The sequence below is a fragment of the Saccopteryx bilineata genome, chromosome 9 (assembly GCF_036850765.1).
Source record: "Saccopteryx bilineata isolate mSacBil1 chromosome 9, mSacBil1_pri_phased_curated, whole genome shotgun sequence".
In the NCBI taxonomy this organism is placed as follows: Eukaryota; Metazoa; Chordata; class Mammalia; order Chiroptera; family Emballonuridae; genus Saccopteryx; species Saccopteryx bilineata.
This window is the reverse complement of record NC_089498.1, coordinates 50,959,921-51,104,099: the sequence shown is the minus strand read 5'-3', so window position 1 is coordinate 51,104,099 and position 144,179 is coordinate 50,959,921. Positions and strand designations below refer to the sequence as shown.

The 144,179-nt window shown below is 37.6% G+C and overlaps 1 protein-coding gene across 3 annotated transcripts; it reads left to right on the top strand.

The window, feature by feature from the left end:
- The first annotated feature begins 45,153 nt into the window (after positions 1–45,153).
- Positions 45,154–143,965, top strand: A1CF (APOBEC1 complementation factor). 3 transcript variants are annotated; one of them, XM_066243388.1, is made up of 12 exons: positions 45,154–45,287; positions 73,005–73,148; positions 89,367–89,501; positions 91,323–91,453; positions 99,098–99,336; positions 116,642–116,806; positions 122,219–122,316; positions 126,764–127,034; positions 135,419–135,624; positions 139,316–139,452; positions 140,176–140,327; positions 143,567–143,965. In XM_066243388.1, exons 2-12 carry the CDS (start codon positions 73,050–73,052, stop codon positions 143,716–143,718), a joined length of 1,785 nt encoding a protein of 594 aa, XP_066099485.1. In that variant the 5' UTR covers positions 45,154–45,287; positions 73,005–73,049; the 3' UTR covers positions 143,719–143,965. The 3 variants fall into 3 exon arrangements, with proteins under 3 accessions (XP_066099485.1, XP_066099486.1, XP_066099487.1); XM_066243389.1 differs by having other exon boundaries at positions 135,443–135,624; positions 143,567–143,803; XM_066243390.1 differs by lacking the exon at positions 143,567–143,965 and having other exon boundaries at positions 140,106–140,245.
- Positions 143,966–144,179: the final 214 nt, after the last annotated feature.

Below are 144,179 nucleotides of genomic sequence, written 5' to 3'. Positions count from 1 at the left end.
AGTGAAATTTACCAAATGCAACTCTTATCATGTCACTCTCCTACTTAAAAGCCTCCCTATTGCTCTTGAGTTTGAGAACAGCCAACATGATACCGATAGAGAAAAATGAAGTTGAAGGACTGACACCACCCACCAACTTCAAGACTTACTATAAATCAAGACAGTGTGGTATCAGTACAAGAATAGACAAATCAAGGGAACAGAATAGAAGCCCAGAAATAGACCCACTTTATGTGAGTCAATTGATCTTTAACAAAAGAGCTATGGCAATGTAAGGAAGCAAAGATAGTCTTTTCAACAAATGGTACTGGAACAATCGTATATCTACATATAAAAAAAAATCTAGACATAACCTCTATACCCTTTACAAGAATTAACTCAAAATTGATTACAGATCTCAATGTAAAATAGAAAAATATAAAACTCTTAGAAGATAACATTGGGTTTGATGAAAATCTAGGTGACATTGGTTATGGTGATGACTTTCTAGATGTAAACCAAAGGCATATTCCATGAACGAAGTAATTGATAATCTGGAAATGAATTATCAAGCTATGAAAAGACATAGTGAAACCTAAATGCATTCTACTAAGTGAAAGAAGCCAATCTGAAAAGGCTACATCCTGAAGAAGGCAAAATATGGATACAGTAACCAGATCAGTGGTCCCCAAGTGTTAGAGCACAGACAATATTTTGGGCAGTGAAAATACTCTTTATACGATACTATGATGATAAATACATAACATTATACATGTGTTCAAACCCATGGATTGTATAATACCAAGAGTGAACCCTAATGTAAACTATGGACTTTGAGTGTTTATGATGTATTGATGTAGGTTCATCAATTACAGCAAATGTACCATTCTAAAGGCATATATTGATAACGGAGAAGGCTATGCTTATATGGGAGTAGGATATACATAGAAAATCTCTTTATCTTTCTTTCAGTTTTTCTGTGAACCCAAAACTGCTCCTAAAAAATTAAAATTTTAAAATAAATCTATTGAAAAACACAAATATCCCAAAGGAATAGTCAGTTGATCATACAAGCATGTGATTTAAAAATATATATAAATGGCAAAATATATATATAATCTCACTAGTAATCTTTTTTTAATCTGTAAAATGAAAAAATTTATCAATTTTTCACTTTAATAGTGAAAAACAATGAAAAGAATAAGAATACCCAGTGTTGGCATAAGTATTAGAGAAATAGCCTTATCTTAAGAACTCTCAACAGTAATGGAAGTAAATTGGTCTAGCAATTCTGGTAATCCATCTGACAATATTTGGGTCAAAATTTTAAGATGTATGCCATTTTACCTAGAAATTTAATTTGAGAAGATAATCAGAAAAGTATTTTAAAACTTAAATAAAGATACTAATTTCAGCATTTACAACAATAAAATTTCAAAAGCAATCTAAAGTAACAATAATAGATCAATGAAATAAATAAATAATTATGGTGAAATTGCTCTATGGGAAAATTCTATAACCATTACTTTTTTAATGTTAATGTATAGTTAGTGACATGAAATATTCCTATAGTTTATTTGGTAAAATGCATATAACAGAATAGCATTTTCTGTATATCTATATCTATAAATATTTATATACATGTCAAAGTCTCAAGAATATTTACAAAAACATTAGTTAACAGTGGAAATTTTGAGGTACTGATATTATGAGTGATTTCTACTTTTATTTTTCTATATTATTTAAATTTTTAAATAAGTATTATTAATTTTATAATAAAGCTGAAAAAGGCATCAAATACACTCAGTTAATAGTTTTTAAAAGCATAGATTTGTCACATTTGTACTTATGTCAAAGCTATATTATCCTACTTCAGTTATCTACTTTTCTCAAAACTGAGTATTTCTATGCTTTGGAGTAGATTTCCCTTTCCAAGAATAGGATAATAACTCTACCATGCCATCTAGTGTTAAGAACTTGTGATGTCTTGAGAAAGAACTGGAACTCCATAAGTTTTTTAAGTATTTCAGTTTATAACTCTATAGACGATTTGAGCCAAATAAGTCAAATAAGTACATTTTTTAAGGACACTGAGATTTATTATGCATGTATAGTTAAATCAAAGTCCAAGTTGCAAACCTGTGTTATGTCTTTTTAATTAAGTTGTAATTGAAGACATCATAAAAGAGGTTATTAAATCTTTAAACTGGTAAAAGGGGAACATGAATCTCTGCCCTGATCCTCATCCCTGCCAACCTCCCCCAACCATACACACACACACACACAGACACACATACACACTCACCACTACTACTAGCATTACTATCACCACCTCCAAAGGTTGAAGATCAACAATTTCTCTAAAAGCTTACAAAAACTATATAGCTTCAACCTGAGACACTGAGGATCCAGGTTCAAAACCCCAAGGTCGCTGGTTTGAGCAGCAGCTCAGCAGATTGAATTCAGAGTCATCAACTTGAATGTGGGGTCACAGACAGGACCCCATGGTTCCTGGCTTGAGTACAAGGTTGCTGGCTTGAGCAAGGGGTCACTGGCTCAACTGGAGTTTCCTGGTCAAGGCACATATGAGAAGCAAGAATTAAAGTGCTGCAACTACGAGTTGATGCTTCTCATCTCTCTTCCTTCTTAGCTATCTGTCTGATGTCTTTCTCTCTCTCTTGCCAAAAAAAAAAAAAAAAGTTTACAAAACAGACATTTATTTGCAGATATACCCAGATCCTACTTATTTTTGTTGTAAGGACAGAGAACAAACAAAAAAAGTAAATAGAGTATTATTTTCTTCTATGTTATGGACACAAATTAATACTCAAAGAAAGTTTATGTTCTATTGATAGCTTGGCTCCAGGCTCATCTGAGAATAATTTAATCAATGAAACCCTAAATATAGTCATATGTCATCAGGCAAAAATATTTTTGAGTACCTATATTCCAGACTATTTTAAGTGTTAGGAAACTATACTGGGTATGAGTTACTCTAAAAAGATAAAATCTCTGCTATCAGGAAACTTATAGGTTTGTAATTTTCTTAATTCAACAAGACTTTTTGATTTGAGATCATATGCCAAGTATGTTAAAAATTTTCTACCCTGTGTCAGATAATTTTGATTTCTGGGAGTTTAAACTAAAATAATAAAAATAAAATAAAATAAGAAATTCATCTCAGTAATATATAATAGTGACAAATTGAGAACAACTTAAATGAGCAAAAATAGACTTTTGGTTATGAACCATTCATGCAATCGAATACTATGCAACCATTTAAAATGATATATCAATTGATTTTTAAAATTATTTTATATTCTTTTTTTAAGATTTTATTTATTCATTATAGAGAGGAGAGAGAGAGAGAGAGAGAGAGAGAGAGAGAGAGAGAAGGGGGGGAGGAGCAGGAAGCATCAACTCCCATATGTGCCTTGACCAGGTAAGCCCAGGGTTTTGAACCGGCAACCTCAGCATTCCAGGTTGACGCTTTATCCACTGCGCCACCACAGATCAGGCTCAATTGATTTTTTATAGCTTCTGTAAATATCTATAATATCAAATTAATGGGAAAATCTTTAGACAAGTCTAATGCTTACAGAAAAATAATGTGCTAAATTTTAGTGTGGAATATTGACAGTACAGCAAAAAACTCAATATTTCAAAGTGAAAGTTTCTAAAAACCAAAAGATACATTCCTCCCCTACATAATCTCCTATAATCTACTGGGAAATTGTCTTTAGAAAAAGTTATTTTGTTTTTATGTCTTAAATGTAGAGTGAGTTTGACAAATCATACAGTTGGCCACTTTTCTGGAAAACCAATTTTAGATTATCTTACCTTTTAAGGTAAATTGCCACTATTTTAAGAAACTATTTAAAAGGATATTTTAATAATGTAAGTACTCCTTTAAAAGTATGTGTTATTGCTTTAAATGATCTCAATAATATCAGAATAAAAATTAACTTATTGGGTGATCAATGTGAATGTTAACAGTAATAGTTTAATAAATTCTGGTTCGATTGCTGTTTATAATATATACTTATTCACCTAAGCCTGCTACATACAGTGAAAAAAACCCAAATTAGGAAGTTGTTGAGTATTCAAATCATGTCTGGTGTTGTAGCATGCTGGAAATTGACTGGCTATTTAAAAAACAGGGATTTTCATGTGAGTGTAAATTCAGGATGAAAAAAAAATCAAAATTGAAATGTTAAGAGAAAAATGCAGAGATATAATTGCTACTTAAAAAAATTAATTCAATAGTCTAAACATTTGTACCATAAAGTCTGAGTTTAACTAGTTTTGAAAATTTTATAATAAAAATTATTTAAATTATTTTAATATTAATTTTATACTATCCATAATACTTAATTAAATATATAAATTTTAAATGTTTTAAGTATATTAATATAATATGTAAATACATTTATTATAAATACATAACTATATTATATTATATCTATAATGGAATATTATCTTAGAAATGAAGGAAATTCTGCTATTTGCAACAATATGTATAAGCCCAAGCACATTATACTAAGTATAATAAGCCAGACAGAGAAAGACAGATACTGCTTGGTTGCATGGTATCCCTTCCATGTGGAATCTCAAAAAAAAGTCAAACTCACAGAAACAGAGAGTAGAATGGTGGTTGTCAGGGGCTAGGGAAATAGGGAGAAACTGGTAAAAAGGGCACAAACTTTCAGTTTAAGATGAATAAGGTCTCAGGATCTAATAATGTACAACATGGTAGCTATCACTGATAGGATTGTATTATACAACCGAAATGTCTTAGGAAAGTAGAATTTAAGTGGTTTCACCAAAAAAAAAAAAAGGGGGGGGGTAACTATATCAGGTGATGGATGTGTTAGCTCAATAGTGAAAAACTTCTCACAATGTATATGTATATCAAATTATTACATTGTGCCCTTTAAATATATTACAATTTTATTTTCAGTTATATACCAATAAAGCTGAAACAACTTAAAAGAGTTAAATATTGCTAAGCCTTATTCAACTTCTCTGTGGAGAACTATTTTAAATCTCAGATTTAAAATTATATTTTATCTTAAAATGTATATTACTAATAATTCATAATGATTTATTTGAGAATAATAGTCCATTTTAAAGTTTCTATCAAAACTTGTGAAGTAAGTTGAGAACGTCACCAAAAAAAATAATAATAATTGAACCCACATATTTGGTGGATTTTCTTTAGAAAACCTCTAAAATATTTTTTAAAGTTTTATTATAAGTCATATGTTAGTCAAAAGTACTTTCCTCAGGTCACTAATAATCTTTTATGGAAGACTGGAAGCTATCTGTTGACATAATTCCAATCACAGATAACGGTTTCTAAAAACTCTCCAAAGAAGTTACAGTTTAATAAGTAGGTGACTTTGCTGGCTTTGCTTTTAGTATAACGATAATGGCAATGTTTTTATACTTTGATATATAATTTTTAAAAATTGTGAAAAAACAGAGGGGATGCCACCTCAACAATTAATAATGGCCCTATCAACACACTAAGAAGCAGCCCTTCGCTGCAATACTACACATGCTATATTACTTCTTGCTACTAAGACTGAACAAGTATTTACCTGTATTCAGAACTCTGCCTATCAAGATATCTTTTAATTTTTAATTTAAAAAAATTACCATTAGCAAACTGGAAAGAACTTCATGGATATTTTCAGAAAGGAGAGGGATCTGCATGATGGAGTATAGTCTGTTGCTGCTGTTGCCATTATTTGAGAATAGAGTTCACTTTTTTTTAAAGTATCCATCCCTTTATGTTTTTTAGAGTGATTAATAAAGTTCAAAAATCATTAGCTATACCCATTAAAGATAAACAGCTAAAAAAGAAAATAGTGAAGTATATGAATAGGCAAGTTACACATATACACAATCAACATATTAATCAATTTCAGCCTCATTCATAATTAGAGAAACATGATTCTAACCAGCTATTTGCATACAAACAGGCAAATATTTAAGTTGTATAATACAGTGTGTCCATAAAGTCATGGTGTACTTTTGACCGGTCACAGGAAAGCAACAAAAGATGATAGAAATGTGAAATCTGCACCAAATAAAAGGAAAACCCTCCCAGTTTCTGTAGGATGATGTGGCAGCATGTGTGCATGCACAGATGATGACGTAACACCATGTATACAGCGGAGCAGCCCACAGCCATACCAGTCGAGGTGTGGATGGTACAGAGGAAAGTTCAATGTGTTCTGTGGCTTGCTAAATTTGAATCCGTGACCAAAGTGCAACGTGAATATCAGCGTGTTTATAACGAAGCACCACCACATAGGAATAACATTACTCGGTGGGATAAGCAGTTAAAGGAAACCGGCAGTTTGGTGGAGAAACCCCGTTCTGGTAGGCCATCAGTCAGTGACGAGTCTGTAGAGGCTATATGGGATAGGCTATATGACGAGTCTGTAGAGGCTATACCTAAGGAGCCCTAAAAAAATCTGTGCGTGAGCCCACATCGAACTGCACTGAATAGCTATGAAACTAGGAGAGTTTTCCTTTTATTTGGTGCAGATTTCACAATTCTATCATCTTTTGTTGCTTTCCTGTGACCTGTCAAAAGTGCACCATGACTATATGGACACACTGTATATAGGATATGGGACACCAAGTATTCTCATATGCTACTGATAAGAATATATAATTTGTGCATTCATGTTGGAGAACAAATTCTTGGGTCTGGTAATTCCACTATATTATAAACTTCCTTTGGAAATACTCACAAAATTATGCCAAGATATATATGTATAAGAATATTTATTGAAGCACTGCATAAGCTGAAAAAGGCTAGCTATATCCTGAAAGCTCCACGAGGGAGAACTGGTTATATGGATAGGGTCCATCCACTCAATCCACTAGTTTATGGACATGCAGTTGATGTCCCTGGGAAAAAAATTACCGTTTTGTGGGACCTAAGTCACTTCAAACAAACGCCTACTTTATAACAAGACTTTCTGAGTTTGGTTCATAGGTTTCCCCTATATTAGTGAGTCTTTTGGAAGAAACTGAATTTGGTTGAAATTTAGTGATAATTCCATCTTTTAAATACTTTTGCAAGTTCCGTACTCAAAATATGCAATTATGTAACTACACATGAAACAGTGTAGGGCCAGTGGCCACGCAGGTTCACGTTGGATTTGGGCAGACAGTAAAACAACTGTGGAGCCAGAAAATGGTGGGCCAGTCCATTTATTAATGTCCCGTGACAGTGGACGAGCAAACAGGCAGGCACCCGCAGCCTTCCACAGACTATACACACATGGCGCTGCCCCAATACAAGTGAGCAAACTTAAAAAACATTTGTTTACCCAACAAACAGTAATTGGTTAGATGCTCATGAAGGTGAAAAAAGGATGAGGAATCTCTAGTCACAATACAAGGTTTACTATTTCTATTACATCAGAATATAGAGACACTGAGGAAAGCCAAATAGTCCTGGGGGTAGCTTTGCCATTGCCAATATGGGGGAAAAAAGCCATAATTGTGTAGTTATCTTGGTCAAAATAAAGTCTCTCTTATTTGTACATCTGTTTCAGTGAAAGTGACAGTAATGGTGAAAATATATCTAAAGAATCTGCTTCCCAGAAGATATATCATAGTTTATGGCTTACATGTTTCTAACATAACTTCACTTTATGTTTGAGAATTTGAGTTGATTGAATTCAATATAGAGAACAATTGTGAAGTTTTATTTTTTTTAATCAATCCCAATTCCTTTGAACTTGAATCTTCACTCCCAGTGTCCACACATTCATCCATTTTCCATATGCATTAAGGCAGCATGTAGGGTGACCAATATTTTCATTCCCCAGGATGCAGGATTTTCAATATGAAAATTAGGGTTAATCCCAGGAAAACCAGGACAGTTGGTCACACCAGCTGCTTATTGTTCATTGAGAAAAAGGCTGATAGTAATGTGGCCACAGACAAAGGTCTGCTCCCCTGGAAGCCAGATGCACTTGGGTTGGTATCATTGCTGAGAAATGGGTAGACCTACAGTCAAAAGCTGGGATGAGAAAAGGACAAAGAAAACTGCCTGGCTCCCTGATGATTTCCTGATTTCTGATTTCAGTGGTAAACAAGGACCAGCTGTAATCTATTCTTTTAGTTACATAAAACACTCTTGTATAACAAATTGCCTGGGCTTTATTTATTTATTTACTGTTTTGGTTCAAATTAGTGGTGGTAGGTTTCTGTTACTCTGAAAAAAAAAATAATAACTTCATTAATATAATATCCATCCCAGTGCTGTACAAGCAATTTAAAAAAAGGTTTTAAATCTCATGCCCTTCTGATGGTGGGTCAGTTGTATCGTATTTGAGCACCAAAGGGAGAATTATTAATAGTTTCTGGAGCAGCAGCAACGTCTGTCCATTAATGCTTCAGAGGCAGAGCACTAATGGGAAAGAGCTGCCTAGTTTCCAATTTTCTTTGTTAATGAGCACATTTCATTCTCAGGCCAACAATGACTCGTTCTGATTCCCCGGTGCCGGGAAAGTTCTAATCTGAGTGCTATCTTGGTCGGTTTTGAAATCACAGTGCATAGAAGAGCTTAGATGCCCAGGGTTCAAAACAGATTTGGAAACTAAAACTACAAAAAACAAAATGTTTAAAAGAGCATTCTCCCCTAAATCCTCAAGTCCAGAGTACAGTGGTATGTGATGCAAGGTAAGGAGGTGACAACTCATGAAATGTCAGAGTTTGAGCCTTGAGTTGCCTCATACTCACATGGCATGAGGAAAGTTTTCAACCTTGTCCCTATTCCCCATATTGAACTGGTTGGTCACCTGCTTTGGTCTCTTCCATGAGGTCTGAGAATGGAGGAGCATGAGTCACAAAAACACAAAGAGATGGCTCAAAGTGGCTAGGGAGCTCCTCACTTCCTGGAATAATAAAATAATGAAAGCAGCACAGTTTTGCAATAATGATCAATTATGAACCTCACCACTTTCCCAGTTCCAACCTAGTTTTCATTACTATCATATCTAACGTTTCCTGCCAAGTGCCTCCTAACTAGTCCCATTTCCTCTCTGGTCTCCCTAAAGTCAGCTCCTCATCAAACAGTTAGGGTAAAACCAGAAGTCACACTGTTAACTCTATGCTAAAAACATCCTTGATTTCCAATCACACTCAGAATAAAATCTCAACTCCTTATAATACTTTATGAAGTCTAACATGCTCTGGCCCCTGCCTCTCTTTCCCTAACCTTAGCTCCGACCACTTTCCCTCTTGCTCACTCTGCTTTAACACTCTAGCTTTGACTGTACTTGAACACATCACTCTTATTATTTTGGGGAATTTGCAGGAGCTGTTCCTTCTGCTTGAAGTGTTCTAGGTATTGGAGGAGGGGAAAAGCAGAGTGTGGAGAAGATTTCAATTTGAATTGAAGTTGCTGCTGATATTGTCTGTCTCTCTCACTAGACTATAAAATTCATGAGAGCAAAAACCTTGACTTCTCAAACACTGTTCTATCCCCAGTTTCTGGCACACAATAAGTCAGAAAGTCAGTGAGTAAATGAGTGAGTGAATAGATGAATGAAGTAGGGAAGAAAACAGACTTAGGTTTAATTCCCAGCACTTCCACTTCCGGGCTGTGTTACTCTTAGGAATTTGCCTAACCTCTCTGAACCCTAATTTTGTGCACATCTAAAATGAGCATATTTACTACCTTGTCATGAGGAATAATTGAGACAATGTATGTAAATATGCTAAATAGAAGGCTAGAACTTTGTAGGTATTGAATAAATTTTCTTTTCTCCTGGGTCATTTCTCCACCTTTCCAGGGATATAAAAAGTCATGTAAAGTGAAGCTTTATATGCTGTCAGAAAAGCTACTGGGATATGTGGCATGAATTCATGAGTTCACCCAGGCATTGAAATCTTACCATTTACACCAATTAGAGTTCTCCATTTCTGTATAACCCTTAAAAAATGCAAATATTCCTGAAAGAAAAATATTTATAAAGTCATCTTTGTCTTAATAAAAAACATTTTTCAATGACTTTTTCTCTATGACTAAAGGTCTTATAGAAGACACAGAAAGCAGAAACCAACAATGCAAAAGATCGGCTTCACAGATGTCTAGAGAGTTTGTTTAATCTAAAATCATAGCCTAAAGTCAGAGTCATAGCTAAATCATCAGAGTTTAAACAACTGGTTCATGAACAAGAATGATTAAGGACATTTGTCTCAAGCATGGACATCTCTCAAGGTTGGCAGGTTGGTGGCTATCAGACCAATGGGTACTTATGATGGGAAATTGCCTAATGGCTAAGCCAGAAACAAACTGTGAATTGTTTTGATTGGCTAGAGGAATAATTGTGTTAAAGTAAGCTAGTGATGTGATCCTTTAAAAAGTCCTTAAGATTTCTTTATTATTTAGCTAAGATAGCCCTAGTCCCACTATGATTCAGCCTAATACCTACACTTTTCATTCTTCTTTTACTCTTAGAAGTAAAGAGACAGGAACTGGTCACAATCAGCTACTCTCTTCTTCTTTCCACCATTCCTTCCACAAAGGATGTACTGAAACAAGCTCATCTAGGCTGCTCACAACACCAGCATAGCCTGTGATGTAGTCTGAGTCTCTGACGTTGGTACCTTCTCATTTCACAACTTTATACTGACCCTAAAATACCTTACCAACCCTGTCTCTTCTGACCCCATAGAGTCTGGAGCTTTAAAATGCCAGGGCTCCCTGGATCACAGAGAATTTAGAATCAGGGAAAATGTCCCTGGAAGCCTATTAGCTTGTGGATCTATAACACTGAAGAATTTCAAAGAGTTTTATTTTATTTATTTAGTCTACCTCAACGATATGCTTCCCTTCCTCACCTCCATCTGCCACTTCCAACCCACATAAGCTTTTGAAGTTGAAAGTCCTTTAGAGAATAAAGAAAATTATCCTATTATAAAATGTATTCTCTTCTGCTCACCAACATGTATTTTTAATAGTCTGTCATACCCAAGTGTGTGCTGCTTTGGCTGAGATATTGTAGCTTTTATTTCCTCACACACTCCCTAGAGCAGTTTTGAACACATTCCTAAAATAAATGGCTCTTGATTCAGTCAACACACATAAATAAGACTGATCTCTAGATAAACATGAAGTATTATTTTTAGAGAGAGTGGCATTCATTTTTCACATACTCGTACCTAAGTCCAGCCAAAACTGTCTTCTTTCTTACAGAATTCAGTGCTGCTAATATTTCTTAGAGAAAAAATTCTAAATCAGGAAGAAAGGAGTGACCTAAAATCTCATCAGTGTCCTAAATTCTGTACTAGTAATTTTAGAACCATAATTTTAGAATATGAGATCGCATTGAGGAGCTAATAATACTACTAAAACTTGTTGCTATCTTTTCTAAGCCTAGATTAAAGGGTTTTTTTATGCAAAGAACATAAAAGCTCTAAAAAACTAATCATTACTATGCCATTTGCAGGACCACCCAGATGGATCTTTTGTTTTTAGGGACCACCTTGTCCTCTGTATATACTAAGGGTAGAAGAAGTTGGAACAAACAGCAAAGTCTTGTATAATATCAGCTTACTTCAATGGTTTAAAAAATGTTTTTCAAGTATAAAGCACCTAACCTGTTACTTAATATTTTATAAAAATATCCCTTGCTATTTAAATTTTGCTGATGATGAAGAAGAGGAAAAAACATGAAATAGCTTCTAGGGTCACTGTTTATTTAAAGGTCTTCCAGAGAACTCCTCTGATGCGTCAGGGACAACTATGGCCTGTCCATTGTTTTCTCCAGCTTCAATTAATGTTTTTTAAACTATTAAGTTTTCTAGAGTCCAAGCATTTTTGCTAGGGTCTGAGGGTAAAAATTATGATACTTTTAAGAAAATAGTTCAGTGTGAAAGCTCATTTGTCCTAGTAAGCGCCCCTACTTAGAATGTTGAAGTTATCCTTGTTGGTTTCTGGAAGCCCTTGACCTTTCTTTTTCCTTACAGTGCTTTGCTCTCTACTGAGGCTCTGCTCTATAATGTCACTTGGAAAATAATTCACATTGGTATGAGTAAATAATGACTAACACCTCTTTCTTTCTCTTTACCTTTACCTACAATTTTTCTTCACCATAACACTAAGAATGTACCATTATAGAAAATATACAATTATATGTGTAAACACTGCCTTTCAAGATATAATACTTTTGAAAGAGGATGGTAAAGGATAACATTTAGCTTAAGATATGAAGCCTCCAGCATCGAAGTCTCAGGTTTTCTGGCATCTTAGCTACCTACTATCTTATATTTTTTTGGTTACAGAAGCAGAAATATATTAATGCCAATACAAAGTAGGATTAATGATAAGAGTACAGGTATTTCCTGGACTAGGACAGAAAGTGAGAATAGAAAGTGTTCAGTAGAATTTTAAATGGAAACCAGAATAATTTTCATCACTCTCTTTTGTCTTTCAGGGACAATAAGATCTCTAACTTCTCTTTTCTTTGAACTTGGTCCATATCCTTCTCAACCAGGCTCTTCTCCTACTTAACCTTACATATGGCTCAGGGTGGCAAGCAGTCTCAACTCTTCATCATAGTTTCAGCTTTGTCCCTATCCCCAGCTAGTATCGGCCTTAGTTTCTTAATTCAAATATAAGGAAGAGAATTGGGGAGAGAGGATGTGAGCTAGATTCTGATTGGTCCAGTTCATCTTTTTACGCTAAGCCATACAATTTTCAGATGAACCAGTGCACAGGCAGGTACTGGGTAAGGTATTCACTCTTGGCCCAATTATTTTGGCCCAGAAAGTTTCATAATTCTAGAGTATGTAGGGCTGTCAATATGGGATCTGGATGAAACAGAATGTTCAAAAAGACTGTGGATAGAAGCAGCAATATAAATTTTAACTGGACCTGGTCTCTGAATTCTTACCATGGAATAGATGTAGATTGTCAAATAGTATGTTCAACCCTATCTCTCTTCCTCCTTTCTAATTATTACAGATTTTCTCAGTTCAAATCCAGTTCACTTTCAGCTCGCTCCCCACGTCATGTTTATTCTTTTACTGTAAGCCTTCAAACTTTAGAACCTAGTTAGTATTGAAACAAAATAAAATCCACAGTGATCATAACTGCCCACTTCTACAGCAATCATGATAAGAAGTGCTCAGACGATCGCCATCTGCCAGCACACTGTGACCATAACACTGAGTACCATAGAGACAAGTGGGCAAAGAGGATGGAACACTCATAAATACCTCACAGCACATCCAGAGAGGAGACACGGGGCCTCTTCAGTGTCCTCTTTTCATAAGATTGGACTGGCCTTGGCTCAAAAAAATATAATTTGTTTGTTTTTTTCCACATCTACCTGGTCTCTTCAAAATCTCTACCTCCCTTTGTCTTTCTCTCCTTCTTTCTCTTCTCAGTATTTTAACCTCAGTCTCAGCTATTGACAAAAACCAGAAAATTTTACTACAGATGGCAAATTGTTTACTTGTGCACCATAGGCAGTTTCAAGAATTCATTCTATGGAAGATAGAAAGTAAAATCTTCCCTGATATAAAATTCACACTCCACTATCCCCAAAATCCAACTATCCTATGGTTACATCCCAGACTTTGTATAATAGTGATGTATTTGATGACATAGAAAGGTTGGAAAATAAGTATTATGTTTTGTCCTTCAGAAAAAACTTATTGATGAATAGGAACTTGTTGCATGTTGGAGAACTGGTAAACAGAGTAGAAAGAGTATTCAACTAAGTCTGTTCGCTCTATTATTGCGTCTGTCACTGAATGAACTTGTAACTTGGGACAAATTGTTTAGCTCTGCAAGGACTCCATTTCCTCAAAAGTTAAATGCTGAGTTAGATGCTTAAGCAAACACTGTTGGTAGCCAGGAGTCATTTTCTCTTCTCCTTACCTGCTTGTAGAACTTGTTTCCTAGTATCAAAGCTAAAAATGACCATTCTCATTTCTCCAGTCCCCTATGTAGCTAGGACATGGGCCCCTACCAATCTTGGCCAATGGAAACTGCCTGGAGTCTTTAAGGAAATCTTTTCCTCACTACTGAAAATAAATTGCCCTCCTATGTACCTTTAGAGCTGTGGTAGCCATCATACGACCATGACATGGAAGCTAAGAGGATTATCTAGAATCTGACTGAGAGTTCTACCATTTTTGAGCTATTGAATTGCCAACCCTAGAAGTTATAAATCAACTTCTCATTCTATAATACATTTTTACTAGGGTATTCCATCATTTGTAGACAAAAATATCCTTATTTAAGATCATTATCACTAAGATTCCTTCCAGCATTAAGAATTTATGCTCTGATAAGAAGGGAAAAAAAAGAGAAGAAAGGAAAGTTATCCCCTTGATAAATAAATTGCAAATCTTGATTTGAAGGGTCAATAGTTAAGAGACTTCAAATAGAGATACTACCAATAATCAGAGTTATAATTAGTGAGAACAGAGAGCTTCTGATACAATGCGACTTGAAAATCAGAGACAAATCTCCTCCAAACATTTCCCAGTGCCTTCATGCCCGATCAGGAAAAGGAATATCTATAGTACACAGCTGTAATATTTTGACTGCCCATCATTTCAACACCATTCCTATTTTAGAAATCTGCTTCCCACTAGAGAAGTCAAAAGGAGATTTGCCCTCTTCTTATCCCTGGCAGCCAGAGTAAAAAGAAATGGCTAAAGCCTAACCAGTAGAATGCTCCTACACAAGAGTTTAAATTTCAGGGAGTGGGACGAGGGATGCTGAGACAACTCTACAGTTATTGGTGGCAGAATTCTTGGCCTTGACAGGGCAGTGGAGATATTACCCATAGTAGCTCCCCATTCAGACTGTTTCTGTAGTGTGAACTTGCATAATAATTCCTGACTTCCAGTTTTCCTTGGCACTACTGGTGTTTTGAGTCTGGTTCTCCAACCTTCCAAAAGCTTCTGGGAGCTAACCCCAACATATTTCAAATAAATTGTTTTCTGGTTTGGGTTAATCAGAGACTGTTTTTATCACACCCACAAAACCTGACTGACACAGAGTCAAAGTCACTAATGTGTAGAAATGTGTCCTCAAAAGTCTAAATTTCAGATAAAATGGTGAAAATGAAATTCAGAAGAATAACTGGAGCTTTTGGAGAACCTCTGGAACTTTACAATACCCTGGCCCTACCCCAGGGAGGACTATCAGTCTTCAGAGGTGCCGAAGGAAGTGTCAGTCCTCCCAGAAGCAACCCCAAGAATCTCTGCTATTCCCTGTCCTGTGAGCAGCTTCCCTCAAAGGCTTTCTAACAAGTGGCCATTTAGGACATCAGCAGACACTCTCATTTCTCACTTCCATCCTTCAGGGAGAGCCATGGTTGTCTTTCAAAAGTGTTTCTGACATATACTTAGAGAGGTATGTGTTTGAGAAACAACATTGAGTAGATAGCCTATGACTTTTATTAAAAGTAACACCTGCAAAATTGGCAGGAAATAAAAAGGCCTGCAAATTTTCCATTTATGGTGGAGTTGTCCCCCTGTCCTCCAAAGCCCAGACTTCCTGCCACAGTTATGAAAGTAAATAACAAATTTAAAATAAATAAAATTAAAAGAAAACATAAATGAGAGCAATATCAAAACAAAGATAACATGTTTAATGTAGGCTAAGGTGGTTTGTGAAAACACACACACAATGAACAAAATAAAAGAAAAAATATTGTTAAAAAGAAACCAGGAATCAGGACAGTTAAATTGTAATATAGCGAAAAAATATAAAATTCAAACAGACAAAAGATAAAAAGAAATCAAAAGATCAGATTGAAGTGAATAATGAAAATAAAAAGGCACAAATAAAAATTACAAAGATAACATGATTTTAAAAGGACACAGTATTTTGAAAAATTCTAATTTAAAATAAGAGTCTACCAACTATTACAAAGCTCTAAATGGTATGTTTGCGTGTGTGTGTGTGTGTGTGTGTGTGTGTGTGTGTGTGTGTGTTTTAAACAAAACTCCATTTTGCCCTGGCTGGTTGGCTCAGTGGTAGAGCATCAGCCTGGCGTGCAGGAGTCCTGGGTTCGATTCCTGGCCAGGGCACACAGGAGAAGTGCCCATCTGCTTCTTCACCCCTCCCCCTCTCCCCCTTCCGCAGCCAAGGCTCCATTGGAGCAAGGTTTGCCCGGGTGCTGAGGATGGCTCTGTGGCCTCTGCCTCAGGCGCTAGAATGGCTCTGATTGCGGCAGAGCGACGCCCCAGATGGGCAGAGCATTGCCCCCTGGTGGGCATGCTGGGTGGATCCGGGTCAGGTGCATGCAAGAGTCTGTCTGACTGCCTCCCCGTTTCCAACTTAAGAAAAATACAAAAAAAACAACAACAACAACAACAAAAAACCTCATTAAACACAAAATAAAACAACAACAAAAAAACCCTCATTAAACACAAAATAAAAAATAAAAAAACCCTCCATTTTAGTAAAGATAAGAAAAACATACAACTGAAACAGGCAGCAAAATTCAAACCAGTTATGAACAGAGGACAAGGGGACAGGAGCAAAGCAAGGACCATCTCTAACCTCCTATGATAATTGTCTTTTTCAATCTTATCTAACTAAGATGATACACTGTCTCAGAAAACATAGACTTAACAACTTGGCAAGCATTTAACTGTCTTAACATTTTCTTTTGTTGCCTTTGGTAACCAAAACATTCTTTAGAGAGCCCCTACTCTACACATGTCACTATGAAGCCAGTCACTTTCATATTAGCTATCGTATTTAATTCCCTCAACAACTCTGGGGCAGTGCAGTTACTCTCAAGCACTATGCATACACTGTTATTTCCTAATGACTTCCGTATAATTACCACAAACTTCATGGCTTAAAATAATACAAATTTATTCTTACAGTTTTAGAGACCAGAAATCTAAAATGAGTCTTACAGGGATACAATCAAGGTGTTAGTGGTGGGCTGGCTCTTTTCAGAGGATCTAGGGGAGAATCCATCACTTGCCTTTACAGCAGGGGTCCCCAAACTACGGCCCTGTGGGCTGCATGCGGCCCCCTGAGGCCATTTATCCAGCCCCCGCTGCACTTCCAGAAGGGGCACCTCTTTCATTGGTGGTCAGCGAGAGGAGCATAGTTCCCATTGAAATATCGGTCAGTTTGTTGATTTAAATTTACTTGTTCTTTATTTTAAATATTGTATTTGTTCCCATTTTGTTTTTTTACTTTAAAATAAGATATGGGCAGTGTGCATAGGGATTTGTTCATAGTTTTTTTTTTTATAGTCTGGCCCTCCAACGGTTTGAGGGACAGTGAACTGGCCCCCTGTGAAAAAAGTTTGGGGACCCCTGCTTTACAGATTCCAGAAGCTGTCCTCATTTCTTGGCTCATAGCCCTGCATCAAAATGCCTTTTCTCCCTCTGCTTCCATCAACATATTACTTTCTGCTCTAATTCTGATTCTTTTCCTGTGACCCTCATGATTATGAGGACCCTAATGATTATGTCAGGTCCTTCCAGATAATCCAAGACAATCTCTCCATCTCAGGATAACTAAATTAATCATATCTACAAAGTCCAATTTGCCTTATGAGGTGACACAAAGGTTCTGGACATCAGCATGGGGAAATCCTTGAGGGTTATTACTTAGCCTACCAAAGACTGATTGTGTCATACTTCCTGAGGGGTGGGGAGTTTCGTTAATAGCATGATGCCAATGTTAATTACCAGGTTTATGATTATATTAAGATCCTGTAAACTGTTTAACATCAGGAGAAATTAAATGAGGTATATGTGAACTCCATGATTTTGGCAACATTTCTGTAAGTCTAAATAAACTTAGCGAAAAACAGAACAATATCCCTAAGGATAGAAACACCACCAAAAAAAGAATTTTCTGGGGGATTTATTAAAAATAGAGACTCTTAGGTTGATCCCAGGATTTCATAATCACATTCTCTGAAAGCAGTATAGTCCTCTTTCATAGGCAGTTTTGAGAACCGCTAATTGAGATTAGGAAGGTACTATTCAAAATGTGGTTCATTAACAGCCATGTGACCTGAGTCTTTCAGAAATCTAAATTCTCAGGTCTACTCCAAACAGACCTATCAGAACCTCTCCCAGGCATGGGGCCTAAAAATCTGTGTTTTAACAAATTCTTCAGGTGATTCTTCATTACAATATACTTTGATAAGTACTGGATTGCACACTTTTAAACCGTGGGATGGAACTATTATTATCTCTAGTTACATCTAGCCTTACTAAGGATCAGTTAAATGAGAACCTCCAAGTCAGACAGAACCTGTACCAAAACTAAAAAAAAATTCCAGGTTCTTTGAAATCTTCACCAAATTGTCATTTAATTGTGATATTTCACCTTTAAGTTTATGGCACTGAAGTCTTTCCTAAAATGAAAATATATTATTCCACATAGATAAATCATTAAGATGTAAAATAAGCAAATTATATTTCTTCATTAAACATGAACGAGGCAGCCTATAACTATGAGGGATTTGAAAGAATGAGAGACTAGTCAGCTTGATGGTCAAAGAAAATCTGATATCAAAGCCCTGGATATACTGACCCACCATAGATATCAAAATTTCCAATCCATCTAGTCCTCCCTTGAATCTTCTCATCTCTAAAAGCATGTACTTCTCAGAAATAATTTCTCCATAATGAAATGCAGAAAATATGGTTCTCTTACTTATGGAGGCAATAGCCAAGGAGGCATGGTCACATATGTGCTGGAAGGAAGAGCCTATTTCCAATCTAAATGCCCCAGCTGCTTCTTGGGGCTCAGTACATTCAAAGATGTTAGAGAACAAAGGGGCAGTTGGTAATGCAACTCAAAGCAAAGGAAGAATATGCCACAAAAAAAGCCCTCTAAGAGGTTGGCCTCCATAGCAACACCTAACTTGACTGGCAGTCATGTTGATGTCATACCTGCAGGGTCTGAGCATCTTCCTCAGTAGAGCCTTCTACTATGGGCCCTGCTGGGTGGAAGAAATGGAACTGCATGTTTGATACCCTCACCAGAAAAGAAGCAGGGCCTCAAGAAAGAGCAGAGAACGTAGAAATTTAAAACCAGGCCACTCCCCCCAAAATTTTTTTTTCCCGTGACCTCAAGAAGAGTAGTTAATGGAGAGGGCCTGTGGAGTGTGAGTTGTGAGTGTCCCTTTCTTGCTGGGGAAGATAAGTGGACAAGAGCAGCAAAGCTACACATTCTACCCCATCTGTGGATTCCATGCAAGTTATAAAATGCAAATCAAGCCTGGGCTATGTTTTTCCGAATTCAGGGGTGCATGTCCATCTGATAGTAAGGATATCTAATAATGAGCTGAACCCTCATTCGATCCACAGGCAAAAATAGAAACCCCAGTGAATATGAAAGTGAGGCTGAAGCCCTGAGGGAGGTTCGGTAGGAGGAGAAAAACAACTTTATCTGAGCCTAACGGGGCTCAGAGAGTGAGCCCAAGCCCTCCGCGTGGGCCTCAGAGCCAGGCCATCCTCTTTCTCCAGACACCAGGACTTGGCTCTGTGTACTGGCCTATCTCTCACTGCATGTACTTCCAAATGCTGGAAACCCTTCAAGGCTTCTTTATTTCAGATCCACATTTTTTTTCAGCCCATGAATCTTCTGGCTACAGAGAAAACCAATTGGTTTTTGACGGGACAAAGGTGAGGGAAATAAATCTGAGAACTGATTCTGGGCCCTCATTGACTCTGGTTCAACAACTTTTATCATAGTCCCTGCAGCCTGCTTGGAATTAATTTTAAAGTGCTTTGTAAAGCACTCAAGTACTTAGCAGCCTTTGCTGAGGAATGGAGGCTAAAAGCCTGTGAGCAGATTGCTGGGAAGGGAGAGACATACTCCATCCACTGTGTGAGCTGTCCTGACATGCTGGCTGCCTCCCAGGCTACCTGCTTAGATCAGGACCTAAATTTGTCAGTGACCTGGTTTTGAATCTCTGGTATAGGTAGCTCATGTCAGCCTAGTGTTCTGAATTTTTTTTTTTTTTTAGTGTGAAACTTGGCTTTAGCCTATTCTGTTTTTCATATCGGAATTTTTATAAAACTTAGCCTGTGTTCCTCATTAATGTCAGAAATGGGTAATAGTGTAGGGGCAGAAGAAGCCTGGGGAAAATCCAAGCCAGGAAGACAGAATGCACCTCCGTGAATGAGCTCGTGCACGCGCTACTACCAGATTCCTGCTGAGGGCACACAGGTGAGGAGAAAGCAGAAACCATTGAACTGGCCTGCTTTCATTCAACACTTTCGAAATCATAGCTCTACACTGATATTCAGAACAAATTTCATCCCGCCCTGCCCCAACCCCATGTTTTGGTGAGGTAGGGGTCAATACCTAGAATTCTAGAGCAGGGTATACAAAAATAAAATGTGCAGCACCTGGCCCCTTAAAGTGCATAGTGCTGTGGAAGAAAGACAAGTCAACGTATTTACAAGACAATGCGATAAATGCTGTGATGGAGCTAACCCCCTGTGTTGTAGAGACAAAGATGTATAGCCAACCCAGAATGACATGCTGCAAGAGCTGGGGGAAAGGTCAGGGATGAAACAATACTTGGAAAGAGAGGAGAGGGGAGGGAAAAAGAGAAGGAGAGGGAAGGGGAGGGGAGAAGAGGAGAGGAGAGGAGAGGAGAGGAGAGGAGAGGAGAGGAGAGGAGAGGAGAGGAGAGGAGAGGAGAGGAGAGGAGAGGAGAGGAGAGGAGAGGAGAGGAGAGGAGAGGAGAGGGGAGGAGAGGAGGTCTAAACTACTAAAGTACTGATTCCCAAACTTTAGTGAGCAAACGAATCACCACAAAACTTTTGTTACAGCACACATTCCCAGGCCACACTCTCCACCCATCCCCACCTGAGTTTATTAGTAACTGGGACCTCAGTGGATCCCAGGAATCTAATTTTTCACAAGCATTTTCCTAGAAGATTCTACTTCAAATATCCTAAACCCCATTTTGAGAAACACTTTACCCGTCAATTAAAATCACTCCACTTTCTCAAGTGTGCTGCTATTCCTGACCTGAAGTAGACAGCACTGCCAAGTCAGAAAAGTGATCATTACTTTGTCTATCCATTCTGCACACTTGCAGCTGCAACCCACTCAATTAATGCTCTTCCTCTCCCGGTCACTCACATGCCCCCCCCATGGAAACCTGTTCTCTCGGAAGTGCACCTTTTGCATCCCAACACGAAGGAGGAGTGGGATTTAAATTGCCATGATCAGGATAAATTCACTTTTTATTCTGATCTCTGAAGAACAAAACTCTTTGCCTTTAATTGAAAAAAAAGGAAACATTCTCAGGGAGGCAGGATTACTTGTGGAAGTGTCGGGGAAACTTTCCTAGTGCCCAGCTTGAAGGTGGCCATTTTTTCAGTTTATGGGAATAGGAAACCCAGAGTTCAGGACAGACAGACCCTTTGGACTGCTGGCTCTCCCCACACTTCCCGTCTCTTACATGAGATGCACAATGAACGAGTCTTCATTTTTTGTGTATGTGGTTCGATGAGTTTTATGTTTCACTTCATATTTTTCAGAAGATAAAGTCTGAGAATAACCTCTGATAATACCCATAGTTTTCTCACCAAATCTGCAGTCCTTGAGAAAGCCTGTACTGCTGTGAGGAGGGAGTAAGAGCCAAAAAGGAACTTTAAAGAAATGATGGCAACAGTTTTCCCAAAAGAATAGTTTTGTAGGACAGTTTACACTTACCATCAAATGTCAAAGAAAAAACAGCTTGAAATACACAACTAGGCACTACTTTTCTTAACTGAATTAATGCTATTTCTTTAGAGCCTCCAGTGCCTTTTTCTTTATTGCTTTATTTTTTACTAGAATGTTTTCCCTGACCCTCATCTGTTCATCTTCCCAATCTCTCCCACTCCCATCTTTTTGCTTCTGTTCTTGCTTGTATAACACTGACCTGATCCTCCTCGCAGCTCTTGCTGGTCCAAAGTAACTGGCTCAGAACTAGCCTACTGACTCCAATCCATTCCACGCGTGAATATTTGCAAGACATAGCTCTGTCAGGTGAGTCCTCTGCTCACTGGCTACCCGGCACCTCTACAAAAAAGCTTCTTCAACAATGGGACCCAATTTCACTGTATGCATTAGCCAAACAGATCTCCATGCTATTTTCTTTGAAGGCCTGATTCAAACGCTCTTCTCTATTTGGTTTGTTGCTGCTGCTTTTGACATTATTTTCAAAAATGTTATAAGTGCACACAATAAATATTCAAACATTTTTCAAGCTCTAATCTTGACACATACCTCAACCCATCCTCTGGTTTCTAATACTACCCTGTAGAGAACAACAATTCAAACTTTTACCCCAACCCCAAAAGGTCCAATTCTCCCTCCCTTGATGAGGAAATTGGACACTATTGACCATTTCTTCCATAATTTAAGAATTCTATTACCTTATCTCCTTTAAAAGCCTGCTTCTCTGTATCTATAAATTACCAATATTGTGTGTCTTCTTGATTCTTTTCCCAGAAGTAAAACAGATAAGTTAAAACACAAACCAGCCTGGCCTGTGGTGGCACAGTGGATCAAGTGTCGACTTGGAATGCTGAGGTTGCTGGTTCAAAACCCTGGGTCAAGGCACATATGGGAGTTGATGCTTCTTGCTCCTCCCCCCTTTCTCTCTCTCTCTCTCTCTCTCTCTCTCTCTCTCTCTCTTTATCTCTCCCTCTGTTTCTCTTCTCTAAAAAAATTGAATAAATAAAAAATAAATAAAAATAAAGACAAAAAAACCCACACAAACCTACAATATAAGAGATCTCATCTCTTCTTTCAAATCCAGATAATGGCTATCATTCTCTCTCATGACCATAGGTTATAATGATACTCAGCTGATACTAGTCAATTCTAGGTAGATGCCTTCCTAAACAGTAGCATATAATTTTCACCATGTACTATGCTAAAATATTCTCACCTGACTATCTTTGACATATTGAAACCATTTATGATACAATAGAAATAGTCATGTACAAGAATATTCTAACAACTATTCTGAATGAAATACCATACATGTTGGTTCCAAGAAGGGATTTTACAATTCTACCATTATTTAAATATGACAACTGCACATATATTATAGCTTGTACAAATACATACCAGGAAATTTGATTTTTATTGAATCAGGCAGTGGGAAGAGATTTGTGTTTCAACAATAATGCTAAGCTATAAAATTATGATTTGGGGGCAGGCGGATGGCAGACAAGTTCCTTGACACTATTAGTTTCAAATGAAGATAAAGAAAGCTTTTAAGTAGATACCGTGTGGTTGGCTTTTCGGCATTCTTTTCACCTGTTTCCATTATGTACCAGCCCATGTGGTTTTCAAATTTGACTCTGATTAATCTTATTCATGAAAATGTAACTCCTTTGTCAACACATGGCTTAGAAAATCAGAGTGCATAGCTTTTTCCTGCAAATAGAGATCAATTGAAGAATAGTCTCATGAAGATTTTTCTCTTTCTCTGGATGTTGCTGTGTGAGGATGTGAAGCCTGAGCCAACACAAGTGTGAGGCTGACATATTAAACCAAGAGTGTTGGCTGGAAAATGAAGCCAGAAGCTCTAGAAAAAACCTAAAGCCTGGGCTACCTGAGGACATCTAGCTGCCATATTTTATCAACTCTAATATGCCATCCATTGTAAAATACAGTATTATTTTAGGTACCACTAAGGAAAAAACAATCCCTATGACATAGTGCTTTCTTATCACTTAATTTTTTTTTTCATTTCTAATTGAAATAGCATTTTTAGACTTATTTCGGCAAGAAGTTTTATTGCATCTCCTCTTTTTTTAAAATTATTTGGTGATTTTACAGAGAGAAGAAGGGATAGGGGATAAAAGTATCAATTCACAGTTGTTTCACTTAAAGTTGTTCATTGATTGCTTGTTGATGTGCTGTGACTGGGCAAGTCCAAGGTTTCAAACCAGCAACCTCAGCATTTCAGGTCGACGCTCTATCCACTGTACCACCACAGGTCAGGCTGAATCTCCTCTTTATACATAATAATAAAGGATGAATGGAAAACAAATTTAAGTTCATCTCAAAACTTCACACTCAGTCTATCTCAGTCATACTCAGTAAGAAGGTCTAGGTTTTTCATACACTATTCTTCTCTATGCCATTAAGACCACCAATGATAAATTAAAAAAAAATAATGGTCAACTACTATCTTCAGGACTTCCTTCAACCTAATGACATTCATTCTTTAAATATTAATATGCATGTGAAATCAATGACAATATAACACCAAAAGTTTGGCCAACACTGATTGTAAGACATAGAGAGTTATTAAAACATGAATAACGTGCACCTTAGAATCACTAAAATATAGTATATATGCCTATTAATTCCTTGTTGCTACAGTGGACCCAAACCATTGACATGAGAACATGTTCTCTGAGAGGCCACCCTACTGCCATCACTGACTGCTAAATACATCTTTAGAATCAGATCAGACTGCCTGACCTGTGGCGGCACAGTAGATAAAGCAACCTGGAACATTGAGGCACCAGTTTGAAATCTGGGCTTGCTTGGTCAAGGCATATATGGGAGTTGAGGCTTCCTGCTCCTCCTCCACACTTTTCTCCTCTTTCTCTTTCCCCTCGCCTCTCTAAAATAAATTTTTAAATAAATAAATCAAATCAGACAACTAAAGAGGTACATACAGCCAAGAAGAGAGTCTGAGTTGAAGGATTCTGCAAGGCAACAACTAATTTATTGTAAGAATGATGAATCATTGGTGAAACATTACATATTATTGGAAAGCAATTCTTAAAGAGCATGGAGACTGACTGGCAGTAGGTATGATAGCCTCATCAGAATTCATTGTTCAACACATCCAACCACACTGAGTAGTGTTTGACACTGTTTATCATAACAAAAAGAGGAATTTGGTATCATTGATTTAGAAAAAGACAATGTTCTAAGCAAGTCCAATAAGTGAAGGTCTGTGCTCAGGGTCATTAAAAAGAGGGTATGTGCCCTGGCCAGATAGTTTGGTTGGATAAGGCATTGCCCTGAAGTGCAGAGGTTGCTGGTTTGATTCCTGGTCAGGGCACAAACAGGAGCAGATTGATTTTCCTGTCTCTTCCTCTCTCTCCCTTCCTCTCTCGTTAAAATCAATAAATAAACATTTTTTAGAAGGGGGAGGGGCTGCAAATTTCTTTTTTCCAGAGAATATGAGACATGTCAATTGAACAGAGCTCAGGAGATATCTTTACAAGTTAGATTACAACTTAAGAGTAAATATAGTCAATTTAATAACATTTTGCAAGAAAAATAGAGCTTCATCTTAAAATTAAATATTCTCCAAAATCAGTCATGTGTAGTTAATGAGTTCTCAGCTTGAATTTTTATATATTCCACATCAGTCTTCCAATAAAATAAAACACTTTTAAATTTTTACTTAATTTTTAGTTTTTAGGTCAGAGGAGGAAAAATGATGAGGCAGACTCCAGTATGCACCCCCAGGAACCATCCAGCAACACCCTGGGGGTTGATGCATGAGTACCAAGCTACTTTTAGTGCCTAAGGCTGATGCATTCCAATGCAGCTATTCTCAGCACCTGGGGTCTTGTTCAAACCAATAGCCACTGGTTGTGGGAGGGGAAGAGGGAAAGAAGGGGAAGATGGCAGGGGTAAAGCAGATGGTATGGTTACTTATTCTGTGTTCCCTGACCGGCAATAAATCTGGGATGTCCATATGCCAGGCTGATGCTTTATCAGCTGAGCTGCCGGCCAGGGCCTTAAAACACTTAAAAAAGAAATAACACACTGAAATATATTTTGATCTTCACAGAAGAAACAGAATAACAACAATAATGAAAATAAAATAATATTTATCATGTATTAAGTTCTTTGTATGTAACAGGCACAATATTATGCACTTTGTAAATAATGCTCCATTTAATCTTCATTTATGAAGTAGACACTTCTAATATCACCATCTTTAGAGGAGAAAACTGAGGCTTGGAAATGCTAGGGAACTTGACTGAGGTCTCCAGTTGGGAAATACCAGAGCCATGAGTCAACCCTGGTCTTTCCATTGCTCTCCTAAGCCTGTTTGCTTTCCATTATATCTCATTGCCCCTCCTCAATAATGTCTAAGGTGATAAAATAAAACCAGGAGACCTTTCTGAGAATTTCCACACAGACCAAAATGGTCTTTTATTCCATTTTCACCAGTACATTAATTTATGTTGATTTAAAAACATAGCTTACTCAAATTTTGGAATTACTATTGCAAACTGGGATATGTGAGAAATGGTTAAAAGATGTATCATTTAGCTATTAAGTAAAGGACTAAAATTTTTAAATATTTTTTTAAAAAATTTTAAATTTATACTGAATATTTTGGGTTCTTTCAACAATAGATGAAAAGAAAGAGAAAAGTAGTAATACAAGTGATTATAGATACATGAATATAACCTTATAATTAACTTCTTAAAACTTTTGAGTTTATTCAGATGACATTGGTAAATAAAATTAAATAGGTTTCAGTATACAATTCTCTGTCTCTGTCCCTGTCTCTCCTGCTATCTCTCTTACATACATACATAATTGTTTACATATATATAAGGTATATATATATAAATGTTTACAAGGTTTATATCTTCTTGTTGGATTGCTCCCTTTATCATTATACAGTGTTCTTCTTTGGCTCTTATTACAGCATTTGTTTTACAATCCATTGTGTCAGATATATTATTGCTATCTCAGCTTTTTATTTTCCATTTCTGTTAGCATGAAATATTTTTTTTCCATCCCTTAACTTTTACTCTGTTTGTATCTTTTGTTCTGAAGTGCATTGTTTGTAGACAGCATATATATGGTCTTGGGTTTTTACCCATTTTGTTACCCTGTTTCTTTTGATTTGAGCATTTAAGCCAGGGGTAGTCAACACTTTTATACCTACTGCCTACTTTTGTATCTCTGTTAGTAGTAAAATTTCCTAACCGCCCACCAGTTCCACGGTAATGGTGATTTATGAAGTAGGGAAGTAACTTTACTTTATAAAATTTATAAAGCGGAGTTACAGCAAGTTAAAGCATATAATAATAATTACTTACCAAGAACTTTATGTCAGATTTTCACTAAGTTTGGCAGAATAAATCTTTATAAAACAACTTACTATAGTTAAATCTATCTTTTTATTTATACTTTGGTTGCTCCGCTACTGCCCACCATGAAAGCTGGAATGCCCACTAGTGGGTGGTAGGGACCAGGTTAACTACCACTGATTTAAGCCATTTACATGCAAAGTGATTATTGATAGGTAGGTATTTATTGCCATTTTATTCTTTTAACTATAATACTCTGGTCTTTCTTCTTCTTTCCCCTCCTCCCTTTCTTCTTCTTCTTCTTCACCCTTTAACATTTCTTGTAATACTGGTTCAGTGGTAACAAACTCCTTTAGGTTTTTCTTGTCTGGGAAGAGTTTTATTTCTCTTTCAGTTTTAAATAATAGCCTTGCTGAGTAATTAGTGTTGGTTGTAGCTTCTTGCTTTTCATCACTTCAACTATTTCATGCCAATCTTTCCTAGCTAGAAATATTTCTGTTGAGAAATTAGCTGACAGTCTTATGGGAGCTCCCTAGTAGGTAACTGTCTTTCTCTTGCTGCTTTTAAGATCCTCTCTTTAAATCAGGGTACAAGCCTGACCAGGCGGTGGCACAGTGGATAGAGCATCAGACTGTGGACTGTGATGCGGAAGGACCCAGGTTCGAGACCCCGGGGTTGCCAACTTGAGCGCGGGCTCATCTGGTTTGAGCAAAAAAAAAAAAAAAAAGCTCACTAGCATGGACCCAAGGTTACTGGCTTGAGCAGGGGGTTACTCAGTCTGCTGAAGGCCCATGGTCATGGCACATATGAGAAAGCAATCAATGAACAACTATGGTGTCACAACGAAAACTGATGATTGTTGCTTCTCATCTCTCTCCGTTCCTGTCTGTCTGTCCCTGTCTATCCCTCTATCTGACTCTCTCTCTCTGTCCCTATAAAAAAAAAAACAAATCAAATAAATCAGGGTACATATGTTCAAAGAAAACATGTCCAGGTTATCTTGTCATTCAATTATGATGTCACCCCATTAAAATTAATAAAATTTATTTTTAAAAAAGATCAAAGAGGTACACAAAACTAGATTATTAATGAAAAAATATTAAATAATACCTGACCAAAAAAAAATAAAACTGTTAAGATATTTAAAAAAAATCCTCTTTTTGTCTTTAACCTTTGGGATGTGTCTTCGTGTGGGCCTTTCTGGGTCCATCTTGTTTGTGACTCTTTGTGCTATCTGAACTTCTGTGTCTCTTTCCTTCACCTGGCTAAGAAAGTTTTCAGTCATTACTTCTTCAAAGAGTTTGCTTCATATTGTCCCAAAGGTTCCTTAAACTATCCTCATTTTTTTTTCTGATTCTTTTTTCATTTTGCTGCTCTGGTTGGGTGATTTTTATTATCTTGTCTTCCAAATCACTAATTCATTCCTCTGCTTCATCCACCTACTGTTCATTTCTTCTAGTATATTCTTCATTTCAGATACTGTAGTCTTCATTTCTGTCTGGTTCCCTTTTATGTTTTCTATGCCCCTTTTTATGCTTTCTCCATCATTGTTGAAGTTCTAAATTCCTTGAGCATCCCTATAACCATTTATTTGAAGTCCATATCTAGTAAATTACTTTTCTCCATTTCCTTTAGCTCTTTTTTCTGGAGATTTCTCTTGTTCTGTCATCCAGGGCCTTTTTCTTTGTCTCCCTATTTGGCAGTGTCTTGGTGCTTGTTTGTATGTGTTAGGTAGATCTGCTATTACTCTCACTCTTAGGTGGGTGGCCTTATGTAGTAGGTGTCCTATGAAACCCAGTGGTATAGTCTCCTTGATCACCTGAGTTGGGTGCTCCAGGTATGTCTCTTGTGGGGTAATGTGAGTCCTCCTGTTATAACTGATTTTTGATTTCTATTAGCTCATTATGTGGGGGTCAATCTTCAGGCTGGTTGACTATGATAATCAACCCCAATCACAGTGTACAAGCTGCTGTGCAGGTGCTGACCCCATGAAGTAGAAATCACCACAGAAGGATCTGGTGCCTGCAAAGATCTCCCTTTGAATATGCTGCTTGTGAAGCTACTTGGATTCTGCTCTGACATCTGAAGCTAGCCTGTGGGTGTGTTTGTTCTGGGGCTTCTTAGGACAGACTCTGCTGTCAACCAATCTCAGATGCTTCCAATGACTGGCCCTGGGAAACCTGTTTAGAGCTACGAAGCAATCCATGGTTTGTGGCTGCCTCTGCTGGGCCTATGTGTGCATGGGAAGGACCAAGCTGTGCACCAAGGTCAGTTTTTACTAGCGCTGAGCCCAGAGGCAAGTCAGCAAAAGACCCAAGGCACCTCAGAATCTTCCTTCTTCTGCCTTCACCTGCTGGCTGCCTGATAGGCTCAGTCACTGATAGGGCCTCTGGTAGTTCACAAGTTCCATGAGGTAGATTCTCAGTGAGTCACCAGGTAGGGGTGAGTGATGTGCACCAGATTGATACAGGTTCAAACTCAGTGCCAGTTCTGTGACTGAAGCCATTCAGCAAATGTCCCAAGTCTAACTGCCATCTGTCCTCTGCCAACAGACCTTTGTGGTGGGGTGGAGTCTCAGGAAGTTATCAAGGTAAGGCCAGCCATATTATCAGGTCCAAACAGACCTAGATTTGGTCATATGAAGAGAAGGCTTTGCACTGCTTGGGCATGCAAGGAAAAAAATGGCCCAAGTTCTAGAGTTACACAAGTCAGTCTTTCTAAGATTCTGCCAGAAGCCTAAGCTCAATAGGACAGGCCTGTCAGGAGTCAGGTGTGTAGGGCTAGTGCATATCCACTGAGGCGGAGCTGACAGTCAGGTTTTGGAGAAATTAGGAGGAGCTACCCTCATCTCAAAGGCACACAACTCAGTCTGTCTCAGAATCTACTCAGACTGAAACAGGGCAGCACCAACAAGAGTAGAGAGGGTGGGGCCAGAGAATCTCTCCTGCATAAGAAGCACTAATCAGTTCCATAAGAGTGGGGGAAATGTCCCCCAACCCAAAGCCACACCACTTAGTCACTGACATGGTTGCTCAGGAAGCTGATTCTTCAGCAGGGTGTGAGTTCCATGGGGAGGGGCAACAGGGAGTCTAGAGGGTGGAGCTATTGCTTTCTCTAAGCTGATTCCAAAAGGAGGCAAATGCTGTAACCAAGAAAGATAGCATCTGGGATTCAGGAGAGTGACTCAGCACAGGGATCCTAGCAGCTGTCCCCTCAGCTCTCTTCCTAGTGACACAAACCCTGGTCTCTCCTCACATGACTCCAGTCCACTATGTCCTCCCTGTGCCAGAGCCCGAGGCAAGTAGTTGTGAATGAGATTTTGTGCATTAGCCATGTAGAAGGGTGCCTGTGTATCTAGCAGATGCCATCTCTTCCCTGTGCCAGATGTTATATGGGCACCTCTTCCTAGCCCTGGTGCTCTGGGCTAGGTTCTCCACATTCTTCAGGGGGAACCTTTGCAGCTGAGGTATTGCTCTGGAATCTCAGTCACGCCTATGAGCAGTGCAACCCTTTGCACACCTCTGCTTCCTACCAATCTCAAGGTGGCTTCTTCTCTAAATCCTTGGTTATAAGACTTCTATTTGGCTAGTTGTTAGTTGATTGTTCAGGCTGATTTTCTGTATATTAGTTGTAATTTCAGTTTGGTTCTTGGAAGAGGTGAGTGTAACATCTACCTAGTCTGCTAATATCTTGGAACCCCATAATTAGACTTTTGAGGGTCTTTATCATAGCAGTATTCAGGGCTGCCTATGTGCATCAATTCAGACAATCTTGGGTTCAAGTTCTCACCTACTGAATTTGTGACCTTGGTAACATTATTTAACTTCTCTGAGTTTAACTCTTCCATCTATAAAATAGTGAATAATAATACCTTTCTTTCAGTAATGTTTTGAAGTTTAGAAATGGTATATGTGATATGCTTTACACAGTGCCTAAAATATACTTTATTTATGTATTTATGCACACAATATTCATTGAGCACCTACTATATTTCAGTCAGACTTCTAAATATTAAGGATGTAGTAACCAATCAAATAGCACTGGAAGTATAGTTCAGTTGGTTAGAACATAGTCCCAAAACAAAGGTTGCCAGTTTGATCTCTGATCAGGGCACACACAAGAACAGACTGATATTTCTGTCTCTCTCTCTCTCTCTCTCTTTTTTTCTCTCTCTCTCTCTTCCCTTCCTCTCTCTCAAGAAATCAATAAAATAAACACTTTTTAAAAAATGAATACATTAAAAAAAGAAGATATTAAAAAAATCAAACAAAATAAAAAACATACCCTTCCCCTTTAAAGTTTATAATTTTATGCCCTAGCCAGCTGGCTCAGCAGTAGAGTGTCAACCTGGTGTGTGGATGTCCTGGGTTCTATTCCTGGTCAGGGCACACAGGAGAAGCAACCATCAGCTTCTCTCCCACTTCCATTCCCCTTTCTCTCTTCTCCTCCCACAGCCATCTCTCAATTGGTTCAAGCATATCTGCCCTGGGCACTGAGGATGACTCCACCTCAGGCACTAAAAATAGCTTGGTTGCGAGCATAGCCTCAGATGGGAGTTGCCGGGTAGATCCTGGTCAGTATGCATGCGGGAGTCTGTGTCTCTATCTACCCTCCTCTCATTTAAAAAAAAAAAAGGTTTATAATTTTGTGAGGAAATCAACATAAATTTAAAAAATCATAAAAATATCTATAGTTACAACTGAAACTGTACTTGTACCAAGCACTAAGTGAAAGAATTCTCAACAGTCAAAGCTAGAATGAGTTGAGCAAAGAAAAAAAAGAAAGTCATATTGTATTATAACCCAATGTATAAAATAAATATCCATGAATCCTTACTGATTTAATTAATTAATTAATTAAATGGGGGAAAAAGAGACAAATATCTCATGTAGAATTCCAAATTAATTATGTAGCTACTACACCCTAAAGGATGGGGAACATAAATTCCTACTACTTTAGTGTGTGGTACGCATAGTATTGGGCAGATAAAATACAATATATTATGCCATCAGATCATTTACAATAACATGGATGGACCTTGATAACATTATATGGAGCAAAATAAGTAAATCAGAAAAAACTAAGAACTATATGAACCCATACATAGATGGGACATAAAAATGAGACTCAGAGACATGGACAAGAATGTGATGGTAACAGAGGATGGGGTGGAGGGGAGGAGAGGGGGTGAGGAAGGAGAGGGAGGGGGTAGGGGTAGGGGAGGGGCACAAGGAAAACCAGATAGAAGATGACAGAAGACAATTTGACTTTGAGTGAGGGGTATGCAGCATAATCAAATGTCAAAATAATCTGGAGATATTTTCTCGGAACATATGTACCCTGATTTATCAATGTCACTGCATTAAAATTAATAAAAATAAGATAAAAAATATATATATATTATGCTCACTTTGTTAAAGATGGCACTGCCCACATGGAAGCCTGTCGCCCAGGTGATTGCTTGGGATAGGCATGATTATGTTAATATGTGTTGGGGGAGGGCTTTCATGCCAAAAGGTTTTAAAAGGAAGAGAGATCACGTTGTTTGGGGGAAGAGTGACTTTGTTCTAGGACAGTATTGGCAAACCTTTTTATAAAAACCACCCACTTTTGCAGTGCTGGTTACCTGGTCCCTCCCACCCACTAGTGGGCATTCCAGCTTTCATGGTTGGCCAATCAGGGAACCATTTGGTTGCTCAGCTACCACCCACTGGAATGCCCACTAGTGGGTGAAAGGGACCCAGTTGACCAGCACTGCAAAAGTGGGCAGTTTTTATAAAAAGGTTCACCATCATGGTTCTAGGAGGAGCCCATGCTGTAGGAGAGCAGAGAAAGGCCACGTGGAGGAGAGGAGAGAAGCAGCCAAGATGGCAGAGTGCTGAAGGAGAAGCCAGTTTGTGCAGAGTTTGTGCAGAGAGAAGGAGATGGGAACAGAGGTAAATAAGGCTGGTGAGCTAGAAACCTCTGATTCTAGGAAACTCAGATAAGTCAGTAGCTTTGTGAGCACTGAATGAGTGGGTTTTGGAGCCCAGAGTGTGTTTTTATTTGCCTGCCAGGTGCAAGCTAGGATTAAAGATGATGGCCCACCAGTTTTTGGCTCCATTGTTTCATTACCTACTGTCCGAATCAAATGAGAGCCTGCATGGGCCAGGCGGCTATGATGGTGGCTGTAGCTACTGGCTTTACACATAGTAACTTCCTTCTAAGAGCACAATATGGTAAGGAGAAAATAAAGAGTAACTTCACAGTAGAGAAACCTTATAAACTCTACTTCAGCCAAAAGATCAAGGTCAATATCAACAGTCATAAATCGTGTTGATGGTGTGTTTCCTTGTTATGATGTGATTAAAATGCACTTCATTTCTGTTATCTTTCTAAAAATCTATAACCCCAATCTAATCATGGAAAAAACACCAGATAAATCCCAATTAAGGGACATTCTACAAAATACTTGATCATTACTCCTCAAGACCATTAAGGTCATCAAAACAATGTCTGAGAAACTACTGAAGCCAAGAAGCTAAGGAGACATAATGACTAAATATAACATGGAATCCTGGATAAGAGCCGATGATAGAGAATATACAGTAAAATTTAAGGTAATCTGAATAAAGTATGTAATTCAGTTAGAAATAATATATCAATTTGCTTCATTAATTGAAATAAATGTATTATTAAGATATTAATAATATGGGAAGCCCAGGGCTGGATATTTGGGTACTCTATACATTATTTTCACAAATTTTCTGTAAATTTAAAACTGTTCTAAAATAAAGTAGTATATTTTAAAGAAACATTTGTAAAAACTTTAGAGTTCATTTGTTCTAAATTTTGATAACTATTCAAAAGCTTTTTAAAAAATGTTCCTAAAGAGAGGAATATGGAAGAATAGCACAGGCAATTGCTAGATTGGACCTCTGACCTTGTACATGTATAAATGGTTTTCCTGAGGTAGGACTAGAGGAACTAAGTTTAGACTCATTAAGAGTAACTAATGTTTCTATTCTGATAAATTGTGCTTGTTTTTTTTTTTGTTTGTTTTTTTGTTTGTTTGTTTTGTTTTTTCATTTTTCTGAAGCTGGAAACAGGGAGAGACAGTCAGACAGACTCCCGCATGCGCCCGACCGGGATCCACCCGGCACGCCCACCAGGGGCGATGCTCTGCCCACCAGGGGGCGATGCTCTGCCCATCCTGGGCGTCGCCATGTTGCGGCCAGAGCCACTCTAGCGCCTGGGGCAGAGGCCACAGAGCCATCCCCAGCGCCCGGGCCATCTTTGCTCCAATGGAGCCTTGGCTGCGGGAGGGGAAGAGAGAGACAGAGAGGGAAAGCGCGGCGGAGGGGTGGAGAAGCAAATGGGCGCTTCTCCTGTGTGCCCTGGCCAGGAATCGAACCCGGGTCCTCCGCACGCTAGGCCGACGCTCTACCGCTGAGCCAACCGGCCAGGGCTGTGCTTGTTTTTAAGGAAAGAAAAATAAAAAGGACCTCCCTCCTAGCCAAAAATCAACACTACTAGAATGACTGATTTGAGTTAGGCTGGCCAAGAGACGTTATGAGCCTTTCAGCCTAAGAAGGAAACTAACAGGTATTAAATGCTTCTGTATAAACACAGTAGCAAGATCTTTAAACAGAGAATCCACCTCATTTACTCTTCATATCATTTCTGAAGATAAGTATGAAAACTCCATTTTGCAGATGACAAAACTAAGGTTCAGAAGTTCTGTGGCAGTGCTGCCAAAGCTCAGATTTAAACAGAGCTTTCCTGCCTTTTCAATCTGACCTGAAATAACGACTTATTTTGTATTATAGTCCTAATGAGACGAAATCATTTAGAAGGTATGTCCTAGCCACAGTCATATGAGAAGGCATAGAGTTCCCAGAATGGTGAAAATACCAATCTACTTTCCTGCTAATTTTTTTTTTTTTTTTTATGGGAAAAGAAAAGAAAAACAACTCTGGCATAAAATCAGCAGTCAGATGTCTGAACTCAAAGGAACTCAGTAAAGTAGGCCCTGCTGAATTAAATGTGTCTTTAATTGATGTTTTGGTTGAATGTCTTTTTTGCAATAAACAAATCCACAATAACTGCCATTAACATGAGCTCATTTTCCAACTGAGTGAACAGAATTGGGTGAGGTTGTGCAGTCTGGTTGTTTTATTTTCAGTGCTGCTCTGTTGTGTGAAGGTAATAGGTTAAAAGTAATTTATGTGGACAGGCCACACTACTTCCAGCAACAAAAACCAGAAATACTTTAGTTGGCCAAAGAAAACACAACCTGTGATGAATTTTATATCATGACCTGCCTTCCTCTCCAATTCTCTCACCCCCAGATTCAGGCATAATAGTGCAACCCTGATCACCAAGCACATGTTTCAATTCGGGTTTTGACACAAAATGAATATACTATGAGCCAGTACATTCTTTCTTTTATATTTATGTCAAATTATAATATAAAGGAACTCTTCTCTCCCTCTTTTTAGTAAATCTTCTGGATAGTAAACTAATCATGTCATTGGCACTCACGTTTACTTCATTCAGTAACATACACTTAACATTCATTGATTACTTGGTGTGTGCCAGACAATGGGCTAAGCACTTTTAAAATATTCCAGAGAAGGAAATTAAACTTCAAGAATTTAAGTAATTGCACCAAGATGCCACAAACAGTGAGTGGAGGAGCTAGAATTTAATAAACCAGAAACTCTAGTTTGAGATCCCAAATGCTTTGCCACTGCACCATCCCCTAGGCATTACTACTGATCCATATCTCCCACTGAATTCCAGGACTGGCCCCACAATTTAGACCTAGTTTGGGAGTAGCTTAAATCAGGTATAAGGGTTCTACTCAGGTATAATGGGGCCTTTTACTAGCCTTGCACAGGTCACTTTCTGAGACTCAATTTCCTCAATTATAAAATAAGAAAGTCAGACTAAAAACTTTCCCTAATCTCATATTCTTTCTATTTTTTTCTTCGTATGCATTAGAGGGAGCTTCCTGCTTGTCAAGAACTAACCCCACCAGTGCACTTACCTGTCAGGAGCTCATATACTTAAAAAAAAAAATCACGGTTTCACTGCTGGAAGTAACTTAATACTTACAGGGTGTTTGTGATCAGCCAGGGGGTGAAGGGCTACACCCCTTTCAAAGCCTTTTTTATAGTGTAACTGCCACTTATATGACAGGAATGAAATTTAAAGTGAGCCCTCCCAGGCTTTTCTTTTCTTGACCTAACTCCATTCAAACATGTCAAATTCAATTTTGTAGTTGTTTTTTGCAAGAGAGATAGAGAAACAGAGAAATTGGGAGAGAGAGGAGAAGCATCAGCTCATAGTTACATGACATTAGTTGTTCATTGACTGCTTTCTCATACGTGCCTTGATGGGGGCTCCAGCCAAGACAGTGACTCCTTGCTCAAGCCATCGACCTTGGGCTAAAGCCAGCAAACTTGTCAGTGACCTTTGGGCTCAAGCCAGTGACCATGTGGTCATGTTAATGATCTCATGCTCAAGCTAGTGACCCTGCACTCAAACTAGTGAGCCTGTGTTCAAGCTGGTGACCTTGAGGTTTCAAAACTGGGACCTCAGCATCCCAGGTCAATGTTCTATCCACTAAGCCACCAGCAGTTTAGCGCTGAATTCAGTTTTATTATATATCTCTTTACCAATCAATTTATTTAGTATACTCTTCACCAATAATAGTAAATAAATTTTACTTCAAAAATAATTAGTATTATAAATAATACCTACATATATTCTCTTTAATTGAATTTATTGGGTAACACTGGTTAACAAAATTTTACAGGTTTCAAGTGCATAATTGTAACACACATCTTCTGTACACTGTATTGTGTATTTACTCCCCTCAAAACAAGTCTATGTCCATCACCATTTATCCCCCCTATACCTTCTCCACTTCCCCCAGACCAGCACCACACTATTGTCCATGTCCATGAGTTTTTTTCTCTTTATTTTTTGTCCTTTTTTGCTCAATCCCTCCATCCGCCCTTGCCAAGCCTCCCCACCTCCGACCCGACAGGTGTCAGCCAGCTCTCTATTTGAGTCTGTCTCTATTTTGCTTGTTAGTTTATTTTGTTCATTAGATTGCATACAGGAATGAAATCATATGGTACTTGTCTTTCTCTGACTGGTTTATTTTACTTAGCATAATGCTCTCTAGGTCTATCCATGCTGTTGCAAAGGGTAATATTTCCTTCTTTCTTTATGGCCAAGTAGCATTCCATTGTGAATAGACACTTCTCCAAAGAGGACATACAGGTGGCCAATAAACATATGAAGAGATGATCAATATCACCAATCATCATAGAAATGCAAGATAAAACCACAATGAGATATCACCTCACATCTGTCAGAATGGCTAACATCAATAAACCCACAAACAACAAATGTTGTCAACAGTGTGGAGAAAAGGGAACCCTCATGCACTATTACTGGGAACGCAGATTGGTGGAGCCACTGTGGAAAACAGTATGGAGTTACTTCAAAAAATTAAAAATGGAACTGCCTTTTGACCCAATGATTCCACTTCTGGGAACTTGTCTGAAGAAACTTAAAATACTAATTTGAAAGAATATATGCACCCCTGTGTTCATTGCAGCAATATCTACAATAGCCACGTTTTGGAAGCAGCCCCAATGTTCATCAGTTGATGAGTGGATAAAAATACTGTGGTACATACCCATGTTCTTTTTGTCAAAACTTAAATACTGAAGTGAATATATTTTAGTTGCCCCACATTCTCTTTATTTTAATTAGTATTCTTTATGAATACTAAGTCCCATCAAATATCAGAGATTTGCTAAGTCATATATATATTTGATAGGACTTAGGAAATCTCTGATATTGGCCAATAATTGTTTGATATTTTATATTACGAATTTGTTGTTTCTGTTTCACAGAGTTGTCTTTCTTCAAATGTTATTGACCTTGATTATCTGTTCAAGATCATTTCTTTTTTAAAAAATTCTATTTAAAAATTAAATTTAATGGGGTGATATTGATCAATAAGAATACATAGGTTTCAGGTAAACATTTCTATAGCATTTCAACTGGTGATTGCATTGTGTGCCTTGCCCATCACCCAAAGTCAAGTCACTTTCTGTCACCAATATTTGTCCCTCTTTACTCTCTTTCCCCAGCCCTTCCCCTGGTAACTACTTCACTTTTATCTATGCCTATGAGTCTCAGTTTTATATCCCACTTATGTGTGAAATCATACAGTTCTTAGCTTTTTATGATTTACTTATTTCACTTAGAATAGCCGTTTCTGTATCCTGCAGCCTGGATTTCTGATGGGACATTGAGTCAGTCAGGATCCAGGTGTACAGAGTTGAGGGTAACATCCAGCTGAGGGCAGGAAGGAGCTCAGGTCCCTGATAAAATCATAGCCATCCAGCCACTGCTTCCTTTGGACTCATTTCACAGAAGAAAGAAACAACTTTATTTAAATCAATGTTTTTTTGGCTTCCTATATGTGAATGCAAACCTAATTCAAATATATATAATTTGCATGAAGAGACCTAGAAATGTGCATAGAACATAGTACATTCATATGAAGGCTTAGCTGATCTCACAAGAAGGAATGGAAATCCAGAGAGGGTAAAATGTATAAGATAAACAAAAACTGGTATTAGTCACCACATGGGTTACTAATAAACCTTAGCAACCATGTGGGGATGGTGGACCTGAAAGAAACATGGTACTGGTACTGGTATTGGTATTGGTACTGGTATTGGGCCCCTTCATAAAGTTTAGTGTCTTCAATGGAATTGCACCACCTAAAAGGAAATGTGTACTAGAAAATGTATGCCTACTGGCAAAAGAAAATAAAAAGGGAATTTGTATCAATATTAGATCTGAGTGAGATAAAATTTCTCCTGATATTTATAACCACTGTCATTCCTCATGCAAGTTTTAAGTAATATGTATTGATATACTTTATATATTAATATAAGGAAATATAAAAATATATATTTGCCCTGGCCGGTTGGCTCAGCGGTAGAGCGTCGGCCTAGCGTGCGGAGGACCCGGGTTCGATTCCCGGCCAGGGCACACAGGAGAAGCGCCCATTTGCTTCTCCACCCCTCCACCGCGCTTTCCTCTCTGTCTCTCTCTTCCCCTCCCGCAGCCAAGGCTCCATTGGAGCAGAGATGGCCCGGGCGCTGGGGATGGCTCTGTGGCCTCTGCCTCAGGCGCTAGAGTGGCTCTGGTCGCAACATGGCAACGCCCAGGATGGGCAGAGCATCGCCCCCTGGTGGGCAGAGCGTCGCCCCTGGTGGGCGTGCCAGGTGGATCCCGGTCGGGCGCATGCGGGAGTCTGTCTGACTGTCTCTCCCCGTTTCCAGCTTCAGAAAAATGAAAAAAATGAAAAAAATATATATATATATTTATATTAATAAGGTACATCTATCATATAATAGATATATATGTATCATATATCATATAAATATATATACATATGTATATACAAATTACATGTGCATCTATGCATATATGTATTTGTATGTGTATGTTTTTTTTCACATAGATCACAGTATAAACTAAAGACCTAATGATATGTATTTTCTAATGTTTATAAAGGAATAAACTGGATTTGGTAACTGGATTTTTCTAAAATTGCTCTTTTTCAAAAATCAACATTTGCTTTTGGGTTGGTTGAACTAAATAATATTACTAAATTAAAATACAGGAAGGCATTTTAAAACTCTGATTTCAAGAACATTTATTAAACATGACTATGAAGAAGAAAAGGGCAGACCCAGGATGGCATCCCACTTGTTGCCATGGATTTTAGTCTAGACTCTAGATAAATTCTCAAGTGCTCATTTAATACTACAATTGTATGATATTGAAAATGTCATTCAGGAGAACCAAATGCAATTTCCTGAAAGCACAAAGCAAAGGGTGTGTGTTTTGATCAGTTAAACACTAGATGGCTCTAGTTACAAAACCAATACGTTTTTAAAAGTCTAAAATCCTGGGACATGACATTACAAATACAGATGGATTCTAAGCTCCAGGATTAAATACTGCTATCTTTCAGAGTCTGGTGAGCATTGCAAACAGCATCTATCTCTTAGGTTTGAAATGCTATGACTCTCTAAAGAAGCAGGTAGAAATGCTAGAAGTCCTTATTTCACAGTTTAAAACAAGAAGCTGAAGTATACAGATGTAATTTGCTCTGTAATTATTTTGATCTGTACCCTTATGGTACTCTTACTATTTTCAAATTAATTTTACATATACCAAGTCATTTTACCCTCTCAATCGTCAATGAGGTTAGATAAGGGAGGCAGGTGTTTTCCTCATGAAAGGAAATGACACTGAGACACAAGAGGCAGAAGCTTGCTTAAGCTTCCGTAGCTCATCAGTGAGATCTTTATGACAAGATTCCTCAGGTGCCAGATTCAGGACCAAAGCTCTTTACACAACAGGCAAGGGAAGAGAATTAGGCCTTTGCCCTATGTAGTGTGCCTTTCCTTCTCTAGAATGTTTCCTTCAAGTTAATTAAATACCTCCATCCAACCACACAACTTCTAAAATTCTGAATTGCCGGGAAATTGAAAACAGTAAGTAAATCCTTTATTGAGGTAAAAGAGGGAGGATGAGGGCTGGGAAGGAGGCTTCTCACACTTGGTCATCTCTGGCTTTGAATTAGAGTTTAAGCTTTATGTTTTACCTAAACCAGAAATAACCAATGATTTTAGCCTAAATATGCCTGCTCTGCTGGGTGGCAAAGAGAGTCTGATATTAAACACAAGACTAAAATCCTCAAGCCAGATGATTCAAATGCAAATGATTGATGCTATCTACCATTTAATGAGCATATACTGTGGACCCAAGTACAGTCCTCTTTGCAAACCTCTTCTTTTGTCCATTTTTCTTGCTCTAATGCCACCACCCTAATCTTAACCACTATCACCTGCCACCTCCTCTCTAACTGGTCTCTTTGTTATATGCTTTGCCTCCTTTAAATATAAATAACTCTTATTGGAATACATACATGAATAAGATAATTCCAACACAAGCATATTTGGATTTTTAAAAAAGCAGAAACTAATACAATATTATATGTCAATTATAACTCAATAAAAAAGGAGAGGAACAGGCTATGTTATCTTATGATAATTTATCCTCAACACTACAGCCAGAATATACACATGTAGATCATGTGGCTCAGCTTCTAAAAAGCCTTTGGTGACTTCCCATTGCCCCAGGATGACGCTGTAAACTCATATAAGTGGGCATCCACCACTTTCCACTTCTCTCCCTCTTGCTCCTCACAACTGGACTTCTTTACCAGTTATTTGAATATGGCAAACTCACTCAAACTCAGGATATCCTATTAGAATGCCCACCCTCCCAGTCCATGCATACTTCAGCCCTTAGTTTAAATATCTGATGTTGTAGAACAGTTGTGGCCCAACCTTTTTTGGGCCACGGACTGGTTTAATGTCAGAAAGTATTTTCGCGGACTGCCCTTAGAGTGGGACGGATAAATGTATCACGTGACCGAGACAAGCATCAAGCGTGAGTCTTAGACAGATGTGACAGAGGGAATCTGGTCATTTTGTAAAAATAAAACATCGTTCAGACTTAAATATAAATAAAACAGAAATACTGTAAGTTATTTATTCTTTCTCTGTGGACCAGTACCAAATGGCCCATGGGCTGGTACTGGTCCATGGCCCGAGGTTTGGGGACCACTGTTCTAGAAGACTTTCCTCAACTTCTCCCTACTCCCACACTCAGAGGCGGATTTAACAGCGGGCACACTGGGCACAGGACATGGGCCCCGACTTCTGAATAAAACCCCAACTTTGCACTTTTTCCTAATGACACCAAATTTGGTTTCATGTATGCAATTTTAACATTAATAGTACATAATATTTTTTATTTATGTAAAAATATGGTTAACATGTATTTTTATATTTCCTGTCTATCTCTCTTTTTCTTAAGAGGTCCAATATTTTCTTCTGTGCCCAGGCATCAACCCACCTTAATCCACCTCTGCCCACACTAGATTTTGTCCCTGTGTTTTATGTTGTTTAGTGTCTTATACTTCTTTATAATACTTATTATTACTAAGTTAATCATTGGGGAGAGTGTTTGCTTAATGCAATACCTTATCTGGCTTGTTTTTTTTGTTTGTTTGTTTTTGTTTTTTGTGGGAGAGAGAGAGAGTCAGAGAGAGAGACAGACAGACAGGAAGGGAGAGAGATGAGAAACATCAATTCTTTGTTGCGGTTCCTTAGTTGTTCATTGATTTCTCATATGTGCCTTGACCGTGGGGCTACAGCAGAGTAAGTGACCCCTTGCTCGAGCCAGCGACCTTGGGCTCAAGCTGGTGAGCCTTGCTCAAACTAGATGAGCTCGCGCTCAAGCTGGCGACCTCGGGGTCTTGAACCTGGCTCCTCCACATCCCAGTCAGATGCTCTGCGCCACCACCTGGTCAGGCCCTATTTGGGCTGTTAACCACTAAACCCCTAAAGATTAACATAATATTTTGCAAGCCTTTTAAATTGTGCTCCCCAATAAAAAAAAAAACAATAACACAATTTACATCATTACCAGTACACACATACAGGTAACTGAAACAGAAGTTTCATGAACACTTCATACTCTTTCTAGATGCAGTTCACTTGATATTTTTTATACTACTCTGGTTTTGCTATGCAAGTGTATTGATTTTTCCAGCCTGCTAATAGGCTCAACTCTCATTTTAAATCATCACCCATCTAACGCAGACAGTAAGTCCTCAGTAATTGTAGACTAAACAAATGGAAAAATCCTTACCAGCCACTATTTAAAACAGGTTCATTGATTTATTGTTTTGTCCCTCCCAGCAGGCTAAGGCCTTAGGAGGGTTAAAGTGGGTGTATTTTTACAAAACAACAGCAAGCTTTGCCATTCTAGGTACAGTCATTTCCCTCGATTAGACTGATGAGATCAAGGTCATGAGTTTCAGTTGCTTTCCCTGCTCTAAGGCCACCAACTGTCTCCCTAAGTGACCTTCAGAAAGAGAGAGGCTGGTCCATTATTTTTTTCTTTTTCTTGCCATCCCTATTGTTGTGACAGAAAAAGCTTTCCAGCACATCCTAATAATTCATTACTGCCATTGGCCATTATGAGTAATAGTATATAAATTTCCCTGCTTGAATTGTCAGATTTGAGGACTGTTTCCATAGATTTCCAAACACTTTGGTTTAGCATGATTGTAGTCCTGTTCTGCTGAATGCCCATAAAAATTGGTATTTTTTTTATAAATTAGTAAATATAGTTCATTCTTATAGCTGTCATATTTTGTTGTTGCCACCAGATACCTAAAAAAAAAAACAAAAAAAAAAACAACACTGATTTTTTTTTTCTTCATCTTCATTTCTCCCCATCCAGGCACCAAGCACACAAAATAACAAAGGAAGTCCTTCCAAGAACAACAATCTCACGTCAACAATTCTTCGTGGAACCAGGCATACTCAAGGTTAGCATTCCTCACATACTTGGGAACCATAAACCCAGACTGAGCTTTCACAGGAGAAAACAACACTGCTTGGTGAGGGGGATCTACTCCCGAGGAAGTTACGGAAGCCTGTGTCTGTCACGCAGCCGTCTACCTGGGTGGAGCATGACTTTCCTTTACGTGTCACTCCAGGGGCACAGTTCCAAAGCAAAACAGTTGTTCCTGGGGATTTTTGTTAAACCTTGCCATGCGTTGCTCTGGGAGAGGCTGAGGTAAATCAAGACTTCCTGCATTTGAGAACTTAAAACTGTAGACAGGACTAGCAGTCTGACAGCGTTTCATTGCCTGTCTTATATTCCCAGATGTGCTTCCCTGACAAATTTTCCTCTGAGTCTATATCAGGGGTCAGGAACCTTTCTGGCTGAGAGAGCCATGAACGCCACATATTTTAAAATGTAATTCCATGAGAGCCATACAACGACCCGTGTACATTACATATTATCCAATAAAAATTTGGTGTTGTCCCGGGGGACAGCTGTGATTGGCTCCAGCCACCCGCCACCATGAACATAAGCAGTAGGAAATGAATGGATTGTAATATATGAGAATGTTTTATATTTTTAAAGTTATTATTATTTTTATTAAAGATTTGTCTGCGAGCCAGATGCAGTCATCAAAAGAGCCACATCTGGCTCGTGAGCCATAGGTTCCTGACCCGTGGTCTATATGATCGGGAGACTGCTCATTCTGTGCTTTTATATAGACAAACCACTTCTGCAAATAGTTGGGTACCAGAATATCAGATTCCTCTTACTAGCACTGAGGCCAACGGAGAGTATCTTCTACATCTAGTTTCGGGCCTGTGGTTTTATAAACGCTTACAATTTACTCAAAATTAGAAGGGTTTTAGTTTGTCTGTTTGTTTATTTGTTTAAGTAGGCTTGATTACCCTTAGAAATTTCCTCTATACACTCGAGCTTTTCCCAGCAAATATAGAATGTAGAGTTTATATCTTTAATAATGCTATTTCTCTATCCTTTAAGAAATGCAATGACCACTGAGATTTCAAGCAATCAACAACAGCCTTGGCTCTCGTATAACCCAGCACATAGCTTTCTCTTAAAATCTGAATAAGCAGCTTGTATAAAAAACATGCTTGCCCCAACTTGGTCTGACCCTATTTACTTGGTTATATAAATGCTTTGTGTATTTTACTTTTGTAAGCTAGCAGTTAGCTCCATACTTGACCTAAAACTCTACACTTCACTCCATGTTATACAGTGATACAAAAAGTGTAAAAAAAATATTATTCTATGTTATCTTAGGCTTAATATCATTCTGGCATAAGCAGAAAACAAGGAGCTAATATTAAAAAACAAAGCTTAGTTACCCAAGCTGCCTTGAGTTCTACTTTTAAATATATGTTGCTGAAATAGTTTCAAAATAGTATTCACATCAATGTTTTTAATGCAAAATTCATTGTCATTTTGTAAACAAATGACAATGTAGTTTTGTACATTCTATTTGGACTGTAGTGACCCAATTATCTGGTCAAAGTGCTGCATGGGTACAAGAGACAGGGTTAGTTAACGTTTAACTCCCAGGAATTGTAAACCAAACCTAAAGTCACTGAACCTTTGGAGTTTGATATGATGATTAGAGCATAGCCAGAGTGACACGTTGAATTCGCCATAATCAAGGAAACCTCTTCCGGGTGGGGATCTCTGAAATCACTCAGGTATGGTCCATGTGTTTTGCTTTTTTAAATTTCAAATCTGTCAAATTGTGCAGTGTGGATCAGTGGAAATGCAGTGAAACTACTTTTATCCTGTTCTATTATAGAGCCAAATTCAGGGATTTTTCTAGTTTGTTTGTATACTATGAAGCAACCTGAAAACAAAGGGAAAATATGAATGATTATATCATCTCAAAATGTGATGACAGCCATCTGTGGTTCCTTGATTTAATCATTTTCTGAGGATTAAAAAATATAGATTTACCACTTTAGGGTCAAGAGTGAGACTGATGTTTCTGAAGTTTATTTAGCAAGAACCAGACAGCAGGGAGAGTTGTAGGTGACTACCCTGCTTGCTCCCAGGGCCCCGGGAAATAAAAACATATTAACATCACTGGCAGATTCTGTATGGGTCATAATTTCTATTACACTTAAACTTCCTATATTCAATTATCTCTTTTTTCTCCTTTATCCTATATCTCCACCAAAAAAGAAGAAAATAATAATAAAAAAGACCATCTGGGCGAATTCTTGCTATTTCCTCTACCATTATTGTACCCACCAAAGGAAGCACACTTTGCATTCTAGCAAAACAAAACAAAACAAAAACAGTCATAGAAAATGGTTGCTTTTGAATGCGTTTAATCTCAATCCTGTTATGGCTAATTATTAGATCTTTTCCTTTCAGGATGGTTTGGGCAATTGTTCTGCAGTGGCTACAGTGAATATATTTTTATATAATCTTTTTGTTCACTCCAAAAAGATAATTCACAACCAGAATATGATGGTATTTTATCTAAAGAAATCAATTAGGGCACATATCGGTAATATCCCACTTCTACCAGAAATATCTAAAAGACTCTGATTGAAATACTATTGCTCCATGATTACCAAAGTAAGTTTCAAGGAAAATTGGTTTCAATCTAAACAAGTTTATTTATCATAGAACTTTTCAGATGTGTGTTGCATGTCTCGTAAAAGATGAAGAATTTATTATTTGTGTAGAATTTCTGTTTTCCAAAATATACATTGGCAAATTCAACTGTAGTTATAATTTAGGAGCAAAAATGTGTTGGTCTGGTCTGAAACATTCTTTGTAGTATGTGTCAAGATGCATAGAGTAGGTCTAAAAAGAAAAGCGAAATCACTTATTTGTCAAAGAACTGGGGCTTCCCTGCTGAATACAGAGTAATAAACAAATGACTTACAGGTTCATTTGTAAGAGCCAGATTTTCTGGAATAATATTGATACTGCCCAACTGAGACAATTCTCACATCTTATTATTCTAATTTATCATTTATCAAGTGTAAGGGCAGGGGGAGAATAGTTGGCAAGAAAAAAATTATAGTGGCAAAAAAAATAGTTATTTTAGGCAAATATAAAATGACATAATGAATACAAAAATACTGGCTATTCAGTTACTATTTCCAGCAAGGCTAATCCCACATTGGTTTTGTGTCATCTCGATGAAAATGACTCTATAATCAACTAAGTTGAGGAAATGGTGGCTACACATTACTACATGAATGTTTTGAGTAATAATAACAAGCATGTAGTAAGTGCTATATTGCCAAGTGCACTTAGCATTTTCCATGGATTTATTTCATGTTATTCTCAGAACAGCTCTATAAGGTAGATACTACTATAACATTTTACAAGTAATAAAATGGAAACTCAAATAAGTTACCTGTGAGGCTCAACATCCCCAGTTCAAGTGGCAGAGGCAGGTTCCCCAGCCAGGTGGTCTGATTCCAGAGCCAAGTGTGTCATTATTATACTGTACTCACAAGGACTGGAGGATTTACACTGTGTGCACATATGTTCGCTCATTGTAAATATTTAGGAGAATAGGCAATGTTTTGCTTCTTAAGCTTAATTTACCATAAAACATCTTCCAGGAACACCTGTAAACATCTCTTAGAAATGGTATTTCTAAGAACACAGATTAAGAAAGAACAAATCATTTTTATAGCCCATATAACATTTAGAACAACAGCAATTAAAATCATCACTGTTGAAATTATCACAATTAAAACAGGACCTTACAGTCTAGCCATCTCCATTCACACAGAACCATACCTATCTTAGAGACATTCCAAATTAATTATAGAATGAACACTGGACTTTTTCCATGATAGAGCTGGGTTGGAATGCCTGTACTTAAACTCCTTAGGTTTGTGACCTTGGGCATAATATTTAACTTCTCTTAATCTCAGATTCCTCAAATACAAAAGAGGTAAAATCTGGCCCACAGCATTTAGTGAGGAGTAAATGAGATGCAATAGCAAACAGTTTAGGATAGTTCCTAGCCCACAAGGAATTCAGCAAAACTCTCTTCCTTTTCCATTCCCCAGTTTATAACAAACTCCATAAAAATGTCCTAAAACTTTCTGAACCTACCCATTAGCTCCTCTTTGTCAATACATTACTAATGTAGTTTATATAAAAAAAATTATACATAAATAATGAAGTTTTGATTAGCTACAAATGGTAACCCTATTCCATTTACTCGGAGAAAGAAACAACCTATACCTTTCTTACTCTAACTAACAACAACAACAACAAAACAGTATACTTTAGAGAATGTTGTTCAAGAAAACTCAGTTAAAAGCCCAGTTCCCTTTTCATTTGAAGCCCGTAGGACACCCTGACAGCGTGTGTTCTTTTCATCACACAGTCAGTTTAGGTTAAAAATCCGTTTTAATAACTCATTTAAAATATCGTCATCTCTCAGAGAGCTGGATTGTATCTTGGGTACTATTGCACAATGGTTTTCATTACCTTGTGTGTCTCTAAATGACTCAATAAGTTCAAACAAGACGATATTGATCGACAGAGAATAAACACCATTTTATCTTACTCATGGAAACAGTAACCAAGCTCCTCTGAAGTGCAGTTCTGACAGCCCAAACTGCCCCCAGAAACCATCTACAGGACCAGCACCACCGCAGTGACATTCTCATCAGCAATCTTTGTCCCATCTGCTCCTGGGCCCAGTGCTGTACCAGCTAGGCCATTATTAGCAAAGCTTTACTGCCAGACCAGGCAGTGGTGCAGTGGGTGCAGCGTCGAACTGGGATGCGGAGGACCCAGGTTCGAGACCCCGAGGTCACCAGTTTGAGCGCAGGCTCATCTGGTTTGAGCAAAGCTCACCAGCTTGGACTCAGGGTCACTGGCTCGAGCAAGGGGTTGCTCAGTCTGCTGAACGCCCATGGTCAAGGCACATATGAGAAAGCAATCAGTGAACAATTAGGGTGTTGCAATGAAAACTGATGATTGATGCTTCTCATCTGTCTCTGTTCCTGTCTGTCCCTATCTATCCCTCTCTCTGACTCTTTCTCTGTCTCTGTAAAAAAAGGAAGAAAAAGAAACAAGAACAAAAAAACAAAGGTTTACTGCTGATCAGAGCAGGAAAGCTGGTTTATGATTTTATCCCATCAAACCTAGTCCAACCTAGGTTATCGGCATTTAAAAATGATTTAAATTTTTAACAAAAATTGTGTGTTGAATATTTTTGACTGACTCAAACCAAAAATTAAAATGTTTGTTTTTATAAAAATGGTTGTCTTAAGTAAAATATGCTGCTACCTTGAGCTCTCTGATTGATGTTTTTTTAAAAAAGAAAAACTGAGGTTTTATTTCCTCATACAAATATGTGTGTATAATTTTATACACATAAGTATTAATAATCATATGGAAAATATTTTTCAGATTTTGCTTTGGTCCCTGATAATATTCAAAGGGAAATAATAATAAGGATTAAGATAACCCCTCTAGTTTGCAAAGTTATAAACAATGTTCTGCCCCAGTCAGTAATACAGCTAAAGAGATTTTTTTTTCTATTTTTCCAAAGTGAGAAGTGGGGGAGGCAGACAGACTCCTTCATGATGCACCCAACTGGGGTCCACCCAGTATGCCCACCAGGGGATGCTCAGCCCCTCTGGGGTGTTGTTCCACTGCAACTGGAGCCATTCTAGCCCCTGAGGCAGAGGCCATGGAGCCATCCTCAGTGCCCAGGCCAACTTTGCTCCAATGGAGCCTTGGCTGCAGGAGGAGAAGAGACAGAGAGGAAGGAGAGGGGAAAGGGTGAAGAAGCAGATGGGTGCTTCTCCTGTGTGCCCTGGCCAGGGCCGACGCTCTACCACTGAGCAAACCAGACAAGGCTAAAGAGAATTATTAGTACATTATAATTTGGCCAGATGAAATGACTAAGTGAACAAATTGGTTTGCAAGTCAATAAAATACCACCTTCATTGATGTAATAAGGTCTTCTCTTCCTCCAGTAGTTAAAAAATGATCATTGTTTTGGGATGCACAATTGGTTGAAAGAATACCAGGCTTATCTGGCAGAATTAACTACTATAATAAATACATCACTTTTATAGAATATTTTAGTTTACAAAGCATTTTATACAAATAAACTTATTTAACTTTTTATAATGCCAAATTTCTTCCTAGTCAGTTTAGTATGCCTAGTTTCTTCAAGGGAATCGAGTTACTATTCATCATTCCACTTGTACAAAGCTAGTTAATTGAAAGATGCTCGAGCCCACAGTGTTGAAGCTTAGCTCTGCTTATGTAGCAAAGTGCTAATAATGCAGGAAGCCTTCAACTACTGTGCTTGACATTAACTGATTTGTTGATAAATTAAGAGATTAGACGAAACTGTGAAGAGAGTTCTTGAGGATCCACACAGAAAGTGAGCAGAAAACCAGTCCCATGCAGGTCCCAGTAGAAAACCCTAAAAAGGGTTAAACCAGTACAGATATAACTAACAGAGAAAGAAGTGAAGCAAGTGAGGATTTTATAGTATCTCCCAAAAGACTGGCATTATAGCTAAATGCAATTGTTGCTTATTTCTATTAACTCACCTTTGTTTGGTATTCTATCCAGCTATTCTATTAGGATTGTGTAGGACATATCTTTCCAGCTGGAACCTTCTGCATGAGATAAATTGGCTTATTAGATATACTAAACCCTAATACCTCTGATTACCTACAGAATTCAGAAATCAGAATCTGAGCTCATGGAGAGGGGAACATGTTGCCACATACAAATGTTTATCTCAGGAATTCTCCCTCTTGAAGATCTGTAACAGTGACTCACAGTTCAGACATTTACTACCAACCCATTAGAATTGGCACCTTATGATGATGGTAACAATGGAATTAATAATAGCTCTTACATCCTTATCTGGTTCCTGCCATGTGCCAAGCACATGAATTAATTTGTTCAATCCTATGGAATCATATGGACTAGGACAATTTGCTCCGTTATTTTTTTTTTCCAATAAAAAGGTTAAGTCCTAGAGACATGGACAAATTTGCCCAAAGTCACACAGTTTGTAAGTGGTAGAAAGAGAACTGAACTCCAGCAGCCTGGCACATAGCACACTGTAAACAGAGTCCAAATGGAACACTGAGAAGCACTGAATCTTAGCCTAGAAAGAAACTTTTAGGTCCTTTATTTAACAGAGAAAAGCTAAATGACTTTTCCGAGGATGAAAGATACTTTTTGTTAGGTAAGAACCCACGTGCAGGACTCCAACCCTCAGGTAGGCCCTTTCCACGCTACCACCTCCCATTGCACGGCATTTCTAACTCAGCCTGAATCACACCATTCTGGAAGACAGATTAGCGCAACCTCCATGGCTAAGAGGATGATTCCCTTTGCTCTGAGTCCCACAGTTTTCACTAAGCCCAGACTCACAGATGGCCAGCCAGGGGCTCAGTTAAAGGAGACCATTTGGTTACTTTGAGAGCCCACATGTCCAGATCACGGAGGAAAATGTGTGGAGGCATCTCTGAAACTACAAAGTAATTGTCCTGAATGACTTGCTCCCTCATACTGAAACCTTGCTAATGTTTGAAGAGGACACAGCACCTCCCACCTGGAATACATTTTCTTCTCCCCAGAGAAAGAATAATTGGGCTGCTAGGTTTCCAAATGCTGAGGGAGTCCCATATTTAAACTGACCTAATTTGTAGCTTTAAATTGAGACTCAAATGCTCCCAAATAGAAGCTCTACCAGTCTCAATAGAGTTATTCATTAAGATAATAAGAGTATGTTTTCAGAAGTTCCTTGTTAAAATACAAATTAGTTAGGATGCAGAGTGTGAGTGATAGGGGCATTCGGGAACACATTAACTTAAAATCACATAGCAGAATAGCTTGGTAAAGTCTTTGGGAATCGTACCAAGGACAAGCAAAGTTTTGATGGTGGTGAAGTGAAGATGTAGAGAAGAGGTGGTTCAGGAAGCTATAGAGAGGAAGTGTCTTGGGTAGCCAGACGATGGTATAAGGTATTTGAATGATGGGTATTTGTCTGATCTTTGAGAAAAAATTTATTTAACTTATTAAATAAGTTTGATTTATTATCAAACTCATTTCAGTACCACAGTTACCAGATAGTAATTCCTCCATGTCTCTGCCACATTATATAAATTACTTAACACAAGAGCCATGACTTAAATTGGAATCATCCAGGGAATGCCATTGTATGGCTCCTTGGGCTATTTTAAAATAAGAGGAAAGCCCTATAATGTCTAGAAACTCTTATTTTTATTTACCTTTCAAATAAGCCATAAAGCCAAAATTTTCCCATGATACTAATTTCTATATCTCGAGATTTCAAAGGATTTCCTAAAATCCAATGAACTAAAGCTCTTATTCCTAGTGTTAGCATGGCAAAGAGAGAGGCAATTATAATGTTAAAGCAGGGGGCTCTGGGTACACAATGGCTGGTCTAAAATCCTGGCTCCATCACTTACTAGCCATGTGAGCTTTATCAAATTATTTAACTTCTCTGTGTCTGTTTCCTCTTCTGTAAAATCAAAGTTGTTGGGAGAATCAGATCACAAATTACACATATAGTGTTTACAAAAATACCAACTAAGTAAGCATGCATAAACTTTAGCTATTGCAGCTATAATTCTCATTATATTTCTGTGTTAATTATACAATGCTTTACTAGAAGAAAGAGAGATTCTGAGGTCTACATGCAGAAAGTATTTTTTAGTCAGATGGCTTAGAAATTTACTATCTCCACTACTGACTTGTGGTGAAACTTTGGATCAATTTCTCCTTGACTCTATTGCTGTCTGTCCAAGGCAGAGATGTTCTCTATTACAGGCAGGGCCCCCTAATTAAGTTGGTCTAGAATGATTCCAAAGAACCTGGGTAATTTGCAAAGGAAGCTGAATAAACAACAGAACCCTAACACCAGAATGCAAATCTCTCAGGCTCTGTTAGTTTCCTAGTTACAACAAAAGTCCATCAAAGTACTCAAAGATGCAGACTGTTGAAGAATAGAAAGCTTGAACTAATACATCCTGCTCCCAGTCAGTCTCCTGCAAAGGCATGGAAGCAGACCCTTGAAGGGTGTATTATGTGGGGAGGAGCTAAATGGGGCATCAGAACTGCCATGGAATGGGCTGGTGTCAGTGTCTATTTAAAAGGAAGCAACTAGATGAAAGGGTACCAAGAAGATCTCTTGGGATTCTTATGTTAACTTACCCATTAAGAATTGATTTATTGATTCTTTAAGTTCAGCAGTGTCCCTAAAATCAAGAAACCCATGAAGGGTTCTCCAGAGCTGCCATCACAATCCTGGAATAAGTGACCACTCCCTTCTCCAAGACTCTGACTTTGCTAGAAAATCAATATTATTTACAATGCTAAATTAGGACTTCCTGATTGGCAGGAAAATTATCCTATTTATTTTTCAATTCCAAGATGTGTTATATATATATAACCAATGTGCAATACTGTTTGTTAAATAAAAGATCAACCTAATTAGAGAAAGAAGGAAAAGGTAGAAGAAAAGAAAGAAAAATGTTGAGTGCCATGTACCAAGCTCTGATCTCTATACTCATTCTATCCTTTTGGGTCACTATAACAACTCTATTGGATTTATTAGCCCCAATTTCAAAATGAAGAACCTGGGAAATGATTAAATAACTTGACTCACGTTTTCAAAGTTCCTAGGTGGTAGAACCCCGACATTGGAACCTATGTCAATTTGAATCCATGATTTCATAGTTTTCCTATTATGACACCCTCCTATTTGTGAATCAGTAATGAACAACACAGAGTAAAATATTGTGTTGTTCATTTATGAAACTAGAAAATTAGAACCAAAAAAAGTCTATAGTAGTCACAGGGGCTATATAAAAGTTTCACTCTGTTCAGTAAATATGTATGGAGTATCTACTAAGAACAAGGTTCAGTGCTGACAGCTGAAACAAAAAGATGAGTGCATGTTTTCAGAAAGGTTATGGCCCTCCCTTTCCTCATTTTCATTGCTTCAGTCAGTTCAGCCCTTCTTTTTTCCACCTGTCCCTAAACTAGGATTTCTAACTCTAATCTATTCTCAACAAAACTCACAGAGATATCTTTCTAAAGTATACTGGGTCCTGTTAGAATTTTTCTATGCTGATTTCAATGACTTAATAGAAAAACAAGAATATTCAATCACGCCAATACTAATTTAATTCTTGCCTACCTAAGAAGCATTATCTGTTGTCACTCCCACTTCTTCCTGATTCCTCCTCCCAACTTCCATTCAACATTCTAACCACACTCAACTTGTCAACCATTTATGCTAGTTTCGCTTCCACCTCTGTCTCCTAGAGTACCTTTCTTCTCCCTTCTTTTCTTAACTATAGCCATCATTCAAAGTGGGCTGAGTAGAGAGAAGGTATACACTGAAAATTAATATGGAGTACAGAGTTGGGTAATTTTGATAGGTGATGAAATGGAAAGTTGACATTAATTGATAGTTATAAAATATGGAGTCACTGAAATTCTCTTAGTAGAATATATCAAATGGATATTTTAAAAAAATAACCAGTGTTATATATATGTCATTAGAATTAGAAAAGACTACAGGTTGAATTAAGACAATAATCTAGGTATTAAATGATGGTCGCATAGACCATAATTAATGGCAGTGGGAATTCAAAGAAGGGCAAAGTATCAGGACTCAGTGGCTTACTGGAAAAAAAGAGCAAGAATTTAGTAAGAACAGTTTATGCCAATGTATTTAAAATAGCATAAAATCAGAATGTATATAATCTGATGTTTTTAAAAGAAACATAAGTCGAATATCTAAGTTGCATGCTGTGATTACCATTTTACCAATTTGTAAATCAACTTAGAAATTAAACATATATGCAAAATAAAATTCTCCTCTCATGAGGCTATGCCATTCCAGAATTTCTAAACTCTGTAAATTCTCTTCCTCAGGTATCTTTACAGGCATTGTGGAAATATTTGGGTATCATAACTGAGTGAAGATAACACAACAGCCATCTGTAGCATGTTCATACAGGCACTAGAACAATGACAACATCAAAACCATTCATGTATCTGCTTTGGCCAAGCTGTCCCAGAAAAACAAAACTAAAAATTTCAATTGACTAATACATATGCATGAAATTTTTTAATGCTGTCATTGTTCTAGTACCTTTAAAATAATAGTACTATTTACTAGTGTCTCTTTCTATAACACACACACATGCATCTATCTACCTATCAAAAAAGATTTATTATAAATAGTTGGTTTATATGATTATAAAGGCTGTCACATACCAAAATCTTCCCTCAGCAAACTGGTGATTCCGGAGCTGATATATAGTGTCTGTCTGAAAGCCAGCAGGCTAGAGACCCAAGAAGAGCCCATATTTTAGTTTAAGTCTGAAGGCCAGAAAAGACATGTCCAAAGGCAGATGGAGTACCTTCTTTCTCAACAGTTATGTTCTCTTCAAGTCTTCAATGGATTAGATGAGCCATATGCACACTGGAGAGGGCAGTCTGCTTTACTCAGTCTATCGGTTCAAATGTTAATCTCATCCTAAAACACCCTCACAGACACATTCAGAATAATGTTTGACCAAATGTCTGAGCACGCTATGGCCCAGTCAAATTGACACATAAAATTAACCATCACAGTAGAACTCTAAGGAAGTGGAAAGCTCCTTGTGTCATCTAATTTTAAGGCTTTCTATTTCCTCCCCATCACCTACTCCCTCTTCCATCACATGCACATTTTCAATCTGTGACTAAAATTTTCCAAAATGTTTTTTGGATTAAAAAATAATCAGTACTCCTCTCTCAATCTTTAATGTCATCAAAAACAGGTCATCTATGAGACTCTCGGTTCAGAGTTTCTGATATTCTTATCCAAGATGAGAGCAGAGGCTGGAGGACTTGTAAAGGAATGGTGGTGTCAGACTAGTTACAGAAGGCAAGGGGTGCATGGGATGGCCTCTCGTGTGATGTGCTGCCAACACTGGGCACCAGGAGTTTACACACACACACACACACACACACACACACACACACATTCATGTCCATGCAGCTATGTCTGTGCATTCAAGCATATATATCCATATAACTACACACAACCTAATGGAGCAGGCATGGATTTTCTTTTCAGCCAGGGAGATTGTGGCAAGAAGGATGGAAACTTTAGTTATAAAGTAAATGGGAAACAAGAACAAGGGAACTTAAGAAATAACTGGTGTGTCTAGGAGGCATGATCACTTAAGCATTGAATAACTAACTATACACTTGCATGGAGAGATAATCAGGAAAGTAAAGTTAGGCTCAGATTATGGCAGGCACTGAATGTCAGGCTAAGGGAATAGACCATTTCTTTATAGTTAGTGATGAGGCCAACAAAAGGTTTTGAGCAGGAGAACATTAAAAGGGACATCTCAAGGAGACTGAGCTAGCAGTGGCATGCAAAACAAAGGCAGTGCCCAGAGGGTAGTAAGCAGTGAAATTTCATTCTATACCTCAGCTGAGCTCAGATTATGTCAAGTAATGGAAGAGAGCGTGGGGGAAAGGGGTAGGATTGTAAGAGAAATGACAAGTTAAGAATATATATGTATAGAAAGCAGGGGAAAAGTCAAGATTCAGACTTCATGGAGAGCCTATATTGCAGTTTGTTTTGGAGAAAGAGGTTGTATAGGACTCAGAAATAAGGGTCCATAGATTTTCTCAGGTACTTCTCTGTCAACTGGACTCAACTATGTCCTTCCTACATTTGGTCCTCACTCTCTAAAACTCATCCTTATCTTCTATTCTTTATCCTTTCTTTACCTCACTGCTTTTGCTTCCTCTTCAAAACAATACCACAAGTCATAGTTTTATGCATACAGTAATAATATAAATATCTTATTGGTCAGCCCTCATGCAAACCGAATTGGAAACAAATCATTTCAGCCAGAATCTTGGAAGAATGTGTAACTTTTTTCTTTTCTTTTCTTTCTTTTTTTAGTATTTTAAGGTCAGCATTTCTAAATAATAGCAATTAGGAAAACATATATTCATCAGAACTGATAAAAATCTAGACAATTACTAAAGAATCATTTTTATTATTCCCCCCTTTCTCCTGTAATCTAGTCTCTACCTTTCTTTTATTAGACTTTTCTTCTTTTTATTAAAATTTTTTATGTATCCATTCTCTCCTTTTGGCAGGGAGAATAAATTAAATTATTCTCTATTTCATTTTGTTTGACATTTAACATGCACAGACTGCAGTTTAATTCAGCAATTCTAAACTCGGCTGCACACTAGCACCTGGGAAGGGATAGCATATCATTTCCTGGGCCCCACTCCAGACCAGTTGAATCTGAATCTCTCTAGGAGGGAGCGTAATGCCCAAGTACAGGTGATAGTAACGCGAAGCCAGGTAGGGAATCTGTTCTTACTCCATAGCTCCTTAATCTCATATCTGTTGTCAGATAGCTTTGACTAAGACTTAGCGATCTTTTAGTAACAGTCTGAAGTATGTTGTAACAGTGATAAACTATTTTAAGGATAAGGCACTGCTTAGCAAGGTATTGTAAGTCACAGTTAAGGAATTCACTCAAACTGAACATACTAAGCAGATTACAGTGAACTTGTTTCTCAGAACACAATAAAAATAAAGGAAGGAGAGATTTAATGGAGTGAATATCACTTGCTAAAATTTAGGAACACTTGCAGTTAAATATCAAAGTCCTATTTGATAGAAAAGACATGCATTGGTTAATGCTGCTCTCTCTCTCTCTCTCTTTTCTTGTAATTTATCATTTCAAGCTAAATTCCAGAGATTGAAAGTCTTCTTGTTGATATTTAAAGGGCATTTTAAATAAATAAATGGCAAAATGTTTTATAAGGCAGATAAAATGTATCTCTATAGTATTCACTTAATAAGAATATGCTAAAAAATTTGGAGATATTTCTCCTAAACCATAAATTCTGCAATTTTAACAGACTTTTAAAATGTTAATAAATTTATTTTTTATTCTGCCTATTTGAAATTATTTTTCTTCAAATAAAACAAAGAGGGATTTCTAGCTGTCAGTATTGTTTTGCTGAAATGATAAACTGTGGGTCAAATGAATGGCTTAACCTTCCCAAGAGTCTGTGAAGTCTCTTTAAATGAGATTATGCATGATTTCTGGTATTGAATTAGTAAAAAAAAAGAAAGAAAAGAAAAAAGAGTTGGAAAAACATGGCTGCTAATCCCCTGCACATTTATACTGCCCTGATTTAATCCAGTGTGTATATGTCTGTAAGAACATACAAAAGGCCATTCACAAACACTGCAATACAATCATTTGTCTATTACACATCTGCTTGCTCTTTTTTTCTGATAAATTCTAAGTCAGTAGCTCTAATAGGATTTTTTTCTCAGCATATTTTTTATTCTCTGTAGTATTTTTACAATGGTGCAACATCCTCAGTATCTTAGGTTTTTGCTGCTTTAAGTTGCTCTATCTAGGACTTGGAGTGACTCCCAAAAGGATAGTATATGGATTTAAACATCCACAAACAGTAATCAAAGTATTAGCTAGCTCTATGCATCTTTGCAAAAATAACAATTTCTTTAACAGTCTGTCAGCACTTTCTAAAGTACATTGCTTCTCTGCAATAGTTAATATCTTGTCTTAAAAGAACAAGAAGCCTGGCCGGTTGGCTCAGTGGTAGAGTGTCGGCCTGGCGTGCAGGAGTCCCGGGTTCGATTCTCGGCCAGGGCACACAGGAGAAGCGCCCACCGGCTTCTCCACCCCTCCCCCTCTCCTTCCTCTCTGTTTCTCTCTCTTCCCCTCCCGCAGCCAAGGCTCCATTGGAGCAAAGATGGCTCGGGCGCTGGGGATGGCTCCTTGGCCTCTGCCCCAGGCGCTAGAGTGGCTCTGGTCGCTACAGAGCGACGCCCCGGAGGGGCAGAGCATCGCCTCCTGGTGGGCAGAGCGTCACCCCCTGGTGGGCGTGCTGGGTGGATCCCGGTCAGGCGCATGCGGGAGTCTGTCTGACTGTCTCTCCCCGTTTCCAGCTTCAGAGAAATACAGAAAGAAAAAAAAAAAAAAAAGAACAAGAAGCCTAACCTGTGGTGGCACAGTGTATAAAGCATTGACCTGGAACACTGGGGTCACCAGTTCAAAACCCTGGGCTTGTCTGGTCAAGGCACATATGGGAGTTGATGCTTTCTGCTCCTCCCTTCTCTCTCTCTCTCTCTCTCTCTCTCTCTCTCTATCTCTATCTCTATCTCTATCTCCTCTCTAAAATGAATAAATAAATAAGTAAATAATTTTTTTAAAAGTACAATATACTGTCAGAATGGAAATAGTAACTTCTTTAGCCAGGAGTGTCACCAGGGGAGCAGGAGAGAGTAAAAAGCACAGAATTAAAGAAAAAGAGAGAGTAATAGAAGGAAAAAGGACTTTTAAAGACATTTGGACATGGTAGCTGGTGGGAGGGAGGTAAGACTCTGCTCTCAGCACAGCTGTGTTTGATGCCCAGAAGAAGTATTTGTGGTCCTGGTTACCCACCACTGTACTCTTCCTTCAGCTACCTGGTCCAAGCTGAATTGCTCCTCTTTGACTACCTACAACCCAGAAAAGTGAAAGATCAATGGGGAGAAGGAACCAACAGTTTAATTTAAATATAAGAATAGAAACTCACATGAAATCCAAGTCAGATCCTGCCAAGTGATATATCATTTAGTCACCTGTAAAGACACTACACTCTGCCAAGCAGTGATGTTTCAGCACAGCATCACCAGGTACATAACAGAGGCTGGCAATGACCATGTGTCTATTTTGGACCATGTTCAAATGGGGTCAGATCCTAAAGGTGTCCAGCTGAACCATCAGATAGTCCACCCACAGCACCACTCAGAAGAGCAATTACAGTAGTTCACTTTTATTCTAGCAAAGAAGCTAAATTACCAGTGCTAATGACCAAGACTGACTGTCCTTGTGGGAGAGGATGCAGACTCACAGTATCATCCTATCAGTTTCATTATGGTGTCATGAGTTCCTCACAGCAGCACTTGTAAGGGAAGCTGAGTAGATATAATCTCCCTCCTCCTCTTGCCGCCACTTGTCTACATTTTAAGAGGAGGAAACTGAGAAGTCAAATTTAGTAATTAAGAGTACAGACATTGGCCCCAAACTACCGAGATTCAAATTATGTGTCTGTCACTTACTGTTTGAATAGTCTTTGGCACATTAACTAACATCTCCAACTTGTTTTATTACCTGTATCACAGAAATAATAGTATCTACCCTACCCTATTTAATTTTAATAAGAATTAAATGTTTAATGTCTAAATTATATTTAAAGTTCTGAGAACATAGCATATATACTAAGTGTTCAGTAAATGTTAGCTATATTTTATTATTATTTGAAATCTTTTCGAATTTTGTCAGATAATGGACAAAAATCAAAGTATCTCATTTTTTGTTTTAAGTTGCCTCTTCTTTTTTTTTCCTTTTCCAAGTGAGAGGAGGGAAGATAGAGATACAGACTTCTACATGTACCCTGTATCCACCTGGGCAGGTGCTCGGTCTGCTCATCTGCAGCCATGCTTGAAATTGAGCTATTTTAAGCATGAGGCAGAGGCTCCATGGAGCTATCTGCAGTGCCTGGGACCAATGCGCTTGAATCAATTAAGCCATGGCTGTAGGAGAGGAAGAGAGAAAGATTGAGAGAGAGGAGGCGGAAGGAGTGGGGTGGAGAAGTAGATGGTTGCTTCTCCTATGTGCCCTGACTGAGAACTGAACCAGAGACATCCGCACGCCAGGCTGATGCTCTACCACTGAGCCAACAAGCCAGGGCCTAATTTGTCTTTTCTGATCACTAAAGATGATGACCATACATATTTAAATGATACATTTACAAGCTTTATTTCTCTTTTCTATGAATTAACTGCTCATATTCTTTGCTCTTGTGATTTGCAAGTCTCTTTATTATTGATTTTAAAGTACTCTTTGTATATTACAGCTATTAATTATATTTATGTAAATAGAAATCACTTTCTTCTAGTCTGTGGCTTCTTTTTAACTTTATTTTGTCATTACAGGTATTTGTAACTTTTATGTAGTCAGATTTGACTAATCATTTTTTTATTTATGACTCTTGATATGCTTAGTTAGAAAGACCTGTTTCATAAGATTGTAAAAATATTCCCTCATGTTTTCTTCTAGTAGTTAAACAATGTTTTTAAAAGTTATTTCCTTAACTCACTTGAAATTTTGGTATATATTGTGATATGATATGCCAACAACATCTTTTCATCAAATTTCCTAAAATATTTCTATAATTTAGAATAGCACCTCTTGGCTAATTCCAGCATAAACAAAAATGTAGGTCAAGACATTTTTTTTCTATTCCACTAATTTATTTTTCCATTTGTGAGCCTGTAGATTTTTTTAATGAAGGAGACAGGCAGACAGACAGACAAACAGGGACAGAAAGACAGAAAGGGAGAGAGATGAGAAGCATTAACTCGCAGTTGTAGCACTTGACTTGTTCATTGATTGCTTTCTCATACATGCCTTGACTGGGGGGCTCCAGCTGAGCCAGTAATTCTTTGCTCAAGCCAGCAACCTTGGGTTCAACCCAGCAACCTTTGGGCTCAAGCCAGTATCCAAAAAATTATGTCTATGAGCCCATGCTCAAGCTGGATGAGCCAGCTCTCATGCCTGCGACCTTGAGGTTTCAAATCTGGGTCCTCAGCATCACAAGTCAATGCTCTATCCACTGCAACATGACTTGGTCAGGCTGTGAGCCCGTTTTAATTTTTGATTAGGCTTGTTTCAAATAATTCTATACTTTTAATACATGTGACATTTATTGCACATTTTCCCTCTAAGAATCAACTTTTCAAATTTCAAAATAATTTTATTAGAATTTAAATTGGTATTAATAATTTGGAAAGAACTAATATATTTTATTTATTTATTTATTTATTTTTTACAGAGACATAGAGTGAGTCAGAGAGAGAGATAGACAGGGACAGACAGACAGGAATGGAGAGAGATGAGAAGCGTCAATCATTAGTTTTTCATTGCGCGTTGCAACACCTTAGTTGTTCATTGATTGCTTTCTCATATGTGCCTTGACCGTGGGCCTTCAGCAGACCGAGTAACCCCTTGTTGGACCCAGTGACCTTGAGTTCAAGCTGGTAGGCTTTTTTTACTCAAACCAGATGAGCCCGCGCTCAAGCTGGCAACTTCAGGGTCTCGAACCTGGGTCCTCTGCATTCCAATCTGATGCTCTATCCACTGTGCCACTGCCTGGTCAGGCTGGAAAGAACTAATATATTTATGATAAGAAAAATTCCATTTATCCAGACTTTTAGATCATTGAGTAGTATTTTATCATTTTCTTCATACAAATTTTAGTATTTTGCATTCAAGTTATTATTTATGTTTGTGTATATTGTTCAGATTTTCTCAGTACATTTCTGTTATTTCTGTTTAAATAAGGAACATTTATAAGAGTATTTCTGTAGTATTCTTTTATTGATTCTAATGATTTTATATAGTTGATTTACTTGTTCTTACTGAAAATGCAGGATTGCAGTTTTTATCATTAAGCATAATATTGAATTCATATTTCTGACAGATGTTCTTTCTCAATTTAAAAATGTTTTATTTTATTTCTAACTTACTAATATTTGAGTATTTTAAACCAATAGTGGGTGTTGAATTTTATTGAGTGTCACTTTTACATTTACTGGGATGGTGATTTGTATTTTCTTCTTTATCAATGAAGTAAATTACACTAATAGAATCACTAATGTTGAATAATCTTGTATATTCTTGTAATAAACCCATCATGTTTATTGTATATTAGTATCTTGCTATTTTGTTATATGCAGGTCATATCTATAGTTATATGTCATTTGGTCAATACTTTTATGTTTGTAATATATTTACCTTTTTTTGAAGACATATAATAAATAAGCCTGTAGATAATTTCATAAGTTTGCCATTTATTCTATGCCTCAAATGGGTTTATATAACAAATAATTATTTGTTTCTTTTTTCTTTTTTCTTTTTTTTTTTTCTTTTTTTTTTGTATTTTTCTGAAGCTGGAAACGGGGAGGCAGTCAGACAGACTCCCGCATGCGCCCGACCGGGATCTACCTGGCACCCCCACCAGGGGACGATGCTCTGCCCATCCGGGCATTGCTCTGTTGCTAGCCCCTGAGGCAGAGGCCATAGAGCCATCCCCAGCGCCCGGGCCATCTTTGCTCCAATGGAGCCTTGGCTGCAGAAGGGGAAGAGAGAGACAGAGAGGAAGGAGAGGGGGAGGGGTAGAGAAGCAGATGGGTGCCTCTCCTGTGTGCCCTGGCCGGGAATCGAACCCAGGACTCCTGCACGCCAGGCCGATGCTCTACCACTGAGCCAACCAGCCAGGGCTAATTATTTGTTTCTTAAACAATTTGTATAATTTGCCTATTAAAGCCAAATGAATCTTATGTATTTGAAAGAAGAACAGTGAATTTTTTAATATAGTTTATTATTCAAATTTTTAACTTACCCTTGAGGTAATTTTGAGGATTCACACCTTTTTAGAAAACTGTCTACTGCATCTATATTTTTAAATTTATTTATAACAACATTCTTTTCTTTAAATGTCTCCCAACCTGTGTTTATATTAATTTTTCTGACATTTTTAAAATACGTTTTCTCCTTTATACCTTGTCTAGATTGCCAGTGATGTGCTAAGTTGCCAATCTTTTCAATCAACTCTTGCATCTATTTATTAAGTCTACAGATTTTTCTGTTTTATTAATTTAACCTTTGATTTATTCTAATTTCTTAGCCTATTTTACTATTTTCCTAGCTCCCTTAGTTCAATGGTTAGGTATATTATTTTCAGCATTTTTTCTAATAAATGATACAGTTTCCTCATAAAAGAATCTTGGCCACATCTCATCAGTTTTATATGACTTCTTTTCATTGACAATTATTTATTAACATAATTTTAATTATTTTTTAATTATTATAGTAAGAGGTATATATTAGAGAAAGCTGAAAATAGTCAAATAAGGAGGAGTTATAAATATATAAATAATTTGTTAATCTATCACCCAGTTATAACTAGTTAAGCTTTTATACTCAAAGTCTTTATGCATGTAAAATTTAACACAAAAAATTAGACTATACATCATTTTGTAGTCTTCCCCTCTTACCTGATTATATTTTACAAATTAAATCATTATATATTCTACTATAACATCAATTTTATTAGCTGCACTGTACAACTGCTTGTTCAAATATTTCTTCAGCATTGACTACTTATGTTGTATCTACTTTTCATACACTTAAGATGTTCTATGAGAGACAAACACTCACAAACTCAATCTTAAGGATTTTTCCAATCAAAATATAAAAACAAACATAAATAACTAGATCAATTATTAAAGCCATATGAAAGAGGTTAAGACAATGCATTCAAAACTACATCTCTCTTCATCTCAGACAATTGCTAGATGTGAGAATAACCATTTAGAGAACCACAGATGGTGGATAAGATGAGTCAACCACAGAATAAGAAACAAAAGAGGAATATTTATTAAGCACCTTTGGTATGCCAAGCACTATGTCAGGTGCTCGCAGTTCCAATATCCATTATTTCATTTATGTAATCCTTTGTTTCAAAAAAACACAAAACTTCAAGTTAGGTATTAGGGTTCCTATTCTTTTGTTAGAATAGGAAACAGACCCTCACAAAAATTCAAATCCTGGTGGCAGAACTAAAATTTAAATGCAAGCCTGTCCTTTCCTAAAACTATGGAACATTCAAAATTAAGGTAAATGTATCTACTGTGAACAACTTTTATTTCTTTACTTTGGACCTTAACTCGGCCCAAATTAACCAGGATCATATTAATTCATGAGTCATTACTAATGCTTTAGTAACATAAAAGGGATTCTGGTTAACTTTCTTGTTGATATATATTGCTTTGAAAAAGTAAGATGTCACATACTGGGACTTAGTGTGATGTTTTCATGGCTATGTTTTGGGATTTTATATAGACATATATTTTATTAATTTTGCTATGATTCATGATGCCTGGCCACATGAAGAGCTATCACATTCATTCACTTACACAATAAGCTTAAGATCAATTGCAAACATTTTTTCAAGGAGAATAATTGAGCTAATTTTTATTTTTTCATCAAGTAATGTCAAGTAATATTTACTTAGTACCATTAGGCAAATAACTTTGGATATAGATCCTTCACAAAGCATTTCAATATGATCTGGATCTCCTTTTGTATAAAATTCCCAGAAGATACTAGAAGGGTGAAATTCAAAGTGGATTTATGTATGTTGCATAAGAGTTATGCCCAGCCTACCCCATGCAACGTCAGTGCACAATAACACACATTGGGAAAGACTGAGTTTGATTTGGAGAGGTCCCAAGGGCAGGTGAAATATTGTAAATTTGCAGTGTATACGGGACACATTGCTAGGACAAGCCCTAATGTCTTCCCACTCAATTATAAAAGAACACCTCTCCTTTGCTTATGGAATCAGAATCAGTCTTCCTCCCCACTCAGTTTTCTTATTTATCCTCTTCAGAGAAAAAATTATCAAATTAAATAAGTAAGATAGAAACTATAATATTAACAAAATGATTTCCTTTCCTAACTCTAAATTTTTTAGCGCAGTACCTGGTATGTAGTGGATATTAAATTAATATTTGTTGAGGTTTTGGTTAAAGTTGAGGATAGTTACTTCATTTGATTTTTAAGAACAGATACATCTACTTTTAATTCTCTGTCTTCATCTTTCAGCTTCTCAAACACCACAACCATTTCTGCTTTGGCTTTTTAAACCTATTCTTTCTTCACTTTTTAAGTGTATTTTTGCAGTATGTACTTCTCTTACCTTTGGCCCATGACTTGCCAAATTTACTATGTTGAGAGATTTAAAAAACAGACAAACAAAGAAAAAACTTGTTTTTTTTACTTTTCCTGTTTCCCTGGTTGTAAACATTGGTTCCACTAGGTTTTTATGCCAGCATCACCATAACTTTGGGCAAATCTACATAACAAATATCACTTTAAATCCTCTTCCATGTTCATTGCACAATTTGGTTCTCTATGTGGAATCAATCTTTATGAACAAAATAAATGCTTTCCTCCTTAGCCATTAGGGTTATAATTAAAAAGCAGCATATAGTAGCCTCTTGACAGGTCTAGATTTACAAAGGTCAGATTTTAAAAGCCTCCCACCTGCTTCTGTATTCCAGCTTCCTTCTTATCTCTGTTTCCCTGACACATTTTTTGAGCCAGAACCCACTGGTACCTGAGGGCTTCAGAGCCAAAGGTCATGAACAGCAGCTCTGACCTTGCCCAACAGTGAACTCTGGAAATTTCTATTGAGTATCTATTGAGTAATCTCAGCCAAGTGATGAGGTGAGCTCTTCATTCCATTCCACTTGTTACTTCAGGAAGGCAGAAATCACGAACACCCAATAACATCTAGGTCTTTCATTTTCTTGACCAAATAGGCACTAACGTTGCAACTATAAAACCAGAAAGGCATTAAGGAAAAGAGAAGTAAATGCAAATGTCAACTCTATTTTTCAATCTCATTGTATTCTAAAGATTTTACTCTGCTGTCTCTCACAAATGTGAGAATGTATTCATAATGCAGAGAGACAACTCAAGTCACTTTCTCACATGAAGCAAGTTAAATCCAGGATAGAACTTTCACAAAGTGACATAAACAAAAAGAATACTAAGCATCAGGAGATTGAATGAAGATTTATTTTACTTTAATTTCTAAAATGCTGATCCAAACTCTTCTATTTCTTCTGCAATGATTTATTGAGCACTTAACATATGTCAGACTAAGCCTTTTGGGCAAACAAAGATCAGTACAGTAAGACCTCATTTAACATCATGGATAGGTTCCTGGAAACTGTGACTTCATGCAAAATGACTTATAATGGAATCAAATTTACCACAGGCTACTAGACATAAGCAAGAGTTAAGTTTTTACAGCATATTTCTGGTCACAAAAACATCACCAAACTTCTAAATAAAGACCTAAACTCTTCTAATAGTAAACACTGAAATAAATGTAAGTTACACAATCACTTAAGAACAGTGAATGAAATGTTAGCCCACTATTTTAGTTCAGGGCCACAGGGTCCAGAATCCATCCAGCAATGTAGGATGCCTTCCATCACAGAACCACTCACACACACCACACTCACTCAGGTTTGGACAATGTAGACACACTGATTCACCTCACAAATACAGGTTTAGGATGTCAGAGGAAATCAGAGTACCCACATAGAACTCACACAGACAAAGGGAGAACATGCAAACTCCATACAGACAGTGGCTCTGGCTAGGAATCGATGTTTTTTCCTCATCAACATCATAACCAAACAACATTGAAAGAAATGATGTTGTTTGAAGACCTGCTGTACAACATAATAAAGCTCATGATTTAGTAAGAAAAGACAGCCAAGTAAACAAATAATTACAGTACTGAGTGCAACAATACAGGGGTGTGCAGGTTTTCTTGAGAGCTTTGAGGAGCTGATACTTATTTTTCCCATGGAGGGTATTAAAGGAAATACCACAGAGCAGACACATTTCAATCAAGTCTAGAAGAATCAATAGGGCCAATATGGTGAAGGAGGAAGATGTGAGAAGGGAAGAGGTCATTCCAAGCAGAGAGCCCTAAAATATCAGAAAACATGATAATTCCCAGGGATGTGAATGACATGGAAGGGAATTCTAGAATATAGTCCTGAAAAAACAATTGCTAAAGACTTGAGACTTGATCCTTCCTATAAGTGGTTTTGTAATTCTACATCTTGGAATTAGAAATGAATGAGAATAATAATTAAAATAATATAATAACCAACACTTATTGGGCAGTTATTAAACACCAGAAACCACTTTAAGCATTTTAAGTGTATTCATATTTAATCCTCAAAACAAAGCCTTATGAAATAGATACTATTATCATCTTAATGTTATATGTAAGGAAACTGAGGCTCAGAATTTTCCCTGGGATAGAAACAAAGGAAGAAAAGAGGGGAACATTTTTAAATAGCAACCTTGGTGGTGAGTATACAGTTCAACAGAGTATTCCTTTGCTAAGAAAAAAACAAAAACCACTGTCTTAGAAGATGGAGAGACATTGATTGTTGAGTAATGAAAATTAGCAGAGCTAGAGAAAACCCCTGGTTTTCATACCATTAGCCTTGCCTTCATCTCAATTTCAAAATGAATATAAAGCAGAAGGTGAGGGAAGAAAATTGTACAAGGAGGTGCTGTCATCTCCAGCAGGCCCTTTCTGGAATCACTTCTACTATTCCTCCACTCTGCTTTTCTCCTCCAACATGAGTTTTAGCAGAAATAGTAGTAAGTCACATTGACATGCTTGCTGTATGATAGACCAAACTAAACCCTTCATGGGTATTTTCTCATTTAATCTTCACATAGTTCACAGGCTGTTTGTTATCCCAGTTCACAAATGAGGAAACTGATGCTTGGGTGAGGATGGTATCATGAGTCTTTCCTGTAATATTACTGCCTGTAATATTACAAAGGATATATATATATATATATAAAATAACAATGACCCTGACAGAAATGCCATTATTTTCTCAGCTAAGGATACTTAGACACCAAGAGGTAAAGGAACTTTTCCAGAATGCACAGGTAGAGTCAGAATAAGAGTTTGCACCCAGAATGTACATCTCTGGAATCTGTGTTCTCCCATCAGGCATCCTCTTACATGACTTAGCAGAATTAGCCCACCTGATCATTCAACTGTTCTCAAAATCCTTTCTTCATTTAGCTTCCAATCCACCTACTCATCTGGTTCTTGTCCTACCTTTCTGTCTGTCCTATCCCGTTTTCCTTTGCTAGTACCTTCTTGTCTCCCTGACTTCCAAAAGCTGAAGTGCCCCAGAGACCAGTTCTTGGACCTCCTTTCTACACTCAATCCCTAGATGATCTCATCTGACTTTGCAGCTTAAACAACTCTATGTAAATGGCTTACAATCAATATGTCCTGTCTGGAAGTCTCCTGTAAAATTCAGACCCATTTATCTTACTGTCCATTCAACCTCTCTACTAATGGTTACCTAATGGCATCTCAAAATTAACATGCCTGCAGCTGAGATCCTGCTTTTCTTCCACAAACTTGCTACTTTTTAACTCAGTTAATGGCAATACTATTTGTCCAGTTGCCCAAGCCAAAAAAAAGCTGGATGTCATTCATGACTCCTCATTTTTTCTCTCACAACACATTCAATTCCTCTATAAAATATATTCAAGGATTGACCAGTTTCCATCACCCCCCACTATCACCATTCTAGTCCAAGCCACTATTACCAGTTGCCTAGATGTTGCAATGGTTTTTTTTTTGTTTGTTTGTTTGTTTTAAGATTTTATTTTTATTTATTCATTATAGAGAGGGCAGAGAGAGAGAGAGAGAGAAGGGGGAGGAGCAGAAAGCATCAACTCCCATATATGCCTTGACCAGGCAAGCCCAGGGTTTTGAACCGGCAACCTCAGCGTTTCCAGGTTGACACTTTATCCACTGCGCCACCACAGGTCAGGCTGCAATGGTTTTTAACTGGTCTCTCTGCTTCTCCCCTTGACTCTTTGGTCAACTTAAGTGAAGAGTGAGGCACCCCCTTGAATCAAAACTTAAGAAACATCAAAACTCAGTAATCAAGACAAATGAGATTTTAATGTAATATTTTTTAAATCCATGATTTAAATTAGCAAAATGTTAAATAAAAACAAGACCAGACCCTGTTTGCATTACTCACCTTCTTTTCCTCACATTAGTCCCATTCCCATTCAATTCTCTTTAATGTGTTCTCAACAGTTACAGTGGTTCTGTTCAAACTTAAGTAAAATCTTGTTGAACCTTTGGCCTCAATCTCAGGGGAAAAGCCAAAGCCCTTACCATGAACTACAAGATCCCACATAACCTGATCTACCATTATTTCCCTAACCGCAACTCCTACTTCTCTCCTGATTCATTCAGCTTCATCCTCTCCACGTGGGTTTCCTCACCATTCCTTCAACAAGCTCCGCTGCAGGGCCCCGACACTTGGCAGGCCCCCTGCCTGGAAGGCTCTTTCCCAAAGACATCCCTCACGTCACCCATGTCTCTTCCTAAACCCACTCTATCTGACCACACTCTAAAATTTCATCACCCCGCATACTTCATAATCCACTTCACATTCCTCTTACATTTATTTTTCCTACCTAGAAATGATCATAAATGCACAGTATATATTACTAATTTATTTTGTTTATTGTCTTAGCCACTATATAACTGCATAAAATATCATAAAACTGAGAGTTTGGGAAGAGAGGGGTTTCTTTTGTTTTGATATATCCCTGTGTCTAAAATAATCCTTGGATGATAGTAGTGCTCAGTAAATAATTTTTGAATGAATAGTGGTAAATACTCGTGAATACCTTTCTTTAGCTCCAATGGTCTTAATGCCTGCTATTTATAGATTTTGAATTCTATTGCCTCAATAAATTACATCAAGAACTAGTCTCTCAAAATGCAGTTGCCTAAGAGCTGAAGGATTCACAAGGTGTTAAATTAGATAACATATTACAAAACCTTTATTTCAAATTGAGAAATTTTTGAAACAAAAGTTTGACTTCCTTAAAAAATATATTTATCTGGGATTCAAATTCATGCCTTTGTTTAGGTCAACATTGGGAGAGCAAAACTGGTTTTGAGAAATGACCATTGAAGATAAAGTTTCTCTTATGGCAAATTCTGAATTTTTATTTCCATGTTTTGATTTCCAATGACCTAATGTTATATTAAGATGATATACATATTTTCTTAATAATTTCAGAGTGAATCTATATGTAACCTATATGTAATCAGAAGACCTTTCTCATATAACATATTTTTTTTATCCCTTTTACTAATTATTAACCGAAACTAAAGATAGGTTTTGTAAATAAAACTTGTTTCACCGTGAACTATTATCTTGTGATGAAAAAGATGAAGTTCGGCAAAGAACAAATCTTCAGCTTGGCCAAAAAACAACAAACTTTGCCTGAAAATATCTCTGAAAGATACTCATGACTGACCTTATCAGACTCCCAGTCCACTGTGGCCTCCCTGTTCTTACAGGTTAAATTCAGCACTGTGGGACAGTTTGAGAGGGCCCTGATGAAGACAATTTTAGTAGCTAGCATTAAGGAACAGAGCAAGAGTTAGATTTTTGTCTAAAAGGCTAATTTTCTTTGTAAATTCTCAAAACGCTTTTTGTAATTTTATGCTTTTAAGAAGAGTTATATTTTTTGTAGAGATTTCTTTGACTGCATTCACCAGCAAGCTAGGATTACAAAGTTAAAATAGGTCTTCTTATCCCCTACCTTGTAGTGTTCAGATAAAGAGCATTTACACTATAAATGTGTCAGTAAAGCCCATGTCCCAGCCTAGTTGCTATACATATATTAAATCGCCACTATTATAAAGATACTTTCTAATTTGTCTTAGCCAAAATACAAACTTTGGGGTTTTTTTTCTTTTTAAATTACTGCCTTTAGCAAAATACAGACACAGAAACCGGTATGTTAACTAACTGGGTAAGCCCGCTGCCCATAAAACACAATACCCGAAAGCTGGGCAGGGGATGGAGCTGACATACAGACAGCACTAGCTAAATACACTTAGAGAGCATGAGTAAAAACCAAATGAACCAATGAGTCAGAGGCAAGCAAGAATTATAAGCAAGGTCAAGGCCAAGAATGGCCACACTTATATATGAAAAGCATAAAACTGTTCTGTCCCTGTAACATCTAATCTAATGGGTATTATCTCTCTGGAATCTCATTATTTCTTTTTTTTGCTTTTCTAAATGATATGGAAAATATTACTTTTCAAAAACTTATATTGAAAAAATAAAAAATGATGCTTGTATATTAGTTTGGAGACTTATCTTATTATTTTACTAATACTTTGAAGCTGCATTTTACTGAAAAAATCAACTCAACTTCTTTTCTCTTTTTTTAAATTTTTTTGTCACCCAGATTTTGGCCCCGTTTCCTAAATTATTAATGGTTCTTTTATTCTGAATCTTTAAATGACAACCAAAATCAATACAGAAAATTTCAGTACCCAGAACAGAAACATTTTTAAAGGCCCTATCATCAACTACAGTAGATTCTCATTTGATTCAAACCATCATAAAATACATTTCTTCTTCTCAGTTGGCAGAGCACATTAAGCAGAGTGAAAACCCAGCACAGAAACTTCACTGAGCCATTCACACCCTAACCCAGCAGGTATGCTCCTAATACATACATGGGACTTCAGAGCCTCACAACACAATAGCCTGAAGCCCTCAGCATGGCCATTATATTTGCCCTGGGAACCTGTGAATTGGAACCACCTCACATTTGAAACAGGGTTCAAATAATGTACCTAAATAGAAAGCATAGACAATGAAATACTGAAATTTCATATTCGCATCTACATACATAAACATGGACATATGTAAACTTTGGTTATTTCTTAAATTTTTACAAAGGGCGTGATGTTCTCTACTGAGGGGTCTGGGTGGTATATGATCCAGATGTTAGCAGGCCCTTTCAGTACCATTCTAAAGCATCCACTTTTCTTGTTTTGTTAAAACCCAGATGAGATCTCTATTACATAAAGTGGTTTGCATGGTGAATTCTGTATATCTGCCATCAGCACTCTCTGTTCTAGAAATTTATCTTTGCAGAATATGTAGATAAATGTCTTAGTTAACACATAGAATAGATAAATGAAGCTAAAACTTTCAGAATTTTGATCCTTATACTAGTTGATTGAGCCAGTAACAGTCCCCTCTTCCCACATCTGCAAGGACTATTCTGCATGGTCTTTTATTTATTTTTTTAAGATTTTATTTATTGATTTTAGATAGAGGAGATGGCAGGGTGTGAGGAGCAGGAAGCATCAACTCATAGTAGTTGCTTCTCGTATGTACCTTGACCTGGCAAGCAAAACCAGGGGTTTTGAACCAGAAACCTCAGCATTCTAGGTCTAAGCTTTATCCACTGCGCCACCACAGGTCAGGCTGCATAGTCTTTTAATTGACAAGAGTTCATTTGTGTTTGAGCAGTTGGTGACCTTATGAGATCACTGGAGTGAGAATTACTGATCTGCATTCTAATTGGAGAAGGGGCATTACTCACTTTTGACTTCTAAATCTCAAGTGAAATTGATGGTTTTTAAGAAGTTTTCCTTAATGAAGATATTTAACTGGCCTTGTTTGTGTGTGGCTGTTAGTTGCTCTAACCTTGATAATTCATTTGCAAAGAATGTTTCCTTAAAATGTCCATCATGAAAAGGACAAATTTGGACTTGGCAACAGCAATTTACTTAATTTATCTTAAATTTGGTTTCAGTGAGCAACCCTAATTAACCTGATTTTTTGCTGATAATCACTCTCAATGGAATCAAATCACAAATCCGGGGATGGATTGAGCGGAACCCAGAAGGAAGCAGCCCTGCGCGCACTGGTCCAGCGCACTGGATATAGCTTGGTCCAGGTAGGAACTTCTCATGATGTCTGCTGAGACCCATAGAGCTCAGCCCGAGACACTGAATTCACAGTGGGAATATTAGTGGTGTTAAGATGCAAAATGGGAATAGTCAGTCATATTACTCTTCAGATGGATGTTCCTTTCCTGTGGGGGAAGTTGCATCATTTCAGTTTTGTAGGTGACCCTGCAGGTGAAGTTCTTTGTACTCCAGGTATCAACTCAACCTTAACTTATCATTTGATAGCAGAATCAGTGTCCACAGTCATAGAGACTATCAATTTTTTGTTTTGTTTTGTTTTTTTACAGAGTCAGAGAGAGCGATAGACAGAGACAGACAGGAATGGAGAGATGAGAATCATCAATCATTAGTTTTTCGCTGCGCGTTGCAACACCTTAGTTGTTCATTGATTGCTTTCTCATATGTGCCTTGATCACAGGCCTTCAGCAGACCAAGTAACCCCTTGCTGGAGCCAGCGACCTTGGGCTCAAACCAGATGAGCCCATGCTCAAGCTGGTGACCTCAGGATCTCGAACCTGGGTCTTCCGCATCCCAGTCCGTCGCTCTATCCACTGCACCACTACCTGGTCGGGGGAGACTATCAGTTTTTAAAGGCAATATTAGTATATGAAAATGCAGCTGGCATTCACCACCCAAAGCTGTCAGTGAAGTGGAAGCAAGCCAGTGTCTCAAGAATCATCAGAAGACAAGCCATGCAGGCACAAGCTTAGTTTCCAGAGAGATCACTGCAGATGTAGGAGGACTTCTAAATGTGGTATCCAAGGACTGACCATTTGGTCAGCCTAGCTTCCAGTTATTTCCCATAACATCTCCTTAACAGTTTAGGATAATATGATCATTTTACTCCATGTTCATCATTTTTCAAATAATATCCTAAATGGACTATTCATAGATATTGGTTATTAGGCATTACCTGTATATTATTAGCTTTATTATACCCTCCTTAGGGGGCTTTTGATATATTAAAAAGCAAAGCAGTATTAGACACATAAATTATCTTATCTGAAGTAATAATGTTACTTTTTCTATCAGTAAGATACAGTATTGTAATTCTCAGTGATTCGATTGTCCTTCACACACATAATTTCCCAACTTAACCAAACCTGTGTTGTTATGAATACTAATGTCATACGTGTATAACAATAAAATAGGCAACAGTGTCCCTTTATAATGTGGTCTTTTGTCAGATTGTTGCAAAATGTACTCGTTAGTTTTCAACTAATCTCATACATCAATGCACGCTTAGTTAGAGATAATGTAATGCTCAACATTGTTTCTAATTCTTCATCCTGGTGAGGAATGTTTAGTTAGGCTTTTTTAAGATTTAAGAAAGTATTATTTCATGGTAGACTTTTCCAAGTTTCATTTAAGTCAAGGGCAAGGGAGATACTAATGTATTACTAGTTTTTAATGCTTAATAAAAATCAAATTTTCCAGATGTTTTATCTCCAGATTTACTGTACTTCAAAATTAATGATTGTCTGAAAAAATTTTGTGCAGATTTCTATCACATAAAATGGTATTTTATAATCCATAGAGAAAATTCTATAGAGTTTATAGTCTACAAAACAAATATACTCAGAATAATTTTTTTTTACATCTGAACAGGTACAGTTGAATAGTGGGTATTTTTTTATTTTATAACCAACACTTTCATAAATGTTATAAAACCGAACATTTTTTTAAATCAGTATTTTTTTTAAAATTCTCTGTATCTAAAACACTCATTTAAAGACAGTGGTAATGGAAAGCACTTAAGCCTTTCTGAAAAGCAATTTGTTGATATTTATGTTATGAGTAGTCCCCTTCTCTAAACAAATTTCTAATGACCCAAAAATAATGACAAAAATATATATAAACCTGTCTAGTCTGGCATTATATATAATAGATCAGTACATCAAACCTAAATGTATAAAAAGAAGGAAATTATTAAATAAAGTATGAATATATGATCAGTACATTCAACAAGCAAAATTTTATGAGAACTGATCCTAAAACAATATAAATTATCTATTTAATTTTAGTCTGGCCTCTGGTTCTTTCTTTTCCCCAAGATAAAACTCAGGGCATATCTCATGCCTTTTCTGCTATAACTTTCAGATAATAAAAGAATCTTCACTAAATAATTAGGTCTAGTTCAGTGTAATAAAAACAACTTCATTCAAAGCAATAGCTGTTTCCCTTTCCCAACTACATAAAGGTGGAATGTGATTTCTTTTCTGTTTTCTTTCTATGTGCTTTCAGGAGCATAGTTTTCTAATGCCACTTTGCTAATTATAATTCCTGGATCGAAGTTGAAGCAGAAGAGAGGGATAAAAGGAAGGGGAAAGGGATAGGAAAGTTCTTACTTGACTGATACTGGCATTAGGCTTTCTGGGCTTGACAGGTATGTAAGGCTCATGGGATACTTTGTAGAGTCCTCAGAGACATCCTTAATTCCATAGTTGGGGATCTCTCACCTGGCTATCCTCCCTAGCTGGTCACTGTCCTGAGCCTCAAGCTCCTTCTGTAGAGATATTTAAACTCTAAGCAACTGTCTCGGCGAAGATGGAAGGACCCTAGATCCCAACATCATATGGCCAAACTCTAGTCCCCTGGAAACACAAACTCTCTGACTCAGTAAATTCTAGAAGCACAAGTGGCACAAAGGAATCAACTCTCCTTCTCCCCAACATCAAAGGAACAGGTCTACCCTCTGCTCACAAAGATAAATCTCAGCAGTGAGTTAGACCCACCAGCCTAGTGTATTCTCAAACACAGAGAATGGCTATCAAGCTCTCTGAGTGGTTTCCCTGTTACCCCTGCCTTAGGTAAATTGAGAAACACCTTGCAATTCCTTCCATTTAGAGGTAACTAGGATTCACAAGACACTAGCAGTGGTCTCCAAATATCCTTAAATAAATTCCAAAAACTCCTCCCAAATTCTTTAATTCCATTTCTAAACTGCAGTGTAGAAGGAGGTGGGGTTGTTCAGTTAACACTGTAAAACAGTTAAACAGTTTTCTCTACCTCTTTGTCCTGCTTGGTAGTCCAATGACTTGGTTTCCTATCTAGACCAGAGGCCAAAGGAAACCCACTCTATCTTAAAATCCTGTTACAAATGAAATTGCATTCAGTCATTAAGCAAACACTTAAAATACTCTGCAGGACAAAAAAAATGTGACATTATTATTACAGCTATATATAAAATTGCCTGCAAATAACAATATTTTTAAAAAGAGACTCAATCAGCAATGGAGATCATTTTACAAACTTAATGTTATGATGTGAGAGTATTTTCATTATAAAGGAAATAAACAATAGTGTTACTTTTATCATTTAAAATGTTTTCAAATAAAAAATTCCTAAAAATACATGGCCCATCTGTGTATTACTTTGATCTTATATAGTCAATTACATTGACAAAATGTTAATAACAATTAAGATCACATATTAATAAAATAATAATAGTAAACATTTATTGGGCACTTATATTCTACCACCTGTATGTATATTAATTCACTTATGCCTTAAAACACTGTAAGGAACTATGATCATATTCAGTTTCCAGATAAAAAAATTGGCACAAGGAGGTTAGGTAAGTTGCCCAAGATTTAAAGGCTATATAATTCCACTGCTATTGGACAGAATTTCAGACAAGATTTACAAAACTAAGAACTGCTATAGTGTTATCTTTAAGATTGCAATTTTAAAAGTCAGCCTGTTAGGGCATTTTAAAAGTATTTGTTAAGTCTAAACTTTATAACATGGTTCACTTTAAATAATAATATTTGTTAGCAGAATGACTATTAGATCAGAAATTCCCAAATAATGTAGAAACCAAAAATTCTAAAACCTAGTGATCTAGATCTACAGTTTCTAATCAGGATGTGACTATATACATGACTCTCAGTTCAATCTTTTTAAATAAATTAGAAAGTTCCTACTGATTTTGGCTGCAAAGTATTGAAAATTAGAGACTTGTAGAGACTGGTTTCTATCACAAATATGTTGTGTGATATTAGACATGTCCTTTAACTGCTCTAGGGCTTAACTTCCCACAAGGTTGACTAGGACATACCCCCGCTCTTTGAGTCATGATTTTGTGATTCCAATATCTGTTCAGTCTAATCCTTCTTCAGCAACTGTACTAACTGTTTGGAAGAGGAAACCCACATGTATTGAAACACAGCCTCAAACTCTTTTGTAACTTATGGAAAATCTTGTAGCTTTCTCAATACTTTCTATTATAATTAGGAGAAAGATTAATATTATTATAAAAAAACAGCATCAAATCAACAGTTCAAATGCTATGGGATTGTTTACCTGAAACCTATGTACTCTTATTGATCAATGTCACCCCACTAAACTTAATTTTGTAAATAATTTTTTTAAAAAAGTGTGCAAAAATGAAAGTAAACATCTTAATACAATTCAGGGAGCATACCCATAACGTGATCATTTCAAATTTTATGGTATCAACTAAGCTAGGGTTTGAAAGATATACTTCTGTTGTAACTTTGTAGTCTGATATTGAATGTTGAATACTTGCAAAACAAGAATTAAAAAAACAGAGGGCAGAGGGTGAATAACTTGTGCCTTCTTATCACTAGCAGGACAAATACAGCTGTCAAAAATAGAATTTTGCAGGTTACTTAATAACATGAGCCAATCTACTCTATGGCTACTGATGCAACAATGCCCGCTTGTTTGAAAATACATGTTGTGATATCATTTTAAAATAATTGGATACTTTTAGATATTGATAGCTGAAATCATTTTATCAAATTACTTCAAAGAGTAAAAGAAACAATGCAAGTCTGTGCAAATAGTGGACATTTAATAAATATTGATAAAAAAAAACTGTGTGATGTTACGAGTTAATCTTTCAACTTCATAGTTGCTTTATGCCACATACAAATATTTTGGAAGTAAGTACTTTGCAATGTTAACTTGTTCAAAGTCTTTATGTCCAGGCAATGGAATTATGTGTGGTGGTCCCTCTCCCTACTTTTTAATTCTTAACTGAATGTCCCAGATTTTCTAAAACAAATATATTTCTTTGAGAGTCAAGGAAAAAAGTCACATTATGATGATTCTTCCCTCAAGAATTCATCAATTATGTGGGTCATAAACTCCGTGACGTGATAACATGTGTGACATTTGAAATCATCTCCTTAAAACTAGGCCAAGGAAAAGTGGGGTACAGGTAGGTGGAGGTGATCAAAGGGGGTAAATGAGGACAGAAAGAGACAGTGCTTGGGGTGATGGGTACACAACACAGTGTGCAGATAATGTTTCATTGAGTTGTACATTTGTAAACTAATGTCACCCCAATAAATTTAATTAAATAGATAGGCAAGTAGATTTTTTTTTATAAATGAGCATTTTCAGAGAAGTTTCCACCCAGTGTGGGATAAGATTACATTAACTTTAAATCTACTACAACTAAAGTTTATATATATATATTTAATAAAGATTACCCTGAAGTAGTCTGAATATTTTTTAAATTGACTCAGGGAACTTATATATAATTTTAAATTATTTAAAATATGGTGTGTTGTATTAGCACTGTTTGTCTAATTACCTTATTGATAACTTATTTCCTAAGAATCATTACAACACAATACATTTTTGTGAAGTATGATAGTGCCATTGCTTTCTTAATCCTTGGTAAGCGTAACGGGTTTTTTGTTTTTCTTGTATTTTCCTTAGTCACATTACTGAACATAATGCATAACCTTGTTATTACAGAAGTATAAAATATACTGCCTGACCTAAAATGTATATAAAGTAGTTGCAATGAGAACAAATTTATCCAAAATTTAAAATGACAACGTAAGATTGCATTACATGAGCAATAGAGGTGGGGGTGCAACTTTCTGTTTAGAGGCTTAACACTGGCCATGCTCTTTGACCTAAAGTCTGAGGACAAATATTTATACATATGGCTGCTCATAATAGTGAAACTTATAATGTTTAAAAATTAAACATATCTTAAATGTCCAATAACATATTTCTGATTACATAATATATGATCACCCTTGTATCTCTAAATTATACAGCCATGTAAAGCTCCGATTTCAAACAAAGACATGGAAATGTGTCTAAATTATAATGTTTACTTACAAATTAGAGTGTAAAACATATATGCTTCCAAATAATATTTTAAGAATTTATTCACACAATAAAGAACCATTAGAAAATAATAAAATATAAGTATCTGATTAGGGTAATTTTTTCTTGTTTGATATTCTTTATTTTTCAAACTTTCTATAATTATGTAGTTATTTTTAATAAGGAAAAAATTTCATCAAGTACCAAAAATTTCTAAGGAGAATTAGGAGGAGAACAATTAAAAAATTTTTATGGGGAAAACTTTATTATTAAAGTTAGATAATAGATTCCTGGGTTCATTAGGCTATTCTTTCGAATTCTTTATATGTTTGAATTTTATATGAATAAAGTCCAATCCTTTTATTTCATACATAGAAAAACCCTGAGTTATATACTGCAACAGAGACATAAACCAGAGGTCTGCAAACTATGACCCATGACTCAAATGTGGCGGCAGCTGGTTTCTGTAGGGATTGCAGGCTATTAAAAGTTCTCACACTTTGTAAGCTTTAAATATCAACTATCAGGCTTTTTACAGGAAAAGTTTTCTGACCCCAACTCTAATCCTTAATCTATTGCTCTATGTTAGAAGCTAATTAACAGTTTTAAAGAAAATTTCTTATTACTGCTTAACCAAAATACTTGTAAAATGCACAACACCTTTGAGCAGTGAGGACAGTGTGTCTTAATTTCCAAGATGCAGTAAAATATAGAAGATAAATTTTTTTAAAAAGTGGGCTTCATTCTTTTCTTTCTCTTTTAATTGGTCATTAGCTTCAATTCCCTCAAACTAGGAACACAATATTCTTTCATTTTACTTTCTACGTATGTTCTCTTAAGTGGAGTTTCAATACAACCACATTACTGTATTCTAATGTGTTCAATTTCTCAATGAATATGTGTACGTCTTAAGTACAAAGGACGGTGTTAGATCAACAGAAATCTGACACAAAGATATACTCTCTTCTTCCAACATGCCCCAAATTAAGTTAAATCCTCCATCTGTCTGTTTTGGTACTTAAGTAATTTTATGTAGGCATTTCTCAAATTGCATTTTTTTTTCTACAAATAATGCAATAAAAATAAATAACTTAGGACCTCCATGTTTACAATAGGCTTTAGCTAGATTTGCTCAGCAAGAGGCAGATGGGAAAACACTCTGGGAGTGACATTCTTTTCCAAGCACCACACAAAAGACTTAGGGACAAAAATAAGATCTTGACTTCATGGTAAAATATAGCTCCTAGGTCCCACGTTTTCATCTACTGCCTGTTCTCACCACCTGCTCATGTTCCTGCTATCCAAAGACTTAGGTCATTCACCAAATGCATGAATACTAATTCTTTAAATAGGTAGGCTAAGCATGAGAACAGGATGGGATCAGCAAATCATCACAGGCCCGTGTTTCCCTAAGCTTATCGCCCCAGCCACCCACAGGCCAACTTAATGCTCTTAAGAAGCCTTACGTCTATGAACCAGAAATGCCACAGCATGGTGTGGAAGATTCCAAATGCAGGAACAGTCCTGTGAATACTTTTGTGGAAATGTGTGATGGGAAATGCAGCAGCCCAAGAAATAGAAATACATTCCAGAAGCTGTTTTCCAACAGCAATGAATTTCTCTTCAAAGAGTCTAATCGAGATTTGATTCTATATAAGTTTTTCAATATAAAGTTCAAAACCTTTGCAAACTATGTGGTTTCGCTAAATCTGGAAGCACATGAGGTTTTCCATTTTATCAGCCTAAAAATCAGTGTGAATTTCATGACTCAAAAGCACAGAAGAGGGGACGGTTCTTTTGGACTTTAGACTTTGCTTGCAGGCAACATCAGGATTTTTTAAATTCTTACTTGTTTGTTTAATATAGATCAGCAACCAAAAATAAGTGACTCTTTGTCTTCAGAACCATTATGAGATGCAAAGATAGCTTTCTAACAGACTAAAAAGAAAACAAAGTGAGATTACAAGTCATACAATTAAGAATTTGCAAGGAATTCAACTCTCTTATTAACGTTGTTTCAGACGTGCATGGAGAGAGCTGATAAGAAGTTAAATGGTACATTAACACAGAATTAATAACTTTGAATTTCATACTGAGAAAACTATTCCACTTTCAATCCCATTTCAAATACTCAGATGAGAAAAGTTAGTGGTTGGAGGTATGCCTTAAACACCTCTCCAGTCCCTGCTAACCTTTTAAACACAGAGAGCAGGACTAGGGCTCAGCTTTCAATAGACAACATTGTCTAGTTAGAGTTTAATCATGACTTCCCTCTTTTGCAACTTTTATAGTTACCTTCCAGTTGTAAGACAGGATACTAATACTCAACTTATAAGAATGATGTGGCCTTGGCCGGTTGGCTCAGTGGTAGAGCGTCAGCCTGGCGTGCAGAGGTCCCGGGTTCGATTCCTGGCCAGGGCACACAGGAGAAGCGCCCATCTGCTTCTCCACCCCTCCCCCTCTCCTTCCAATCTGTCTCTCTCTTCCCCTCCCACAGCCGAGGCTCCACTGGAGCAAAGATGGCCCGGGCGCTGGGGATGGCTCCTTGGCCTCTGCCCAGGCGCTAGAGTGGCTCTGGTCACAACAGAGCGACGCCCCGGAGGGACAGAGCATCGCCCCCTGGTGGGCAGAGCGTCGCCCCCTGGTGGGCGTGCCGGGTGGATCCTGGTCGGGCACATGCGGGGAGTCTGTCTGACTGTCTCTCCCCATTTCCAGCTTCAGAAAAATACAAAAAAAAAAAAAAAGAATGATGCATACTTTATTTTCTACATAAGTTTTTTGAAGAAAGTGAATCAATGCAAAGACAGTTATTAAGTGGTTAAAAATAGGTTTAATTGGATATGCAACTGGAGATACACACTGATTTTTAAAATCCCTATAATATTCCCTGTAAAAATCCTATTGACTAACTCACAAAGCAACGAATAAACATTTTCCCATATTTTGATATGGTGTCAAAGGCTGACTCCCTTTCACAATCATCCTCACACCTTCACAAGACCCTGGCAATTCATTAGTCAACCCTATTCATTTATAAATAAAGAATATAAAGTCAGGAAGATTTAGCGTTTTGCCAAGATTGTCAGCTTGTCAGAATCTAAAGTCATGATAGACTGTTAAAGACAATAATGCATATAAAATTTCTCAGTGTATATCATATATGTTTCTCACATAAAAACGAGTCCATTGGATGGAATTCTCCCTGGCATATGTTGAAGAAGGAAAGGACAGGAGAGCAATTACCCAAATTACATGTTCTTTATCTGCACATGGACAAATGTCCTTACCTGCATGTGGACAGCTTTATATCATTTAACCAGATCTTTGACTGTTATAACATTAGTCAATTCAAAAGGCAAGTAAAAAGTAAACAAGTAAATAAAAACTTGGATGGGTCTATTGAGTAAATTCTATGTTCCAAAAAGATAAAGGCTCAAAATAGATAAAGCAATCACCGAATTGTACCTAGTTATTTCTTGGATAGAATTTAAGCAGATTGGAGCAGTGTGTCAAGATGCACAGCCTGAGCCAGAAGTGGGCATGAACACAGCAAATCCTGGTATCAAAACTGTTAACACATTTTTTGCGGTTCATCATGATGAGAAATTTGTTGCAAAATGTGAACAGATCTTGGAAGTGAATTGGCATTTTACTTATTCTCTTTGAAACATATATACACACACGAAATTTTCTGATTTTCAGTTTTGTGGAAGGATATCATTGAAGTTAGTATTTCCATGAATTGGCCAAAAAGCTGTATTATAAAAAGCTTTACAAAATATAGGCTATTTTTTAAAGAGTGTTAATGAAATGTCAAGCTACTGAATTGCTAAAGCATAGTTCGTCACGTATAACCCTTAGAGGTAAAGGGAAAATATTAAAGATATTATTAAATGCATTGTTTGATAGCAAATTAGTTCTCCCTTTATAAAAAAACTTATAACTTGAAATCAAATTAGGACTATTTTTCTAGTAAATAGCCCTTTACTAGTCAGTCTTTCAAAGTGATAAGGGAACATGATTCATATTTTACAAATAGTTGTTTTCCTGGATGAACAATATCATACATTTTTAAAGATCAAGTGGAAGGGCTTTGGGGAGAAGGAAACAAATAGATCATTTTTCAGGGACCAAAAGCCATTTGTATTTTTCCTGGTGCATTTTGCCACAAACACCACCAATATCATTTATTTAAAATTCATTAAATTAATTCACTATTTTTATTCAAGTTAATTTTAAAAGTAAACCTTTTATCTCTAATGTAAAGGGAAAAGTCATAAGTTTTATGTGATAATTATATTTTTAAATACACAAGAAAATAAATGCATAACTACTAAAATAAAACATTGGCTTATAAACAACCTAACACCATCTCACATACCACATTTTAGAAATGCTAAGCTATATGATCACAAAGCTAAATTTCTGTTTGTGTACTATGTTTATGTCCTAGCTTTGCCTTCCTTTGTTTCTAACTGTAGTTCCACATTTTTACAAATTACGTTTATATCACAGTTGTTATTGCTCTTTCTATTTTTAGAAAAATAATATCTGGCATTCATATTGCATATGCGTTGCAAATATTGTTGTAAAAAAAACTAAATGGGCAATGCCAATTTCCACAGTATATAAGTTAAATAAATTCTGCTTTCTAAAAATTCTCTGTTTAAAAATAAGATGTACCAACATGAAGTCAGTGATCTTAACAGGATATGAAGGTGAACAAACCAAATACATAAAACATATACCAGTAATTGTTTTTATAAAGAATTGACAAGATGAATATTCCCTATAGCCTTGTTTATTGTCCTCAAGCAACAAAAATATCACATCTAAGACTCCTCTTGGGACATTTTATTTAAGGTTCTTTAGATTTATTTGCCTTGAACCCTGTCACATAAGTGAAAAGTGGAAAGTCATCAAAACAATGTCTGATAAAGATTTTTATTCACTCTTACAAATCACCAGCTGGGAAAATATACTGTTCATTCAGAAAGTGCGGTAGACACAGTGCAGAGAGACACTCTCAATGCATCGGCATCAACTGTGAGAACAGTCCACAGGGTCTGCCATAGAACCACTGTTCTGGGTGTGGCCCTGGTGACTGTCACGCTTAAGAAGGCTATAAATGTCACCTACTCTGGGTATATTGTGCAGCACCTGAGAGAAAAGGAGCAGAAATAAATATGTAGTCATTGGAAAATGGACAGGAGAAGATCTGAAAGCTGTTTAGGAAAGGAATATACATAGTTTCTTCCCTCTTGGCAAAGAAAAAACAAAGAACCAAACAAAACCACAAAGATAATTACAGCTTTAGAATATAAAATTTCCAAAGAATCATGAAAGGAATTGAAATTACTATTCATGAAAACAAAAACAGACTGAATGAGGGTTCATTCATTAATGTTCTTCCAGTTTATGAATGGACTCATTTATGGGTAACAACAAGCCATCTGGTCTCCATGTTCGGTGAAGTTGAACAAGAAAGTAGGTGTAACACCTAACATGCTGAATTATGAGGCTGGTAAGCATGAAAAGTCATCGTGACTTTTGAGCAGCATATACACCATGAAGTTTACCAGATCAAGAATTGTTAAGTCCTTTGTTCTAGTGTTGTCTGTAATAAATTAAACCAGTGTGACTTCAGATAATTTACATAATTTCTCTGGACTCAGTTCCTCATTTGTATAATGAGTATATAAGGTTAATATAAAAACAAGAGGAAAATAATGTCATGACTACAAGCATGGACTCAGGATACAAAGAACTGTCATTGTCACTCACTCTTTGTATGAATCTGGACACATTCTGTGCCTTGGAGTCCTCATCTATAAATCGAAAGTAAGTAGTATCATCCACATAGGTTTGTTGAGAAAATTAAATGCATTAATACAGGTGAAGCATTTAGCACAGTGCCCCACTCAGTTAGGGTTAGCTGTTGTTTTAGCAGAATTTTGTTTGTTTGTTTGCTGCTGTTACTGTTATGTGCAAGTTGTAACAGCTAATTTTGGTTGATAAAGCAGAAAAAGAGTCTATTGAAAGAATATTGGTTCACGTAAACTTTTGATTTGAAGAACCAGATTCAAGGGTAAGTTTGTAGTAATGAACCCTAAAACTATATCACAAATCCGGAATAATATGAGAATGCATCCACCATTACAGAACACTCAAAACTAAAGTTTGCAATATTACAACTTCTGCACCAGAACTTAACTTTATTTTAAAACTTCATTTATAATTATGACTGTTCCAGCTGCAAAAAAAAAAAAAAAAGCTGGAAAAGCAAGTATCCGGCTTTTTAAAATCCTGTAGGAGAAGGTTGTTTGGCCCAGATTCTCTAGTTGTATAATAAGTTCAGATGCCAGTTGATCAAAATGTTCACCATCTGTCTGACTTTCATGCTAAAATGTATTTCTTAGAATCATTTGTTAAAGTCTGTGTGGTTTTATTCAAGGTCAAGAAAATGGTATACACAATCCCTTAAAGACTCTATGGTTTCATCATGACAAACTTATAATATCTGTGACAGAAGAAACTTCCAAAAACTCTTGACATACACACAGAAGTTCCTGGGTAGCCTTGGTATATTATACTTAAGTTAAAGCCACTGGATTTATAGTTAGAATTAGGTCTTCAATTTTTAACTTACGTGGTTGAAGTTTCTCATCTATTCGTATGAGACTACAGAGAGTGAATGATTTCCAAGTCTTCAACTGGGAAAATAAAAATTTCCAGAGTTGAATTAACATTCTCTCATGGAAAACAAAATCCTATATTCTTTCTTTGTGAACTATTAATACATTTGTGCTGCTGCAGGGAATGCATTCCATGAGAAGGACATCAGACAGGAGAGGAGAAAGCAGTTATAACTGGCTTTATCTATTTTAAATTTGACTATAAAAATAGTGCCCAAAATACTAGCAATCTAGCTCCCAACTGTCCTTTCTGAGTAATGGACAGATACTCTGACCCCATGTCCAACGAACACCCAGTGCCTGTCTTAAACTGGCCTGGATCTCCACCACTGATGCATTCCAAGCCTGGTGGGTGGTTCACAAAGCAAGCCTCGCCCAGTGAATGAACTCTGTGGCATCTCTGAACCAGTCAGACCTTTTGTGATCCCAAAACATATTCTTGGGAAATTTATTTCAAGTGTTTATAGAAACCAAAGAAAAACAATTAATAAGATTTCCTGTCCAATCACTTTGGCTCATAAGCAGATGAATCACCTCACACACATGATTTGCAAAAAATTGTCTGGTGACATTTTTAGCAATTATAGCAAGAAGGAAAGTTGAAGGGAAAATTTAAAAAGGCTAATATGCTCATTGCCTATTTATTTTCAAATTATCAGACAAAGCTTGTCAAATCAGAAATTCTGCAATAGCCACTTTACTATTGTGAGGTGCAAATTTGGTTTCCCCAACAAGAAGAGTAAAAATGCTGCCAAATTCATCCTAGGTGCTCTTCAGTAATCCACTGAATAGTACGTCTAGATCTTCAAGATATGTAAAAATAGCCTCAGTGGCATCACCATCAAACAAATGATGAGAGTTGACCCAAGGAGGTAGACTGTGGTTTGGCAAATTGAAATATGCCTTTATGTGAGCAGTAGAACTGAGATGTCCTCCCCTCTAAAAAAATTGTGTAATAAAATGATTGAAAGTTGAAAACGATTTTAAATGCAACAGAGTTTGTAATGTAATGGCATGATAAATTTTTTATAAATAAATATTAAGCATAGATCTGTTACAAATGATGAAGTCTCCATTATCAAGAAAGAAAACGTAACTAATAAACTCTGAAACCAGATTGAGTTCAAATCCTGAATTCAGTTCCTAATTACATGATTCAGCAAACTACTTAAATCTCTCTGGGCTTCCATGTGTCTCGTAAAATGAGGATAGTAAAAATTCATAACCCATGAAGATATCTGAGGATTAGAATAGTGTCTGGCAGTAAGGGCTAGATAGGCACTTGTCAGAAGGTATGTAAATAAAATCTTTAATATGTCTCTGAAAATATGATATTTATACTTTTCAAGGAATTCTTAGTTGAGATACAGCTTACTGGGTTCTTAATTTTTTTAAAATAAAAATATGAAACATGTTATTTCTTAGATTTCTCAGTGATAATAAATATTAACTACTGGATAATCTTGCAAAAATATAGGGGAAGAAAAAATATAAAAAACTCTTGAAGCAAATATTTAAATATTTAGTAAAATTAAAAATATCCAGTCATTTAAAGCACAAAGTAATCAAGACAAGGTAAAAACATCCATCACACATTTTTTTAATTTAAAATAATACAATATAAATCATTAAGATTTAAAAAGTAATCACAATCACAGATATCATTTAAATACTGTCATCCAAAAAGCCTTTGTGCTAACACATTAAATAACTGAGAAGGACTCAAGTTGGTACATATAAAGATTTATCAATGACGCTAGAAGCTGTCTTACTTTGGCTTCGAATGACTATTGTATGAAACAATGTTTTTAAACAACTACCATGTCACCTGACCAGGCGGTGGCGCAGTGGATAGAGTGTCGGACTGGGATGCAGAGAACCCAGGTTCGAGACCTCGAGGTCGTCAGCTTGAGTGTGGGCTCATTTGGCTTGAGCAAAAAGCTCACCAGCTTGGACACAAGGTCACTGGCTCGAGCAAGGGTTTACTCAGTCTGCTGAAGGCCCACGGTCAAGGCACATATGAGAAAGCAATCAATGAACTACTAAGGTACTGCAACGAAAAACTGATGATTGATGCTTCTCATCTCTCTTTGTTCCTGTCTGTCTGTCCCTATCTATCCCTCTCTCTGACTCTTTCTCTCTGTCCCTGTGGGGGGGGTGGAGGGGAACAACTACCATGTCTTTTTTAAATATACATAAAAAGTATTGGAAAGGCAGTGAAATTTTTAACAATACTTCTATGATGGGTAGGGTGGTGCATTTGGGAATTTTTCTTTTTACCTTATACATTACTGATTTTTCCAACATGTATCATGTTATAGTATAAAATTTTTTAAGTGGTAATTGTAGAAGTTAGTAATGCATACTGATATTTGGTCCCTTATAGTTTCCTTTCTTTAAAAATTACAAAGCACAACGACAGAGTCCTGGCTATGCCTAAGTGGAAAGGAAATTTACCTTTCCCCAGCAAATCAACAATGGTGGGTTAGGCCTATACTTCATTTGGGGGCCTCAAGGTACTTTTATGTCTTTAATCTCTAGAAAAATATAGGTAATATTGCAGAGAAGCACCAATATTACTCCTCAAATAAGGACATTAAATTAACCAAGTGTTTGTTAGGGTAAAGGAAAAAATAGAATCTAATTCTCTCTGGATAGAGAATAACATTATTCCCCACAAAGAGATCCAACATTAGTAAGCAACTCGCACCATTTTGTCAGCTTTGAAAATAGATTGAAATCTCTCCCCAGCTACCCCTTAAATTATCCAGCCACTCCTTCCAACGGTAATCTTCACAATGTTTCTATTTTGGGTCTTGTTGCTGCCTTATTTGGCATATGAAGAAACCTAAATTCAAGGAGGCAAGAAGGGAATTAATAATGAATAAATATGTATTACATGCCAAGAGCTGTACCATCCATATCTGATGCATTATCTCCTTAATCAAAAGCTAAGATTATTCTCCCATTGCATCTGAGGAAACAGGTTCTGAGAAGTTATTTGTCCAAGACCCACAGCTTGTGAGTCATAGACTCAAGTAGTCCAGCTCCAGAACATTCATCACCACATCACACAGCCTTCAGAGCACATCCCCATTACAGGCAGATCCTTTGATGAGCAGCAGGCTTTGGTGATTTGAAAGATAACAAAAAAAAAATAATAACCCCTTATATTTTTCAGTACTTTATAAGATTTCACATGTTCATCTCAAGCAAATCACCGAAGCATAGAGCACGGTTATAAAATCCACACAAAAGAGACTTCTATAATTTTTATCCTCTGAATAGTCAATTATTATTTGTAAATGATAAATGTTTCTTACTGTGAATTATTTATAAAAAATAATTGAGAAATTTCAGCTAAAGATCTCTTGTATTCTTCTCTCCCTCATACAATGTACCCTGGATTTTCAGGAAAATGGACAAAGAAAATATGGTGGCCCTCCACCTGGTTGGGATGCTGCACCCCCAGAAAGGGGCTGTGAAATTTTTATCGGGAAACTTCCGCGAGATCTTTTTGAGGATGAACTTATACCACTATGTGAAAAAGTAAGTCCAAATTTAAATATTCTTATCTTTCATAGGAAAAGTATTACTCTCTTCACTTTAATTTCATTCTCATTTTTCCTTGCCAGTGATGGTTTCTCTTCCAATCACACTTCCTTAAGCAGTTAAAACCTTCCTACCTGTTAGTGATTGTCTCAGCTCTTTGACCTGTTACTCACAGTTTGACATCAGCTGTTACTGACATCACTGCTGATAACTTTCAATTCTTAACTCAATCCCCTATCTTCTCTGGCATGCCATCTCCCTGCAAGCTCAACATGTGTATCCTTATACAATAACACTACAACAGCCTGTCTAAAAAAGATATTGCTCCAACCTGATATTAATGTGTGTGCAACATTTTTACATAAAAAGAATGGGTAGGTTTGTTGCAGCTCAAGCATGTGTTTATACATTTTGACCCAGAATGAAATTTTTTTTCTGCAAGTTTCAATTTCTTGTCTGCCTTTCTGTCAATGAAATTAGTTACATTATTAAAGGTCTCAAAGTAATTATATAATTATTAATAAATAAATTTCCTCAGTTTTAATTCCAAGTGATATTTTCTTACCTAGCCCCAAATTAAAGACAGAGTTCAAAATTAACCATTATTTTAAATAATTTATCAAAGGGTGTTTAAATAGCTATATTCCTTAAACATTTAGCAAAAATTAGAATTTAGCTATTTCTTTCCCTAAATGCCAAAATCAGTTGTGCATGTGTGTGTGTGTAACTCAGCCTCAGATTTAGAACTGCTCCTAATTTAGTACATACAATCCCACTTAATATGTGAGCAATTTATGAAGACTTAATCCTGTAAGGATGTTATATCCTGAATCTAAAAATGAGCACCTAGAAACACCTGAAACACAGAGGTGAAACATGCCTGAACTGTTTCCTAATGAGTCCAGATGAAATAGCTGACCCGCACTGAATACCACGGGGTGGGTTGAGACTGAGAAAAGGGGTAACCAACCAGTGTTAATAGCATATGAGGGATGCCTCTTCTTCTCATACCTGCCCCTCATTTCTTTTGGGGCCACTCTTTTTATGGCAGCCATCAATAATGAATTGCTAAGTCTATATTTCTGGAGAACGTTTGAAGTATCAGGAGGGAGTAGTATATAGGCAAAGCAGAAGAGTTGGAGCCAGAGGAATAGTGAGTACCCTCCTAGAGTGGAGGTCCTGGCCCTGGGTTAGTTGTATTAGGACTAGTGTTTACCTTCAGCAGATGATGAAAATGACAGGGCTCCCAGACCATCCTCTGAAATACATCTTCTGTACTCATTTTGATTTCATGGTGGTGGGAAAAGACAGCTAAGAAGGTTTAGCAAAGTTCCAAATTAGTTTCCTGGTTCTTATTCTAAATATCAATGGTAGAGTATTAACAAATGAAGATAAAACTAAGGAGACTTCAGAGACCAATGGAGAGGGCAGGGGGAAATCTATCAAGAAATTGTACTTCTGATGACAAATGTGTTTTCGTATCCATAAGATATTGTATAAATCCCCAGATAGTTGTGTAGTGAAAGATCATTTGCTCTGTTAACTTAGGCTGAAATGCTACTTCTAAACATTTTTGTTTTATTTTGTTTTGTTTATTTAGCTTGACTTTGCCCATAAATCAGATAATGGACCTGAACCCAGTATGAAAATATGCAAACCATTCCACCTGGGATGAAAATTCTAAATAATGGCAGTGACAGACTTCAGAAAACATTGTGTGTGTGTTTGTGTGTGTGTGCACACACACACATGCATGCGTGTGTTCATTTGGAAGTACAAATGCATAAATATAAATTTCTCTTTTTCCATTACTTATAGATTGGTAAAATTTATGAAATGAGAATGATGATGGATTTTAATGGCAACAATAGAGGATATGCCTTTGTAACATTCTCAAATAAACAAGAAGCCAAGAATGCAATCAAGCAACTTAATAATTATGAAATTAGGTAAGACCCTCCTCTTCTAGATAAAAAGTAAATCAGAAAATGTACCTGTATCTGTTTTTCTATCACGTTTATCTAATATAGTAAATGCAAAAAGTAGCCAAACCATAAATAAGTTAATTCTTTTCCTTGGGAAAAATCAGTTTAATGAAATATACGTTTAATATCAACGCATATAAAGTGACAAACCAAATTCTGTACAATGCGCAAAGCCAACAAAATTTATCAATTTATCTATTTCATTTATATGTGCTTGGTAATTGTTTAAAATATTAGAAATATATCTAGGTATATTTTCTTGTCCTCCTAGTAAGCAAGGGGACGTATAAGATATTTAAAAGAGGATAAAAAAGTAATAATACCAGAAAATGGGATAAAGTTGTGGGAGGAGGTGGCTACTATAACTTGGTGTATTTAAGAAAATATACTCTGGGCCTGACCAGGTGGTGGCACAATGGATAGAACATCAAACTGGGATGCAAAGGACCCAGGTTCAAAACCCTGAGGATGCCAGCTTGAGCATAGGCTCACCAGCCTGAGCATGGGGTCACTGGCTTGAGTGCAGGCTCACCATTTGAGCATGGGATCATAGGCATGACCTCATGGTTGTTGACTTGAGTGCAAGGTCGCTGGCTTGAGCAAGGGGTCACTTGCCCTGCTGTTGCCCCCTGGTCAAGGCACATATGAGAAAGCAATCAATGAACAACTAAAGTATCACAATGATGTTTCTCATCTCTCTCCCTTCCTGTCTGTCTGCCACTATCTGTCCCTCTCTCTGACTCTCTCTGTCCGTCAAAAGAAAAAAGTAATAGAAAAGAAAATATTCTCTGGGAAAGTAAAATTTTACCTGAGTCTTGAATGAAAAGGGGCAGCCATGACAGTCATACCCTGAGGAAGATTATTCTAGAGAAAGCACAGCAGGTGCAAAGATCTTAAAGGAAATGCATCTGAGAGACAGAAAGAAAGCCAATGTGGTAAAAAAAAAAAAAAAAAAAAACCCAGCAAAAAAAATTGAGAGTTGCAGTCAATACAGTTGGAGAGCTTTAAGTCCTCCATGTTTAAGAACTTAAATTTTATTCTAATAAAAAGAGAAAATCATAGAAGAATTTTAATGAGATTCATGCTTTTTAAAATAATACTGTGGCTGTTGGTGAAGAATGGACCAAGCAGCAGGGTAAGGACTGAAAGAGGGAAGCCAGTGAGAAGGGTCGGCCGTAGGGCAGATCCAGGCAGGAGACGGTGGCGGTTGCACAGGGTGGTTCGTGGTAAAGGTGTAAAAAGGATCAGATTTGGGGTACATTTTTGAGTTTGAATATACTCCTCACAAAAGTTAGGGGATATTTTATCGTTTTATATTCATTTTGAAATAGTCCCTAATTTTTGTGAGCAGTATAGATGAGTCTGGCTAAATATTGAATTTAGAGTGCGTGTTTAGAATTCAGGGAGGAAACCTAAGATGTTGGCCCAAGTTATCTGTGGAGGTGACAGTGTCATTGAGATGGGAAAAAACAAAACAAAACTGGGAGAATTGCAAGAAATAAGAAGAGCTCTTTGGGAGACAATTTACATTTAAGATGCACATTAAAGATTCTAGGGGAGATGTTGAAAAGGTGACTGTCTGATATCAAAGTCAGGAGAGAGTTCATAGTTGTAATATAAATGTTAGGGTCAGCCAAATAGAAATAACATTTGAAACCACGGGACTAGTGGAGGTTTCCAGGCCATAAATGTCTGTACCATCAATAACTGGTTTTCATATGCTGGTAACAGAGCTAACTTCATGAAAGGTCTGAGTTCTCAATCTTTCACTTGGAGAGGGAGCTGTCATAAATCCTTTCTTAAAGGACGGCCTGGGTGGAGAGTAGCAGTTGAAAAGCAATAGCTTTGCATCAGACAGGCTTCACTTGAGTGCTAACAAGTAACTTAACCCCTCTGAGCCTCCAGTTCCTCACCTATAAAGTAGAGATAATAACAGTTATTTCATAGGTTTTATGGTGGAGATATTATAGAGATTTTTAAATGTTTAGCCCAGTGTTTCAAACACAGTAATAGGTCAATAAATTATTGATAGTACTACTATATATTTTCACATTTTATTGATTATAAGATGTAGCTTTTCACATATATTTCCTTTCTGAAATGGAGATGTGCCTTCACAGTGATGAAATCTCACATTTGATGAACACAGAGAGAGTGGATTTCTACCATTATTTTTCTCTCACCTTCTACAGGCCCAAAATAAGCCATGTGTTAGTCTTCTAATTCTATAATTCAATCAACTACTGGGGTATTTTCCTTAAACCTCTGGGCCACAAAAAAAATCTAGTTAGATTTGGCAACTACTATTAGCCTAGTCACTCAGTCCCAAGGTTGGATTCTGGAGCAGATTCTTGGAGAAAATATAAAGAGAGCTCTCCTCTGATACATGCCTCCATGGATCCAAAAGATCTCTGCCTGGTATGTGGAACATTGTTTGGAGCAGGAGTCAGGGGATCTGCAGTCTAGCACAGGTTCCTTGGGACAAATCCTTGATCTTTTCCAGCATCTGTTTTATCGTTAGTACCTGGATCACACAAAGATGGTGCTGAGCAACCGTCATATGAAATAATATACAGATGCTCCTCGACTTACAAGGGGTTATGTCCCAATAAACCCATTATAACCTGGAACTATCTTGTTAAAAAGCATTTAATCTAATGAATTCCATAGCTTAGCCCAGCCAGTCTCTACTGAATGATTATGGCTTTTATACCATTGTAAAGTAAAAAAATGATGTCAAATCATCTTAAGTTAGAGACCATCTGGAGAGTAAAGTGTTTTGGAAAGGGCTATAAAAATTTAGTATTATAGGTATATGGTGTCAGGGATTGGGAGATATCCCATTCATTGGTCTTTCATGAAACCTGGACATTTTAACAGTAAGGGTTATTCCCAAAATGGCTTCTAAATTGAGTGGATGTAGAAATGGCTATGTAGGGAATCAGCAGCTATGCTGTATCTAGGTAACCAGCTACCCACTGAAGTCTGTCAACAGTATTTGAAAATACACAGGGTATAAATATGAATACAATAGGCCCTGTGCTTACTGATGGGGGATATGTTTCAAGGCCCCGGCAGATGCCATGTACCACAAACCCTCTACAGCAGTGGTAGTCAACCTGGTCCCTACCATCCCCTAGTGGGCATTCTAGCTTTTTTATGGGTGGTAGTGGAACATGCTTTAACTTGCTGTAACTCTGCTTTATAAATTTTATAAAGTAAAGTTACTTCCCTACTTTATAAATCACCATTACTGTGGAACCGGTGGGCGGTTAGAAAATTTTATTACTAACATGTTAGATACAAAAGTAGGCAGTAGGTTTAAAAAGGTTGACTACCCCTGCTCTACATACTATTTCTTCCTATACATACATAACTAAATTTACAAATTTAGCACAGTATGAGAGTGACAACAATAAATAATATAATGGAACAATTATAACCATATATTGTAATAAAAGTTATGTGAATGGCTTTGGAGCCATTAAGTAAAGCAAGGGTTACTTGAACACAAGCCCTCTACTACCGCGACAGTTGTTGTTGTTGTTTTTTTTAACTCAGACCACTATTAGTTGATTAATGGGCAAGTCTCACACACACATTGGGGATACACTGGACAAAGGTATGGTTCACATGCAGGCAGGAGGGAGCGAGACAGTATGAGAGTTTATCACACTACTCAGAATGCCACACAATTTAAAATTCATTAATTGTTGATTTCAAGAATTTTCCATTTAATATTTTCAGACTTCGGTTGATACAGGTAACTAAAACCATGTAATATAAAACTACAGATAAGGGGAGACTACTGTCTGATCAGTCCACTAGAGTCACTGATAAGAAACAGTATTCTCTGTGAATTTTAGTGTCTTTATCTATAAAACAGAAATAAAAATATACCTGCTTTATGGGGATGTTATAAAAAATAAATGAGATAATGTACATAAAGCTGACACATATCAGATGTTCTATAAATGTCTGCTGATGATTGTTATGGTGATGGTGATGGTGATAGTGATGGTGATGGAGGTGGAGGGAGCGAAGGAAGGAAAGTTAATATGACAAAGCATTTAAAAATATAAAGTTGATGGCAACTCCAAAGTTCAGCTTGCATGTCAGTTGCAAGATGAAGGCACGGAGTGGCTTTAAAACTTAAGGAATAGGATAAATGGAATGTGAGCAAGCAGAATAGACACCCCAGAGCCAACCTCATCTACTTCTACCATGCCGTGGGTCAGTGGAATCGGCCAGAGAGAGAACCTCTTGCAGAGAAGAGAATAACCCTTGATTTGCTTTTACCAGGGGATAGATAAGGTTCTTATCAGAAAAGACTCACAATTGTCCAAGCATCCTCCTCCTCATCAAATATTCACTGAGCATCATCTAAATGCCTGGCTTCTGGAGACACTAAAGTTGGGCCCTCAGCTTTTGAGAGATGCTTTTTCTTCTCCAAGCAATTCTGGGAAAGGTGCCTGACAAACCACACAGGTTTAAAAATAGGACATGGAACCTCTAGGCTCCCCCTGCTGGTAACTGATATATAACCAGCCCTCAAAAATCAAAAATAATCATTTCTAAGTATCTTATTTCCCCATGTACAAGACACACTATTTTTTAAAAAAATTGGGGTCTAAAAACTGGGTGCATCTTACACAGTGGTTGTAGATTATTTTACTTGCATTTCCGCTTTTTCGTGCATTGTTGTCTTTGAGCTCACTGTTTTGCACTTGTTGCCGGTATATTATGGTAGGTTACATTTTGCCATATTCTGTCCAAAAATGGCTCAGAAAATATTTTTATACAGTGCTGAATTCAAATTAAAAGTGATCCAGTTTGGGCCCTGGCCTGTTGGCTCAGTGGTAGAGTGTCGGCCTGGCGAGCGGGGGACCCGGGTTCGATTCCCGGCCAGGGCACATAGAAGAAGTGCCCATTTGCTTCTCTACTCACCCCCCCTCCTTCCTCTCTGTCTCTCTCTTCCCCTCCCACAGCCAAGGCTCCATTGGAGCAAAGATGGCCTGGGCGCTGGGGATGGCTCCTTGGCCTCTGCCCCAGGCACTAGAGTGGCTCTGGTCGCAACAGAGCGATGCCCTGGAGGGGCAGAGCATCACCCCCTGGTGGGCAGAGCATTGCCCCTGGTGGTCGTGCCGGGTGGATCCCGGTCGGGCGCATGCGGGAGTCTGTCTGACTGTCTCTCCCTGTTTCCAGCTTCAGAAAAATACAAAAAAAAAAAAAAAGTGATCCAGTTTGCAAAAGTAAATGGAAATTGTGCTGCTGAATGTAAATTTGGTTCTCCTGCAACTGAGAAATCAATCTGAGACTGGCTACGGGAAGAAGAAACCCTACTGAAAACGACAGGGCAGAAGAAGGCCATGAGAGGCAAGTCAGCAAAATGGCCTGGTGTAGAGAGGGAGTTAAAGATACAAATTGAACAGCAAAGGGCAATTGGAATAACTGTGTCCACAAAGATGGTTCATCATGAGACAAGAAGAATTGCTGATGACAATTTGACACCAGCCGGAAGAGTGAAAAAATCAACTATAGGAGAAGTTTGTACCTGGGTGAAAAGACCCTGGGATAATATCAAGATTGAGATAGTTGTCAAGACATTTAAGAAGTGAGGCATTTCAAATGCCATAGATGGAACTGAGGACGAGGCAATATATGAAGACAGTGATTCATCATCAGACACGGATGAGGACAAGCTAATGGATGGGAGTTTTGACAGTGATGAGTTGTATGAATTTTATGATGAATAAAACTTCAGTTCAATAACTTAATGTAATATATTTTTTTCAAATTTCGGGTCCCCAAATTAAGGTGCGTCTTATACATGGAGAGATAATATCTAGGATGGAGCATTTTTTAAAGTGAAGTATTTTTAAAAAACTGAAAGATTAATATATCAATCCTTCCTTCACACACACACCCAAATCCATGCTCCTAGAGCAATGGAGAGGGACCTGTCACGGATCTGCTATATGGTCCTTGGTTCTTCAGAAAAGCAGAGAAGACAATGAAGACAGTGGCCCAACCTTGACCAGAGTACCTGGCACACAGACAAAAGCCACCAATTTCAAGAACTCAGCAGTCTCCCACTATCCTGGATGAGCATTGTTAATCATAACAACCATGAAGTTTCTGTTAAGGAAATCTGACTTATTTTTAAAAACCATGTATTATTATAAAAGTCACACAGCCTAAGCAGCAACACACGCAAAACAAAAACCCTACAAAGTAATAAAAGTTAAATGACTCCTCCATAAACCCGTTGCCCAAAGATAATCGCTATGTGACTTTTACTGCCTTTCTAAATTTTCTATACAGTTTTAATCAAAATAGCCTTTTCACATATTTAATTTGTAGTCTTTTTTTAAAACCCAGCAGCTCATTGTAAACTGCTTTTTTTAACCAATAAATGTGCTACTACATTACCATGTAGTAAACTTTAGGGTTGCTCACCTCACGGTCTACACGACAGGTATCTTCTGCAATGGTCCCATAGTATAGATCATTCTATACTATGAATGCCTTTTGGTAATTGGTGATTCTAAGGCAGCAGCATTATTGTCCACCCTAGGGGATATTTAGAAAAGTGAAGAGGCATTTCTCAGTGACCTAATGAGGTAATTACTAGTATTTAGTGGGTAAGAAACAGGGTGACAAATATACCGTATTATGATACACAATGAGGAAATTTCCAGCCCCAAAGTGAGTAACATCTCAATTGAGATACATTAAACTAGTCCTATATGTTGGGATCTTTTGCTCATTTCCCACTTGGAGGCATGCTATTTTAAATAAAAGTAATAAATATCCTTATACAATATACTTGCTGTATATCTGTTTCCTAAGGTCACTTTCAGAAGGGATAATATTTGGTAAAAGGTTATACACACTGGAGATTTTTGATACATTTTGCCAAATGTTTCCCAAAAATGTTTAATCAATATACTGTCTGCCCAGGAAGTTGTGCTTCGACTTGATACTAAGTAACAGCATTCAATGGAAGAAACAGGAACTGAACTAAGAATCTGCCAATCACTTAATTTCCTGGAGTCACGAGTTCTTCATGGGAAAAATGGACATAACACCTTTGTGTACTCAAATGCTCTTTGTAGAGGCCAAATAAGATAATATAAAAAAAATCTGTTCAAGCATAAGGGACTATTTTAATAGCAGTCATGTTAGAATAGCTTCCCAATTGGGATGGAAAGAAAGGAAACAGCAGGGATTGCGAATTCAGAACTCAAACACCCGCAGGGCTGGTTAGGACATGGGTAATGTGGGCAGGTAGAAAGACCTCTGCATTGAGGATGTTTTAGGAAGGGGTGAGAATTGACAACTGGCAAATCCACATCTAATCTAAAAACAGCAGATGCTATTCAGCTCCAAAATACCTTTAAAAAAAAATAGAGAGAGCAAATGTTGACAGATTTTCCAATTTCTCAAAAGCAGCCATGACTTTCCAAAAATAATTTGCTCACTGTAAAGACCAAACATCTCATGTCTATACACCATATCAGGTGCAGGACCATATTTTTTCAACTTCTGTCTTAAACCTTAATCACACTTGGATCCTCACCAATCAGATGTTTGTTCTTTTTGCAGAAATGGACGTCTCTTAGGGGTTTGTGCCAGCGTGGACAACTGCCGATTGTTTGTTGGAGGAATTCCAAAAACCAAAAAGAGAGAAGAAATCTTATCAGAGATGAAGAAGGTAACCGAAGGAGTTGTTGACATCATTGTCTACCCAAGTGCTGCAGATAAAACAAAAAACCGAGGTTTTGCGTTTGTGGAATACCAGAGTCACAGGGCAGCCGCCATGGCCCGGAGGAAACTTCTGCCAGGTTAGCAACCTCTTGCTCAAAACTGCATCTTCCTTACCCCCTCCTACATGCTACTGTGTTCCTTAGCAAAGGCAACAAATGCTTACTGTTGTGGTGGTGGAGGGTTTTTTGCTCTTAAACTTCACTATATATTTTTGGTTATGCTATCTTTTTTTAAAACTATCCTTATTTATCTCAGAATAAATTAAGTTCCCTGAAGTTTTCATAGACTGGGTTCTGAAAAATATTCAGTCTATGCACTGAAGAAATTTAGAACTTGAAGCTCCAGCTATCCTATCATGAATCCTGAAAGTAAAGAATTTTCTTAAAATTAAATATATGAATCAGATATTTTATAGAGAGATTATTATCAGTTTTATTAGAAATAGGGTATGTTGTCCATTGCAATGTAGAATGAATAAACTCTTCAAAAGCTATATTATCCCATAGAGAGTATATAGTATATGCACACATCACTAATTATGCAATGTGACTGCAGCTGGAAAACAATATAGCAAGCCTAACTGCAGTATTTTCCCCTACACTCCACCCCTTTAGGGTTGCTCACCTCACGGTCTACACGACAGGTATCTTCTGCAATGGTCCCTGTGTGAGGAGTGAGGTACAATGCATCCATATCCCACAGAAACAGTAGAGACTACAGCAACAGACTACTGAGGCACAAGCTATACCAAAAATGACAATCAAGGTGGTGTGCAAGCCCACTGCTAAAAATGTCCACCATTCTTGGAGGGGTTCCCAAGTTTAGAGCTCTACCTTTTAGGTCTCCTCTGCCAGGATATGCAAGGCCTGGCTTACAATGACCACCAAGGAATTTGCCAGCACTAAGCTATGGATGAAAAAAGAGAGTTGTTATGGTACCAAGAGAGGCAAATCTTTCCCTTCTGGTAGAATAACAGCCAGAGTTTTGTCCACAGACAATACAGTAGCAGGTACCAGAGGCCACCCTGGGTGGGCATACCAAATCTTATTGGCTTATATACTAGGATCTTCTGGTTCTATGTGCAGCAAAATGAGAGAACTTGTTATAGGCCACAGGGAAATTACAAATGTGCCCTTCACAATGATATCTTCTTGAGCGTTCAAGGGATAATGGTAGTCTTCTACCTTAGGCGGCCAGGTGCTGGTTGCCCAGGGAGTTAACATAGGTGAAAGGCCAGTACAGTCCAGGGCTATGTCCACCATTGAAGCCATTGGCCTTTAAGGAGGGCTGTTGGGTCAAGCAGGAGCACGTTGCCTTGCCGCCCAAAGCCCAGCTTGAGTAGTGTCCTGGTGTGTTATCTACAACTGGATGGGAGCATCTACCTGATCCACAAGAACCTCCACAGGTGCCAGGCACCCATGGAAGAGTTCTCTTTCAAAAATCCAGAGTTCTGTCCACAAGTAGTATGCCCATCCAATGAGGGAGCTGGTGCATCCCTCTTGCCGCAGTCCTTGCTTAAAGAGTCCATTATACTGCTCAATGATATCCATGGCCTGTGTGTAGTAGGAAACATGGTACTTCCAGTCTACCCCCAGGTCTTGATCCTATTGCTTCACCACAAAACCAGTGAAAGGGGTACTGTTGACACTTTTAAGAAGCTGCGGCTGACTGCAGGCAGCACTCAGGCAGTTCAGAGCCTATATGACTGCCCTCTGGGTAACGGACAAGGTAGGCAGACTGGTGGCAGTATCTACACAGGTGACTATTGAACCCTTGATAAGGGTTCAGTGACATCTACATGCCACCATGTCAGCAGAACACAACCCCTCTGGATCTGTCCAGGTGATGTCAGTTGTCTCTGAGGGTGTTCCTTGGAACACACAGCACACTGATCACATTCTACAAGTACTTCTGCATAGTACACAGGCAAGTTCCACACCTTAACCATCGCCCACATAATTTTCTGTTCCTCATGGAACAGAAGTCAGTGGAGCCACTGTGCCACATCACCTGTGGATGCAGTCTCCAACCATCACACCTTGGCTAAGGCATCTGCCCTGCTAGAGCCATCAGTATACCAGGCATCCTCGGGGATGGGTGCCTTCCCCTCCTGGTAGGGACTGAATTCAGGTTCTGCCTCTTGAGCCCCAGTCGCACCTGCCTCTATAGTCATATAGGTGATGGGACCCCAAAATTCCTGCAGTTCTGCCCTCAGTGGGCTGGTGCTAAGAGCACAGTATTGTTGCAAGCGTGCACCTCACTTGGGCCATACCACTCCGTGGTTTCATTGCCCATCCTCTCACCCATTGCAATGGCAATAGAGTACGTTGTCCTAACCATACCAGAGCTGTGGTTGTGATACTCTCTGAAGCTATATCAATAGAAAAAGAATGCATTACTCAAATCTGCCTGCCACAAAGTGGTATGTCCCCAATTCATGGCTTAGCCAATCCACTAGGTCAGCTATGGAGGGAACAGCAGCATTTAAAGAGGAGACAACTTTATTAAGTTCTTTCTTTTTTTATTTTTTATTTTATTTATTCATTTTTAGAGAGGAGAGAGAGGGAGAGAGACAGAGAGGGAGAGAGAGGAGAGAGAGAGAAGAGGGGAGGAGCTGGAAGCATCAACTCCCATATGTGCCTTGACCAGGCAAGTCCACGGTTTCGAACCAGTGACCTCAGCATTTCCAGGTCGATGCTTTATCCACTGCACCACCACAGGTCAGGCTATTAAGTTCTTTCTAATCTGTCATTCACCAGGTTCCATCTGGCTTGCACACAGGCCACACCGGGGAGTTGTAAGGGCTGTGCACTGGCCAGATAACCCCACTTTTTCTAGTTTGAAAATCATCCCTGTGATTTTCTCATGACTGCCTGGCAGGCAGTGCTGCTTTGTGTTAGTCACATGCCAGGGGACAGGTAGTTGCAAGAGGGGTGCGCTGCATGCCCCTGAAGCACTGCCCTCACAACTCAGATCTGCAGGCAGAACTCCCTCGCTGTGATTTTCAACCACAGTACTAATAAGACATTTACCCCCAAATATATTCAGGGATGAGGGATACATATACCTTGTATGACTTAGGAGGCAGTCTTCCTATCCCCATTGGAATAGTTATTGGCTTCACTTGAACAGTTTGGCCCCCATACCCATCAATGGCCACTGGGGTCCTAGGAAAGCACTCTAGGTTCCCATAGAGGAGGGAACATTCTGTACCTGTGTCTACTAAGGCCAACACCTGCTGCACATTAGAAGGGGACCAGCAATTTTCCAATTCCACATGGGGCCTCTGGTCCCCATCTGTCCGCATCAGACAGTCCCCTCAGCCTTCCCTCTACTCAAAGTGGAACAACAGTGCTAGGGGACCCTCCTCGCCCCCAGCTGCCTCCAACAGGTACTCTTGCAGCCACACAGCACAGGCGCCAACTGTTTTCTTGACAGCTTCCAGGGCCACTCGTTTCTCCTGCTTTTTCAGCAACTGGCACTTCTGTTCTGGCTTAAGGTGCTGCCAAAGCTCTGAAAGGACTCTATTAGATTTGCCATCTAATTTTTCCTAATCTGCCCTAGCCATAATCAAATCTACCTACGTCTGTTTGGTAACCTTTCCAGGCCTGTTTCCCTTGTTAGTCAGGGTGAGGGGGCAGCATGAGCAGCAGCCCACACGCCCTTACGGTGCCACACTGCTTTTACCTCCCCCAAATATGTCACCATCTGTGTAACAGTATTGATGAGATACCCCATATAGGGGCCCAAGATACCCCCCAGTGACCCCAAAAGTGTGGACAGGGTGCTCCACAGAATAAGGTCCTTGATCCCTGCCATAAATACTTCCTCATCTGGCACACAGGACTGCAGGTTGAAAGCAGCATTCCTCAGACCCAGTTCCCAGGGGACCTGCTGCAACTCAGGATATGACTTCCACTAACTCACTGCCCCTGTTAAGTCTCCAGCATTCTGCCAGACCGTACTAATGGCAGCCATCCATTCTAGTTGGGTCTGGTTTCCTGGGTTGTCATGGAAGTTGTGATGACGCTGCCTTAAGGAGGAGTGTGTGGTGATGGAGGCTAATTTCTCCATCTCTATTCCAGAGAACAGGATGCCATTCACCCCTATGTCTCACAACTGCATCAACCAAGCTGCCAGAGACTCGGTGGGTGTCTGCCTGAATTTTACCCCTAACTCCAACTCTGGGTGTAGAGTGCCCCACTACTTGTGGAGGGCATTGTGCCTGCCCCTGAGTCACTTTCTACTGCTGGGTTTTCCCTTTTTGGGTGACCATCAGCTTGACTCTGAGTCTGCCAAAGCAATTTCAGCCCAAATCTCCTTCTCAGAGGAGTAGTAGGAAATGACTACTACTGATGACTTGAAGCTGCTTTGCGAGCACAAGTTACAGCTCCTCCTCCAACAATTGTTTATTGTCCTCCAGCACCTGCCACTGTTGGTGCTTGGCCTCCCCCTTGCACTGGAGCTCTCGGACTTGGGCAGTCTCTCACAGAGAGCTTTTAGTTTCTGCTCGCAGAGCTAGCTGTAAAGAACAACCACACCACAGTCCCCAACCGGGTACCACAGGAAACTACTACATCAAGAATGGCCACTCTTCTATCCCACCCTTCAAGGGTGCTGGCAGCTCCATTACAGTCTGAACCGTATCCTACCCACTATGCTACTAGGTTTAACTGTGGCCTTTCCCCTACACTTCTATTTCTCATTTAGAACTCTCCTTTCGGGCCCTGGCCAGTTGGCTCAGTGGTAGAGCATCGGCCTGGCGTGCAGAAGTCCCGGGTTCAATTCCCGGCCAGGGCACACAGGAGAAGCGCTCATCTGCTTCTCCACCACTCCCCCTCTCCTTCCTCTCTGTCTCTCTCTTCCCCTCCCGCAGCGAGGCTCCATTGGAGCAAGGATGGCCCGGGCGCTGGGGGTGGCTCCTTGGCCTCTGCCCCAGGTGCTGGAGTGGTTCTGGTTGCGACAGAGCGATGCCCCGGAGGGGCAGAGCATCGCCCCCTGGTGGGCGTGCCAGGTGGATCCCGGTCGGGCGCATGCAGGAGTTTGACTGTCTCTCCCTGTTTCCAGCTTCGGAAAAATACAAAAAAAAAAAAAATAGAACTCTCCTTTCTGGCAGGATGAGCTCCTCAATGTCCTAAACTACACAATGCTAATTTTGTCTCCTTTATTCCTAATGCTGTATCCCCTTCCTCTCTGCTGACTAATGATGCTCAAAGCCTCAGCCACCACTTCCTTGAGAAACCAGCCACCGCTATTCCAGCCCACATTAATCACTCTCTTCCTTTATTATCTATAAAGAGATGTGTACAATGATTTTGGAGGTGGAAGAGGAGGATAGTGAAAGAGATTTGAGAATGGGAGAAAGTTTTCAGTGATTAATCAGTATTCCTAGAATACTAGAACTCGTCAGCTTTTCCTCTTAAAAAAAAAATATACAGCATGTTGACCCAAAAAAAGAGTTTCTGTCTTTACCTGAGTTGAGCTGACAAGGCTGGGCAGGGCTGAGCAGCTGGGCTTCAGAGAGTCTCAAGTGCTTTTTTATGCTTCCACTTGAGGTCCTGACTTTTCCCTCTGGATGCTGTGTCCAGAATCCAGGAACATGCATGTTGCATCACTCGCCCCACCCAATACCCATCTCCATCATGATCCAGGCAACACCCCCTTGCCTGTGACACTTTATTTTTTTAAAATAAATTTTTATTAATTTTAACGGAGTGACATCAATAAATCAGGGTGATATATTCGATGAAAACATGTCCAGGTTATCTTGTCATTCAATTATGTGGCATACCCATCACCCAAAGTCAGATTGTCTTCCATCACCTTCTATCTAGTTTTCTTTGTGCCCCTCCCGCCCCTCCCCTTCCCCCTTCCCCTCTCCTTCCTTCCTCCCCCCCCCCACCCCCCAGTAACCACCACACTCTTATCCATGTCTCTTAGTCTCATTTTTATGTCCCACGCTGGGGTCCTAACCTATCCTATCTCTGCAGGGGGCGGCCTCAGCTGGGTAGGCCGAACCAGCATGTACCATTTCCCACGTGACTCCGCCTTCTGGGACAGTCCATGTCCAATGTATGGAATCATGCAGTTCTTGTTTTTTTCTGATTTATTTATTTTACTCCGTATAATGTTATCAAGATCCTATCATTTTGTTGTAAATGATCCAATGTCATCATTTCTTATGGCTGAGTAGTATTCCATAGTGTATATGTGCCACATCTTCTTTATCTAGTCTTCTGTTGAAGGGCTTTTTGGTTGTTTCCATGTCTTGGCCACTGTGAACAATGCTGCAATGAACATGGGGCTACATGTGTCTTTATGTATCAATGTTTCTGAGTTTTGGGGGTATATACCCAGTAGAGGGATTGCTGGGTCATAAGTAGTTCTATTTTCAGTTTTTTGAGGAACCACCATATTTTCTTCCATAATGGTTGTACTACTTTACATTCCCACCAACAGTGAATGAGGGTTCCTTTTTCTCCACAGCCTCTCCAACATTTGCTATTACCTGTCTTGTTGATAATAGCTAATCTAACAGGTGTGAGGTGGTATCTCATTGTAGTTTTGATTTGCATTTCTCTAATAACTAATGAAGATGAGCATCTTTTCATATATCTGTTGGCCATTTGTATTTCTTCCTGGGAGAAGTGTCTGTTCATGTCCTCTTCCCATTTTTTTATTGGATTGTTTGTTTGTTTGTTGTTGAGTTTTATGAGTTCTTTGTATATTTTGGATATTAGGCCCTTATCTGAGCTGTTGTTTGAAAATATCATTTCCCATTTAGTTGGCTGTCTGTTTATTTTGTTGTCAGTTTCTCTTGCTGAGAAAAACTTTTTAGTCTGATGTAGTCCCATTCATTTATCTTTGCCTTCATTTCTCTTGCCTTTGGAGTCAAATTTATAAAATGCTCTTTAAAACCCAGGTCCATGAGTTTAGTACCTATGTCTTCTTCTATATACTTTATTGTTTCAGATCTTATATTTAGGTTTTTGATCCATTTTGAATTAATTTTAGTACAAGGGGACAAACTGTAATCGAGTTTTATTCTTTTGCATGTGGCTTTCCAGTTTTCCCAGCACCATTTGTTGAAGAGGCTTTCTTTTCTCCATTGTGTGTTGTTGGCCTCTTTATCAAAAATTATTTGACCATATATATGTGGTTTTATTTCTGGACTTTCTATTCTGTTCCATTGGTCTGAGTGTCTATTTTTCTGCCAATACCATGCTGTTCTGATTGTTGTGGCTCTATAATGTAGTTTGAAGTCAGGTATTGTAATGCCCCCAGATTCATTCTTTTTCCTTAGGATTGCTTCGGCTATTCAGGGTTTTTTATAATTCCATATAAATCTGATGATTTTTTTTCCATTTCTTTAAAAAATGTCATCAGAATTTTGATGGGAATTGCATTAAATTTATAAATTGCTTTGGGTAATATGGCCATCTTGATTATATTTATTCTTCCTATCCAAGAACAAGGAATATTTTTCCATCTCATTGTATCTTTTTCGATTTCCCTTAACAATGCTTTGTAGTTTTCATTATATTGGCCCTTTACATTCTTTGTTATGTTTATTCCTAGGTATTTTTGTTGTTGTTGTTGCAATCATGAAGGGATTATTTATTTGAGTTCATTTTCTAATGTTTCATTGTTGGCATATAGAAAGGCTATGGACTTTTGTATATTAATTTTGTATCCTGCAACCTTACTTTATTGGTTTATTGTTTCCAGTAATCTTTTTGTGGAGTCTTTGGGGTTTTCGATGTATAGGATCATATCATCTGCAAAAAATGATACCTTTACTTCTTCTTTTCTGATATGGATGCCTTTTATTTCTTTCTCTTGTCTGATTGATCTGGCCAGAACTTCTAACATCACGTTAAATAAGAGTGGAGAGAGTGGACAACCCTGTCTTGTTCCTGATTTAAGGGGGAAAGTACTCAGTTTTTGCCTTTTAATATGATGTTGGCTGATGGTTTATCATATGTAGCCTTTATCATGTTGAGATATTTTCCTTCTATACCCATTTTGTTGAGAGTCTTAAATATAAAATTGTGTTGTATTTTATCGAATGCCTTTTCTGCATCTATTGATAAGATCATGTGGTTTTTGTTCTTTGTTTTGTTGATATGGTGTATTACGTTAACTGTTTTACGTATGTTGAACCATCCTTGAGATTCTGGGATGAATCTCACTTGGTCATGATGTATTATTTTTTTAATATGTTGTTGTATTCGATTTGCTAGTATTTTGTTTAGTATTTTAGCATCTGTATTCATTAGAGATATTGGTCTGTAGTTTTCTTTTTTTGTGCCATCCTTGCCAGATTTCGGTATGAGGGTTCTGTTGGCCTCATAAAATGTGTTTGAAAGCATTGCTTCTTCTTTAATTTTTTGGAAGACTTTGAGTAGAATAAGAACCAAGTCTTCTTTGAATGTTTGATAGAATTCACTAATGTAACCGTCTGGGCCTGGACTTTTATTTTTGGGGAGGTTTTTAATAGTTTTTTCTATTTCCTCCCTGCTAATTAGTCTGTTTAGGCTTTCTGCTTCTTCCTGACTCAGTCTAAGAAGGTTGTATTGTTCTAGGAATTTATCCATTTCTTCTAGATTGTTCAATTTGGTGGCATATAGTTTTTCGTAGTATTCTACAATAATTCTTTGTATATCTATGATGTTTACGGTGATTTCTCCTCTTTCATTTTGGATTTTGTTTATATGAGTCCTTTCTCTTTTTTCCTTGGTGAGTCTTGCCAAGCGTTTGTCAATTTTATTGATCTTTTTAAAGAACAAGCTCCTTGTTTTATTAATTTTTCTATAGTTTTTCTGTTCTCTATTTCATTTATTTCTACTCTGATTTTTATTATTTCCTTTCTTTGGCTGGTTTTGGGTTGTCTTTGTTCTTCTTTTTCTAGTTCCTTAAGGTGTGAAGTTAAGTGGTTTACTTGGGCTTTCTCTTGTTTGTTCATATATGCCAGAAGTGATATGAACTTCCCTCTTATTACTGCTTTTGCTGCATCCCAGAGATTCTGCTATGTCCTATTGTCATTTTCATTTGTCTGTATATATCTTTTGATCTCTGTGCTTATTTCTTCTTTGACCCATTCATTTTTTAAAAGTATGTTGTTTAATTTCCACATTTTTGTGGGGTTTTTTTCCTCTTTTTTGCAGTTGAATTCTAGTTTCAAGGCTTTATGATCAGAAAATATGCTTGGTACAATTTCAATTTTTTGAATTTGCTGATGTTATTTTTCTGGCCCAATATATAGTCAATTCTTGAGAATGTTCCATGTACACTGGATAAAAATGTATACTCTGTCACTTTCAGATGAAATGTTCTGTAGATGTCCATCATATCCAGGTGCTCTAGTGTTTCGTTTAAGGCCAATATATCTTTATTGATTTTCTATATGGATGAATGATCTAGAGCCATCAGTGGTGTATTGAGGTTTCCAAGTAATTTTGTATTTTTTTCAGTTTTTGTTTTTAGGTCAGTAAGTAGCTGTCTTATATATTTTGGTGCTCCTTGGCTTGGTGCATATATATTAAAAATTGTTATGTCTTCTTGATTCAGTTTCCCCTTAATCATTTTGAAATGAACATTTTTGTCTGTGAGTACTTTTGCTTTCTTGTAGTCAGCATTATTAGATATGAGTATTGCTACACCTGCTTTTTTTTTGGATGTTATTTGCTTGAAGTATTGTTTTCCAGCCTTTCACTTTGAATTTGTTTTTATCCTTGTTGCTTAGATGTGTTTCTTGTAGGCAGCATATAGTTGGATTTTCTTTTTTAATCCATTCTGCTACTCTATTTTTTTTATTGGTGAGTTTAATTCATTTAAATTTAGTGTAATTATTGACACTTGTGGGTTCCCTATTGCCATTTTATAAATTGCTTTCTGTTAATTTTGTATCTTGCTTGATTCTTCTCTTTTTTCTTTTATTTGTTTTTGTTTGTTTGTATTCCATACTTCTTTCTTCTGTTGCTACCTTTTTTAAGTCATGTGCTTCTGTGGTGGTTTTTTCAAGGGTGATTACCATTAAGTAATGATAAGGGTACCTACCATATTCATTGTAGTACCCTATCTTATGGGTTTTTCTGCACTCCATCGTCCTTTGCTACTGCTAATCTTTGTTCTCTCACCTTTTTTTTTTTGTTTTTGTTGTCACAGTTTAAATTTGGTTTTATTGTGTTCTTGGTGGAGCTTTTACTTGTGGTTTTGTTTTGTTCTTTGTATCTGGTTGGAAAACCCCCTTTAGTATTTCCTGGAGTGGGGGTTTTCTGATGATAAATTCCCTCATCTCTTCTGTATTTGTGAATGTTTTTATTTCTTCTTTGTATTTGGATGATAGCTTTGATGGGTATAGTATTCTTGGCTGAAAGTTCCTCTCTTTCAGGGCTTTAAATATTGGGGTTTACTCTCTTGTAGCTTGTAGAGTTTCTGCTGAGAAATCTGATGATAATCTAATAGGCCTTCCTTTATATGTTGTATTCTTCTTTTACCTGGTTGCCTTGAGAATTTTTTCTTTGTCATTGGTTTGTGCCAATTTCATTATGATGTGCCTTGGAGTAGGTTTGTTGGGGTTAAGAAAACTCAGTGTTCTGTTTGCTACCTGAATTTGAGGCTTTAGTTCTTTCCACAGGCTTGGGAAGTTCTCGTCTATTATTTGTCTGTATATATTCTCCATTCCCTTTTCTTTCTCTTCTCCCTCTGATATACTTATTATTCTTATGTTATTCTTTTTGATGGAGTCAGACAATTCCTGTAGGGCTTTCTCATTTTTTTTAATTTTTGAGTCTTTTTCTTCTTCTCTCTGTTGTGCAAGTTGCTTGTCTTCTATGTCACTAATCCTACCTTCTCTCTGGCCTGATTTATTAGCTAAGTTTGTTACCTCGTTTTTCAGTTCATGAATTGAGTTTTCATCTCAGTTTGATTTGTTTTTATAGTTTCAATTTCCTTGGTAATATATTCTTTTGTTTGTTGAGTTGTTTTCTGAGCTCCCTAAATTGCCTTTCTGTGTTCTCTTGTATATCTCTGAATATTTTTAGGATTTCTATTTTAAATTCTCTGTCATTTAGCTCCAAGGTTTCCAATATATTAAATTTTTTCTCCATAGATTTTTTTCCACATCTATCTGTGCTACTTCTCTATCTTTTGTATCCATGATATTTGATTTCCTTTTTCTTAATGGCATCTGAGGGTGGTCTTGTTGATAGCACTAATTAGAATTAATAAAGAATAAAAAGAAAAAGAAAGGAAAAAAATTTGGAAAAAAAATTGAAAAAAATAATAATTTATTATTTCCCCTTTTTTTAATTCTCTTCCCCTCTTCTCCCCTCCTTCAGAAAATATCATGATGAACTGTGAATTATATTATGCTAAATGGAACAAAAATTGCCTATAATGGAGGGATTGAGTTGGGGGGAAGTGTTCAAGGGACCCACAAAATGCAAAAAAGGAAAAAATTTGGGTCAAGTATAAAATGATTTGCTTCTAAGTGATGGTCAACTAAGAGATATAATGAGAGGGATAAGAGGGAAAGAGGAAAAAGGAAAAAAAATTACTATTGTATTAAGTGGAGCAAAAACTAGATAGAATGAAGAGCCGGGTTGGGAGGAGCACTAATGAGTTAAAAGGTGAAATAAAAAGCACCCAAAGTGCCACAAAAAAAATTTTGAGTCCCAAATAAAATAATTTGTTTGTGATTTAGGATTGAATGAGAGGAAAAGTAAAAGGAGAAAAGAAGAATCTAGTAGAGAAGGAGAGAAAAGAAAAAGGGGAAAAGAAGAAAAAAGAAAAAAAAACAAAAACAGAGAGAGAGAGAGAGTCAAGGTTTTTGGAGTATAACCCCCATGGTGAGAAAGGAAGAAGAAAAGAAAAAAAATGGAAAATGTAACACTTATGGGTAGTGTAGTTCAAGAAGAGGAAAGAGTAAGATGGGCAGAGAATAAAAGGACCAAGGTGGAGGAAATAGAAATAATAATAATAAAGGCAAGAAGATGAAAGAAACAAAAAAAATAGTGGAACAAGTTATAAAGTCTGTGGATTTTTCTTGATTTTGAGACATTAACTTCTTCCTTTTTCTTTCCTCTCCCTCTTCTTGGTTGGTGACTCTGTACCCCAGGCTCTACCCCTATGGCACACTTATGTAGAGATTTGCAGTTGATGAGACTTTACGGCGATGTCATATATTAGGCTTCAGTCTTGTTGATATTCAAGACTTGTTAGCATTTGCAGGCTCCAACAATGAGAGAGTTGTTTTCCCGGAGCCTCTCTCCTAGTCTCTCCTTCCTGAATTAGCAGCCTGATGATCCAGCTATGAGGCTGCTGCTGCCTCTGCCTGGGGAGTAAGAGGCTCAAAGAGCTGGCAAATCCCCACTCTATCTCCACTCAACACAGGGCTCTGGGTAAGGCTCTGGCAGTCAGAGCCGCCAGCGTAATCAGGTGGGGCTGGGAGCCAATTGTTCTCAAGGTGACTTTCTATGCACCTCCAGGCCTGTTCAGCATGCCTAGAACTCTGTGGGACTACTCTCCCCAGGCTTTCTGCACTTTTTAGCCTGTTTTTGTTGGGAAAAAGATGCCCTAGTCACTGCCTGCAGTACAGGGCGTCCCAACATCTGCCATGTCCCTCTGTTTAGCATATATCCCTGAGTATGAAAGCTCTGCCAATCAGAAGTTGCCCTCACCCCTTTAGCAAGAGGCACTAAAAAATATCATGCTCTTGTCTTAGATCGCTGAACTGAGAGAGATCTTGTCAGTTAGAGCCGTGTAGGTCAGTTGGGAGGTGAGCAGACTGTGGGTTAAGCTAATTTCAGTGATTGGATCCACTAACCTGGAGCTGATTGGATCCTCCAGGAAGGACTGCAAGCTGCCCACACGCCCCTCCTCCAATGCTTGATTGTTAACTGAATGGCTGGGTGAGGTGCCTCATCCCCAAAGAAGCTCCGGCGTAGGGAAGTTCGCTTTGGCGCACACCCCGCGTGCTGCTGGCAGCTACTGCTCGCCTGTCTTTGCCAGGGACTGGCGCAGGCGTTAGCTCGCATGGGCTGAGATGCTGCAGGCACACTCTTTCCTCGGCTTGCAGGTCTGTGTCACAGCCTATCTTCTTCCACACCCTTAGCTCCCCCCCTTTTTATCTCAGTTCCAAGTGAAAGCAGCCTTTGCTCAGGTTAGTGAGGAAGGTGGAGTGTTCCTTTCTCCATCTTATTTTCTTCAGGGTTGATTATATATATGTTTAGTCAATTTTTCGCTTGATCATACCTTCGTTTTCAGTGTGTGGTACTCCCAGACGCTCCAAGGATAGATTTTTCTGTCTCTGGTTGATGAACTTGTTGAAATTTTGGTGAGATTTGTCAGTCGCGCTCCTCACAGTGCCATTTCTCTCACCTGTGACACTTTAAATTGGCCTCAGCTGAGTCAAATTTTGTTCCGCTGGATCTTTGTCAGACTGGCTCATCAGCAGATTAACAAGATGAGGCACAGTGTTGAATAAGCCAGTTTCCGCTTCAGCAAATGGTGTCATTTCTACTGAGCCCTGCAAGTAAAATCTATTATCCATGTGGACACTTTATCTATTAACCCACCATAGCTTTAACAACAACAAAGGATTTCTGAAGAGCTTTAAAGAATAAAGAGGTCCTTAAGTAACGGTACGCAAGGCCCACAAGAAGCTTTTCTTTGTTAGTTGATCAAGACATGGAAACAGAGAAAATTGTGTCTAAAGTGATATATCGACTCCCTAACCTCCTATTAAGAGTGGCAGCTCTCATTTGACAAAATGCATCCTTGCTGAGCTATGTGTGGAATAAAGTTGTTGCATCCTACTCAGAGGTTACTATAGAATAGTAAGAATGCTCAAGTAAAAGGTTCTAACAGTGGCTTGCCTACATCAGAATCATCTGCAGGGCTTGCTAAAGCAGATTGCTGACCCCCACCAGCATTCCTGACTCAATCGGTCTGATGTAGGGCCTGATAATTTGCATTTATAACAAGTTCCCAGGGTTCCACTGGATTCCATTGCTCTTGAGACTGCAAGTCTAAAGCAATGATTTTCCATCATGGGCCACAAATTTGAAACACACAAGCAGGTTTTTAAACAATACCAATACCCAACTTAACCTCTAATCAACTGAATCTGCTTTTCTGGAGTGCAGATTGGGGAACTGGTCTTTTAAGTTTTCCAGATGATTCTATTATACATCCAAATTTGTTGATCCACTGCTAAATACATCAACTAATAATTCTTGACATTCACCTGCATGGGAGGTAAATAAGACCACATTGGGACCAGTCATAATGGAAAAATTTGCTAAGCACCTACAATATACCTTACTCTCTTCTAAATGATATGAAAGATTCTAAAAAAAAAAACAACATACCCAAACACTGAACTCAGAGCACATATTCTGTGGAAAGTATACATACATGAAAATAAACCAAAAAAAATTAAGAGAGTGCATTTTTGAATTATTATTGAAAAGTGATCAACTAAGTCCCTTATATCCATCATGCTCTCTTGTTGTCTTTACAACAACCCTAATAAGGAGGTACTTCTATTATCCAGTTTACAGATGAGGAAATTGAGGCTTAGAAAGGTAATGTTTCCTAGCCAAGATCACTGATCTGATATTTGAACTTGTCTTACCTCAAAGCGTATGCTCCCAAATCACTCAACAGCACTGACTTCCACAGGAATGTTTGTGGAGATCACTGCTTCCTATACCTCCTCTCCCTTCTGTCCATTATAGCCTTTTGAAAATCTTCAGGTTCCTTAATGACTTAACCATGGTCCCAGGCTGAGAAGGCAAAAGCCAGTGTGCAAAACAGTCGTTCTCAACCTTGGCTGCATGTTAAAATGAATTGAGGTGCTTATACGAGTCCTGAGGCCCAGACCACTTATATTAGATTTGGGAAGCAGAATCCAGGGGTCAGTTATTAGCTGGTAAATCCTTAACCACCAACTCCCAGGAAGAAATCAAAAGTCCTGATTCATAGTAATTTCCATGGTATTAACACTTCCACTGTGGTTGATTTCAAGCTAGGAAGGTGATAACTGGCTTACACAGTTCTGAAATTTTAACAATCTATTATTGCAAGTGGATAGGAACTGGATCCAGCACACCATGTGTTGAACCCAGGTTTCAGTATCTTTTAAAACTCTTCTAATGTGGGACCAAGATTTAGAACTACTGGCCTACAAAAATCTTGGGATCTTGGAATAAGACAAACAGCAAAGTCTTTGTAAAGCATGGAAGAGGAAGGGAAGGAAAGCAGAAGAAATGGAAAGGAATGGAAAGGAAGGAGTAGATGGGGGAAGTAATGAAAAATAACTATCTAATGAAAAGAAATGCAGAACAAGATACCTAGCCAGCTGGGGTAGCAAGAGCCAGGGTCTCTAGGATCAGCTAATTCATTAGCATGAGTCTATTCTTGGGTTTTAGAATGTCAGTGCCACAGATGTTTTCACTGAATACTTTTCAAAGAATAAAAAGATGCATTTTGATTGAAAGTAATGGCCTCCCATGTGTAATAATTAAACAATTAAGCCCTTAGCAATGCTAAGCATTTCTGGTTTTGCTCCCTCGAGCTTTTCATTGCTTCCCAAATATAGCCTGTTCTGTAACAATTAACAAAAAAACAAAGATGTTCTATCAAATTTGAAATTGACTGACCCACACCCTCCTCTCATCACTTCAGCATTGATCTGCTCTGTGTAGGGGACAGGGGCTGAGTACCAAAATAAGAGCAGTGAAGAAGTGGAAAAAGTTGAGACAAGTTATCCTCTCAAAAGTTTATTGCCTTGTCTATAAAATTAAGTCATTCCCCTCTCCATCGAGTTACTGTGAGAAGTGATTGAGATGGCATATAGGAAACACACAGTATAGTGCAAGACACTCGATAAGCTGCAATGTATAGGAATACAAATATATATATATATATATATATATGTATGTCATGGATAACACTAACCTTTTGAGAAGAGTTCAATTTGTTAATATAAACTCTTCCATTGTCCTTTTTTTATTAATTGGATTTTTAAGAAATTGTTTTTCTCCAGATTCACAAGTTGTACATGTTCGGAAAGAGAAAGAACTAGGAGAGAAGATAGTGGTTTTGAGCCCTGACCAAGTGAAATAGACAGAGAACAAACTAGGGGTGTCTGAGTCCTGCCTACCTGTGTCCGTGAACTATTTTTTAAACAGCACAGTTGGTAGCACCTAGCCACACAAATTCCAACAGCAGCAGAAATACTTCCTAGTGACCTTTCTAATACAGTGGTACCTTGAGATACGAATTTAATTCATTCTGTAACCAAGCTCGTAAGTCAGTCAACTCGTATATCAAATTTCTCCCATTTAAAATAACTGAAATTGATTTAATCCATTCCAGCCCTGTGAAACATCCCCAAAGCATCCTAAATTATAAAAAAGACATGTTTTTAACTAAAAAACACACATGTATACTTTTGCACAACAAAATATATGAAATAAAAGAAAAAAGTGTTATTTAGGATTTGCACTTTTGATGGCATCCTTTTGTTTAAGGATGGTACAAATTGTAGATGTTTGCGGTCGTACAGCCTTGCCAGTTCCATCACTCGTACATCACGCTCATGTTTTTCTATTTTTTGCTTTACTTCTATCGACATCATTCTCTTCTTCTTCTCACCACTGTCCTTTACACTCACTTTCTTTGGCCCCATGATAGCACACAAAAAAGTTAGTAAAAAAATGCAAAAATGATGCAAGAATGAGTACAGCACATGAGATTCTACTTGATTCTGCGGGTAACACGTGAGAAAGAACAAGATACTGGTGTTGTGCTGCCGATACTGGACCCATGCGCCAACCCCGCCAACTAGCGGCAGCTTCCCGAATCATGACTCGTATCTCGGAATTTTGCTCGGATCTCAAACAAAAATATGGACCAAGTCACAGCTCGTATCTTTAAAAAATCCGTATGTTGGTCTGTTCGTATCTCAAGGTACCACTGTATTTTGTGAAGTCAGACTTGGTGTCTGTGCCCTAAATCCATTATTTTCTTTTCTCCCATTTTGCTGTCTCACTAACATCTACCTTCACCCTGTGGGGCTGTTTTGAGATCCAAACATGCCCATCACTGCCTCATTTCTATTCAGTTTCTAACCACATCCTAGTTCCCTTTATAATTATAATAAGCAACTTATCATACAGAACTCCTTTCTAGCCAGCTCCTACATTTATTTGAAATGTCTCTTAAAATCAATAATCACTTCTTTTAATATTGCTCTTCTTGTTCAGTCAAGATCTTAACAGTCAGGTCTATTTCAAAGGTGACCAGTCTGAACTGAGACAATGTTGTCCTGATTTATACATAATTTATCGTACCTGTAATTCTTTTCAACAGGAAGAATTCAATTATGGGGACACCCTATTGCAGTAGATTGGGCAGAACCAGAAGTAGAAGTTGATGAAGACACAATGTCTTCAGTGAAAATCCTATATGTAAGAAACCTAATGCTGTCTACCTCCGAAGAGATGATTGAAAAAGAATTCAACAATATTAAACCAGGTAAGACTTATTATAGAATAGTGCTTTTTCAAAATGTACATTAAAAACACTTATGCTTATGATGACTTCCATAACTTTAAATGTGATAGCTTGCATTTATCTTATTTATAATTGCATGCAGACTACTAAACTATATTCCTACCTTTAGATTAGAAAAAGGGACATATAGTCCTACAACATGTATCAACATTATAATTTTACCTTTTATCCATGTGATTATTTAACGAATACATATTTCTTCACTAAACTATAAATTCAGGAGTTCCTTTTATTCTTATTGTCTCTTCAGCTCCTGTCTACAAGATATAGTCGATACTCCATAAATACTTACTGTATTAATGAATACAAGGCCATACCTATAAATTAATGCAGGGTTTCTCAACCTCAGTACGCTTGACATTTGGAACCAGATAATTTTTTATAGAGGAGGTCTGTCCTGTGCCTTATAGGATATTTCACAGTATTCCAGGCCTTTACCCACTAGATGCCAGTAGCAACCTCCAAGATATAATAATCAACACTGTCTCCAGACATTGCCACATGTAACAGAAAGGGCAAAAGTACCCCCACTTAGGACCTACTAGTCTCATGGCATATGACTGTGACTTTGGGTACAAAAATAGGTGACAATGAATTCTAGGAAACTTATTTGGGTGAAGAAGGGAAAAGAATAGAGGATGGTAGAAGGGAATAATTAGTTGCTGCTCATCTTCTCAATACTTTTCAGTGTCAGTGTGAAGTCATGAGATTGCCTTCCCGTCCCTTTTTCTCATGTAGGAGCTACAACACTGCGACAGGTAAAGCATTTCCAGAAACAGTGTCCCAGCAAGCATTTCCCAAAGCCAGTTCTGAAGAACATAAGTTCTATAAACTCTTAGCAGATGTTACTAGAATCAGTTTGTAAACACCAGATTCAACAAAATTAAACTGATTTCTTTTCATTGTGGGACTGACCATAATCCTTGACCTACAAAGAGGCTTTAGAAGTCTCCAAAAGAAGAAATAGAGGATGCCGAATTTCCCAAATATTTGGACTGTGGGTCACATTGTTTAGCAGACTATCTATTAGGATTAAAGTGTCTTAGAAGACATTCTAACCTAAATTTATCACTGTGGCAACACCTTTCCATAAGTGAGAATGTTCATGTCTCTAGGCAGTAAATCTCTCGTGGATCAAGATGGACCTTGGTGCCATTATGTTAAAACTGCCCGAGAATATTCACTTTACATAGTCATGTTGCCCATTTCCAACTCTGGGCGCTGTGTCAGGTGTAACAGTTTGAGCTGATTAGTAAAGATATCATTTCTCGGGCCCTGGCCGGTTTGCTCAGCGGTAGAGTGTCGGCCTAGCGTGCGGAGGACCCGGGTTCGATTCCCGGCCAGGGCACACAGGAGAAGCGCCCATTTGCTTCTCCACCCCTCCGCCGCGCCTTCCTCTCTCTCTCTTTCTCTTCCTCTCCCGCAGCCAAGGCTCCATTGGAGCAAAAGATGGCCCGGGCGCTGGGGATGGCTCCTTGGCCTCTGCCCCAGGCGCTAGAGTGGCTCTGGTCGCAACATGGCAACGCCCCAGAGGGGCAGAGCATCGCCCCCTGGTGGGAAGAGCGTCGCCCCATGGTGGGCATGCCGGGTGGATCCCGGTCGGGCGCATGCGGGAGTCTGACTGTCTCTCCCTGTTTCCAGCTTCAGAAAAATGAAAAGAAAAGAAAAAAACAAAAAAAAACAAAAACAAACAAACAAACAAAACCCTCGGCTTGCCTGGTCAAAGCACATATGGAAGTTGATGCAGGACTGTTCCTCCTCCCTTTCTCTCTCTCTCTAAAAATAAATAAAATCTTAAAAAAAAAAAAAAAGATATCATTTCTCACTTTTTAAAGATTTAAAATCCCTTCACCAGAGATTTGTCTGTTTCTAGCCTTCAGAAACTCTGCCTTTCCCACCACTTTCTTATGCAGCGTGGCTCCAATCCAGGCTAGAAATCCATAACTACTGCAGGGACTGCAAATGCCCGACTGCCTCACGGTGGGCCGGGCTCCGCAGCGGGCACTTTCATGGCACATGGCATGCATTTCTCACAACAACCCTGTGATTGATACACGTTACTTTATTACTTAAATTATTTCTTAGATTAGTAAACTAGGACCCAGAGCAATTAAGCAAGTAGCAAATACTGGATTTTAATCCAGGTCTGGTTAAGACAGGCGTGGCCAACAGTTTTTGCCCCCGGGTCAGATTAGAAAGAAAACTTTTTTCATAGGCTGGACGAAATACTAAAATTAAAAAATGTTAAATACAAAAACGATTTGTTTAAGTAAACAAAATTTTATTATGTAATTTGCTTATGAATAAATGTGAGTGAAAAAAGTTTACTATACAATATTATTTTAATAAAAATATAATTACATACCATATAAATATCCAAACTGTATTGCAATCAATTGAAATAATATTTAATTAACAGAATGAGCTCGAAGGGGTTACACTGCAAATAAAACAATTATTTCGCTTTACAAACAGCCTAGACACGTTTTCAGTTATCAACTGCAGCTATTGTTTATGCTACAATGCCTCTTGATTCAACACACTTGACCACAAAAATAACCAATTCTTTGATCTTGGGTGCGCACTGGCAAACTCCACCTAAAAGAATGTGGGTTTCACATCATCGCTAACAGTCAAACAGTTCATATCGAGTATAGATGAGTACAAAAGTTATAAATCTTATTAATGGAAATTTTTAAAAAAACAAAGAAGTATCACAAATCCATTAGACCAATTATTGGAAGTTAACCCTAGATTAGTCACACGTGGAATACTTTTCCACATATCACTATCTTCTTAAATATCTTGATTTCCAATAATCAAAGACACTTCTGCTTCTGAGTAGCTGAGATTTTAAAGTAGCGGAGAATATTAAAAATTTAATCGTGGGCCGTATGTTGGCCATGCCTGGGTTAAGAGCTACTTCTTAATAACTTTGTGACCCCCCATGCCCCACCCTTACTCCATTCACTCACTCATTTATTCAACTGTCATTACTTTAGTAGTTCCTATATGCCAGGCACAGTGGGAGGGGCTAACAAGTGTGATGTGTGTGGGGGAGGAGTTTAAGATGCTCCAGAAGAATAACAGGAATGACAGTCTACTCTTGGGAGGCACAGAAGACTCATGTTTAGGTGAAGTGACATGTAAGCTGAGATCTGAAAGTTGATGCAGTTGTGGGCATAAGAACTGATGTGTGTGTATAACTAATACTTCCTCACCACCCCAACTTTTTGTTAACTCTCTACCTTCCCGGAGTGAATAATACTTCTTATTTTTATCTACTTAAAACATTACCTTTCTTTGGAAAGGACTGAAATGCGAAACTACTAAAAAGCTGCTTCTTTTCTTAGTTACTGCTTATCAGCTTTCCCAGTCTGCATGTTGAAGAGAGATGCATGACCAGGCCCTATTAATTATATAAAAATAGTAAGAGCCAACCAGGTTCCTTTCCGGGGGAAAGATGTGCTTACATCCCTCAGAGGAATCAGAGCATTCCTGGCAAATATTTGATCATATATTATTTTAACCCTGGTTAACCTTAAAATAGTATAATGCCACTCAGAAAAATAACTGACGATCTGAACAGAAAGTGGGGCCTAAAAATATATGTTCATCCCAGTGTAGCCTAAGAGTATCTGCTAACATTCTATTTATAGCCACTCTACTGAATTTGATTTTCCTAAAACAGTTTGGTGTCAGAAACACCTGGAAGGCTTATTAAAACAGATTACTAGACCTGCCCCTAGCCTTTTGGATTTAGTAGGTCTGTGGGTGGGCCCAGGTATTTCCATTTCTATTAAGTGCTGGGCTGAAGCTAATACTGCTAGTCTCAGGACCACACCTGGAGAACCCTGGCCCTCTGATAATCTTATCTTTAGATTGCAGGTGTGTTTCTCTTCCAGTAATTGATGACTGCTGACAAATTGATAATGAACAAAGTAATATTTTTTTCAATTATGATTCCAGAGTCTTTTACTTCATTGCCAATGGATTGTCACTGATTTTGTTTTGCCTCTGTTTCTGCCAAATGATGAAATTCCTACATACTAAAGAAGCAAGACAGTAAAATAAGTCAGGTGGTGAATACTAGTTAGAGAAAAATAGCTTTTATGAGACAAACTTTCTCATTTGTCTGTTTTGTGAGGCTAGATTTTCATATATCAAAATTTCTAAAATCAGGTATGAGAGGACATTATTGTTCAAAAATGAAAGTCAACTTCAACATGTGCACAATGGATTTTAGAACATCTAAATTATTATCTGAAATGCCATCCAACTAATGTAGATGATAGAAGTTAGAGTTGGAATTGACTGATAATATTTGCTTATTCCATGTATATTTATGGAGCGGCCCCTATATACAAGGCGCTAATTAGAAACTGGGTGAAGACTAAACCAAGATGCCTCTGAAGCAGATGCTGTTCTCAGGGTGCTAACAGTCCAGGAGAGCCAAGATGGAGGATGGCACTGAAGAATAAATGTAGCAAAGATGGGGAGGGTAGAGGTCTTCATGACCCACCTCTTACTTCTCAATTACCAAGACAAGCCATGGGGTAGAGAAACAAAATTACCCCACCTGACACTAAAGGGATAAAGAAACCATGTTGGAATTCAGTTAGTTACACATCCTATCATGATCTCAGATAACTTTATTTCCTCAAATCGATGAGACAATCTTGCTCTCTACAACCATTGTCATCAGAAGTCAAGGGTTGAATGCCAAGGGGAAAGAGAAGAAAAGGACTGCAATGTTTTAAAATTATCCTTATACTACAGCACTATCATTATTCCAAAGGAAGAGAATTTATAACTACTGAACCATGTAGTAGAGTAGAAGCTCAAATTGCTTTGTGACCTTGGATCTAAGAGGATAACTGAACTTCGATGCGGGAGAAAGAAAGGATCACCTATCTTCTCTTTTCATTTCCCCTGAATAAGATCCCATCCTACACTGTCTCTGCAAACCTAGCATAGAAAAAGAAAACTAGGTCTGTCAAGATACACCCAAACGAATAGAACTAACAGAGGGTAAAAGTCATGCTAAACTGCTCACAAGTTAATGTCAAACAAGTTTCCACCTTAACTTCACTCTACCAGGCGTCCCCAAACTACAGCCCGCAGGCCGCAATGCGACCACCTGAGGCCATTTATCCAGCCCCCACTGCACTTCTGGAAGGGGCACCTCTTTCATTGGTAATCAGTGAGAGGACCACTGTATTTGGCAGCCCTCCAATGGTCTGAGGGACAGTGAACTGGCCCCCTGTGTAAAAAGTTTGGAGACCCCTGCTCTAGGCAAAGGTTTATTTTTAAAATTGATCAAGCAACAATATTCTTTAACACATTTTAATAATACTATCACTCTATTTACAGGTGCAGTAGAGAGGGTGAAGAAAATCCGAGACTATGCTTTCGTGCACTTCAATAACCGAGAAGACGCAATTGAGGCTATGAAAGCTTTAAATGGGAAGGTAATGTAGGACAAAGAAAGAAATATGTTTGGTGTAAAAATTTTATTCAAAAGAACAATCCTATGAGTCCATCTCACTTGGGCTTTCTCCATCACTGATCTCAGTCCATTGCAGATGAACAAAAGAAAAGTGATGGAAAGTACAATGAACATGTCTTTGTATGTCCAACTCTATTTCTAATTTTGGCTGATTCTGGCAAGTTGCTAGCCTTCGGGGGTTTTTTAAAAAGAGGGTACTCTCTAAAAGAAAAAAAGTTTAAAATAAAAAGAGGGTACTGAGATAGATTATTTCAAGGCGTTTTCCCCCATTGCAATTTTCACTCATTACTTCACAGACATTATCACTTTTGTTGTGCAGTATTTTAGAGGCTGATGATCAGAAAAAAATATCAAGGTAGCTGTTATTCTTCCCTCAGCGTTTGATCTTCCAAATCTGGAAGCCTTAGAACATCTTCACCTTGCCAAGAATAATGTCTGAAGAAAAACTAAATTTTATATCCTTACTTTTGATTTATATATAGAAACCAATATATTCACTTATCAAACCAATACACATTTAAAAGTTTCCATAGACCACTTATCATGCTAAATAATGTCTGGGGTACAAAAATATCAAGCCAAACAAAGAGTTAAAAGTCTTCTGGAAGAATAAGACAAGTCACAAATGCCTTTGCAAAGAATCAGATAGGTTTCATAGAATATATATATACATATATACATATAAGTATATAAAGTGGTGAGAATGTTCAAAATAAGGAGGTATGGTTCATAATCAGAAATTCTTCATGGATATGAGAAGAGGCTAAAAGAAGCCATAAAAATTGGGCAGAATTTTAAAGGAAAAAACATGGAAAAGGAGCGGCAATCTTAGACAGAGGCACAGAATTTAAAAAGAGCAAAATATGATTGGAGAACAGTAAAAGCAGACCAATTTTGTAAAAGCATAATACACATAGGACTGTTTTACCTGTCAGGTTTTGCATCTGCCTGTCCTAACAAAACACAGAGGGCAAAGAGACCAGTTACAAAGGCATGGGCGTGGAGTAGGAGAATCAAAAGAGATAGGACAGGAACCTAGGGCTCATGGCATACAAGGAGTCCAAGGGACAAGGAGCTGGAGAAGGTTACTAAAACCTAAAGAAGAGAGGATTGTATAAAGCAGGGTCTCTTTGAGAGAAGTAGTGATCTTTGATCAAGACACACATTCAGGTTAAGGTGATCTATCAGAGAGGGAGCCAGAAGAAGAAATAGTCTGAACTTACTGCTATTCCTCTCACTGATCTCCTGCCAGGACTCTGCATGGGCCAAACCTATTCATAATCCAGAATGCCCAGGAGCTCTGAGGAGGACCTCCCACCCCAGAGCATAGAGGCTAGAGCCCAGCAGGCAGTAGATCTGGAAGGCAAATGGAGGCGCTCCCAGCATATGCCCTTCAGATACAGTGGGGCCCAGGCATAAGAGCTCCTTCCTCCAGGATCTACAGAAACGATAGAGTCCTGGGGAAAAGGACTGACTTCAAAACACAGAAAGAAAACTGCAAAGCAAAATTAATGCATATTTAATGTGTCTATGCAGCAAAACATTCTTTTATCACCGTTGATTTTTACATTAAATATCATAAAAATGTTCTTACTATGAAAATAATTAGCAGGTTAGATTTTTTTTAATTGAAAACCATCCCCAAGTATACATAATGATTGCTGAATTGAATGTTAATTTATGATTATTTATTATATGATTTTGTAATTAACTGCTAATTTATGATTAATTCATGAATAATTAAAAACATTAGAATAATTACAATGAAAAAGTATTCAAATTTTTCCCAATTTTAAAGCTATATATATTTATAGCTAGATATTTTTAAAGCAACAAACACATATACTTTGGAGCTAAATATATATTTAATATTATTATTAAATATGCACTAAAATTATAATTATATTTTACTATAATATGGTATGGGAAAATAAAAAATAAGTGTGCCTGGGAACTACAAAAGCTTTTGAGTATACATATGGATATTTATATTTAACTTGTTAAACAAGGTGAGACAAAGTTTTTGTGCAGTGAAACAATAATCATGTTTAAAATTTAATAAAATGAACCAAGCCTGGCCCGTTGGCTCAGGGTAGAGCATTGGGCCAGCATGTAAATGTTTCTGGTTCAATTGCTGGACATGACACATAGGAGAAGCAACCATCTGCTTCTCTACCTTCTCCTCTTCCCCCTCCCCCTTCTCACCCTCTCTCTTTTCTTCCTGCAGCCATAGCTCTGGTTCAAGTATATCAGTCCTGGGCACTGAGGATGGCTCTGTGGAGTCTCCTCCTCAGGCACTAAAAATAGCTCAGTTGTGAGCATGGCCCCAGATAGGGGTTGCTAGGTAAATGCATGTCATTCCACATTCAGGAGTCTATCTCTATCGCTCTTCCTCTCATTTAGAAAAAGAAAAAAAAAAAGAAAAAAAAGAAAATGAACCTACTGAGAGTTGAATTTTTATATAGTAGACCAGAAGATATAATTGGAACTAGTTAAAAGTTACTACAGTCACACAAATAGGAAGGAATAGAGCTTGAACTCAGGTGAGAATGGAATGTAGAAGAGGGCTCTACATAGGACTATAAGGGGTAAATTCAAAGAATCCAGTAACTGATTATATATAGGGGTGAGTAAAAAGAATGCATCATTATAGGTTTTCAATTTGGGAAATTAGACTAATAATGTTAGAGAATCCACTGGAAGAGAAAAGTGATAAATTGACCTTTGGATGTAATTATTCATTTATTCTATAATAATTTTGAATGTCTATGATGTGCAAGAAATTTTGCTGAGCTTGAGCTATATAGATTACTGAGATATTGTTTTAGCTCTTGAAATGTCTAAACCAAACAACTAAAATACAATGTTGAGTGTAAAACACTGTTGGGGTGGCAGAGAAATGCAAAACAAAATCAATTATAATAAGAAATCTGACTGTACAGTATGTAATCATTCCATTACAAATGTCTCTCTTGATATGAAAGTGCTTATAAGCAAAGACCTATTTAGGTCTCTCATCTTCTTCAGGAAAGAACCGATGATATAAAGAATCTTTTATACAAATTTACCTCATTACTTCAATACTCCATTTCTTCTAATTACTTCAACAGCAACATAGCATAGTTGAATATCAGCTGGCTTCTCTCTCTCAGTGTGTTCCAACATCTTTGACACTGGATCCTGCTACTAAAATTTAGGGTAGAAACAGAGAACCCGGGATAAGTTGCCCCAGAGGCTGAACAAAATGGCCTGGATGACTATGAAGCACAATCTTTTCCAGGAGATTTCAGTGGTCCAGAAACTACTGAATTGCTCATGACATTAGATAATAAGGGTGACACTCAGCTACTATGAAAGGGAATTCCTGCAGGAGCACTTTATATCATTTCTTTTCTTTATATAAAATAGCAGCCCATCACATTCTTATTAGAAAGAAGCCACAAAAGTTTATCACAACACTTTGCCTCCTTGATAAGAAATACAATAATCTATCAAGTATTTGTCGAGAGCCATATTTGTCTTTTGTGTATTCCAATGATACATATAAGTGAGTCACACATATAAATCTATACACAGCTTTTATTTTCAACTATTGTTTTCAGCTACTATCTGGAGCTGTTTGCAATGTCAAAAATTTGTGTCAGAATAGAACCACTTCACTAATTCTTGAGGACAAGTTTTAAGAAGTGCTTGACTTGAGAAACATCAATACTGTCCAACCATCTCTGTTTGTTAGTTCCTACCTGTTCAACAGACTGAAAGTCTACTTCACAGAGAAGCACATATGGAGGACAATGTAATAGCCTCATAGATTCCTCTTTCTTGAGTAGGGCCCCAGTTTTAAGCCTCTCCTCCTTCCCAGTGTAAAGTTTCTTATTGTGTAGTTAAGGAGCAAGATGTTTTGCTGGCTTGCAGCCAGAAAGGCCTAACTGGGCTGCCCAGTCCAAAATGTTAATAATTGATAATATTTCTTTATTGGATCCTTTCAACTTCATTGTACTCTGGAGATTATATTCCACCCATAAGTAACCTAAAGTGTCTTAGAATTTTATAATTATGTAAATATGTAATTTAACACATGAAAAATATTACAAAAAATTCTGCCTTGGTGATAGAGAATTCAATATCTTCAGATAATAAACTTATAACCAAAATCTTAATGGACGGTGGCCAATTTATCACTGTGAAAACCTGCTGGCAGCTTATATGCAACTTAGCAACAGAACTATTAAGGGAAAATTTGACACACAAACGCTAACTTATAAAGAGACAAATACATATAATTGAAACAGTCGATACACATAGCAGCACATAGTATAACTCAGAAGGAAATGCATTACAAGAGCTCAGCCACATTTGGTTTTATTCACATCTTCTCATGTTGCTTTTTACTGCTTGCTTTATTACAGGTGCTGGATGGTTCTCCCATTGAAGTAACCCTAGCCAAGCCAGTGGACAAGGACAGTTATGTTAGGTATACCAGAGGCACAGGTGGAAGGGGCACCATGCTGCAAGGGGAGTACACCTACTCTTTGGGCCATGTTTATGATCCTACTACAACCTACCTTGGAGCTCCTGTCTTCTATGCCCCCCAGGCCTACACAATTCCTAGCCTTCATATCCCAAGCACCAAAGGACATTTTGGCCACAGGACCATTATCCGAGCCCCTTCTGTTAGAGGTAATACTAATCAACTCTTGCTTAAGAATAACTTCATGATTTCAAAGGATTTGTATTGCAATAGCCCTAGATAAAATGGATGAGTCCACTGGGAGAAAAGGACCTAAAAATTGTTTGTTAAAAATCAAATAGTACATCAATTATTTTCATTCCATAGAATCTTTTTTCACATTACAACTGGTTATTGAGAAAACTTGGTCACAATATAGCACAAATGAGTCTATGCATACAACTGGTCTTTGCATAGACCTATAAAATTTGCACAAGCTAAATCTCAAGTCCTCAATTACTCACTTCTCTCTTATCATTGCATCACCATATTGCAGTCACATGTGACTTGTTACAAAACTTCCAAGTGTGAACAGTATGGTCCAATGAAAATCAATTACCTCAAATAACAAAAACATGTCAAGGAACTTGTATATTTGATAGTAACTCAGTAGCATCATCTTTATACATAAATTACAAATTATCATAAATATATTCCAACATATGTAAGATGCTCTTCTCTACCTCCCCCCAAGATATATGTGCTATGCTTTCTAAAAAGGCATACTATTAAGGAAATCAACCTATCTCTTCAGAATATGGCTAACTATATAGTAGAGCACAAACAGAAGAGAAAAAACTCATTCTGACTGCTAAACCTTAAATCTTTCCTAATGAATCTTATAAATATTCCAAATGTTCAAGCAGTTTTCTAAGCACAGTCAGTTCAAGCAATATTGAAAATAAGGAAAGCATATTTTTTTTTTATTTCTAAGAAACTAGTTTGTCTCTGCCTAATAGGATCCTTCAGGGTGGTTCTGTTAGAAACAGGCTGATGCCAACAAAATCCTAGTTCTACCTTCCAAATATGACACCAGTTAAGGCAATTCAACAACAAACTGTATTTAAGTATATTCTTTGGTTTGATTTAGAAGCAAATAACAGAGATGACATCAGAGTAATAGCAGCATGAGAGATATTCCTTATCTCTCCCCTTGAAATTTCAACAAATTGAACACCTATAATGCACCAAAGTAACTCCAGCTGGCCCACAGGTGTGCCTGAAAGATCCACACACTGAATGGACTAAAGTTTCTTGTTAGAGTGCTTAACAATACCACTCTCAATGGCCATCAAAGAAGAAGAAATCAAATACCATGGATACACAAGACAGAGACATAGTTCAGAAAGAAAGTGAAAAATATCCAGAATAAAAAATCTCAATTACATGGAAACCATGGAGTAAAATGACAGGGAATAAAAAATAGAATTTCTAACATACTCAATGAGATGCAAGAAAACACTAATGCGTAATTTAATGATCTCAAAAATTCAATTAATGAACAAAAAAGTACTTCACCAGGGAGATTGAAACTTTAAAAAGAGAACCAAATAAAGATGAAGAACTCAATACATGAATTGAAAAATGAGGTAGCAAGTTTAGCTAACAGAACACTCTAAATAGAGGAGAGAATCAGTGACATCAAAAACAGGCAATTAGAGATGCAACAGAGAGAAGAAGAGAGAGATGCATAAACTAAAAAAAAAGAGAGCTCTATAAGAATTGTCTGACTCCATCAGAAAGGGCAATATAAGAATAATGAGTATATCAGAAAATAAGAGGGAGAAGGGAATGGAGAGCCTATTCAAACAAATAATTGATAAAAACTTTCCAAGCCCATGAGAAGAGTTAGAGCCTCAAATCAAAGAAATAAACAGAACGCTGAGTTATATCAACCCAAACAGACCTACTCCAAGGCACATCATAATGAAATTGTTAAAAATCAATATCAATGGCAAAGAAAGAATTCTCAAGGCAGCAAGGGGAAAGAAGAACATAACATATAAAGGAAGATCCATTGGGTTATCACTGGACTTCTCAGCAGAAACTCTACAAGCCAGAAGACAGTGGACCCAAACTTTTAAAGTACTAAAAGAGAGGAATTACCAGCAAAGAATACTATATCCATCAAAGCCATCTGTTAAACATAAAGGAGAAATAAAAACAGACATAGAGAAGTCGAGGTAATTTATCACCAGAAAACCCCCACTGTAGGAAATACTCTAGGGGGTTATTTAACCAGATACAAAGAACAAAACAAATAGAAACTACAAGTAAAAAACTCCAAGGCCTTGCCCTGGCTGGTTATCTCAATGGTAGAGCATCAGCCTGGCATGTAGAAGTCCCTGGTTTGATTCCCAGCCAGGACACACAGGAGAAGCACCCATCAGCTTCTCCACCTTTCTCCTTCTCCTTCCTCTCTCTCTCTCTTCCCCTCCTACAACCAAGGCTCCATTAGAGCAGAGTTGACCCGGGTGTTGAGGATGGCTCCATGGCTTCCATGTCAGGCACTAGAATGGCTCCAATTACAGCAGAACAATGCCGCAGATGGGCAGAGCATCGCCCCCTAGTGGGCATGCCAGGTGGATCCCAGTCGAGCACATGCGGGAGTCTAACTGCCTGCCTCCCACTTCTAATTTTGGAAAAATACAAAAAAAAAAAAACCCAAAAAATTCCAAGGTCACAATAAAACAAGGATAATCTGTGACAACAACAACATAAAAAGGGAGAAGATAAAGATCAGCAGTAATAAAGGAGGATGGAGTACAGAAGAACGCATAAGACAATAGACTTTTGTAAATGACAATTTTTCTCTTAATAACCTAATGGTAATCACCCACAAAAAAAGCCACTACTGAAACACGTAGCTTAAAAAAAAGAGAGAGAGAGAAAAAGTATGGAATACCACCAAGCAAAAACAACTGACAGAAAAAAATAGAAAAGAACCAAACAAGATGCAGAGCTACCAGAAAGCAAAACATGAAATGGCTAAAGGAAATCCTCAAATGTTAATAATTACCCTTAATGTAAATGGATTGACCTTACCAATAAAGTAGCACAGAGTAGTAGATTGGATCAAAAAGCAAAACCCAACCATATGCTGCTTCCAAGAGACACATCTACGCTGCAAGGACAAAAGTAGACTCAAAGTGAAAGACTGGAAAATGATTCTTCAAGCAAATAATACCCAAAGAAAAGCACATGTGGCCATACTCAAATCTGACAATGCTGACTTCAAGACCACAGAGTTAACCAGAGACTAAGATGGTCATTTCATAATGATAAAGGGGACATTGTATCAAGAAGATTTAACACTTCTTAATATATATGCACCAAACCAGGGAGCACGAAAATATATGAAACATCTACTAACTAATCTAAAACTAGAAGCAGACAAAAATACAGTCATACTTGGAGACTAAACTTATACCACGCATATTCTCTAACCATAAGGCTTTGAAATTAGAATTTAACTGCAGAAAGGAAGTAAAGAAACCCGCAAAAATGTGGATATTAAACAACATACTTCTAAAAAATGGGTCAAAGAAGAAATAAAAGCAGAGATCAAAAGTTATATACAGACAAACAAAAATGACAAGACAACATATCAAAATTTCTAGGATGCAGAAAGTTTATATCATTACAGGCTTATATCAAGAAATGAGAGATCCCGGCCCTGGCCAGTTGGCTCAGTGGTAGAGTGTCGGCCTGGCGTGCGGAAGTCCCGGGTTCGATTCCCGGCCAAGGCACACAGGAGAGGCGCCCATCTGCTTCTCTACCCCTCCCCCTCTCCTTCCTCTCTGTCTCTCTCTTCCCCTCCCGCAGCCGAGGCTCCATTGGAGCAAAAGATGGCCCGGGCGCTGGGGATGGCTCCTTCGCCTCTGCCCCAGGTGCTAGAGTGGCTCTGGTCACGACAGAGTGACGCCCCAGATGGGCAGAGCATCGCCCCCTGGTGGGCGTGCTGGGTGGATCCCAGTCGGGCGCATGAGGGAGTCTGTCTGCCTCCCCATTCCCAGCTTCAGGAAAAAAAAAAAAAGAGAGATCCCAAGCAAACAACCCAACATTACATCTTAAGGAACTAGAAAAAAACCAACAAAAACAAAAAAACAGAGGCAACCCAAAGTCAGCAGAAAAAAAAAGAATAGTAAAAATTAGAGCAGAACTAAATGAAATAGAGAAGAAAATCTATGGAAAAAAATAATACAACAAAGAGCTGGTTCTTTTAAAATATCAATAAAATTGACAAACCACTGGCTAGACTCACTAAGAAAAGAAAAGAAAGAACTCATATAAACAAAATCCAAAATGAAAGAGGGTAAATTACCACAGCTTTCATAGATATACAAAGGATCATAGTAGAAAATGATGAAAAATTATATGCCACTGCCATGGCTAGTTGGCTCAGTGGTAGAGTGTTGGCCCAGTGTATGGAAGTACCAGGTTCAATTCCTGGCCAGGGCACACAGGAGAAGCACCCATCTGCTTCTTCCCCCTTCCCCCTCTTCTTTCTCTCTATCTCTCTCTTTCCCTCTTGCAGCTAAGGCTCCATTGGAGCAAACCCTCGGCACTGAGGATGGCTCCATGGCCTCCGCCTCAGGCACTAAAATGGTTCTGATGCTCCATGGTCACAATGGAGCAATGGGCTAGATGGGCAGAGCATCACCCCCTAGTGGGCATGCCAGGCGGATCTCAGTCAGGCACATGAAGGAATCTGTCTCTCTGACTCCCCGCTTCTCACTTTGGGAAAAAAATAAAATAAATTATATGCCACCAAATTTAACAATCTAGAGAAAATGGATACATTCCTAGAACTATACAATCTTTCTCGACTGAGTCACAAAGAAGTAGAAAATATAAATAGACCCATAAGCATAGAAACCTAAATATACCTATAAGCAGGGAGGAAATAGATACAACTATCAAAAAATTACCCCAAAATGTAGTCCAGAACCAGATGTCTACACTAGTGAATTCTACCAAACATTCATAGATTTGTTTCCTATCCTTCTTAAAGTCTTCCAAAAAATAGAAGAAGCAATACTCCCTAACACATTTTATGAAGCCAACATAACCCTCATACAAAAACCTGGCAAGGACAATATCAAGAAAGAAAACTATAGACCACTATCTCTAATGAATGCAAATGCAAAAATCTTAAACAAAATACAACCAAATCAAATACAACAAAACATTAAAAAATAGTACATCACAATCAAGCGCGATTCACTCCAGGGACACAAGAATGGTTCAACATAGGTAAAATGATTAATGTAATAGACCAGATCAACAAAACAAAGAACAAAAATCATATGATCCTATCGATAGATGCAGAGAAAGCATTTGATAAGATACAGCATCCCTTTATATTTAAAACACTCAATAAAATAGGTATAGAAGGAAAGTACCTCAACATAATAAAGGTCATATATAACAAACCATCAGCTAATATCATACAAAATAGAAAAAAAATGAAGTATTTTCCTCTAAAATTAGAAACAAGATAAGGCTGCCCACTCTTTCTATTGCTATTCAATACAGTGCTGGAAGTTTTAGCCAGAGAAATCAGGCAAAAGAAAGAAATAAAAGGCATTCACGTCAAGAAAGAAGAAGTGGCAGATGACATGATCCTGTATATAAAAAACCTCAAAGACTACACTGAAAAACTATTAGAAACAATAAACCAATACAGGAAGGTCACAAAATACAAAATCAATATACAACAGGCAATTGCTTTCATATATGCCAACAATGAGACCTCGGAAAATGAATAAAAAAATTCCTTTTAATAGTTGCAACAACAACAAAAAAAACCCTAGCAATACACTTAACAAAGTATGTAAAGGACCTATATAATGAAAACTACAGAGCATTATTACAAGAAACTGAAAAAGACACAATGAAATGGAAAAATATTCCATGTTCACAGATTGGAAGGATCGACATAGTTAAAATTACCATATTACCCAAAATAATGTACAAATTTAATGCAATTCCCATTAAAAAGTCCCTATGTCATTTTTAAAGAAATGGAACAAAAAAATCACCAATTTGTATGGAACCATAAAAAACCCTGAATAGCCAAAGCAATCCTGAGAAAAAAGAACAAAGCCATAGGTATTACAATACCTGACTTCAAATTATGCCACAGAGCCATGATAATCAAAACAGCATGGTATTGGCAGACAAATAGACACATGGACCAATTGAACAGAATCAAGAGCCAAGAAATAAAATCACATATATATGGACCAATCATCTTTGACAAAGGAGCCAAAAACACACAACGGAGAAAAGAAAGCCTCTTCAATAAATGGTGCTGGGAAAACTGGAAAACCACATACAAAGGAATGAAAACTTGACTACAGTCTGTCCTCCTGCACAAAAATTAATTCAAAATGGATCAATGTCTTGAATATAGGAGCTGAAACAATAAATTGAATAGAAGAAAACATAGGTACTAAACTCATGGACCTTGGCCATAAAGAACAATTTATTAATTTGACCCCAAAAGCAAGGGAAGTAAAGGCAAAACTAAATGAATGGGGCTATATCAAACTAAAAAGCTTCTGCACAGCAAAAGAAACTGACAACAAAACAAATAGACAGCCAACTAAATGGGAGATGATATTTGAAAACAACAGCTCTGAAAAGGAGTTAATATCCAAAATATATGAAGAACTCACAAAACTTAGCAACAAACAAGTAAGCAATCCAATTAAAAAATGGGGAGGGGAGCTAAACAGACACTTCTCCCAAAAAGACATACAAATGGCCAACAGATATATGAAAGATGCTCATCTTCACTAACTATTTGAGAAATGCAAATCAAAACTACAATGAGTTATCACCTCACATCTGTTAGATTGCTTATTATCAACAAGGCAGGTAATAACAAATGTTGGAGAGGCTGTGAAGAAATAGGAACCCTCATTCCCTGCTGGTGGGAATGCAAATTAATTCAAGCATTATGGAAGAGAGTATGGTGGTTCCTCAAAAAATTAAGAATAGTATTATCATATGACCCCACAGTTCCTTTACTGGGTATCTACCCCCAAAAAACTCAAAAACATTGGTACACATGCACTCCCCATGTTCATCACAGCATTATTTACAGTGACCAAGACATGGAAACAACAAAAGTGTCCCTCGATAGAGAATTGGATAAAGCTGATGTGGTACATATATACAATAGAATACTACTGAGCCATAAGAAATGATGACTGAGTGAAAAAAAAGTCAGGAAAAGCTAAAAACTTAATGATTTCACACATAGGTGAGATACAAAACTAAGACTCATGGACATAGATAAGAGTGTAGTAGTTACTAGAGGAAGGAGGATGTGGGGGAGGGGAAGAAGCAGGGGGTGCAGGAAAGGGTGTAAAGAGGCACAAATATAAGGTGACAGAAAATGATTTGACTTTGGGTGATGGATATACAACATAATTAACTGTTCAAATGCTATACAAATGTTTACCTGACACCTATGTACTCTTGTTGATCAATGTCACCCTGTTAAATTTAATTTTTGAAATTAAAAAAAAAGCAAATAGGCATGTCCAGATTACTATGGAAACAATAATTTTGCTGTGTTTTACTATTTTTCAGGAGACCACAAATGACCACTCTAGGAGCTATAGTCTTCAACAACCTTAAAATTTCCATACTCAGAATACAATCACTTCTCCAAAAATGATAATGCAAAAGAAATCATCAAGATTTCCTTCAGGATAATTGGCCTATTTGATGACAAATTATGTCACTAAAACATTTTCCATTTATAATCTAAAAATCACATCATTAAACAATTTATACATTAATTATAACTTGCCAACCAGTTGTAATGTAAGAAAAAAAACAAACTCTACTCCAAGGGGAAAAAATACCTGTTTTATAACAAAAAAAAAAAATCAATGAATGATGCTCATGGATGAAGGGTAATCAGTTTAACATTTTAATCTTTATGTCACCAATAGGAAATCAAAGTAGCAATGTGGAAAACAAAAAATCAAAAGGAATCTATTAATGAAACTCAGTGAAAATTTAACCTTACATTGATGTAAGATAGATAATGGTGAATTTAAAACATTTTCTAAATGTTGGTTTTCCAACAAGTCATTGGAGATGGAATTATTGGAAAAGCTAGAATTCATTTTAAATTTACTGATCAATGACAAAATGCATGTGATCATATCATGCTGAGATTTAAATACAAAAAAAATCTTTCCAACATTTATTATTATTCTATAGGAAAATGTCAACAAAAGATTGAAGACTGAACTGCAAAGTTCTTTACTGTACCAACTTTAAAGTTGCTCATGTACTTATCAATAGCTTTGATAGTAATGCTTTCTTCCACAAAGATTTATAATAATAAAAAAAAGACACCTCTGGTGAACTTTACCTTATGCTGAGTTTCATTACATTAGAATCCTAGGGTTTTCCAACATCTTCAAGGCAATAATCAATGTGACTTGGGCTAACTTTTCTATTACAGTAAGATTCAGGGTGATTTTCTGGTGGTTTGATTCAGTTTAATGCCTTCTTACATTCCTAGAAATTTACATGAATGTCCCTGTAGGGGCTGCTGGAGTGAGAGGACTGGGCGGCCGTGGCTATTTGGCATACACAGGCCTGGGTCGTGGATATCAGGTCAAAGGAGACAAGAAAGAGGACAAACTCTATGATCTTTTACCTGGGATGGAACTTACACCAATGAATCCTGTTACCTTAAAACCCCAAGGAATTAAACTTGCTCCCCAGGTAGGTGATGTTATTCCAGAGATAGTTTCTTTAAACTGAGCCAAAGTTCATTATTCATCTTTCACCAAATGATTTGACTTGATCCCTACTTGGGTTCCTGTTTTGTTTTGTTTTTACATAAATAAAGTGGCCAATCAATGTAATGTACCATCAGAGAATGATGAATGTTGCCGGCCATTGATCCATTATACATGTTCTATTTTTATTTGTTTGTTTAATTACAAAGTTTCATACTTTAAGTAATCTTCCACTGAAATGCAAAGATCCTAAGAGCTATTGAAAATTATTAACTAATACATTAAACAAAGTAACTTGAAGCAAAGACCTTAGTTCAAAATCAATGCCAACTTTTGTGAGCAAAGTTGGTTAGCAAATGAGAAGTATTTGTGACAGCGAATGAAGAGACCATTTAGGACACCTTTTCTGGCAAACATCATATTTAAGAGAAAACACCATGCTGTCTATGGTGGTATTATTACACATATTAATTATAAGTTGCCATCAGTCATATCAAATTAAGAAATGAAGTTTTCTACAGTGATTATGTTGAATTTTAATTGCTTTTATTTTACAGCGCTAAGTTTCCAGGTTCTGCATGAGGCTGTGGTTTTTATTATTGGAATATTAAAAATGATAAAAGCTGTTTTTGTACGGAAACTGAAGAACAAATATGGTTAAATATAACACAGAACTGGTTCTGTGTTAACCCTTAGACTGTTCCCTGTACAGTACGCACACCTCTCTGCAGAGACACTTTGGCTGAATAATATCCAGTTGTTCAATTATAGTTTGTATATTCTAAAGGAAACTTTCCTTTTCTCTCACCAAAGGCATAAGCCTCAAATTTAAGGAAGTAGCCTTATAACTGCAATCAAGTAGAAAACTTTCTTTTTTAAAAGCTCATCTTGAGTATTTTTTTGTAGGATTACTGGCTATCTTATCCACACAGGTTAGTACATCTAAGGTTTTTGTTAATTCCACCTGGACAATTTAAAAAGATGCCTGTCAGGGTGGTAAACAGCAATCATTTGTTTGTTCAAAATCACTTATTGGGTATTCTTTATACACTAAGTATTTTTCTAGGTTCCGGGAGTAGAAAATTGAACATAACACAATCCTTCCCATTAAATTACATATACGGCACTGGTTCTGGACGGTTGGCCCAGTGACAGAGCTTTGACCCAGCATGTGAAAGTCCCAGGTTCGATTCCTGGTCAGGGCACACAGGAAAAGCAACCATCTGCTTCTCCACACCTCCCACTCCCCTTCTCTCTCCCTCTCTCTCTCTCCCTCTCATCCCTTCCAGCAGCCATGGCTCAAATGAGCAAGTTGGCCCTGGGCACTGAGGATGGCTCCATGGCCTTGCCTCAGGCGCTAAAATATCTCGGTTGCCACAATGGAGCAGCAGCCCCAGATGGGCAGAGCATCAGCCCCAGATGTGGGGGTTCCCAGGTGGAACCTGGTCACCTGTGCGGGAGTCTGTCTCTCTGCCTCCCTGACTTTTACTATATTATATGGCACAGAAAAAGCAAGCCAATTAGAAAATGGGCAAAAGACATTTTTCCCTGAATAGACATTTTTCCAAAGAAGATATCCAAATGTTTAACACATAAAAACATGATGAAATCCTACCATTTATTACAAAATGAATGGACCTTGAGTATGCTAAGTAAAATAAGTTAGAGAAAGACAAATACTGTGTGATCTCATTTATATGTGGAATCTGAATTTTTTTAAAAAATCTAAACTCAAAAGATATCAGGTTTGTGGTTATCAGAGGTGAGTGGTAGGGGTGGGGTAATTGGAAGAAGGAAGTCAAAAGGTACAAAATTTTAATTATAAGGTAAACAAGTACTAGGGATGCAATGTAAATATGATGAGTATAATCAATACCACTGTATAATATATATATATAAGTTGTTAATAGAATAAATACTAAGAGTTCTTATCATAAGAAAAATAATAATTTTTCTTTTTTTCTTTTTATTATATCTATATGAGATGATGGATGCTAGCTATACTTATTATGGTAATCATTTTTCAATATATGTGAGTCCAACTATTATGCTGTATACCTGAAACTCATACAGTGATGTATGTCAATTATATCTCAATAAAACTGGGGAAAAATATATGGCAATTCAGTGAGAGGATACTGACATATACATAGAGAATTGTAATAAAAGCTAGTAAGTACCATAAGTTTGGTCCTCAGTTTTCTGAGCTGTGTGCTCAGAAAACACAAAGCTAGTCATCCAACTTCCCTTGGGTTATAACCCAAAATAAGAAACCTAATAAAAGTACTGGGAAAACTAGAAATCGCCTAAGAAAATAAAAAATAATGATCATTAATTCTGTATAACAGTTCTAAGAGCTGCTATATAGCATGAGTAATGATCTCTGCTTTTTATATCAAACCCAGGTTAAAAATTGGCCAAGCTTTTTATTAAGATGTGAGTAACCATCTCTATTAACTAACAAAAATTCTTCAATGAATTTGTCCCTGAATTTCTGCACAAGAGCTTAGAAACCAAAACCAATGTCACCCCCAACCAACATGGATGGAGTCTTAATAACTCCATAGTGGAGTTGTGAACTTCAGCTGAGAAGAGCAGAGGGGCTAGTACTGCCCTGCCGCCAGGAGCCGGAGCTGCTGCTCCTTTAGCACGTCTACCCAATGGGCATAAACAGAATATCTGCCAGTTAAAGCAATATCCTGTTGCCCAGGAACTTTAGGGAATGCTTTGTAGATGATAAGCTACCTGACAAAAGTGAGAATATTCAGAGAAGAAGTTAATAAAGAAGATAGGAGCCATCTATAAATTTAATGAGCTGGAAGATGTTACGTTATTGCAGCCAGACCGGTGCTAGAACAAATGAGATAAGCTTCATAGAGTCATCTGAAAACCGTGTTCTGTCCCCAAAAGTTGTGAGTTTTTTTCAGACTTATGGCCTATTTTGCACAATTTACTGAATTTGGTGACTAATAGGAGCACCGGGGCTAGTGGGCCACCAAAAACAGCTTTAGGATGAAAAAATTAAGTGCCTTTAGCCATGTTTTAGTTTGGAGAAAAGATAGGAGGAAAAAATGCAGGCAGATGCTATAAATCAGATCTTTGTAAAAACAATCAGAAGTGGTGTTTTGCCAGAAACATTGCAACGGTCAATACCCATGTATTAATAATGCTCATCAATAAATATTAACCCACTAAATGTTGAAACTCTATTGTTATGAAAATGTGAAGTTAAACCCCATGATAAATAACATGAATAAGAATATATTGTATTCTTAGGTTATTTTCTCTAAACCATGATAATCAGAAGGATTGAGGATAGTGATGAGTAAATCCAGCCACACAGTGCTGGAGTATCAGTTTGTTTAAATAGGAATTAAATATATCAAACAAATCATAAAATTAAACCTTTGGTAAAAAGTTATGGCTAATGCACTAAACTAAAAACCTATTAGAATAAGTGGTGTGAAGATTTTTTTATGAATTAATAGCCCTTACATTTAAATAGAGTTCAAATTGAGTTAATCTTAAATTTCATGACTCATTAAACCATGTGGCATTTTATATCTTTTTATATTAGCTTAAACTCTGAAGAAGAGTTTAAAAACCTGAAAACTAGAGAAATAATGCAAATGTGACATATGAAAGGGAATTTTTTTTTTTTTTTACTCTTGTAGATATTAGAAGAAATTTGTCAGAAAAATAACTGGGGACAGCCAATATATCAACTGCACTCTGCCATTGGACAAGATCAAAGACAACTGTTCTTATACAAAATAACCATTCCTGCTCTGGCCAGCCAGACTCCTGCAATGTGGGTAACCTCTCCAAGTTCCTAATCATGTAGATTTTAGAATGAGAGAATCTTATAAATGTAATATCTTAGCACTATCTAAAGAAGATAACTAGTCAAGTTTACGACCCACTCATTTCTCATTAAATGCAAACATTGAGATGTAGAGTTGGAATGTATGGACCAGCTATGAGGCTGACATCTCAAAGCCTCCAAATTTTATATAGACAATGAAGACCTGGCAGAATAATCAACCAGTGGGAAAAAACAGATGTAAAAATGAACAGAAATGAAAACTATAACCTATTATTTTATCTGTATAATATTTAAGTAGAACCATATGAAATAGCCATTGTATACAAATCAACATCATGTTCTGTCATTTAAATTCTGGACCAAAGATACAACCTCGCTGTTAATGGATATTGCCTCTGAATTTCTACCTTGAGTCCACATTTCTACATTATTTTAGGAACGGTAGTGTCCCCCATGTACCTTAGAAAAGCCATATAATGAGTTAAGTATAAGTATGCTCCAGTAATGACATCAACTATCAATATTTTAGGTCAATTCACAGATACTTCTCCATGCATACCGTATATATTTAGAAACTTTAATAGCAAAAAGAATGAAAAATACCCACACAAAATTCTATTATCCTATCATCTTCATAGGCTAACAGCACCTTAGATGTTCACCTCAGTAGCACAAGTGTAAAATGCCTACCCTGACTATGCCTTCCAGCCACCCTTTTACACCTCCGAAGCTAAGTGCATATGTGGATGAAGCAAAGACATACGCAGCTGAGTTCACCCTGCAGACCCTGGGCGTTCCCACGGATGGAACCAATGCTCCAACCGCCGTGGCTACTGCCACTTCTGCTCCAGCTTTTCCAGGTATGAAACTATTGGGTCACAAATGGTACTTTGCAGAAAGTGTTTGGAAAGCCCTTCTGGGTACCATGGTCTCAGAGTTGTTTGTAAACTCTACCTACAATAAACTTGATTTAAGCTATTTGCAGCCAAAAAGAATTTGTCAGATAAATGAACTATTCAAGTATGAGGCAAGAGAATGGAGCTGGACAGCGGAAGTGGGCCTGGTCTCGGCGCAGCTGGAACAGCTGTGTGATCTTGAATGAGTCCGTCTCTCTGCATCTGGTTTACTTTGGTTTGGTTCGGTTTTTGGGGGACTACCTATTAATGGCTAATGTTTATTTGAGCTCTGTGTGCCAGGCACTCACCTAAATGCCCAGCATGCTTAATGTTACCTCAGTAATGCCCATGATCCCACAAGAGGTAGGATCTATTATAATGCCACTGTACAAATGAAGAAACTAAGTACTAGAAAGGCTAAGTCATATGGCCAGGGCCACTCGGCTTTAAATCAGCTTTTAAGCAGTCCTTGTGCTCCCTCCCCAAAACCAATCTTTGATTTTATTTTTATTACTTTAATTTTTTTAAAGAGATCACATTTTTTCTTAAATTATTTTAAGTAAAAAACTGTGTGTATGTGTGTGTGTGTGTGTGTGTGTGTTGAGAGAGAGAGAGAGAGAGAGAGAAGAGAGAGATTCTTTTAATATGTGCACAATCAGGTCTCATTTTATCTGTTAAAGTTTTGTAATGGAGCATATGCTGATTGCTTAAAATAAAGTCTATCTGTAGAAAAAGAAGCAAGTCTTCAGGGTCACATTTAAAAGACTTTTCCCCATTTATTATGTACCTACAACAAATGCTGATAATTAAGAAAAAAAAATGAAACCCCTAGAGAGGAGCAGACCAATTTCTTTTTTATTTTTTTTCTCAACATTTAGTTTGAGAATTCCTTTCTTAGTAATAAAAGTTTCTTTTAAAGAAATCAGTCATTCTGACTTGTCACTGTATTTGTATACCCCCATAAGCCCAAATCAGATAATTCTGACTAGACCTAGAAATATGGCATTCCTATTGATTGATTAATTCATGTATGGTTATATTACGATATGAGAACTCTATATTCTTCACATCTACAACACCTGGGGCTCATTCTCATTTTCTTTTATTTCTCAAAAGTCATTCATATTTCCTCTACTCTGGCAGGTGAGGCTGGAAATAATGCTTCACATGCAAATGTGACCTCAATTCCCACTCTGTTCTGTAGAAAGATGTGTGGTACACACCTGAGAGGTTACCAAGACAACAGCTGCCACTGCAGAGAGCAAGGTCTCCCCTGGGCTGTGCTAGGGCCATCAACCTATTTGCATTCCATGTGTCTACCCGGGATATGTGCCAGGATGTCTCAGTTCTTAGAGAAAGTTAACTTCCAAAGTTCAACAGAGAAAGTTGCCGAAAGCTGTACCCCAAAGACCCATAATGAAGGTACTATAAAAACAAATGAGCCACTGTCAGGAGAATTTTAAAGTTGGCTTTGACATTGGAAGAGGATTTGTCTGACCAGATGGTGGCGCAGTGGATAGAGCATCGGACTGGGGTGTGGAGGACCCAGGTTCAAGACCCCGAGGTCACCAGCTTGAGCGTGGGCTCATCTGGTTTGAGCAAGGCTCATCAGCTTGAGCCCAAGGTCACTGGCTCGAGCAAGGGGTCACTCAGTCTGCTGTAGCCCCTCAGCCAAGGCACATATGAGAAATCAATCAGTGAACAACTAAGGAACCACAACGAAGAGTTGATGTTTCTCATCTCTCTCCCTTCCTTTCTGTCCCTATCTGTCTCTCTCTATGACTCTCTCTCTGTCACAAAAAAAAAAAGGAAAAGGATTTGCTTTTTTTCAAGAATGTTGCATCTTAACCTCACTTCTATTTGCTCCTACTACAGGAAGTAAAAAAAAAAATAGGACATGACAGTTGTCTTTGAGAATGCCTAAGAATTTGAAAACCTCTCATAACTTTAGTGTGGAATGAAGCAGAGAATAATAAACTTCAAGGGAAGAATCTGAAACACAAATACTCTTGCGCCTTAGAAGTTATCCAAACTGCAAAAGAAAATTCAAAATCCCTAAATGTAAAAATCTATGCTACACACACATACATATACACATTACTTACTTACTCACTTACTTACTTACTTAATTTAAAAATACAGCTTCCAAAATCATGAAAGTAATTGTTAACACATTTCTCATCTCCTCGGGAAATGAACCAAACTTCACTAGTGCATTAGTCAGCATTATTGCCCAAAGTGCACAAGCTAAGGAGTGGACTCAATTTTTTAAATAATAGTCCAGCCAGTTTCCTGCCACCACCTCCTGAGAAGCCACCTAAAACAAAATCAATGTGTCTGGGGTTGGGCAGACTTCCCGAGTACATAAACCAAATGGGCTTTCATTTTCTTTAAATCAGCTTCCCAGGCATTGCTTAAGTATAGTTTATGCTTTTTCTTGTCATCTTGAACAATTTTTGGGTCATCTCAGAAATACCCAGATTTTGGTCTAAAACATTAACAGGGTAATAATACTGCTTTGAGATAAGAGTTGCTATTCTCTCTTCTTCTAAAGTGAATATTAATCAACTAAACACAATACTAAAGTGAGAGCACAGGATTGTTTCTTTATCAGTCAAACCCCCTTGTTCCCTCAGCATGAGGATGAACTTACGAATACACTGAAGGCAGCTTGATGGTAGAGTAAGAAGATATTATTTGCTTGTCAAGGTGAATTCTAAATATGGTCAACTAGGTATTTGCTTTCATGGTGCTATACTATTTCTCCGACTGATCTACTCAGTCCCTACACAAACTTCTTGAGTAAAGGCGATGTCTTCTAACATTTCATTTAGGTGGGGGTGGGGCTGCAGCTGAAGCAGATCCACAGAGCCCCACCCCCATCCCTGCCTCTATACATTCTGAGAACCTCTGAAAAAGTTCAAAATCCCTGCTTTAATCAAATCAGCATGCTATTAAGTTTCTGTTTCTTGGAATTTTCCCCCAGTGTTTCTAATTCTCTAAGCATGAAGTGATTATGCCACAGGTGCTTGTTCTCACGACTTCACTTTAAGGAATGCTGCCCCCTAGTGGATGAGTCCCCTGAGAGCACCTTTTAAAATGTACAGATGAGAAAATGTATCTATCTATTCCAAAAAGATGACAAGCCAAAAGCAAGCAAATTGGAATTCCTTTCATGAAGTTTTCTCTGCCTCCTTCTCCAGGATATGCCGTTCCTAACGCAGCTGCACCTGTGTCCGCAGCCCAGCTCAAGCAAGCAGTGACTCTCGGCCAAGACTTAGCAGCATATACAGCGTATGAGGTCTACCCCACTTTCGCAGTGACTGCCCGGGGGGATGGATACGGAGCCTTCTGAAGATGTCTTTTTATTATTATTATTTTTAAAATAAGTCACAAAACTTCATATAGAAGAAATAAACCTCTCAGTCCCCTAATGATCACACGTAATACTTTTCTTCACTTGATGCCTTTTATGGGACTGTAAAGCTTTTATAGAATCGTGGTGTGAAAACATTATTTCTAATTCAACCAAATGTTAAGGAGCATTTTCTCTAATGGAAAGCTAAAGAGTCACTGCCCCCAAAAGTTGTTCTTTCAAGGTTGCTGAGTGTCTTGGGAGTATGTTTGCAAACCCTGACAATTGGAGAGACATCTTTTAGCCAGCACAAGTTCAGGGGCTGACCGGACGTGGGCAGTCAGAAAGAACAATGAGAGCCAAGTAAACCCAGGCCTTAACTCTGGTTTGCAGCTGCTTCTGTGATATCCAAAGTCACAAAGGCAGAGGCAAGGTGGAAGGCTGCTTTTCAAAACATATTC

Bases quoted from the DNA above. Each gene is read 5' to 3' on its own strand.
- A1CF (XM_066243388.1), top strand. From the start codon at position 73,050: ATGGAATCAAATCACAAATCCGGGGATGGATTGAGCGGAACCCAGAAG. The intron at 89,502-91,322 runs GTAAGTCCAAAT...CATTACTTATAG, and splicing joins TTATACCACTATGTGAAAAA to ATTGGTAAAATTTATGAAAT. The intron at 99,337-116,641 runs GTTAGCAACCTC...TCTTTTCAACAG, and splicing joins CCGGAGGAAACTTCTGCCAG to GAAGAATTCAATTATGGGGA.